The sequence below is a fragment of the Martes martes genome, assembly GCF_963455335.1.
Source record: "Martes martes genome assembly, chromosome: 4".
NCBI classification, from domain to species: Eukaryota; Metazoa; Chordata; class Mammalia; order Carnivora; family Mustelidae; genus Martes; species Martes martes.
Window position 1 is genome coordinate 22,436,113 of NC_137891.1, and position 144,179 is coordinate 22,580,291.

Here is a 144,179-nt window from a genome sequence, read left to right on the forward strand (position 1 = left end):
GAGGAGTCATACAAGTAAGCAAAATTTCCACTTTCTAGTACAAAGTCAAATAATTGATGAACCAAAAGGTAGCAGCATATTCATATTATTTGGAACTATAAATTCTACAACTGCTACATGAATAAGGAATTTTCCTCTACGAATGTGAAAGGACACAGCCTCTTGTCACAAAGCTTTTGTATGACTGATTTTTGTACACTATTTGCATATAATGTTGGGGGGTAGGGGCAGTGGTGAGACAGAAAGAGACAACAGCTTTACACATCAAAAAATAATCTCCAGGGGCACCTGGGTGGCTCAGTGGGTTAAGCCTCTGCCTTCGGCTCGGGTCATGATCTCAGGGTCCTGGGATTGAGCCCTGCATTGGGCTCTCTGCTCAGTGGGGAGCCTGCTTCCCCCCACCCCCGGCTGCTGCTCTGCCTACTTGTGATCTCTGTCAAATGAATAAATAAAATCTTTAAAAAAAAAAATGCCTAAACCCATCCACTTTGGTTTGTTTTTCTTTTTTTCCCTTTCCTTTTCTTTCTTTCTTTCTTTAATAAATTTTAGGCAAAGGCTTATGGGTCAATATTTATAAAAATAACAGTCTTTTACTGTAAGTACTTCTACGGTTTTAAAAAGAAATTTGTTTTTCACATTTTAATGTCTTTAAAAGTACTCAAAGAATTCATTCATTATCATTCTGCTTTTCAGAAAGTACTTTTGAGGTAGATCTGTTCCGGATTCTTTTTCTTTTTCTTTTCTTTTCAGAGGCAGATGATTCTGGGTCCTGTGTTTTCTTCTTTTTCTTCAAACAGCTAAGAGGATTGGGGCCACTTATTTTCTTGCGTTTTTTCCTTCTTCTCTGTTCCTGGTTTTTCACTAAACCTTGTTCTTCTTTGAGTTGCTTGATACTTTGTTTCTCGTACACTGAGACAAGCTGACCTGACTCTACTGCTTTAACAAAGGCAACTGTTTTGGGAGAAGGTTTGTCCAAGACTATAGTGTTCTGAATAATAAACATGAGAGGAACTCCAGGCTTTTTCTTTACTTTCACAGACAAATTCTGATCCTATTAAAAGGAAAAATAGAATTGTTCAGGTCAAATATGCCAGTCAAATAAGATGCCTTAAATAGTAAAAATAAAAGAGATCGCAAGTTTCACTTTTCAAATCAGTATGTCTCACTAACAGGAATACAATTTATGACTTTAAAAAAGAAAAAAAAAAAGGCAGACAAACATGAAATTTGAGCACAGTTAAGTGCCAACAAAGGTGAACTAGACTTACCAATATTCTAGGACCACAAATTACAAACTAAGGCAAAGGTAAATATGTTAGGCAATGTTCCATATCTTCAAAAAGGGTTAAGGGGGCACCTGGGTGGCTCAGTGGGTTAAGCCTCTGCCTTCGGCTCAGGTCATGATCTCAGGGTCCTGGGATGGAGCCCCGCATCAGGCTCTCTGCTCAGCAGGGAGCCTGCTTCCCACCCCCCCACCTGCCTCTCTGCCTACTTGTGATCTCTGTCTGTCAAATAAATAAGATCTTTTTTAAAAAAAAAAAAGGTTAGGAATTTTAACACAGGTTGCAGGAATAGCAACAAAGTAAGAATTGGCTGACTCAGATTCTAGAATTAGCTCTGAATCTAACTGTGTGATTTCCTAATTCTAAAAGCGAATTTAAGCAAATCTGTATGTACATGCACTTATTGGATAATATCAATGCTGAGAGTCTCCCCTACCACCCCACTCCTCTGCCCCGGGTCTTTAAAAGTCTAAAACAGTTCCTTATTGGCAGCACAATTTCAAATAATATGAAACATGACTTTTTGAGAAAAAATATGAAATACAGGAACACACGAAAACACTGATGAATACAGAATATAAACTTTTTGCTCTACTTATTTTCCCTTTAAGAACCCTGAAACATACAATCACATCTCTTTGTCAATAATTTTATTTTTAAAAAAACTTAAGAAAAATCAAAAGTTTAAGGTTCTTTCCTCAAATTCTCCAATGACAACTGCTTTTACTGATTGCAAATTAACTTAAAAGCCTGCATTTTAAAAAGTCAAAACATTTTGACAATGCACTTCCACCTAAGTTTTCCTGATTATATGTAGCTCCGAATGAAATATAGATAGAAAGGTTAAAAAAAAGAAAAGAAAAGAAATATAGATAGAAATGATTAAAAGATTAAAATTGACTCTGGTTTTAAAAGCAGTTATCACCTGTGTTGCCACAAAATAGTGATGAGGATTTCCCTCTTCAACCATGGCCAGTAGACATTCTGATCCACTCACAGGGTTCTTCAAATGGGGACAATTTCGGACTTGGCATTTTTGTGCAATCAGTTTTGCCCCATACAAGTCTTTTCCCAATGTTTCTAATTCTTTTAACACACACCTGGGGAAAAAATGTTATTAGCAGCTTACAATTATAACAGATACCTATCAGTTGTTCACATAAAGCAAGTATTTAAAAATTACCCAATTTTGAACAAATTAAAACTATACCATTACAATCTGAATTTGTCATATGTTGGCCCCAGTCATATGATATCTATTTCAGTCTTTAAAAAACCTGGAAAATACAACCACTGAGTAGAAGGAATAACAGTTAAAATTTACTGAGCATTTATTATGTATCAGAGAGCATGCTGAATGTCTTTACATAACTTCTCGCTTCAATCTCAAAACAGCTCTAGTTAGGCCCTTCACTTGAAAATTATCCATATTTTAGAGCAACTCACTCTGGGAGATTTCAAGTAACATGCTCAAACACAGCTAATAAGCAGTAGAGCCAAAATGTGAATCCAAGTAGTCGACAACAGATGCCTTGCCCCAACCTTTGTGGTCTATGTTTCTACTTCAAGTACAAACTTGTACACCTTTAAACTGTTTTCAGCACAGAAAAGTAAAAATGTTCAAGTCACCAGCTTAATAACAATCACAACTTCCTTTTTCACTCCGCATTTTCGTATTAATATAAGTCAATGCTTTGCAAAGTGTCAGCTAAAAACTACCCGTATCAAAATGACATAGTGATAACTGCATAATTTCTACTCCTTTCTCATCCCCAAATCTGCACCTCTTGAGGAGTCAAATATTAGCATTCTAATAAGCTCCCCAAGCACTTCTTCCATGAAAGAAAAGAAAAGAAAGAAGAGGAAAGGAAAGGAAGAAAGAGGAAGGGAGGGAGGAAGAAAAGGAGAAATAAAGAAAAAATTATAAATACTGAGTCGAAAATTTCTTAGGCTCTACTCAGTCCTTGTCAGACTCTACCTTGCCTCACTCACTTTACCATTCCTTTAGTTTTCGTTCAAGAAGAGAGATTTTGCTTTCTTAGTCATCAGTTCTGAACTCTTTTTAGGAGTTTCAGGCCCAAACTACCAAGCATTTATTGAATATTTCCTGCGGATGTACATCAGCTCTTCAAATTTATGTCTAAAATCAAAGTATTTCCCTGACTCCAAACTTCTCCAGGGCATGCAATCTCTTTGAATACATGAACTTCCTAGAAGCTGGGCGTTAAGTCAGAAATCCTAACTGACCTTTTCTTCATCACCCCTACCCCTACCCCATCAGCTGCTAGAGTTCTAACTCTAACTCTCAGCTGTTGGTATCTATCTCATAATGTCTCTTTGCAGAACTCTTGGGTTTCTCCTTGAAGTTTCCTCTATGAAGTTGGGGCTCCCATTATTTCTTGACTGGACAACCACAAAATGAGTTTATCTGCCTTCACGCTCTTGCTTCTCCAACTTAGCCCTCACACCTCTGCAGTTAGCTTTTCTAAAAGACAGCTGTTGGGTCTCATAGCATTTCTCTCTTCATTATGCACATCAAGAATTGACAGAATACAGAATAATATGCTTTAAAATAAACCATCAGTAAGATGTGTGCTGTGGGTGGTGGGAGTGGATAAATGAAACAAGACTGGACATGTCAACAATTCCAAAAGCTGAGTGATAAGATATTTCATTATACTACTCTACTTTTGTGTATGTATAAAATATTCTGGAAGTTAAAATAACTTCTTTAGGGAAAAAATGCTATAGAGTATAATTTCATGCAGTACTTCCCAAACTTTTTTTGTTATAGCACTATATTAAAAATGTTAATATTTCGGGGCACCTGGGTGGCTTAGTTGTTAAGCATCTGCCTTCGGCTCAGGTCACGACCCCAGGGTCCTGGGATAAAGCCCCCCATCAGCGCCCTACTCTTCGAGAAGCCTGCTTCTCCCTCTCCTACTCCCCCTGCTTGTTTTCCCTCTCTCGCTGTGTCTCTGTCAAATAAATAAATAAAATCTTTTAAAAAAAATGTTAACATTTCTCTGGCACACAGAGGTAAATGAACAGGTTTTCTGTAGCCGTAAGTGACGAACTCAGGGCACAAGCCAACTAACGACTTGTCCGGCAGCCCTAAAGGCTAAGGGGATAAAAAACCATGGGGTATCTACAATGATTTTGAGGTGCTACTTGAATATGGAAAGCTCTTCACGGAGCAATACTATTGTGAGAAAAGCAGGGCAATGATACTGTGTGCCCACTAAGAGCCCATTCCTGTGTTTGTGTGTGTATGCATGTGTATATATAAAGAACTGGATGGACAATACAGCACGTTGACAGCGGTAATTCGTTGGTGTGGTATTATGGGTCATTTTAATTTTCTTTTTCTATTTTTTTAAAGTAAATAAGCTACTATGGAAAGGGGAACCCCTAAGTTTCTTAGCAGTTCATGTTGTTAAGTTTTTACCTTCTTCCCAGCTTCACTTCCAATTACATTTTGTGCTCTAACCACCTTTCCAGGCATTTGATAGCTCCATTTCTTTATTCAAGAGGCCTCCACAAGTCACTTCTATCTTTTCTGTCACTCAAAATAGTCCTTCCCCTCAGAACCGAAAGATGAAAAGAAGAGAAAGAGAAAGAGAGAGGGAGGGAGGAAGAAAAGGAGAAATAAAGAATTATAAATACTGAGTCAAACATTCCTTAAGCTCCAGCCAGCCCTTGTCAGACTCTACCTTACCTCGCTCAAAAGTTTAAGAAAAGCTCAAAAGTTATCTCCTTTATGAAACCTTCCATGATCCCGTCCTCCCTCCCACCTCCAGGAGGCTCCATCTTAAGTGTTCCCACACTGAGGGAGTCACAACACACTGGAGTCAAAACACACCCATGGAGGTTGACTGATGCACTTTACTGGCCATGAGGGCTGGACGTTTGTCCTGGTCACCAAGTTATCCTCGGTGGCTAGAGCACTGTCCGGCATACAGCTGGTGCTTAATAAAGACAGACGAATAAACAAATGAGCACGGGCAAAGGTCTTAACCTCGAGTTCTGAATTCTCTTTCTGGGAATCGAAGATGTTAGCTCGCAAAGCAGTTGTGAGGCTTGAAAAATTTTCGTTCACACTAGAAAAAGCGAGGCAAATAAGAGCAGCCATTTAAAAGGGGCAGGTTTTGGATACCAGCAAGGGCTCTACAGACACGATACCTCGTCTGATCCTTCCGGCAACCTTTTGAGGTACGGTCTCTCCCTTACAGATGAGAAATCCGAGGCTCAGAGATGAACTCGCAGGAGATCACAAAGCGGGTAGGACTGGGACCTAGATTCGAAGCCAGGTCGCACTAGAAAGAATGGGCTCATCTGCCGGGCCAACGACGGGAAGAGCCGCAAGGCACTGTACTTTCCACCCACGCTGCAGACGCCCGCCTGACCTCCTCAGTGCCCCCCACTCCACTGTCAATTCCTCCCGGGTGGGGCGTTCTGCACGCCGCGGCCTCGCCTCCACCACGCCCGCAGGATCCCCTGGCCTCCTCCCCGGACCTCCTCTCCAGACCCGCCTGGCCCACCTGGTGGTGCACAGCTGTGTCTCCCCCATGAGATAGCGGGGCAACTGCTCCCGCAGCTGGATACGGCCGCGCAGCGCCGCCTGACAGAAGGTACCGTCCAGCAGGATCTGGTACGGCTCGCGAACTCCGAAATTATTGCGGAAGAAGCCGACATGCTTCTTGGCATGTTTCTGCCTCGTGATCTTCATGCCTGGCTTACACGGACCGAGACAGGGGTACTTGCGGACGTCTACCTCACTGCCCGCTCCTGCCGGAAGTAAAGTGCCTTTGCCCCCGGAAGCAAACGCCCCCATCTGCCGGGCAGCCCCGGTGACGGCACGCCCAGACGAGCGCGCGCTTTAAGGTGCGCGCCCTGGGGGCGGTGCTTGTGCCTGACAGCATAATGCTAATCAACGAGAATATTGAACCTTAATACGCTACAGGCATTATTCTAAGTAATATACCATATACTATTCCCTTGAATGTTTACAATTCCCAAGTGGGGAAAGGAAAGGGATCAGAGTAATTGGACAACTCTGAGCACGTCTGTCCTAGTTGCCTTCCCTCAAAGAAATTAAGCACCTTTGCAAAGGGCACGTGGGTCTTTAGTGTTACAACTATCACTGGAACCAGGACTGAAGTTAAGGGCTGCCTGTAGTTCAAATGGTCTTGCTGCCCACCCTCCATAAGAACTGCTGTTACTGAGTGCCAAACTTAGGGCAGAAGGTGGCACCATTTTGCATCTCCTCCGCCCCTTAAGACCATTCTAAATCACAGACACAGGGTGTTTTGAAAACAAAACAAAACAAAACGCCCAAGAGCTTCATTTTCTATGTGTCAGAATCCCTAAACCTGAGTCCTAGTTCTACCACTAACCCAAGCCATTTTCACTTTGAACAACAATTCAAAAAAGCTGGGTTTAGTTCTGCACTGTCAAACTGGTTGTCGGGACCAGACTCTTTTCAAGAACCCTTTCTATGTTTATGGTGTCTGAGATACGAAGACTAGGTACGTACTGGGCTAGTAGCAAAAAGGGGAAAAGACCAAAAGTTTACAAGTTACTTGGTCAACACGATTAATGAAGAGTTAATCAGAAAAAATTTTCCCCAGCAGCTAATTAATTGCCAAGCATCCCCTTCAATTCAGAGCAAGATATTCAAAGCATGGGGAGGATAAAATGTTGCATTTTTGTCCTGGCCTGGAATCTGTCCCATATCTAGCTTTGGCTAACAATGGAGAGAAAGAACCAATACAAAAAAGTGATTTACAAAGTTATTGAGATTTGCATTTGGGGTTTTATTTGAAGATACGGGTTTATGGAATTGGAACTAAGATATTCTATAATGGTTCCCATATCCTGATTCTCAGCACAACATCACTTAGGTGCTTTGATTTCACTGAAAATAAATTTAGAAACTGAAAGCTATAAGGTGTTATTAATGGGATTGGATTCATGGTTCTTGAGTATAATTTCTCACTGCTTTCCAGTTTTGTTCTTCTTTATTCCTGCATGTCAACTCCCCATCCCAACTATACTCCCACCACAGAGAAATTGTACCAACCTCGTCTTACAAATCAGTTAAAACATTAAAAAAATAATAATAAGATCCCCAGATTGATCTACCAGCTCCATTTCATTGGTCATATTTCACTCGTGATAATAAAGGGAAACCTCACTATAATGGAGTTGGGAAGTTGGGCAGAGAGAGTCTCACACCCCACTACTCTTATTCAGTAACAGGCCCAACAGGAAGAGACAGACCTTGTAGGTAGATACTACATTACTACTCCAGCAGGAGGAAGAAAGGCTTTCCTTTTTCAATGCCACACAATAGCCCAGCCAATGAGAGATGGTCACAACTTGGCCAATGAGAAACCACTACAAGCTCTCAGTTTATTCCAACAGACTTTTTGTTTGTACCAGTCTTTCCAACCCTCCCGCCGCCCCCCGCCCCGCCCCCCGCCTATTACCTCTATAAAAGAGCAGTACCTCTTCTTTGTTCCCCAGGTTTGCCTATGGTGTTGCTAGCTCCCTTGTCTGGTATTGCACTTGTCTTCTGTTCCTGAATAAAGCCATCTTTTTACTTGGTGAAAGAAGTGGCTTAAAATAATTGGTTTGATATTTAAGCTTAATCAGTGAGAAAAATATGGTGCAGGACTAGAACTTTGAGTCCTATTCTTGTTGTTGTTGTTTTTAATGTATTAAACTGCAGCATAATTGTTTTCTAAGCTCTGTGTATATGACAGTGCCATTTGCATACCAGATTTTTATTTCACAAACATAAAGGCAGTCTATGACGGTGATTACCAAGTTTAAAACAAAGCTTTCTGTTACAGCAGTATTTCTCAAAACATGATCCTGGAACATGCAGAAAAAGCCCCTGTTGCTTATTTAAAATGCCCATTTCTGGCTCAGAACATGTATTGAGGGATAGGGATACTATTCAGAAAGGAAGTGACGTTTATTACAATCTTCCAAAGTTGTTATTATGCATATTAATGTTCCTGAGGTTTGCAGTCAAGCATCACTGTTTATCCAATAGGACATTTTCCAATGAATACTTTTTGGTCTGATGGTCAATGACCTAGTATTAGAAAATCAGTATTTGGCCACAACCAAGGCAAAAGACAAATATTGCCATTATTGGTTGAACTATTTAGATATAAATTTAAATCTGAAATTTTACTTTTAAAATTATTATGATAATATATCATAAATAGCCATTGAAAATAATTTTGACCTTATAGTACTGGAACAATAATGTCTCAGCATTCCTAGCTGCTAGCTTTTTTCTTAGGTCACTACACTGGACATTTTCCATGCCAAATAGACATTCAACTCAGGTAGGTAGGGAATTAATTTATTTTTCTTTATTTTTTCATGCTCTTCATATTCTTTATTATGTCTGGATCAAATATAATTTATAATATGATTTGTTGTACATGATTTTGAAGTTTTTTCTTCATGAAATTTTGATGAAGCCAAGCTGACAGAATGATTTATTCTTGCAAGGTGTGCCTAATTCCCAAACAAGACTTTTTCATGAAAGATTCATGGCCTAAATGGAATTAAATAGGTAAATATTAAATACAATTCATAAAGGTTATTTTGTTTAATTTCATAAATGTTAGTATTCCAGATAATTCACAAAGATCTATTGTGACATTATTGTGCCTTATACTCATATTTAAATATTTATAAACATTGGTTAACATCCATTAACGAAAAGGATACAATGTTTTTTCTAACATTATGTAGCTAACACATGTTCTAAGTAAATAATTTCCCTAAATAAATCATTTAGAACAACTTAGGTAAACTGTATTGAGGACCTACTAAGTTCTTCACTAGGATCCTCTATGACAGACTCCATCTTGGACTTGCTTACTGGCAGGCAGTGTTTTGAAGGTTGGATCTGAGGCGGCTCCACTTTTTAAAACATTTTTATATTTTTCAAATTACAAACATTCCTATCATAATAAGCAAAACAATGGAACAACACAAAGATATTCATCCCTTCTCCCCTTGCCCAGAGAAAACATTAACAACCTACTGTGTGTCCTTTAACAATTTCCCATTTTCATATACTTACATCTCACTTGTATACCTATACGTAGGAATTTTTGCCCCTTTAGGTTGTTCAAAAATGGAATCATATTTTATCATTTTTATACATTTTGCTTTTCTCACCCAGCAATCCTTGTGGAAATCCTCCCCCACCACCACCACACACCCCAAGTCAATTGGCATAGTTCTCATCCATTATTTTTAATGGATGATTTCCCACAAAATCATCACATATAACAGAGTGGATGTGACACAGACTGTAAATTGTCACCCAATCTCTCTTTTTTAGTAATAGAATTTTGATTTTATTCTGGACATTAATACGTGGTCAGAGAAAAGAATCCATTTCCTAGACTTCTGTGCAGTTTAGTCATATGGTTAAATTCTAGCCAAGGATACGTAAGTATAAATGTTACAAAGGACTTCTGGGAAGGCTGCTTAAAAGATGCCAACTTAGCTCAGCAACTGGCACTTGGGTTTTTTTCCACTTTCTTCCTTCCTTCCTACTGGAATTTGGATGTGATGAATGGAACACCAGAACCTATTTTAGTCCATGAGGTAACCTTGAGCATGGAGGCCATGTGCTAAGCAGGCAAAGCAGCTAAAGGAAGGAGTCTGTGTCATTTGTGAAACCATCTTTCCAAATCCAGGCTTTCTATGTCTGGACTTGTTTTACATAAGAGAAAAATAAACTCTTACCTTGGTTTAAAAATATTATTTTAAGGTTTTTTTTTCACTTTTTGAGACTTTATTTATTTTATTTTATTTTATTTTTTTTAAAGATTTTATTTATTTATTTCACAGACAGAGATCACAAGTCAGACAGAGATCACAAGTAGGCAGAGAGGCAGGCAGAGAGAGAGGAGGAAGCAGGCTCCCCGCTGAGCAGAGAGCCCGATGCGGGGCTCGATCCCAGGACCCTGGGACCATGACCTGAGCCGAAGGCAGAGGCTTTAACCCACGGAGCCACCCAGGCGCCCCGAGACTTTATTTATTTTAAAGCAGCAAGATATTTACAACAAAATTAAAAGGAAGACACAGAGATTGCCCATATACACTCCGCCTCAACACATATACAGCTTCCCTATTATCCACATCACTCACCAGCATGGTACTTTATTTTTTTCAGCTCAGGATGAACCTACAATGGCACACTCAGTTTCTTTTGTATGCAGCCAAACCCAGTCCTAATTGATAAAGTTAAAACTAGCTAGACTTTTATATCGGCAGATGTCTTTGATGAAACTTTGATGCCGGTTAGTGTTTGTCAATACAAGTGCCCTTTCTTTGAACAGGTTGAAAATCCCAGTGTATATGTTTTCTGTAAAGGGTGCAATGTTTTTTCAAAGTAAAATAAATGAAATGCTTTTTACATACAATAAAAGCTATCTTGACATTTTTTTCTTTTGCAAGTATAAACAATTTAATTTGAACTGGGTATGTCAGTGGGATGAATCTTCTGTTGAGTAAAGTTAGTTAAATATGAAGATCCCCCCCAGCCAAGTGCTTGGGCAAAAAACATCAAAGACATGTTAGTGATACCCAGTTGTCTATTAAAGAAAGCAAGTAGGATTTCTGTCTGTTGGCGCAGCTAGTACCAGTGAGCTCTTCCTTCAGGGTATATGACAATAAAGAAAATGTCTCTTAGAAAAAAGTTTCAAGGGATTTCTCTTTGTCCAGGGTATTTTTAAACCAGACAGTAGTCAGGAAGTCCACCATTGGTTATCAGATGGCCGTAATATTGGACTAGCAAATTTACTCGCTGTGATAGTCTATTTCAATGAAATCGTACAGAGAACAACTACTGCCCTGGGAATTAAGTTGAAAGGAATTTAGCATTTCACTATAGCAGATCTAAACAAGGTTCTACATTGGAATGTTACTACGAAATGTTTGATGGTATTAATTAAAGTGGTAAAACTGAAAACTGGTAGAGAAGAGGAAAAGTTAAAAAGTGGCAGCAATGTGCAAACTGTTTCATTTTGATGCATAACAAACTTCCCTTTCAAATTTAATTAAATCATAACTGAAACTGGTAGGGAAGTTCTTACCGACCATATGTGGCTTTCATTTTAACTTACCAAAGCATTTTAGGAGATTAATGAATCCTTGTAAAATTACTTTGGGTAAGCAAATATTATTTCTGTTACTTAAAGGAGTTTAAAGACCAAAAATAATGTCAGATTATGGCATTAAAAGGATTTTCTACAAACACTATTTATTTATATTGAACAAAATGTTGAAGACAACCATTTCACTCATGGTTTCGTATATATTTTTAAGCAGCAGGAGGACTTCAGGGCAGAAACTGAACTCCTGGTAGCAAGAAATTAAACAGACTTTCAATAATCCAGTAGAATATTATTTCAAAGTCTCATATTTATAATTAAATTACACCAGTACAAGGTATTAATTATGTTATATTATACAAAATAAAAATCACTCTTAGAATCTGTGCAAATGTTTTCAATGCTATATCACCTTGTTTTAATGTTAGTTGGTAATTCATAAATCAAAATACTGGGACGAGAAGGCCAAATGTTGTTTTTTAAATTATTGTTATTTTAACAAACATATAGGAAATGCCCACATCTGGGTCATATGTATAAATCAATATTATTCTCTTTTTATTGGCTCTGTCTTTACCCCCTCTATTGTTCCTTTCATGATACTGAGCAAATTACTTAGCTCTTCAAACAATGGCCTCACACAGTCTCACTCCACATGTACACAGAAGGAAGCATATGATTTAAATTGATCCCAATCAGACTACAGAGAAAGATCTTTTTTCCCCGTGGCTGGAGAAGAGGTTTTCTTTTTCTTGCAATAAACATTAAAAAAGAAGTGCATTGTGTATATTGCTACTGGCAGCTGTTTTGAAATTATGGGGGTAGCCAGTCTATGGACAGAACCAAAACATGTTAGAAACCAGAGTCAAGGGTATCATAATGATATGGAACTGGAGAATTTATGTTACTTTATTTGCAATACGCCCTTCTCTAGACATTTAGCTATGTGATAGAGTACATCTCCTTCTTGTTTAAAATAATTAAAATTGGGGTTTTGTGCACTTGTTTTTTGTTACTTGCAGCCCAATGTGACCTAACTGATGGAATATTTGCTAACTCCAGCACCCCCCAAAAAATACCTTTTAAAAGGAAAAATGATAGGGGTGGCTAGCTGGCTCAGTTGGTGGAACACACAACTCTTGGTGTTGGAGTTGTGGGTTTAGGCCCCGGTTTGGGAATAGAGTTTACTTTAAAAAAAAAATAAGCAAAAGGAAAAATGATGGTATTGCTTGTATAACACCTTGCTTTAAGGAAATTTAAGATCTTCTGCATATGTTCTTGTTTTATCCTGGACAACATTGTGAAGAAGCTAGGATGCAGAAAACAGTTGCTATTAGCTGCTTTCAGCATCCCTCAAAGGTGTCTTTTCCACTCTAGTTAAATATTAAGCAAAATGTTTAGGGTTTTAAGCCAGATGATTTTCTTTGGCCAAATGAATGTTTGTGAACTTCTAAAAAGTATACTAGCTTAATCCAGAACTTTAGTTTTTCCCTATTTATATGTTTTTTCTTCTGACTTTGCTAACTTCTAATTTGTGTGTGTAGACCTGACTTGTTAATTATGATGACACTGTATAGTCTCTTAGGGAGGGGGCGAAATTGCCCTGCCCTCCCATTTCCATAGAATAGGGAGTTTCTGATCCCCTCCTCATGAATGAGTGTCATTGGAGGGTAGGCTTCCCGTTTCTCTCTATTCCCTGATACTTGTGACTCCTACAAGAAGGAAGGTATAATCTGATATTTTGGAGATCTCATAACCATCACATAACCACATCTCTTTCCCAAGAGAAGAAAAGATCTTTGTGCTCCTTTGCTAGAAAAGAATCTATATAGAAGAGGTGAGAACATATATCCCTTACAGAATCACATGCCGAAAACCTTGAAAGTTTCCTTGCTTCTTTTGTTTCCAATGGATACTAGAGAAGGAGGACCCCTTAGCTCTATGTCATGAATACACAGTTACTTCCCAAAGGGACAGTAAATATTAAGATCAGATTACTTTATATCCGTTTCCTTCTGCAAAAGCTAGAACAAATGCCAAGCTGATCATATAGAGGTTAGCCCTGAGCAGACATAGACACAGAGACCATCCTATACCTATCTACTCCATGACCAAGAGAGCTGCTCAGCTCAGGTCCCAAGACTTAACAGATGTTCAAAGGAACCTTGCCTTCCATAGAGATCTGGAAGCAGGCAACAACTAAATGGAAATACACTGATATTAAAAAAAAAAAAAATCCTTTGGCTAATCTGTATACCAGATAAGAATAAAGTGACATTTAAAAAAATCCTTTTGGCTCATCGTTGGTGTCTTGACTCTCAGTTTACTACATTGAAAGGGGTTTAAGTAAGCTTTAGCCAAGTGAGGGAAGGCGGTTTCAACACTGGCTGGTTCTAAGGCACGGCTGGACTGGTCACAGTCTGACATTCACTGGGCTGTGTTTTCCTAGTGGGTAGAGTTACATGCCACAAAGGCAGAACTGGTCAGACTGTTTATTTTTTCATTTTTTCATTCAGGTATGACAAGCTATTCTTTGCTTCCTGTCCCTAGGTGGTAGTCACCCATGGGCACAGCCCAAAGCTTGCTTTGGAAGGCCTTCACCATCCTCTCTCATTTTGCCTCTGACTAAATTTGAAATATTTTCGACAAATGTAGAAGTATGCTAAAAAGTTTAGTTCCTGTGACAGAAAAAATGAAGAACATATTATTACAAACACAGGGTAAATTTATTTTGGCCTATAAACGAATAGCTACAATGGCATTAGTACCTGCAACATCAAACTGCTTTTTTTGGAGGCAGAAATACAATTTAATGACTGTGACTAACCTTCTTTGGGTGATCAGTATAGAAAATTCTGTGTTCTGCTACAATCTGTTATTTAAATTTTTCTGCATGGTTTAGAGATATTTGGTTCTTACTTTTCTAAGATCTTGAGGAGGGAGCTTTGGTTATTGATTGGAGATAGTTCCTCTTTCATATTGTATGCCTTTAACTATAAACTTTTCTCTTAGCATTGATATAGCTGTGTCTCACAATTTTTGACGTTTTATATTTTCATATTCATTCAGTTCAATGTGTGTGTGTGTATTTAAATTTCCCTTAAGACTTCCTCTTTGATCCATGGGTTATTGGAAGCATGTTGTTTAGTTTCCAAGTATTTGGAAAATTTTCTGTTACCTTTATGCTTTGACTTCTAGTTTGAACCGATTGTGGTTGGAGGACATATTCTGTGCGATTTCAGTTCTTTTAAATTTGTTGAGTTTTGTTTATGGCTCAGGATATGGTTTATATGTCCCATGGACATTTGAAAATAACAAAATGAATGTGTATTCTGTTGTTGGGTAGAATGTTCTATAATGTTAATTAGATCCTGTTGATGGTATTGCTGAGTTCCTTTAAATCCTAGCTGATTTTCTCTCTATTCTGTCAATTGTTGAGAAAGGGGAGTTGACATCTCTAACTATGACTATGTGTTTGTCTATTTATTCTTTGAGTTCTAGGAATTCCTTCTTTATAGAAACTCAGCTTTATTACTAGGACATACACATTTAGAATTACTATGTGTTTTTGGTGATTGGCCATTTTATCCTTATATAATGTCTTCCTCTGTCTATGGTGATTTCCTTTGCTCCAAATTCTCCTTTATCTGGTATTAATATATCCACTCCTGCATTCTTTTGCTTAACATTTACGTGATATACTTTTCCCATCATTTTACTTTCAATGTTCCTATATCATTATATTAGAAATGAATTTTAGACAGCCTATAGTCCTACAGTTGGGGTGGATTTGTACCATGTCAACTTTCTCTAAGCTGGAATCATAATTCCTAGAATTCCCTTTCCTGTACATCGGAGCTAGGGTTTCCCATAAGGGTGTGAGGGAAACAGAGAAGTCAAAGATAACTCCAAGGTTTTTGGTCTAATCAACTGGAATAATCGAGCTGTCACCAAATGAGATGACGAAGACTAAGTGGGGGGAGGTGGTATTGGGAGCTCAGTTTTGGAAAGGTTAAAATGGTGGTGCATATTGAACATTTATGTAGAGAAGTTGCATAGCCAGATGGACATGCTGGTGTGGACTTCAGTGGAGAGGTCTAGGGAAAAATAAATTTGGGAATTATCAGTTCTGCATAGACATCTATTGAATGATTAAATATTTCATAAATAAGCAATTGGCAAAATTTGGAAACATGGAAAGAATGTCTTAAACTCCTTATCTAAAGTGATTTGCTAAAGCTGTATTGTTTTAAAGACTTCAGTTCTGTATTTCAGAGAACTGTAAGTCAGCATAATTTTTTTTAAAAGATTTTATTTATTTATCCGACAGACAGAGGTCACAAGTAGGCAGAGACGCAGGCAGAGAGGGAGAGAGGGGGAAGCAGGCTCACCGCTGAGCAGAGTGCCCGATGAGGGGCTCGATCCCAGGACCGTAAGATCATGACCTGAGCTGAAGGCAGAGGCCTCAACCCGTTGGGCCATCTAGGCGCCCCAGTCAGTGTAATTTTAAAGTATGCTCTGCATTATCCTTGGACACTGTACATAAAATAGCTTCTTTAGCACTTTCCTCATGTAAATCCTGCATGAAACCAATACCAGCAAAGGACTATTAATTTTCGTTGTTCTGATTAAAGTTCCTATGTTCTAATTAATTTCTGTATAATCTAAGTGGTTAGAGACTGCTACCTAAAATTACCTAAAACAAACTGCAATACTAGCTCACCGCTAATTAACAGGATGACGTTGGACAAATCACGTCTCAGTTTCCGAGTATGTGTGATAGGAGTTGTACAGCTCTTCGTAGATTATAAGATTGGGAATGGGGATTGATCAAAAAAAAAAAAAAAAAGTGAACTCATTTTTAGGTGAGAAGCTACAATAAACAAGAGCTATAATGTTGCTATGGTCAACTGACTAATGGCGATTGACTAAACATATCGTGGAAAATATTCTAAATAGTCTAATTTTGTCTCAAACCTTTTGGTGAGAAAGGAGCCGCGAACGCAAAACGCACATGCGCAAAGGATTACCTCCGCGAAGAAGGCGAGGCTGGAAAGGAGATGCGGGGCGGAGCACCACTCCGGCTTTTCCTCCCAGCTCCGCCCCTTGGACTGTGCATGACGTCACGTAAAGCCCGTACTTCCGCTTCCGGTCATTCACGTTTCTCTTTTTTCCTGTCTAGCTGAAAAGATGGCGTCCCGCAAGGAAGGCACCGGCTCTGCTGCCACTTCTTCCAGCTCCACCACCGGCCCGGCGGGGAAAGGCAAAGGCAAAGGCGGGTCCGGAGATTCGGCTGTGAAGCAAGTGCAGATAGATGGCTTGGTGAGTGGGGTTCCGTTTCCCCAGGCCCACGTGGGGAGCTCAGTCCTTAGTTCAGTCCCGCCAGACGCGCTGCTTGGCAGCCTCCCCCTGGGCCGGGTGAGAGTAGGACAAGGTTTTCTCCTAAAATCTTTCTCTTTCATCTTCACTTTTTGCTGGGAGACGCAGCAGCTTTCTCTGCCACTTGTTAGGGGAGTTGAGGGCTGAGACAGGGAACAGAGGCTAGGGGTGTGTGACAGATTCTTGGGGTCTTGTTTTGAGATGTCTGGATTTGGAGAAAGACTCTTTAGGAGGACAGATAGCTGAAGGAGATGTCGAGAAGGATCTGCGAGCCTAGGGCTTTTGGAAGGTAGGTAAACTTCATTGCTTCTTAGCTGGGACCTGACATCCGTAACTTCCCAAGTGGAGATTTACTTTGTAGCCACTTCCGAGCCTGCTGGTTCAGCCTTTATCTGAAACTAGGTAGTGGGAATAAACATCTCTTATATTGGCTTCTCCTTTTCCTCTCTCTGTGAATGTTGGAGTGCCTCGAGATTTGGGTTTAGGCATCCTTCTATTAGGTCTCTGCTTTACGTGGTATAACAAGAGTAGGTAAAAGCACACTCCTGGAGCCAGACTGCTTGGGTTTGAGTCCTATCTCTAAAATTAGCTGAATGACATTAGTTAAGTTAATCTCTTTATACTTATTTTAGTTGTTTTGAGGATTGAAATTGGCTGCATATGTGTCAATAACTAGAACAGTGTTTGAGACATAGTAAATTACCATTTAATCTTAATTGCTTCAGTGTTATTATTTGTGTTACAAAAAGTTATGGTAGTAGATCCTCCTTAAGTTCCTTTCTTATGGCTTTAAATATTATTTCTATTCTGATAACCTTTAGATTTTTATTTCTTGCCAGACTTGGTTTTTGCATGCCACTCTTAAATACTCCTGCTTTCCTGACATCGCTGTTTGGATATCTTATAGGCATCTCAAATTTAACTTGACCAAAATAAATTATTGCCATCTCCCCTTCTTCCTCTCTCCCCATTCTTGGTCTTACCTTAGGCTCTCCTGTCTTAGTAAATGGACCTACCATCTAACCATTCGAACAAGTTAGGAAACCTAGGCAGTAACCTACATTTCCCCCCTCAGCAAATCCTGTTGGTTCCACCTCCGAAATATATCATATTCATCTGCCTCTCATCTATCTGTGTGCGATCAACCATATCCACTTGGAATAAAATACAGACTTCTTATCATCTTCTTAAGGTTCTGGGACTCTTGTCTCTTTCTCCAGACTCACCTCCTACTTCATTCTAGGCTCCATTCACAGGTATTTTAGTTGTTTTCTCTTCTTGACATACTCAAGTATTTTTCCTACTTGGTGGCTTCTTTGGATTCTTTAGGTCCCTGGCTTAAATGCTCCATGTTAAGAAAAGCTTTGCCTACCAGCCCTGTTTAATGTAGCTCCCTCCCCATCATCCTCCATCATACCACTCTGTTTCATAGCATTTTCCACTGACTGTAACTGTCTTGTTTGTTTTCTTGTTTGACTTCCAGAATGTAAGCTACTGATGGCAGACAAGAGACTGTGTTTTTTCACGTGTTATGTTTCCAATGCAGAACCTTTTAACTGATATATAGAATAAGTGTAGAATATAAATATATAGAATAAATATGCAATAAATGAATGAATAAAACATTTTGTTTTATTTTTTTAAAGATTTATTTAATTATTTTGGGGGAATGTGAGCAGGGTGTGGAGGAGGGCCGGAGGAGAGGGAGAGAAGGAGACTCCCCACTGAGTGTAAGCCAGCCGTGGGGCTTGATCCCACGACCCGGAGATAATGACCTGAGCCGAAATCAAGAGTTGGACCCTTAATGACTGATCCATCCAGGTGCCCCTCATTTTTGCACTGCTCCTAGTTCATGTCCTGATATCTTTTATAGATTGTTCTAATGATATCTTAACTTGTTCTCTTAGTCCTGTTCAGTTTATTATTCATTCTTCAATTAAAACATTTTACTTATTGTGAAAATTTAGACCTTTTTAAGTTCCTTCCTGAAATGTTTACAGTGATGTTGCAATGAATTCAAGGCCTACCAAGATTTTAATTTCCTGCTATTTCCAAGCCTCATGGAAAGTATACGTTCCAGCAACAGAGGACTATTTGGTTAGTCTGATGTTTAATCACATTTGTTCCTGGCCTGTGGTCAAGTGGTCAAGACCTGTTTTTCTTCTTGTGTCGAACCTTTCCTTTCCTACCTTTGGTTCTGCTTCACCAAATCTTTTGTATCTTTAATATCACCTTCCGCTTAACATGTGAACATTGTCAGGACTTTACCATATTATGATGTTTAGTTCTCTCTTTCACTTAACAGCTCTGTGTTCCATTCTTAGTTTCCACTTTTTTTCCTCTTAAAGTCAACGGTTAAAGAATTATCTGTATTTGTGGTTTTCCATTCTTTATTCAACTCACTGTTGTTAGAATCTCCATCACCAATAATTCCCTGATTTAGGTCTTAGAAAAATCATTGATAGCATTCGCAAAGAACTATACAAAATATCAAAATGTATCACACATGCAAAATGATATCTATGATACATAATTTAAGTAATCACAAAATAAACGAGTTACCTGCCATTCAGCGTGAGAAATAGAACATTGTGAATATCTTTGAAACCTCTTCCCCTATTTCATCCTTTCCTCCTATCCCTAATCCCCACCCTTTAATCACTATTGTGAGCTTTAGTTCATGGATTGGGTTTTCTTTATAGTTTGACCGTACAGAATATTTCTAAATAATTTGCTTTGTTTTGCCTGTTTGTATTAATAGTATGAATGAAATATGAATTAAATCATAGTACATGTTCTCCTGTGTCTTGAGTCATATATGCATATCTCACATTGTTTTTGAGATTAGACCATTCTAGACTGTAGCTATAATTCATTCCTTTTCATTACTATAGAGCATCTCATTGTATGAATATGACATAATTGTCCTCATCTGATCATTAATGGACAATTAGATGGCTTGTTTTCCTGTGTGAAATGGTATCTCCCAAGAATCTTTTAATTGTCTCTTCCATTAGACTTGCCAGTGAGATTTTTACTCCTGTGTGGAGTCAGTGCTCAGTGTATCTGTCCTCTTGGAATGGAGGAGTGGCTCTTCATTGCACTCAGGTGATCTCATTGTTCCTAGAAAAGAGCAAACTAATCTTTCCTGTTGAACTTTTCATGTAAAACCCATGTCATTCCCCCAAATCAGTTTGAATCTTACCATGGATCAGCGAGACAAGTGGAATTAGCCTCATTTGGTACCTTGTTAGAAATTCAGTATCTCAGAATCTTAGGCCCCTGTCTTGATCTCCTGTATCAGGTGATTTATAGCATATTAATATTTGAGAAGCATAGTTCTGGTCCACATTGATTTCTTCCTTTGTCTGAACTTCTAATGATGACAGCTTGTATCGCTCATCTTGGCACATGATCATAGACTGTTCATTAATGGTTTATTGTTTATTTTTCTTTTCTCACTGAGATGATAATTTGAAGACAAAATAGTAAAATTTTTTAACAAGATTTTATTTATTTATTTTAGAGAAAGTGTGTGTGCATGTGTGCAAGCAAACGTGGGGGAGGGCCCCAAGGGGGAGGAAGAAGGACAGACTGTGGGGGAGCGCTGAGACTTGAGCCAGACACAAGGCTTGATCTCTACCCAGAGACCACGACCTGAGCCAAAACCAAGAGTTGGAAGCTTAACCCACTGTGCTACCCAAGTGCCCCAAATTGTAAAATACTTGTATCTTTCATAGTTCCAGTGCTTAAAATTGATTACCATTGAATTTATTTCCTTTTAAATTTTGTTTTTCCCCTTATGTAAAAAGTTATCTTATAGTTTACAATTGTTAGCTACCTCTTTCCTCCTTTATTGGATTTAAGGTAGAGTATGTTATTAATAAGTGAAAAAGTCAGAGTTCCATATACTTTGTTATTTAGGTGTGATTCACGTGTTACCTCACAAGTACTTTCCAATTGCTCATTGATCCTTTTGTCACGCAGTTGGACCCTTGTTACTGTTGAAATTCTCTTACTTATTTGTTGCTTGTCTTCTCACACTAAAATATCAACTTTCTGAGAGCAGGACCAGTGTCAGGTTTGTTCACTGATGTACTAACAGTGACTGACACATAGAAAGCCCTCAGATACTGTGAATGAATTAATACAATTCTGGGTACAAGGAATTTTCTTGAAAATGAATCATGAGGAAACTGGGTCAGTAAATGCTTTGTAGAAATGGTGTGTTGGTGAGAAACACAAGAAGTGAGGCTGGGAGACCAGTGAGATTTATAAATTCGCTCATATTTTTTCCTTTTTTTTTTTTTTAAGCATCTGCGTCTTATCTATAAGAAAAATCACTAACGTTAATTGAGCACCTGCTGCTTACAAGACCCTGGGAAGGAAAGTTTGGTTAGATTATGTCTGATTCTCACAACAGCTCTAAGGGTAGATGTTATCTGCCTTACCTCATGATTATTCAGAGCTGATGAGAAAATACTGGTGGAAGTGCTTCGAGAACTGAAAGGAATAATTCAAATTTGTGAAGGGCTTATACTACGCTATGACATATATCACTGTGTATTGTGTGTGTGTGTGTGTGTGTGTGGGTGTGTGTGTGTGTGATAGTACACGAAGTTCTAGAGACTGTGTAGTAGCTTATGGAATGGAAGCCCTCATCTAAAATCCAAGTCTCAAGTAGAATAGAGTTTGGCCTTTTATTGTTTAAACAACAAAAAAATTATGTGGCTCTTGGTTCCTTCTTTCAGCTTTCTGACTTCAGTAGAGAGTAAGTTGCTTCACATGTGTGAGTGTTTCAGTCAGATAACTGGAAATTCTTTCAAGCAAAATTTTTACATTTTAGCCATTTTAATTGTAAATCTTTCTGAAGTGTGTTATGTAAATTACTGCCTGTTTAGTTGGAGAATATTGAACACAGATTTAGCCATGTTTTGAAGACTTAATATTATCTTTAAGAACACAATCTGTTGCCAATATTGGACAGTAGTCCTGGAGAATCTCTTTGGGTGTTTACATCTGTTTATTTCTATAATGTCACCTGTCTTTGAGGTACCTTGAGTAATTTGCCTTTCTAGTTGCCTGTCTTTTTTTCCTGCTGTTTTGTTGTTAAACTTATATGTCTTTTATCCCTTTTATTTCCAGCCCCTCATTTGCTATGGATGGTAAACCAGATAAGCAATCTTGTTAGCATTATTCTTAACACAAGGCCAATTTTTTTTAAATAATTTTATTTATTTATTTGACAGAGGAAAGATCACAAGTAGGCAGAGAGGTAGGCAGAGAGAGAGGAGGAAGCAGGCTCCCCGCTGAGCAGAGAACCCGATGCGGGGCTCGATCCCAGGACCCTGAGATCATGACCTGAGCCGAAGGCAGAGGCTTTAACCCACTGAGCCACCCAGGCGCCCCAACACAAGGCTAATTTTTAACATGAGGCTAAGTACACTCTGAATGAGGATTAAATTGAGTATGCAGTCTCAATTTTGACCACTTAGTTATATTTTTGTTTTGGCAAGTAAGTTGTTACTAACTGTAAGTAGTAGTTTTTTATAGTAGATAAAAACATTTGACATATGTTATTATATCCTAGGAACTCCAGGAGCTGATAGAACCAGTATTAGCTGGATTATATGTATGATTCAGTCACTTCTAGAAGCTGAGTGGCTTTTCAGGGGCATAAAGTGAATTTATTCTAGAGTTCGGACTCAAATCACAAATTGCTGTCTTTGATTCATTTTGCTTTCTGTTACTATAACTGCTTCATACATTGTAAGGACTCAATAGATGTTAGCTCTTACTATGTGCCAGGTACTATTCAAAATACTTTATATGTATTATAGCACTGAAGCTATATAACAGCTCTGATTAGGGAACCATTATTATCCCCATTTTACAAACGAGGAAGCTCATATACATTATAGATTATGTGATTTGATGAATGTCAGGATGAGGGAAATAGAAGTAGTGTTCACAAAAGCATTAATCCAGTGTTTCTTGCTCATGCATCAGAAAGTGTATTTTCCAAAACTTAGGTCTCTTATAGACTTAAAACTTTAAAATGTACAAGTAAGCAAATATGTCAGAATCTTTATATTTAACAATCTGTCATATTTGAGAAGAAGATTTATAGCTAATAGAAATCAATTTAGCAAATATTTTCATTTGGAAAAGGACAACTTTTAGCCAGTGGGTTGCACAGATACAAGATATTGGGGAATCAACATTGAAGAAAATAGGAGGTAAGCTAAAGAGAATTGAGGAGTACTGGTAGGTATTCTTAAGTAAGTCAGTTTACTTGCCTTAGGGTAGGCAAATCTGTCTGTCTGACTTCTCAGGATGCTTTTAAGATTCATATAATCCTGGAGACATCCTGGACTTTGTTCCTTTTCCTTAAGGTCAGAGGTCTTGTTGAAATCTATTGCCTTTTTGAGAAAGCTTTCTGATTGTGCTTCCCGTGTTTATGGCATATACATCAGTGATGACGAACTGTATTAATGTTGTTTCTTATAGCTATCTTGGGATAACTTAAGGAGCATAGCATATGTGGTATTTCTCATGGGAGAGATGATTTAATAAGTCAGTTAGCATCTCTGGGCCTTAATTTCTTCTTTAATATGAGGATAATGCATGCCCTTCCTGCTGTAATGAATAGAAGTTTAATATACATTATTTTTATTGATGTTTAATTATTATAGTAACAGATTTAGTAGTTGGTATTGATTTTAATAGTTACAGTGGGATTCCAAACTCCATGCTTTACCAAGTAAATGGAAGATAATGAAAAATTTTAATTTTAGTTGTAGCTTATCTGGCCCAGATGAAATGGCACATGTACTCTTCACATGCCTATTTTGATATTAAAGGGTATGCACAGTACTGATATGCACAGTATTTACTGGTTTCTTTTCTTGTCACCCTTGGGTTCAACTAGCTCCTGTGTATTATACATTCTGATCTTCAGCTTAATATCTGAGTTTTCCAGAGTTTTGCTGAGCAACACCAGGGATCTTAAGTCTTCCTAGCATTTTTCTGGACTTTTAGGTCAGTCCTAGCTTTGATACTGGGGAAACAAGCTTTTACAAAGCATTAGCCTTTGTTTGGGGTCTTTGCCAGGTCTTATTTTGTGGTCAAATACTCTCACTTGTACTTTACCATGTCTACCGTAGTTCCTTAGATGAAAGCTTCTGATTTCAGCACTTACACGAAAGCTTGGTTGCATTTGCTTTTATCTTGGAGATTAGTTCATAATTTTTCTTTTGTAAAATACTGAAATTATGGTACTTGGATATTATTTCCTTTGGCAATGAATGAGAAAATATACCTAAAGAGAAAATAACTTTATTTTTTCCCATAAACTGTTTGTAGAAGATCATTCTATAAAATGGTTATATCTTGTAAAGATTAGATTTAAAAGCAAAAAGTACAGTGTAGTGTACATCTCCATCTATATGGTGACAAACTGTTCTTGTTTTTTTAAAAGTGAAAGAGCTGAAGTGGACAGTAGTATATGCAAGAGCGGTATCCTGTATTTTTGCTAATGTTGGCACCAAGCCCAAAAATAGAGGAGAAAAAATTGATTCAGCAAAAGAGTGGTAACTCAGTATTAACTTAGTCAAAATATAGAACTTTTTTACTCTTTGAGTCTGAATTCGTCAGCTGTATTTTGGCATAATATTTTAAGGCTTTTGTTTTACTCCAAATAGTACTTAAACACCACAAATATTCATTGTATCCTGATGATTAATAATGAATGTTGTTTTCTTAGTATCTTCTATACCTTCATCCCTGTCCCCAGCTAGTTTCATATGGGACAACAGTAATGTGCTAAAATACAATTTTTTAAAAACAAAAACCGTATGTATTCATTGTAAGGGAAGTTTGGAGAAATTGAGCACGCATGCGTGCGCGTGCATGCTCTCTCTCTCTCTCACTTACTCTCTCTCTCACACACACACCAACCAGAAAGAAAATAACTTCATTTATAAACTCATAACATGAGGGTGGGTAGGATAGCACCATTAAAATTTGGGGGTTTACTTTTCTAGTGTTTTTCCTGTGCTTTAATAAATACCTATAGTTGAAGTTAATGGCTTAAAGGTTATGCATGCTTTTAAGCATGTTGCCAAATTGCTCTCCAGAATAGTTGTATAATAGTTTATTTTCCCGGGTACAGAATATTAGAGTGCTGCTTCTTGGCACCATTGCCAAAACAGTAATGATCTTTAAAAATCTTAGTCTTTATTTTTAAAATTAACGGTGTCTGTTAGTATGCTAACATACTTGTTGCAATGATTCAAGTCAGTACAGTATTTCTTCTCCTTTGTTAGTGATACCATATCTGCCCAAGTCACCCAGGCTTCTGGTATCATCTTTGATTGTTTTGTAGGGTTTCCCTTGGATTCTCTTAGGGTCACTTACATATTTTGTGAGTCTATAATTGTGTTGTCTGCACTATTCATTTCTCACTCTCCTTTCTGAATTATTGCAGAAGTCTCATGTGGCTGGACTTACAGATTCTGTTTTGTATTTGGCCATCACACACAATGCTGCTGAGTAAATAGTTATTTTAAAGGACAGCTGTAGTCCTAGAATACAGAAACCCTTTGGAAAATCCCTATTATACAAAATCAAATCAAACTTGATAACCTGACTGAAGATCTTTACCTTCTGTTTTTAGCCTCCAAATAGAGGCTTATAGGTAACTGTTTTCAAGTTTGGTTTAAGGATAGCCTTTAAAACAATTAAGACCAAAATATTTTCCTTCGAATAGAAGAAAACCCCTGTTTCACATTTTGTGTGGAAATGCATACACTTCAGTTCGATTCTGAGAGACCTCTTGAGAAAGAAGGTGAATAATCACCCTCCTCTGGTATTACTGTGGTGTGCTTTTTAAAAACTGAAGTCTTTTTAATATAATAACCCTATTTAATTAAACAGCCATTTGGGTACCCAAGGTACATAAATCAAAAAGCAAAAAAGAGTATATAGTGAAAAGCTCTCACTTTTCATCCCTGTCTTTAACCACCCTCTTTCCAGAGGCAGTCACAGTTACTCTTTTTAATGTTTCCTTCTGGACTTGTTTTAGCAAGCACTGTCTCCTGTGAAGGAAGCAGAAACAGACTATAATTGAAGTGCCCCCAAATCACCTAAAGGCTTTCTAATTAAGCAGTAGTCCATGCTTCTCAATATGATAGACTTTAAACATATTAGGATTAGATAGCTCATAACAGTTTTGAAATTTTTTGGTTTGTTTTGTAAGAGAGAGGAAATTAATTTTGTCTCAGCAGAGTTTTTTTTTTTTTTATCACTCATTTTACTTTGGAAAAATTACTTTCCAGCTGTATGTGGGAAAATTTGCAGATCGGTTATGTATATTGAGTTGGTAAAGTAAAAACTTAATGTTAAGAATAAAACATCCTCATCGCTTAACATTTAATTCTGATTATACATTTGTATATTTGATGACATCATTGAACCATCGTTGAACTATCTCATGACTAATTTTTATGAGGAGAATTGCTTGAATTTCTTGAGACTTTGCCCTTTTCCTCCATTTCCCAACAATTATTAGTTGATGTAACTTTATAATTTTGGACCATTGATGAGCATTAGATCCAAGAGAATAATAATAAAGTATGCTCTTTCAACTGAAATATTATAGAGGTGATATTGATTAAGTGTTTTGGAGCATTGCAACTAATCCCATATGTGTCAGGAGCAAAATATCTTTTTTTTTTTCTTTTTTGCTATTGGAGTTACTTAAATTTCTTTCACATCAAAACTGAACAGCAGTGATTTAAATCCTATTTATTATTTGACTCAGCCAGTTATGAAATGGAACCTCTATCCCACTTGAGCCATAAAATGTGTTAAATTTAAGACTAATGCTGCTTTCTGCTTTTTGAATTTACATTTTGGCAGTAACTACCTTCTTTGTTCAGTGTTAGAAAAAAATCGTCTAGGCTTAACCAAATAAGAAAACTGCCAAGTTCACAGATCAGTCAGTGAAAGAAGCCAGAATTAAATGAAAGTCTAGTTATTGACTTTACAGAATATGCTAAGGGGAGATTCTGTGGCATTACAGTTTCTTTGAGACTAAAATTCTTCTATGGTAATAGCTGTTCTTTGACAGTGATTGATGTGAGAAATTCAGGCTGTGGACCTTACCTCCCAGAATCTACAGAACTGGAATGAAGCCAGCCTAGGAGTCATGCATCCTGCCTGACCTCTTCTCCAAATGGCCAGCAGACTTTTAAGACACTGTTGAAGTGGATCTAATCTTTATCTTTAGCAGGATAATGATGTTTTTTAAGAGAACCTGCATACATAAACACGCGTATACACCACTGTTTTGAATAAAGACCGTTTACTCTGAACCTTGACTTTTTGATGCAGATTTTAAAAATCTTGTTTTGAAATTTGTGGTATTGGTTGTCATAAGAGATAGCTCTAGATCAACATGACTGATAAGTCTTAACAAAACTGGAAGTTTGGTGTCAGGTGGTTGATTTTTCATAAGTTATACTTACATCTTACTTGACAGAAAAAATCTCTGAGGAATAAACTGAACATTCTGGGAAGGCAAGTGTCAGTGCCATGAAGATAGGTGGCATATTCTAGTCACTCTCTAAATATTTGTTGGATAGGTGGATGGATGAGCAAATGGATTAGGTGAAATGTTTATTATAATAGCCTGATGTGTTACTGAGAATTTACTAGGCACTATGTTCTAGATACTTTGGGTGGATTATTTTTTAATCCTTGTGACAGTGTTGTGAGATAGGCACTGACTGACTTAATCTCCAAGGAGATGGGTGAGGCTAGGATAGTTAAGACACCTTGTGTAAGGCCACAGAACTGGCAAACTTTATTTTGGATTCCAGTGCTCCAGCTTCTCGACTATGCCATATGATTTTCCTGTTTGTACAGACCAGAGGTTCATATTTGTGTGTACAGTCAGAATTAATTTTTAAGCTTTCATACTAAAGCTTTCTTTCTCACTTGAACATTATTTTTTTCACAAAGAAATAAAGGTTAGTTCTAGAGTTACTATGTACAACAAATGGAAGACAGCAAATCAACATTTGAATGTTGGTGCTTCAGCTGGGCTCATTCACTGGATAAATAATTCACTTTCTTATCTCTGTTTTACAGAGCTTGTGATTTAAAGTGGGGTCCTGTTGGGACGCCTGGGTGGCTCAGTGGGTTAAAGCCTCTGCCTTCAGCTCAGGTCATGATCCCAGGGTTCTGGGATCCAGCCCTGCACTGGGCTCTCTGCTCAGCGGGGACCCTGCTTCCTCCTCTCTCTGCTTGCTTCTCTGCCTACTTGTGATCTCCGTCTGTCAAATAAATAAATAAAATCTTAAAAAAAAAAATAAAGTGGGGTCCTGTTGCTGAAATAAGTTTTTTACCTCTCTTAAAAATAGAATGTTCAGATTGGAGTCAGAGCTAAGAGAATAGGGGTTTGACCCCATCTGTGGAGTATGCCTGTCCTCTCCTGTAGAAGCAGCATAGGGTGGTAGAGGAACTGTAGGCACACAATTTGGAGTTCACATCTATTGAAATATTGTCATATTTTGAAAGAATTCATATCAGTAATGTAAATTAAGATGTGTTTGATTATAAAGTATGAATGTTCAACTTTTGGACTTAGGAAAGAATGGTCTACCTGCTTAATGTTACAGCTTCTGTAAACCAGTGCTACCTAAGTATGGGTATGGTTTGTGAACTGTTCACTATCTGTATGAGATAAGCACAGGATTGTGACTGAGTGTTTAGAAACTTTAATAGCAGTATGATATTGCTGTGATAGCCAAGAGCGTGATCCCTGGGCTTGTATTTTCTCTTTTTTAAAAAAGACACTTTTCTTGTAAGTTATTTTTTTACTGTAATATTGGTCTGTGAGGGACTGGAAGAAAATGAGTTCTTCACTGCGGATAGTCTGAGAAGCCCTGTTACAAACTATTTGCATGCCTCTTTTAGCTAATGGCATCTTCCTGTAACCAGAGTCTAATAATATTTAATAGAACCGTATATAAAATACTACTGTGATTATTAAGTACCACTAGATTTACATTTTTATTATTGGCTTTAGTGGTAAAACGTTTAAATACTTTCAATATTTCTTTTTATCTATGAGCTGTTTAAAAAAGATGAACAAGTGGATTTAGTGTTTTCTTACTCTAGGTGCACAGTACTGGTTGCAACCTCTGAACATTCCCTGTGAATTTGGCTTTATACAGGAAGGTTAAAAATGATGGTGTATTTCCAGCAGTTTAAAACTACTTATGTCCCTAATTTTAACTGGGCTTTCTTTCAACAGATCCTTTTTATGTCTACTACAGGGACAGTGGGAAACCTGCTGCTTTTCTTGGTGAAGATTTATTGCTGTTAGTTTGCTCAAAGTTTGAATTGATGTTTTTGCTGATTTATAATTGGCTTGTGTTAGGCTTCTCTTAAACAGATCTCTCTGCTTGTTGAAAACCAGTCTGTATATCCAGAAGTTACCTCTTTGACCTTGATGGTGTGTACATATGAATATTGTCCAGTCATTTGTATATGTGAATGCAGTGACATCTGTGAATAGAGGTGAAGAGTAACCATATCAACAAGAGATTAGAATTTAAAGTCAGCAGGTGCTCAGGCTTATAGTTGTATTTTTTCATTTTCTCCTCTTTTCAAAGCCACTTATTCACCACACCTTTTTTAACATACCTAAAAGAACATGCTAAAATCAAGATACATCCCATCATTTTGTCAACTCATTAATGTTGTCAAAAAGAAATTAGTGTGGTTTTTTTGGTGAAACTTGATGTGGTAAATTGTTGTAATTGCTGGATTTTAAAATCTTTTGACTTTTTCTTAATGTTTGATATTTTTTGAATTTAAAAAAAATACATGCTTATTATAACTAAATAATAACAAAGATTCATAAAAGATATGTCCTTCCATACCATTCTTGTTCGTGTAAACATAAAAGCATACCTGCACGTATGTAATAAATTTTTATTACTATTAAGTTTTAAAACTGTAACACTTTGTGTGTTGTGGCTCTTTGAGACTGACAAATGCCACAGACCTTTCTTCCAGGAAAATGCCTTTAATTATATAGAAATTATCAGTAAAATACCTAGTTAATCCCATTAAATTCCAAAATATTTTAAAATAATGGCAAAATTCTAAATGTTATACTCTTCTGGCTCCTAAAACAGTACAGTTTAATTTATTCTTGATTGCCTAGTTTTATTATAAATGTGAGTTATTATAAAGCATTTTAGGAGATCTTTGAACTCTGAATTGAGAAAAATTAGTTGTGGGTTTATATATATGAATTGTTTCTGCTGATTTTCGAAAATGTGTATAGGTTTTTAAAATTAAGGTATTATTTATACAGAAGAAAATCCACCTATTTTAAATACATCGTATGATGATCTTATGTAGTTGTAAACAACTGTATAGTTGCCACCACATCAAAGTGTATGTAGTTGCTTCACCCTATAGAGTATGCTGATCTGCAGACAGAATCATCCCCCTTACCTAGGCCCCAGGCAGCGACTTAGGAGTTTTGTTTTGCCTTTTCTAAAATTCCATATAAGTGAAATCATATACTATACAGTATTTTGTTTGATTCCTTTTCGTTAGTATTAACGTTTTTGAAATTCCCCTCTGTTGTACTGGTATTTTGTTCCTTTTTATTGCTGAGTAATAAATAGTAGATAGAATGGACATACTACAATTTGTTTATCTATGTTTGGTGGCCTTTGGGTTGCTTTCAGTTTTTAGCTGCTATGAATAATGCTGTTATGAGCAATTGTGGACATATATTTGTGTGGGTATATTTTCATTTCTCCTGAATTCCTAGGAATAGGAATTTGGGTCATGTAATAAGTTTGTATTTAACTAAAAGATGCTGCAATTACTGTTTTCTACCTTTCCACCAACACTTTTCACAAGGTTCTAAGTTTTTGGAAAGGTGTCAGTTTCCACTTTCCTGACTCAGAAGTCCAGGACACCGTCTTTTGACTTAGGACAGAGAATGGATTGCAATCCAGCTCTTAGCTCTTGGGTATTATATCTAGTATTATATCTAGGTCTGTTGTGCTTTTGGGTACTGCTGTGTTAACTCTCAAGTTTAATACTCTGGTTGTTGGTTTCCTTGTCTTGCTTGATCAGTTATTTAACCTTTTTAGAAATGCAGTGTATTCAGCATTTCTGTATGTCTGCAGGAGTAGAGGGGATTCAGGTACTTCAAATTGGCATATTTCAAGGCTGGCCCCAAAATTCCAGATATATTTATTAAGTAGTTTACTTTTTAGCCCTGAACCTTATTAGAGTTGCTTTAATAGAGGAATTTTGTCTGGTAGCTTCATAGCCCTTCTTTTACCAAATAAAGATTGGCTCTGACACTGGTATTAAAAATATTTCCTATTAAAAGTCATTGTACTATTTCCTGAAAGGATTTTGTTGATATATTGTATTTCATAAATCACCAACAAAAATTATATGAAATTGCTCACCTTCAATAAATGTAATGGTATCTTAAGACATAACTATTTCTGTTATGTCTTATTTTATATATATATATATATAATTATATAGATTGGATTTATTATTTATATGCCAGCGCTTTTGGTAAAAGCGTGAAAGCCCAGTGCTCCCGCCATCCTAGTGTTCATACATCTCTAAGCCTTTTTGTTCTGCTCATGTATGACTTGTGTACTTCATGAAAAGTAAATATTAGCATTTTAATTGGAAATCCATAGCTGGCAGGTATTCTCTTCACCCAAGCTGACTGCTTGATCTTCACTTATCTGCTCAGGTGTCATCTCAGAGAGGGACCTTTCTTGGGTCATGCCAGTTAAGGTTACCTCCCTTTCATTCCTCTGTTTATTTTCTTCAGAGTGTGCTTCGCTATCTATAATTTTCATTCACTTTCTTAATTATCATTCTGGAATAGTGGTTCATAAAGGGGGAGAATCCCCAGCACTTTTATAGAGGGTCTCTGAGGTCAAAACTATTTTCATAATAAGATTTAACATTATTTGTCATTTTTACTCTCATTCTTTATGAGTGTTTAATGGAGGTTTCTAGGTGCTACATGCTGTGTGATATTAAAAGATTGAATGTAGAAGCAAATAGGAGAATCCAATTGCCTTTTATTAAACTAGATATTAATAGGAGTCACAAAAAATGTGAAAGTGTCATTCTTTTTTTTTTTTTTTAAGATTTATTTATTAGAGAGAGAGCCCATGCACATGTGAGTGTGCTTGAACACAGAGGGAGAGGGAGAAGCAGACTCCCTGCTGAGCAGGAACCTGGAATCGTGACCTGAGCCGGAGGCAGGCAGACACTTAACTGCTGGAGCCACCCAGGCTCTCCACAATGTTATTCTTCTATCCGAATTAAAATTTTTCTGAAAATGTAATTTTTTTTTAATCACCCTATGTCTAATTTTATTTATTTTATTTTATTTTTTAAGATTTTATTTATTTGTTTGACAGAGGTCACAAGTAGGCAGAGAAGCAGGAAGAGAGAGGGAGAAGCAGGCTCCCTGCCGAGCAGAGAGCCCAATGCGGGGCTCAATCCCAGGACTCTGAGATCATGACCTGAGCCGAAGACAGAGGCTCAACCCTCTGAGTTCCCCAGGTGCCCCAATTTTATTTTATTTTGTATTTTATTTTTTTAAGGTTAAAAATTTTTTTTTAAGATTTTTTTTATTTATTTGAGGGAGAGAGAAAACATGAGAGGGGAGAAGGTCAGAAGAAGAAGCAGACACCCCATGGAGCTGGGAGCCCGATGGGGGACTCGATCCCAGGATTCTGGGATCATGACCTGAGCCTAAGAGTGCTTAACCAGCTGAGCCACCCAGGCGCCCTGAAAATGTAAATGTTTTTAAAAAATGTGAAACAGTGTCATTTTTTTGTATCCTAATTTTTATTTTGAAAAATAATTTTTCATAAGTAATTTATGATAGTATGTAATGTATTTGTTATTGTTTTTAAGTGAATAAATATTTTGAACATTTTTCAATTTGAATTTCTAATATGTAAATATCAATATAATAATTTTGGGGGGTCCTTAGTGATTTTTAAGAGTGTTAAAAGGGTCTCAGGATCAAAAACTTTTGAGACTTCCTGTTTTAAAATATAAACCTCATGAAAGTATAGACCTATGTGTTTGATTTTAGTTTTTATTTTCGCAGTAGGCCTGTCAGAGGTAACTGGCCTGTAGAAGTCATTCAACACATACCTAGGTGAATGAATTAATGAGTGAATGAAAGAAGTCAAAAATAACAGACTATTGGTGATTCTGTGCACAGCTTTCAAATCTTTCTGTAGTAACTGGTCTTTGCGGGCATCATATTTGATAGAAAATTATTCTGATTCATCAGACAGCATAATCTTTGTTTTGGTCAGATTTAAATTGTTCCCTTGTATGGAGTTGAAAGTTTTTGATACGTTTTTGATAGAGAGGTCTTAGAGATTCTGCTAAATGTTCCATTTTAGGGGGGATGGAACATTTTATTCATCCTGCTTATTAACTGAAATTTTAGGTTTGTTGACTTTTGATCAGGGTTAGGTTTTCATTTTGTAAAAAGTCTCTTTTAAAAAATAGCATTGTGTTCATTAGGGATTATAAAATGGTCTGCTTTGCTCTTTCAAATTGCATTGAATAATAAACAGTAGTAGAAAAAGTGGTTCCCCTAGGGTAATTCAGCAGACCAGACATATGTTTACTATTCTTTACTAAGATCCACCCAACTTGAGAGTGTGCAAACCTCAGAAAGCTGGGAGACTGTTCTAGAGATAGTTGATGTATTCAGAGACCAATACTGACTGTGCAGGGCAAATCAACTACGTTAATAAACACTCAGACCCTGAGTATGACAAGGTTAGGGGGCGTTGTTTGGAAGAATATGGTAATTTAGGGTTCTACTGGCCAGTTTGTTTCCCTCCTTTAGGCATAATATGTAGGAAAATCATGATTTACCCATGAATTTATAGGATAAACAAATCTGGTCAGCGTTTATAAGCAGTATTAAATATGGGGTCAAGCTATGAAGCCTAAGTCTTAAAGAACACGATGCTTCTCAGATGGATTGCTGGCATTACTTTCCCTCATCTCTATGCTCTAGAGATTCTTCCAGGTAGGGTTTGAGTTCCTCTTATTAGGGGGTGATATTTATGCTAAATAAAATGTTCACTTTTTGGGTCTGTGTTTTTCAGTGTACTCACTTTTCATCAACACAGGGAGTCTTAAAACAGAGGAGAGGAAACTTTGTTTTAACCAATTATGTGCACTCTAGTCCTCTGGGGAGTTAAAACAGAAAAAGTAAGGCTGGTCCATACTTACTTATTAAAAATTAGAATGAAGTAGGATGTTAGAATCACCTGGAGAATCTAAAATGAAAATGAAAAGAAATAAAATCCCCACCAAGACCAATATAGGATTCGTAGCCCACGTCAATTAGCTCTGAATTTCAGAGGTTGGATTTAGGCTTTTAGATTTTGTATTTTTTGTTTGTTTTTCCTTTTGTTTTTTTAAACACTGATGGCTCTAATATGTAGCCAGGTTGAAGATCTCTCTTCATTGATTTAAAAAAGCTCTGCAGGGGGTGCCTGGGTGGCTCAGAGGGTTAAAGCCTCTGCCTTCTGCTCAGGTCATGATCTCAGGGTCCTGGGATTGAGCCCCGCATCAGGCTGTCTGCTCAGTGGGGAGCCTGCTTCCTCCTCTCTCTCTCTGCCTGCCTCTCTGCCTACTTGTGATCTCTGTCTGTCAAATAAATAAATAAAATCTTAAAAAAAAAAAAAAGCTCTGTAGGCCATTTTGATAAGCTGAGAACAAGTGATGTAGAGCTCTTGAGCATGTGGAATCATTTGTGACACTTAAAAACAAAATACAGGAGTATGTTTTTGTTTTGGAAATTATTAAGCTTCATGTATGTCTTTTTAAAAGTAAGAGGAAGCATGGCGTAAATAAACAGGATTAATTAAAAATATATCAGCACTGTTTTAGGGACAGAGGCATATGGTTGGAGGGAGAGAAAATGAAAGGGGATGAGCTTGACTGAAACAGGACTTTTGTGGCGGAACATTCCCATCTTGTGGCCTGTGCGAATAGTGCTGGTCAAGACTAAAGCTGTATTGCATTGTAGCAACTAGTGGCGGTTTCCTATTGATGCTACTTGATTCTGGTGATTCAGGGCACAAAAATTTTGACCTCTAGCACCATCCCCTTAGTGTCTTTTGTTGCCTGACCCTGTAACCTTACACTGAACTTTTCTACTTCATGCATGAAACCTTGCTTCTGTAGCCTAGCTACAGCGGCTTCTTCCAGCGCTGTTGCCCTTGCATTCTTTCTGTTTCAGCCATGTTATTACTAAGTTACTCAGTTATTTTGAAGTAATTACAAGTACCTTGAAGTCCAAAGCTCACATCCCTCATTTAATAATTCTGTGTCAGATTGTTTCCTCATCTGGCAAATAAATGAGGAAATACTATTTCTCATTTAATGTATTTGTGGGATTGAACGAGTCATTGCGTGTAAGGCACTGGGGAGTGCTTGATGTAAGTGATCCATAAATGTTTAATTACTCCTTCGACAAATAGATTCTGAGTATCTTTTAAGTGCCAGGAACTGTGTGGGGTATTAGAGATGTGAATAACACATCCCTTCCTTTCTAGGAGAATGTTTAAGAGAGGAGACCATGAGCAGAACACGGATTTTTGTCTTGTAAATATGAAACATCTGTGGAACGTTTTTATTTATAAATTCTTATTTCTGTAAGATAGCAAAAGCTTGCATGTGAATTTGTTACTTCTGATCGGGAATTTTCTTTTGACATCTTTCAAGTTTGAATTGCAAGCCCATTACTTTACTTTTTGAGCAAAAGAATTGAGATTTTAGTATGTATGTAGGAAATAAGGTCATAAGATATCACACTGAAGAATGAGTTAGCTTAGTTTTGATAATTTTTTTTTCATATTTTCGGATGCTTTATCAGACTATATCATAATGGCAAGATTGTAAATGTTGGACAATTATTTTAATGATCACTAAAGTCTTTTTATTTTGGGCAGCCTTAAATGCTAGAGAGAATTTATCCATAAAATTTAAGCCTTCTTTCCTGAGACTACACCTGTAGTCCTTAGTTTGCCTTTCAAAGTAAGCCATATCCTCTAGTGCCTCACTTTTTAGAAAGTGTGCTTCCTGGTGGTCTTTACTCTAGAGAGAGCTTTGAATTCATTGAACTAGTTGTCATCACGGGGTTTTAAGCTTTCTCTCTTAGCATTATCCCTTTCTTTGCATACTTACTTATGTTGATTGTTTCTAGCAGGTGGTTAAAGCACCATGATTCTCCCATCTCTCAGTTGGATACTGTTCCTGTAAATTTTCTCTCTGGTCATCCCAGAGAACTGAAAAGAACAGGTCAGTGATGCTGAAAAGAGTGAGACGATAATTTCTCTGACTTGGAGCACGGTGCTTCTGTTGATCTGTATGAAGTTGCGTTGATTCTTTGGCCAGGCAGGTCAAGCTGCTGAGCTGTTTGGTTACATTGCGCTCCTACCCCCAGCCCTTTACAATTTTTTTTTCTTAGAGTTAAGACAGTATTTCATTAGAAGTTACTTTTGTACTGTAATAACTCATTTTTAAATATAATAATTTTTTTAAAATTCAGTTTTCTTTGTAAAAGGAAATGAGGTTATTTTGGCCTGGCTTCTTTGTGAAACGGCTGGGTCCTAGTCATCAACACTTCTTTTTGCACACATAAGCACCTGCTGTTGAGAAATTAGTTCTAGAGTTTGTCTGAAGGTCTACATTAAGCTCTTCTGGCTTTTAGGATCTCATTTACTTTGATTTCAACATGGCTCAGTGATTTCATTAAAGGGTTAAGTGTCTAGGAAGCTAGGCAACTTAGACAAGCTGGTAGGTGTGTTTGTAATGACTTTTAATTAGTTCTGTTTATCCCTTCTAAGTCACCCCTGTTTCTTTTTTAAATGTGCAGTAATTGCCCTTTGCAGAGAGATAAGTTGAATAGGAGTTAAATAGTTCTGCTTTTTATAAGCAATAATATTTTATTGAACATTATTGCATGTCAGACCCTATGTGAAGAATTTAACATACATTGTCTCACATCTAATAGAGTTGGTATTGCTTTGGAATAGCTCCATGATGCAAATTAGAAATCAAAGACTTAGGAGGAACAAATAGCTTCCCTAGGGACACAGCTAGTAAATGTGGCTGTGGGCCCTCCCAGCCAGCCTGGCCTTTGACCCCCACGGAGGACAGGGAGCGATGGTGTGGCCTCGCCGGGCGGTCTGAGCAGGGGCCTTTGCCTTGTTGTTCCTCTCCTCCTGGCCCTAAAGGGTGGTGGCTTCAGCTGGTAGCAATCTTCGGGAACAGTGACATTAGCATTTAGGACCAAAGTCTGGATGGGTTGTGACGGTTTGGGCAGCAGGTCATCTATCTGGGTCCTGCCCCATGCCCCCTGATCCCCGTTCCTCTGCCCGGGGCTGCAGACTGTGCGAAGTGGGCGCAGGGATGACTGAGCCCCCATCTGAGTGTATGATCAGCAAACCCACATCCTTCCGTGTGGTGCGCCCTGTTCTGCTGGCCTCGGTGTGTGCTGTCACCGGATTCTGGTTCCGGGGGAGTGACCAGAGGGCTGATGCCTGCTGTCGCACCCTGTCTGTCCCAGCCCACCTGTGTCTGCTTCCAGAGTGAGCACTGCCCTACTGTGGCCTGAATGCCGCCGTGTGGAAATCGACCCCTTCCCTGGGGTGTGTAGGGGTATGTGCGGGTGTGTGTGCCGACTGTGGCCACTAGGAGAGGCATAAAGGTCAAGATGTGACTCAAAAAACAAACAAACAAACAAATAAAACAAAAAAACTCTTACCCATAGCTGCATGACTCCTAAAGTTAATTTTGTGCCTTTCAAAAGTGGAAAGGTCTTTTATATAAGGATGTATAAGATGCACTTCTTACATTTCACAGTGCTGAAGGTCTTAATTGGTTGGTTTTCTTCCATATTAAGGTCTTTTCCCTGCTAACTGCGTGCTGTCCTTAAGAGGTCTGCATCTTATTTGTTTAAAATCTTTTTGGGGTCTGTATATCACGAAGTCTGCAACTAATTGTTTTAATTATTTATTGAATTATTGATGTGAAAATCAATTTCCTTGTTATTAAAGTTAAAATATTCACACAGCTTTGGAATTTGACTTGGTTTAAATCTTGGCTTTTCCACTTCCTGGTTGTGTGACCTTTAGCTGTTTACTTTCTCTCTGCTTTTGTTTTGTTTTTAAAGATTTGTTTATAAAGATGAAAATCAAAAAAGATTTTATAAAAGGAATTGATAAGAAGTTGGTTGAAAAAAGAAAAAAAATTAAAAAGAGAATATGATCAGGCAGACACTAAAATAAAGCATTGTATTTTTGCAGGTGTAACCACCACCATGTTAAGATACAGAAAAATTCCACCACCCACAAAAGTTTCCTTGTTCCCCTCTACTCCTGACCCTAAACAACCACTAGTCTGATTTCTTTCATTTTCTAGAATTGCATATGAATGGAATCATACAGTATTTACTGACCTGAAGATACCTAGTATCATAATGTAGTTTATCACCAGAAATATCAGAAGTTCAAGCAGGTATATTGGAGCAAATTACAGAAGAGAACTTCCCTAATATGGGGAAAGAAACAGGCATAAAAATCCAGGAGGCACAGAGAACCCCCCCCCAGTCAATAAAAATAGGTCAGTGCCCCATCATCTAGTAGTAAAACTCATAAGTCTTTTTTTTTTTTTTTTTTAGTATTTTATTTATTTGACAGACAGAGATCACAAGTAGGCAGAGAGGCAGGCAGAGAGAGAAGAAGGGAAGCAGGCTCCCTGGGGAGCAGAGAGCCCGATGTGGGGCTCAATCTCAGGACCCTGGGATCATGACCTGAGCCAAAGGCAGAGGCTTTAACCTACTGAGCCACCCAGGCACCCCAAAAACTCACAAGTCTTAATGTCTTCAAGAGACTCATTTGATAGAGACACCTCCAGATTCAAAGTGAGGGGGTGGAAAACAACTTGCCATGCTAATGGACATCAGAAGAAAGCTGGGGTGGCAATCCTTATATGAGATAAATTAGATTTTAAGCCAAAGACTTTAATAAGAGACGAGGAAGGACACTATACCATACTTAAAGTGTATGTCCAACGAGAAGATCTAACAGTCTTAAATACCTATCCCCTAACATGGGAGTAGCCAATTATATAAACCAATTAGTAATAAAATCAAAGTATACAATATAAATATTGTATACAATATAAATATAAATATTGTATACAAAGTATACAATACAAATATACAATAATAGTAGGGGACTTTAACACCCCACCACTGAAATGGACAGATCATCTAAGCCAAAGATCAAGGAAATAAAGGAAATAAAGGCTTTAAATGAAATAAATGAAATAAAGGCTTTAAATGACACACTGGACCAAATGGACATCGCAGATAAATTCAGAACATTCCATCCCAAAGCAACAGAATACACATTCTTCTCTAGTGCAGATGGAACATTCTCCAGAATTGATCATATCTTGAGTCACAAATCAGGTCTCAACTGGTATCAAAAGATTGGGATCATTCCTTGCATATTTTCAGACAACAATGCTTTGAAACTAGAACTCAACCCAAACAGGAAAGTTGGAATGAGCTCAAAATACATGGAAGCTACAGAGCATCCTACTAAAGAATGCGTGGGTCAACCAGGAAATTAAAGAAGAATTAAAAAATTCATGGAAACAAATGAAAATGAAAACACAACTGTTCAAAATATTTGCAGTGCAGCAAGGGCGGTTCTAAGAGGAAAGTGTATAGCAATACGAGCCTTTCTCAAGAAACAAGAAAAATCTCAAATACACAACCTAAGGAGATTGAAGCAGTCATCAAAAGGAGATTGAAGTAAGGAGATTGAAGCAGTCATCAAAAATCTCCCAACAAACAAGAGCCCAGGGCCAGATGGCTTCCCAGGGGAATTCTGCTAAACATTTAAAGAAGAATTAATACCTGTTCTCCTGAAACTGTTCCAAAAAAATAGAAATGGAAGGAAAACTTCGCAAATCATTTTATGAGGCCAGCATTACCTTGATTCCAAAACCAGACAAAGACCCCAAGATTACTGAGCAATATCCCTGCTAAACATGGATGCAAAAATGCTCACCAAAACACTAGCCAAAAGGATCCAACAGTACATAAAAACGATTATTCACCATGACCAAGTGGGATTTATTCCTGGGCTGCAAGGTTGGTTCAAGGTTGGTTCAACAAAAGCAAATCAATCAATGTGATACATTAATTAAAAAAAAAGGACAAGAACCATATGATACTCTCAATAGATGCTGAGAGAGCATTTGACAAAGTACAGCATCCTTACTTGATCGAAACTCTTCACAGTGTAGGGATAGAAGGTACATACCTCAGTATCTTCAAAACCATCTATGGAAAACCCACAGCAAATATCATCCTCAATGGGGAAAAACTGAGAGCTTTTTCCCCTAAGTTCAGGAGCTTGGCAGGGATGTCCACTATAACCACTGTTATACAACATAGTACTGGAAGTCCTAGCCTCAGCAATCAGACAACAAAAAGCAATAAAAGTCACCCTAATCGGCAAAGAAGTCAAACTCTTACTCTTTGCAGATGATGTGATACTTTATGTGGAGAACCCAAATGACTCCACTTGAAAATTTGTAGAACTCATACAGGAATTCAGTAAAGTGTCAGGATATAAAATTAACACACAGAAATGAGTTTCATTTCTATACACCAATAAGAAGACAGAAGAAAGAGAAATTAAAGAGTTGATTCCATTTACAGTTGCACTCAAACCCATAAGATACCTAGGAATAAACCGAACCAAAGAGGCAAAGAATCTATACTCAGAAAACTATAGAATACTCATGAAAGAAATTGAGGAAGACACAAAGAAACGGAAAACCATTCCATGCTCATGGACTGGAAGAACAAATACTGTGAAAATGTTTATGCTGCCTAGGGTAATGTACACATTTAATGCAATCCCTATCAAAATCCTATTAACGTTTTTCAAAGAAATGGAAGAAATAATTTTAAAATTTATATGGAACCAGAAAAGACCCCAAATAGCCAGAGGAATGCTGAAAAAGAAAACCAGAGTTGGCAGAATCACAATCCAGACATCAAGCTCTGTTACAAAGCTATAATCATCAAGACAGTATGGTACTGGCACAAAAACAGGTGCAAAGATCAATGGAACAGAATAGAGAACCCAGAAATGGACCCTCAACTCTATGGTCAACTAATCTTTGACAAAGCAGGAAAGAATGTCCAATGGAAAAAAGACAGTCTCTTCAATAAATGGTGTTGTGAAAATTGGACAGCTACATGCAGAAGAATGAAACTGGACCATTTCCTTACACCACACACACAAAATAGACTCAAAATGGATGAAAGACCTCAGTGTTTGACAGGAGTCCATCAAAATTTGAGGAGAACACAGGCAGCAACCTCTTCAACCTCAGTTGCAGCAACTTCTTCCTAGAAACATCGCCAAAGCAAGGGAAGTAAGGGCATAAATGAACTATTGGGATTTCATGAAGATAAAAAGCTTTTGCACAGCATAGGAAACAGCAAAACCAAAATAAAACAGAATGGAAGAAGTTATTTGCAAATGACATATCAGATAAAGGACTAGTATCCAAAGTCTGTAAAGAACTTATCAAACTCAACATCCAGAGAACACATAATCTGATCAAGAAATGGGCAGAAAATATGAACAGACCTTTCTGCAAAGAAGACATCAAAAGGGCCAACAGATGCATGAAAAAGTGCTTAACATCACTCAGCGTCAGGGAAATACAAATCAAAACTACAGTGAGATACCATTTCACACCAGTCAGAATGGCTAAAATTCGCCAATCAGGAAACGACAGGTGTTGGAGAGGATGTGGAGAAAGAAGAACCCTCCTACACTGCTGATGGGAATGCAAGCTGGTGCAACCACTCTGGAAAACAGTATAGAGGTTCCTCAGAAAATTGAAAATAGAGCTACCCTACAACACAGCCATTGCACTACTGGGCATTTGTCCTCAAGGTGCAAATGTAGTGATCTGAACCAGGGCACATACACCCCAGAGTTTATAGCAGCAATGTCCACAATAGTCAGACTATGGAAAGAGCCTGGATGTCCATCATCAGATGAATGGATAAAGATGTCTCTCTCTCTCACACACACACACACACACACACACACACACACACGGGAATATTATGCAGCCATAAAAAAACCCCACAATCTTGCCATTTGCAACGATGTGGATGGAACTAGAGGGTATTATGTTAAGCAAAATAAGTCAGTCAGAGAAAGACAATTATCTTATGGTCTCTCTGATGTGAGGAATTTGAGAAACAAGACAGAGCATCATAGGGGAAGGGAGGGAAAAATGAAACAAGATGAAACCAGAGAGGGAGATAAACCATAAGAGACACAATCTCAGGAAACAAACTGAGGGTTGCTGGAGGGGAGGGGGCTGGGTGAGATATGGTGGCTGGCTGATGGATTTGGGGAGGGTATGTGCTATGGTGAGTGCTGTGAATTGTGTAAGACTGGTGAATCACAGACTTGTACTCCTGAATCAAATAATACATTGTATGTTAATAAAAAATAACTAGAAAGTGCAGTTAAAAAAATATTTATTTTAGAAAAGTGAGAGAGGGGAGGGGCAAAGGGGGGGAGAGATACAGTCTTAAACTGACTCCTCGCTGAACATGGAGCCACATACGGGGCTTGATCCCATGAGCCCGAGATCTCAACCTGAGCTAAAACCAAGAGCGGATGCTCAGCTGACTGTGCCACCCAGGTGTCCCACTGCTTTCGTTGTCTTACTTGTAGAATGATTATATTCCTTTCTTTTAACATAGTTCTGAGAACTACATGATTAGATGATACACATGAAATAATTAGAATGTTGCCTAGCACATAATGTTCACTGATTGTAACCTTTTGGTTAACTGGTTAAGTAAAACACTAATCAATAAATACTAATTAGCATTTTTTTGTTAGACTTATTTTTCCTTCTGAGGACTTACTGTATTTTAGATTGTGTTGCCCTTTAGTCTTCAGGCCATGTGCTTATACTAAATACTGTTACTACTACTGTTACTAAATACTGTGTGCCAAGTGCCATTCAAAGCACTTAATATATTAAAAACCTTATTTTCTAGGAGTTGTAACTAATGATTATTGGTATTGTGAACTTTTAAAGTATTCCAGCCTTACAGTGTTACTTCTTTATCTTTATGGAAATGTTAAAGGACAGAGTAACGTAAGAGCTAGTTTTCCATTAGAGGTTATGTGGTGTATCCCAGGTCTAACCTGGTTGAGGAAATCAGGTGGTGCTAGAGTCTTTGTTTTGTTTTCTTTGTTACCAAATGTTCCCATTGTTGCTTCTTTGGAATAATGAGATACTCTGTTCAGGAACCATGTTGAGGTATTGAGAAATTGTCAAGGGAACAGTCTGCTTTCCGGTTTTCAGGTAATTGAGTTTTTTATCTCTGTGTATTATTGATGGTTTTATCATCTGTGTCAGGAAATTATCATGCTGTTAACAGACACTAATAGGAGCACTTCCTCTCTAATAACTTTGGATTGAGGTAATACTGTTTGAAGGAGCTCATGGATGCCAGACCTTTTGGAAGCCTTGATGTGAAGATCACGAGTGCTGTACGTGGACATTTTTGACATGTCTTCAAACTCCAGAAGTTACAGATACACATTTAGATTATGTCAGTTTTATTATTTGTATCAGAGTAAAGGAATTGATTCTTAGAAACTTAGTTCATTGAAACTTAGTTCTATTATATAATTTTGTGATTTTTGCAAACACATAGTATGGTTCATTTTTTCCTTTGAAATGAAATATAAACTATAAGGATGGTTGTTAAGCTCACTTCTGTTACTTTCTTTTAGGTGGTATTAAAAATAATAAAACATTATCAGGAAGAAGGACAAGGAACTGAAGTGGTTCAAGGAGTGCTTTTGGGCTTGGTTGTAGAAGATCGTCTTGAAATTACCAACTGCTTTCCTTTCCCACAGCACACAGAAGATGATGCTGACTTTGATGAAGGTAAGGGTACTCCTTTCATGTGTCTTTGCAATGCATACAGATGGTTTTTATCTTTTATTTATTTTTAATTTTTATTTTTTTGAGATAATTTATTTATTTTTATTTTCGAGAGGGAGAGAATGCATACAAGTGAGCAGAGGCACAGGGGGAGGGAGTAAGAGAGTCTGAAGCAGACTCTGTGCCAGATGCAGAGCCCAGTGTTGGTTTTGATCCCGCGACCCTGAGAACAACCTGAACCGAAATCAAGAGTTGGACGATTAATGGACTGAAATACCTGGGTGCCCCCATAAATGGTTTTAAATATAGTTCTCACCATAACCTTTGATTATCTCTCACTGGGAGTCAGGCCAGCCTAGTTCACTTGATTACTGAGTTTCTTGAAAAAATTATGCAAATTCTTTGAAATGAAGATTTATATAAAAAAACTTCATTAGTTTGGCCTTATTTGGAATTTGAGATTCTGATTTTAGTAATTTGGATAGGAGCTGTGCTGTTCTTAACTTTCCCATGATGAAACCAGCTTGCAAATAACTTACACTGTGAAGGGTAGGGATCAGCATTATGTGTCCAGCATTCATTTTCTTCTGTAGTATTTTGACTTAACTTTTAAGAAGATGAGCTTAACTATCTGTTTCAGAAACAAGACACTGAGAATTTCAGGAGGTCTTTGTGTGTGTGTGCGTGCATGTGTGTGGCGCACTACAGGTATAATTGCTTTGTTAGCAAAGGCCATTAGTAGTTAAAGTTCATACCAAAGGCTAAGGTCAATAACTTGAGAGATTTTTTTTAGAAATCTAGATAAAAATAATTTCCCACTTATCTGAACACTGAAGGGTCATTTTCTGTATAACTTTTTTTTTATTATAGTAAGAACAAGTAGTATAATTTAACATCCTAAACCATTTTTGAGTGTAAGGTGTAGAGTGTTAACTGTATGCAGGTTGTTCCGGAACAGATCTCTAGAACTTTTTCATCTTGAAAAAACTGAAACTCTACATCCTTTGACTAATTCCTCCTCTTTTCTCCCTTGCCAGCCTCTGGCTACCACCATTCTGCTTATTTGCTTGCTTGCTTGCTTCCTTCCTTTTTTGTTTTTTTAAAAGATTTTATATTTAAGTAATCTCTGACCCTGAGATCAAGAATCACACACTCCACTGACTGAACCAGCCAGGTGTCCCATCTGCTTTCTGTGTCTAAAAGTTTGACTCCTTTAAATACTTCATAAAAGTGAAATCATGCAATATTTGTCTTTTTAGAGACTGGCTTATTTCACTTAGTTTAGCTTAATGTTCTCGAGGTTCATCCATGTTATAGCATTTGACAGGATATCCTTTCTTTAAGGCTGAATAATATTCAGTGGTGTATATATACCACTTTATCCATTTGTCTGTTGATAAATATTTAGTTTATTTCCATCTCTTGGCTCTTTTGAATAATGTTGCAGATACCTCGCCCAGGTCCTGTTTTCAGTTCTCTTGGATATATATATACACACACACATACACACACGCGTGTACGCGCGCACACACACACACACACACACAGAGAAATGGGATTTGCTGGATCATATAGTAATTATATATTTAATTTTTTGAAGAACTTCATACTGTTTTTCATAGAAGTTATACCAATTTATATTCCCCACCAGCAGTGTGCAGGGCTTCTGATTTTTTCATATCCTCTCCAAAATTTGTTATTTTCTGGTTATTTATTTATTTTTTTGATAGTGATCCTTCTAACAGGTGTGAGGTAACATCTCATTGTTGATTTTGATTTCCATTTGCCTGATAGATAATGATGTTGAGCATCTTTTCAAGTTATCTGTCTGTATTTGAAGAAATGTCTATTAAGGTCCTTTGCTGGTTTTTAGGATTGTTGTTGATGAGTTGAAGAAGGTCTTTGTATCTTCTGGATATTAACACCTTATCATATGTGTGGTTTGCAGATATTTTCTCCCATTCTGTAGGTTACTTTTTTACTCTGTTGAGTGTTTCCTTTGCTGAATCTTTTTAGTTTGATGTAATCGATATTGTCGGTTTTTGCTTTTGTAGTTAGTGCTTTTGGTATAATGTGCGAGGAATTATTGCCATGACCAATGATAGGAAGCGTCTTCCATTTTCCTCTGGGAATTTTATGCTGGTACCATTCTGCTTTGATTACTGTTGCTTTGTAGTATATTTTGAAATCAGGAAGTGTGAGGCACACGGCTTTGTTTCTTAAGATTTTGGCTCTCTAGGGTTCTTTGAAATTCCATATGAATTTTAGGACTTTTTTTTCCCTATTTCCATAAAAATGCCATTGGGATTTTGATAGGGACTACATTGAATTTGTAGATCACTTTGGGTAATACGGACATTTTAACAATATTAAATCTTCAGTCTATAAACACAGGTGTTGTCTTTACTTTCTTCCAGCTATTTGGTAGTTTTCAGCATACAAGTTATATTCCCAGGTGTTTTATTATTCATTTTGGTGCTATTGTTAATGAGATTTTAAAAAATATTTCTTTTTGTGATTTGTTTTCTATGCAACTTTTAATTGATGACTTTTCACTTGGATAAAATGTTACTTATGTAATTTGATTTCACATACTCATAGTACCTTGAAGATATAATAGATACTGAACATGTTCTTGCTAAGATTAGTACCTTGATATTGCAGTTTGGTCTACAAAAATCATTTTTTCCTTTAATATCTTTAGAAACTAACCAAGGCTATTTTATTCTAGGCACTTGAGTATTTATATTTTTCTTTTATTAAAGGTTTTATTTATTCATTTGACAGACAGAGATCACAAGTAGACAGAGAGGCAGGCAGAGAGAGAGGAAGGGAAGCAGGCTCCCTGCTGAGCAGAGAGCCCAAAATGGGGCTCAATCCCAGGACCCTGAGATGACCTGAGCCGAAGGCAGAGGCTTTAACCCACTGAGCCATCCAGGTGCCCTTTGAGTATTTATATTTTTAAAAACTTTTGTGCAATATGTACCTTTTTGTTTTTAAGCTGGCCAAGCTCTCCTTGTTTCATCTAAACTGTAATATTTCATGTGAACTACTGTAATACTATCAGATTACGATTGGGATTTCTCTGCACTCCATTCTGGTAGTATTAGGATATCTCAGTTCCTTTCTTTACTAGCATATATGGAGAGGCTTAATTATGTTGCAGTAATAACTCTTAGAGCTAGAAGACTAAAGAGGACAAGGGATTGCTAACATAGCTTTTTTGGTTTGGAAGTGAAGAGTCTGAGGGGTTCACTTGAAGTGGCTTACTCAGTGTGTTAGTGGCATAGTTGGGAGTGTAATCCTTTCCAGAACAGTTTATATTGTCACATAGTTATCTCAGATAATTAATTTTGTCTTATAAAATTCTCAATTTAGAATTTGTGTAAGAAACCATGTTCGTGCAATTATGGCAGGTGAACAAAGCAAAATGTATTATGAATTTTAGATCTTGATCACTGGATGCTGACTTCTCTTACAGGCTTTCAGGTAATTGACTAGTATGCTATTTTATGAACATGTACTTTAAGAAGCTCATTAAAAAGTTTTAACAATATGGACATAAGAGATTTCAATTTAGTGTTAAATAATAAAATTGCTGGACATTGCGTGCTGTGTACTGTATGTACATTGGCTATAATTAGTTGTTATTCTGCACATTTGAAGGTTTTATCAGTCCCATTTTCCGTTATTAGCAAACTAATCCTCAATAAGACAAATAACTTGTCAAAAATCATTTAACTGGGAATTTATAGAACAGGGCTTGAAATCTTTTACTGCCTGGTTCCAAGTCTCATGATTTTCCTGTTGTTGCTTTTGGACACTTAGTGAAGTGGAAGCCAGTGATTAAAGGATATAGAATGGGGAGCATCATTATTTTGTAAGTGAAATCTGCTCTTTGGGTAAAACAACTAAATTTGTTTTTCTTGATTCATCTTTAGAAGTGAGTAGGATTTGCCATTTTTCTTATGCATGTGAAAAATCTGCAATACTATTCTTTATTTCTTCCTACCCTTATTTAGTCAGTCTGGAATTTTAGGTTCTTTCACATTATTTATTTATTTACCTGAATAGGCTTTACTATGTAGTCACCATTAGATTTTTATCAAACCTAGGTAAAAGCTAAATTTTCTCACTATATGGATATACCTTGGAATAGAAGAGCCCTGCATGTTGATTATTTTAAATCATTCTAAACACCCATTGTTTTACATACTCCTTTTCTGTTATTTATGCCTACTGAAACTAATGTTTGTTTAGGGAAAGAACCTTTTTTCACCTTTGACCTTATCGAAGTAAAGTTCTCACTAAATACTTTGTAATTTTAATGATTACATATTTTGAGTTGCTTAGGTGTTTGTTTATTTCTTTGTTTTTGTTTTGGTGCCTCATGTAAAGTGGAGATTTTTTAATCTGTGGCCCCCAAGTGAAATGTTTTAAATTAAGGGCTGACAAGCTACAATCTGTGGGCCTGCTTCTGCATGTAAGGTTTTATTGGAACGCAGCCATGCCCATTCATTTATGTATTTTCTGTGGCTGTGTTCCTGCTACAGTGGCATAGCTGGCTAGTTGTGACAGAGACCATATGGGCAACAAACCTGAATTTTTTTTTTAACTGTCCAGCCCATTAAGAAAGTTTGACCAGTTTTTTTAGTGTGTGTGTGTGTGTGTTTATATATAATGTTATTTTTCCTCTCTCTTAAGGTTAAAGAAGAAGGTAATCAGTTGTCTCTTTCTATCATAAATAGATGACTTTTTGTTTGTTGGTTATTCCTTCTAACTGTTGTCCTTAACATGGACTATGAGTCCAGAATGTATTGTGGTCATTGTAATAAAAACACTGTATTAATGGGTATATGTTTTACTGGTGCATCTGGAAAGTATCAGAAGATGTAGCTTTTTCCTTTATTTTAATGAATTTTTCTTTTATCTCCCCCACCCCCCATTGAGTTGTTGATGAACTTTTCCTTTACCTTACCCCAACCCCCACTGAGTTGTTGATGTTTGGGGAACTGTCTATAGATATTAGGGAAGAAAAATATTTAATTCAGTTGCAGACTTGTGAGCCAGGTACAGGTTTCTGTGACAGTAGAGTGTTTTTATGAAACCTTTGCACAAAGCGAAGAAGCAGTTACCGTTAATTTATATGGAAAAACATTTTGAGCATTCCCAGACCCAAAAAATAACTTCTGTTAGGCTTTTCTTGTACCTTAGTACACATCTTGCTAATGGATGTGCAAGATAATTCAGGATAAAGCACAGATGCTCACAGGCACAGTTCAGAGCTATGGCGGCTTGCTGCTGGGGAAGATTGTCAGGGCCACTCTTGCTGCTTGGCATGTGTGCTGCCTCTCAACAGCTCACCACAAAACAAATGCCGAATGTTATTTTCGCTTTTTGTCTTTTTTTTTTTTTTCTTTTAAAGTGAAAGTTCTCTTTGGATTTCTTTCAGTAGGTCTTTCAGAAAAATGAAGTGGTATACCGCAAACTTCCAAAATCAGGGTATGCCTGTATTATGGAAAGGTAATGAATGGTATGAGGCCAAAAAACTTGGGTGGGAATCTCAGTTCTATACTTAGACCTGTGTGACATTGAATGACTTCAGTTCTGAACTAGTTTTTTCCTGACTCTGTACTACCTTTCATTTAGCACATGTTAATTGCTCACTTACTGAGTACTAGAAACGTAGCTGAAGGATAATTTCTTTATGAGATCAGTGCCGCCTTGGATTATGTTACAATAGGGTGATTGAAAACCAAGGAAACTGTTGTGGCTTGAATTTTTTTTTGTTGTTTCTCTTCATGAATTCACTTTTTGTTTTTTCACATGTGATAACTCTCCCTTAAGTAGCTTAAATCGTGATATACTTATATTACAGGATTTACTTTGTAGTTAAAAGCAAGATAACTTTCTCATATTAGAGAACATATGCTTTTTAAAAACTGAGTAGAAAGAGTCATATTAAAATTCCCATTAGGGGGCACTATTATCAAGCTTAGGAGAACTGGAGACTAATTTGTTTTCTCAGACATGCAACCCGAGGCTTGCTAAAAGGGAAAAATATTTTCATCTGATAAGATTCAGATACTGTTTTATACAACTGAATTCCTTAAATATGTTATAAAGTGCACTGAATTAAACACAGATCCAATAACTCACTGTCTTATTTTTCAGCAGACTAAATCAATTTAATATTGCAGGTGATATAAGAAGCTTACTTTATTCTGCATTGGAGCCAAATCCATAATTTTCATATTTGGAATGGACAGATTTTTTATTCTGCTCTCTTTAAGTCAGTCCAAAGGATGATCCTTAGACTTCAAATAAGTTTTCTTCAAAAACGAAGCATGAAGACTATATTGTACTGCTAAAATGCAGTTAGGGGAATGAAATGATGCCTCACTTACTCAGACAGTATGAACGTGTGTGGCATGTAGAATTTCTGAAGTAATTCTACACATTGAGGTGATATAGACACACAGATAGCTTTTGGCTTTTTTGTTCATTTTCAGGTATTTGAAAATTACTTTTTATTCAAGTTTGGCATTAGGACAAGCGATACTACTTTAGACTGTTAAATATAATTATTTTGTTATCATTAAACTTCCAAAAGAAAAGCAGTCATGTAAAGTATTAAACAGACGTTTCAAAGGTTAAATACGAATTGGCAAAAATGTAATTTACCATAAAATGTACTGGGAGTAATTTTTCACTGGATAGGTGTTATATTTTTCTATGACTGGCTTCAGAAAGAGTAGGTTTTATCTAGCTACCTTATTTGGAACACTCTCCATGTAAGTAAGCCACAGTTTGCATTGGGGAAAATCTCTGCTTAATCACTTGCTTCCTGAACTCTCACTTTCCTTCTCTTTCTTCTTGGTTTGCCTGTAGTCCACACCCAGGGCAGAACTGCTTGAAATCTCCCCAATAATTACGGTTTCGGCTTTGTATTGCTTTGGGTTCCAGGAAGAGTTGAATCAGGATAGAGAAAGCTTTCGTATTTTTTTTAAACGCAGATAGGGACATTTTTTGACAGGATATGATGTTTACTTATTATTTTGTATTATTTTCTATCTGTGAATAATCAGTGATCATTGTGATCTGTTTGACAGATTCACTTTTTAAAAAAATCCTGTTCTGCATTTTTTTCAAAGAGCTTTTCTTGGTGCAAACATTAGAAATATATACAGACCGTTTTGGAGTGTGTTTTGAACCTTATTGGAGAAGTAGGAGGGTGTTTGCTTTGTGACCTCAGATCATTAAGAAGTATAATAAAATGTTTCAAATATCTCAGAAAAAAAATTAGTTCTTAGTAATTCTTTTCGACATTTATTCAGCAAATTACATGAATGGGTGGTGGAAAAGATCCAAAGATAGGAAATCCTGGTTACTGCTTTGAACGATTTTAAGTGGGAGAGATGTATAAAGAATTGTGAAACAGACTTGATAGAAGTCTAGAGTGAGGGAGGACAAAAAGTGATGGGAACACTCAGCTACGAGCTACTAATTCCTTTTGGTGATGACTTCATAGGAGAGGTGAAGTTTGATTTTGTAAGTGGGTGTTGTTTGTATTTTAAGTGATTTTTAAGGAAATTGTATTTTGTGAGTTTGTTGGAATTATTCACATTTCTGGGCCCTCATGAATAACAAGCATCTCTAGAGACAAAGAACAAATTATTTAATATATATTCAACTTGGCATCTTTATTGTTCAGTGATAATTATGTTCTTTGACAATATTTTTCAAATTTTGTTGTTGATTCCATATCCAGGTAGGGAAGCTATTTTTGCTTTCTAGGCTGTTTTGATACATAAAGGACTCCTGACAATAATTTAGTGCCATGTTTATAGAAACCTAGGACGCATGCTGCACTTAGCTCTATTTAAAATATTTAATAAATATTTAAATACAATATTTAATGAATTGTAAATATTTAATAAAACATTTCATATATATTTCATTTTAAATGAAACGGTGTGTAGGTAGGTAACTAGAGAGAATCTGTACACTGAATTATATAATTCTCTTGGGTACTGATCTCTTTGTTGATATTCATAGTAGTATTTTGAAAATGTTAAACCATTTGTACTTAATGGCTTATCACTGAATATTCAGGGCAATGAACTTTAGATTATTGCTTACTTAGATTATTTTGATTGCTCAGAAAGCCTATGGTTTGCGATTTGAAACTAACTCAAGAGTCTTACTTTATATGTTTAATCTTTGGTTTATTAAGGTGATTAGAATATGAGACATACAATCCAAATGTGAAGCATCAATCCCAATGTTTTTATGCCTTTTTTGTTCTTTTACTTTGGGTGTCTTAAGATACTAAATACAAAAGTAGGAATAAAGTCTAGCTTTTAAAAGTTTGAAGAAATATGTTACATTTATTTAATGTTTTAAAATATAGGTTTTTTTCCCTTTTAAATGAGTTGAGGAATTCCTGTGCATGGAAGGATATATACTATTGAAAATGTGGTCAAGGTAAAAGATTTTTATGCTTAAAGAAATTAAAGCGCTTTACACTATACCCTCCCTTAGTCCCTAAAGTGTAAGTGCTATGGTTTGGAAAGAAGCCAAGTAAAACGTGTTCAAATTTTGTGCAGACTTAAAGTAATACTTTAAGATTTGAAAATTACAGGTGGATCCAGTACTTAAATAGTATTTAAAATTCCTAAGTTTCCCAAGTCTAAAAGTGTAATCCTTAAATTACTATTCCCAGTGGTTTACATTTTAATTAAATAAAAATTGTCTTACTTTTGAACCACAACAACTTTAGGTTTAGATATTTGAGTTTATTACTGAACTTTAAGGTAATAACCATTAAAAATGAACTGTTTGGCATTAATTAAAATGTCAAAAAACCACAGTTACAGTATGTAACCAAAGATCCTTGCTGTTCCTGTTTTTCCAAAAAATTGTCCTAAGCAACACAGTTCAAGCTTGCTTCCTATCTTGCCCAGAAATGCTAACCAGCTTATCTCACTAGGTGAAATTTTCGTAAAGCTTGAAACTTTTATCCATTTTCAATTACTCTTCACGGCTTACCTATTACCACTTCCTGAGTGGTGTTTTCATACCTTTATCTCTTTCCACCTTGGGGGTTATATGCTGCTTTTACTTTGGGTAGTAATTTTTACCCAGTGCATTTTAGATGCTTTCTAGTATATTTGAAAACAAAGGGAACCTTTATTTTGATGTAAGTAACAATATAATGGTTACTTAATGCATTATAATGCAACCCTACATCTCCCCACTACTCTCAGCCCCATACACATTCACCCTTTATTTTCTCTAACATTGAACCTGTAGACATTTTAATATACAGACAACCTTTCTTCCCCACTTGATTGGTGAGAAGATCACAGAATTATTCCAGTGGTGTTTGCAGAAATATATCTGTCTAATAACTGTTTTCTAGAATTTGATGGTACTGACTTAATAGAGATCGTTTTTGATGGCAGGTTACTAACCCCACAACTAGCAACTGGCTGTAGGAGTCTGGCAGCAGAGTCCTTTGTGGGGCTCTTTGGACTTGCAGCATGCTTTTAACCCCAGCAGGCAGCAAAGCAGTAGCATCCTCGTCCTCAAGCCACTGTGGTTTCCAGGCTTATCGGCTCTCTCTTTACCTTCCTCTTTCCTTTTCTTTATTCCTTTGTTATTCATTTCATCAAATCAGTATTTCAGTGGGAACCAGGTGCCAGGCATTTCTATTGGCTGTTGTGTACATGTATTTCTACTAAGGATGCTTTCTGAAGTGTTCATTATTTAAAGAACTTAGCTATTCTAAGCATGTATTTGACTTGAAACATGGGAAGATTTGTTAGCACTTTATTTTAGTGAATTAGATTATGAGTATAAAGTAAAGATTAAGTTGCTCTTCAGGTGAAAGTGTCTAGAAAATATTTTTGTGTAGTTGAAGAGTGATTTGGGTTTATAAGTGTATAGTGGCAAATCTATATCTCCAGGTTTGCAATTCGGAGTGTTCCTGTAGTTTTGTTAAAGTAATTTTGTTCCTAACAATTTATACATCATCATGTATTCTTTCATAGTGGAAATATTTTATTTTTACTTTTGATCTCATTTAGTAGCAACTCCAGAATTTTAGATGAAAGCTTTTCTGTCAGTAATTTATTCTGTAAATAATTGTACTTGGTTTAAAAAGTCTATTACCAAGACTCTTTTGGTAATGTGAATTATTTTCCTTAGACGTAAAATTTCTTCTATCACTCCCATCACCACTCCTGCTCTGAAAACACAGTCAAGACAAAACACTAAAAATATTTAGTACCAGAAGAGAGTGAAAGGTTTTATGAAGAGTGCTGACATAATACTTTGATGGGTTTTAGCCATTTTCTCTGGTGATCGCATGAGGAATGGGTTGGTATGGTCATAATATGAAATACTAAGATCACTGTAAACCATATCTGGGTTATTTTCATGTTCCTTTAGGAGATATTTGACATAACTATAACTAGCAGTGAGACTCTGATGTTTTGTCAGAATCCAGGCTTGAATTTTTTTTCTAATTGTCTCTTTATTCTGTGGGCAACCTGATAAAAAATAATAGCCAATTTCATATACATGGAAATGATGTGTGTACACATAAATACTATTATAGTCCTAGTTAATTCCTAAAATAATTCATAGATCTTGCTTACTGCTAATTGAAATCATGGGTCTCTCCAGCCTCAGTTTTCACATTCGCAGAGTAGATCACAACAGGAACTTCTGTAATTCTTTTAACAGATGGGAGACTGGGGCTCAGAGAGGCCCAAGTTTTAAATTAGTAGCAAATTCAGAACTAGAAACCCCAACATGAAAAGTACAATCCACTACAGTTTAGGAAGATAATAATTAATTATAATAATTAATTAATAACAATTAATAATAATAATAATTAATAATGTTAATAATCCCAGTATTTTGTCAAAATCACTATGAGTGATATGGATGCCTGCAATTGTAACTTGTAGGCATGATGTATTTTTTTTTAAGATTTTATTTAATTATTTGACAGAGAGAGGGAGAGCACAAGCAAGGGAAGCAGCAGGCAGAGAGGGAGAAGCAGGCTCCCTGTTTAGCAGGGAGTCCAATGTGGGGCTCAGTCCCAGAATCCTTGGATCATGACCTGAGCTGAAAGCAGACTCTCAACCGACTGAGCCACCCAAGTGCCCCAGTCATGATGTATTTACTTAAAAGTTTACTTGTTTGTGTTATCAGTTACTGTCAACACTACTGAAATCAAATGATTGTTTGAATTTAACATTAAACTTTAGAAAGTTTCCCAAGTTTCTGTGTGTATACTAGCTATTGAATAAAAATAAAGGACAATTCTAACCTTCAGGTCAACAGAAATTAATGATGGTTGAATATAAATATATTCAGCTCAGACAATAGAAACCCATTTAAATACTGAAAGCATAGCTTCTAATATTTTGCTAAGTGGAATGAAGAAAGTAATTACGGATTAATCTAGGTAGATTAAGGGAGGAAAGTAGTTCATATTAAATGCCACTGAATGCTATTACAAACAATAGGTTGAATAGATGGCTTAATTTAACTTAGGAAATCAGTGTTGACTGACACAGGAAAACTTTCTAGAATGCATTGCAGATGACTTAGTAGTGATAAAGACTGTCATGTGAATTTCTGTCTTTACTGAGTACACAGCATTGTTAAGTAGTGTGTTGTGCACTGTTTCCAATCTGCTGTGACTGCCATCTGCACAAGTCAAATGAAAGAGAAGAGAGCATGGAAAGGAAATGGATCGTTAGTTAGTTGTAAGGAATCCATGTGAACGCTGGGTGCCACTAACGAAACACTGAGCAGTTAGTGGTTTTCCTTTGTGACCCGTACAACTAGCTGCCTGTAAACTGGAGGTGTGCGACATGTACACATCTCACAGTTTACCTTTTGGATGTCATGATGTGTACCTATGGTTGAGACTGACTAGGAAATCTGGGGGCTGTAACTATGATTGTGCTATCCTTTCCTTCTCTATCTTTGGTTATAATATTTTTGCTGCTTTGTGTTTGGCACCAGTATTGAGGTCGATGTAATATTCCTAGCATGTTTACTGTGCCTAAATGGAATCTTTTTGGAAACCAGTTATGCTATAAAAGTTTCCTGAGAAAGACTAAAGTACTTCTGAAAAAAGTCAGTAAGACCTATAGATAGGAAAATTGCTCCAAAATCTTACAGATTGTAACCAACAGAGAATCATACAAATGATGGAAAAGTTTTGTATGGGTGAGAGCAACTGACTGTTTCTAACCTGTGTACCTTTGTCAGTAGATAAATCTCTTTATTTGAATCAGGTTTATAACTAATAGACAGTTCCTTTTATGTGCATATGGTTACCTTTTTGATGTAAACATGTGAGCCCTTATAAAACTGTGTTAATCATGAGTCATCTGGTACCTTCTTTGGAATTAACATACACTTATATAGATGACTAATAATACAAAGCCACCGTGGTTTCTGTGGCTTTTCCCGCCATAGCTCCAGTTCTAAAACATTTAAAAGGAGACCTGCTCTCTCTTTTTAAATTTTTTTGGATGCAGAGTTGTCTTATCAGAAAACTGCAGTAACTTAAGCAGATCCATAACTGGGGGGAATTAATAACAGAAAGTTTTTGTTGACACCAGGAAGTAGATTAAATAGTGCAATTGTGGTAATGAGTACCATATATGATAAGCCTGAGCCACCTGGGTTTTATTAGGCTGCTTGATACTTTGATCACAATATTATTTCAAGGCTTGTCTGTTTAAATTGCTAAGGTTTCTTGTCATCTTTGTGATTTAGACCATAATTTTTTTCACTGTGAAGAGATCTTTTTTTAAAAAGAAAGACTCTGTCCAAGCCAGAATTCTAGGGAGGTGCAAGTTCAACAGCTAAATGAGCCATAGAATGAGAAAACCTGTTAAATACAAAATTAAAAGCTTAAAAGTATAGCAGCTGAATATCAAGTTTGTCTGACCTTGCTTCTCTTTAGTTTTTTGTGTGGATCATAATTATACTTTTTTTTTTCCCCAAGGAATTTATTTATTTATTTGTTAGAGTGAGTGCACAAGCAGGGGGAGTGGCAGGCAGAGGAAGAGAGGGAAGCAGGCTCTCGGCTGAGCAAGGAACCTGATGCAGGCCGGACTCAGTCCCAGGATCCAGGGATCATGGAAGGCAGTGGAAGGCAGATGCTTAACCTACTGAGCCACCCAGGCCTCCCTACACTTTTGTTTATCATATGGTAGTGGAGTACTGTAAGGATATTTGACATAATTGAATTAATTATTGTTAGATATAAATATGTGCATTTAAAATATGGGTTTCATGCTTTGAGAATATAGTACTGGTATCGGTTTTCTTTATGCTGTTATTAAATGGTTTTGATGAACATCTTTGAGGATTCGGGGAAAGATTTGAACTATTTTACCCAAATGAATGAATTATATACCAATCACAGAATTTATTTAATTTGTTTGATAAATTGTCTTTGTCTTTGAACTTGAAATTTTAAACTTTTGTCTGGTGTAGATAAATGAAATTTTTAGTGATCAAAATCAATAGACTCGCTGTCCACTGATTTTCTTTACTATATAGTCTTTCACAGGTGTTTAAGGGCATCATTGTTATGTATTTAAGCAAATATTTTGGGTTGGGAAAATGAATATTCATTTTGACTAGTAAGGGAGGAGAACAGAGATAATTTAATAATTGAAGATCTCGTTGTCCTTATAATATATAATAATCATTAAGTACCATTTTGAAAACTCATATTTAAAATGCTTTGTATGTGTATCCATGTGCTCATTAATTTTTACTGTTTCGATTTTTGAGAACTCCTATAACTGTTGTAATTTGGCTTGAAGTTTCCATGTCCAGCGTAACTTTTAAGCCTGGTTACAGGCACGTAAAAATGTAATAGTTTTCTTTTAATATATCTTATTTGCCCTTGGCAGTGAAAGGAGTGGAAGTGGCAATCAATAGCCTTTTCTCCGTCCTGATAAGGCAAGGGAGAAAAGTATTAAAAATAGGAAACCATGTGAACTTGGGAAGTTTCTTACTGGGAGTTTGTAACATTCTTATTTTGGGAAGATAGGGAAGTACTTGTAAATTTAGGGATATGTGACTCATTGATTCAGGAAAGATGAACTCATATAAAAAGCAGAGAAGCACAGATTCAGGAACAAGCATGTGATATAGGCAGAGAAAAATGAGAAGATCGGTCAGTTAGAGCAAAAGCTTGATTCGGGGGAATGGTCTGACATAATAGGGTTAGATTATGGAAGGCTTTGAACACTTGAAAAAGAAGCATGGACATGAAACAGCTGTGAATCATTCTGGGTTCCCTAGCAGAGGTGTGATAGTATAAAATCAGTATTTTGTGGCTAGAGGCAGGAAAACCAGGTGGATAAAGAGGGTTTGAATGAAATATAGACATAGCAATAAGAATGAAAAGGTGAGTACTAAAGAGATGCAAGAAATGCCAAATGATTGAGATCAAGGGTATACACACATTTTGAGGGTTTGACTTCAGATATCAAATAACTTTATTATCTGAAATATTCTAGAAGAATTAAATTTGTCATCCCTTTCCCTCTTGAATAGTTTGTAAAAAGCACCTGTTCTGTGATGATGGTACATATTACACAGCAGATGGGTATAGTAAATGTAAGCTGTTGATAACCAGCAGGGGGATTCCTGCACTTACAATACCAGTATTACTAAAATACTAAATATTTAAGATTTTTCAATTCATGGAGTTATTCAGTCCATTTTGAAAATGCATACATTGCTTGGAATAGTTGATATGATATAGACGTGAAATGATATTCTTAGTTGTGTCTGTTGTTCTTTTTTTTTTTTTTTTTAAGATTTTATTCATTCATAGGGGCGCCTGGGTGGCTCAGTGGGTTAAAGCCTCTGCTTTCGGCTCAGGTCATGATCCCGGGGTCCTGGGATCGAGCCCCGCATCGGGCTCTCTGCTCGGCAGGGAGTCTGCTTCCTCCTCTCTCTCTTTGCCTGCCTCTCTGCCTACTTGTGATCTCTGTCTGTCAAATAAATGAATAAAATTCTAAAAAAAAAAAAAAAAGATTTTATTCATTCATTTGACAGTCAAGTAGGCAGAGAGAGAGGTGGGGGAGGAGGCAGGCTCCCCACTGAACAGAGAGCCTGATGCGGGGCTTGATCCCAGGATCCTGAGATCATGACTCGAGCTGAAGGCAGAGGCTTTAACCCATGCGCACCTCTTAGTTGTGTCTTAATGTAACCCGACCAACATGAGTTTGCTCCTTGGTGAGTCACAGGTAGAAACTACACCAGGGGAGTTGTTGCACAAAGGAAACTATTTGTAGCAAATAAGGAAATCACTGGGAATAACTTCCAAAGCCATGACTCCTTGAGCAAGGGTGAATGGATTCCTTTTATTTAGGGTTAGGATGAAGGTTTAGAGAGGGAAGCCTTGTCCTCTATGTAGAGGCAGATACAAGGCTGTACATACACCTTAAAATGTGACTCTACATACATAGCTTGCTATGTAGATGAGGCTTGTGTTCCTCTTTGGGCAGAAATTTTAGTATTGTAATGAGGTAAAAGTAGTTGTCAGTTATTCTGGAGGTCACTTCATGGTCCATCTGTGCATGAGTTCAGGGTTATGCTCAAAGTGGTCTGAGTGGTTTGGGCTGGTGGTAGGTCTTGTTAGGGCAGTGGCTATCACTTGAAGGGTAGTTTTGGTTTCCATTTGCCTGTTTTAAGAGATTAGCCAAAAAGAAGAGTTTAAGGAAAAATGAGGGACAGAGGTCAGTGTGGTAAAGCAGGTAAGCAGTAAAGGTCAGGTCTTGGGGTCTAGTCTAGTTGGTGACATTGAGAGGATTAATCTTTATTATAAATATCCTAAGATCTAAAAATAGGAATAAAAGGAAATCTTCTTCACTCTTTGAATGGACTAGTCCATTCATGGGAAGGATTCTTTAGACAGTTATTCCCTTTCTTAATGATAACTTTTGCAACTTACTGGATTCATTAATTTAACAGATATTGGGGCATCTGCATGGGTCAGTTGGTTTAGCCTTAAGTCTTGGTTTGGCTCAGGTCATGATCTCAGGGGTTGTGGGATTGAGCCTTGTGTAGGGCTCCGTGTTCAGCGGAGTCTGCTAGAGAGTCTCTCTCCCTCTCCCTCTGTACCCCCTTCCCCCGCACTCTTGTGTGCACGCTCTCTTTCTCAAATAAATAAATCTTTAAAAAAATAACAATTACTTACTGTGTGCTAGCTATCTCAGGAACTTTGCCAGATACTGAGGGATAACAAAATGAACAAGTGGAGGAGAAAGACGTTAGACACTTAACCAAATTATCACAAGTTGCTCTAAGAACCTTGGGAAAAATAAGCAGATGCTTTAATGGGTGGTGTCCTACCTTTAAGCAGGTCCCTTCAAAGGGTCTCTGACATGGAAGTATATTCGACTGAAGGGTAAAGTATATTCAGTTGAGGTGAAGGATAAGAAGAGGGAAGATAGGCTGGGTGAAGAGCCAGGAGTAGAAGAAAACCAAGTGCAAAGGCCACCCCTGAGGTGGGAATGAGCTTAGGATTGTTTAGTAACTCTCAGAGAGCTAGTGTGTGTCTGAATAAGTCTTGCTGAATGAGAAGCAAGGAACTATGGCATTAAGAGCCTTGTAGGAGTTTGGGTTTTATTAATTCAGCAGCAAGAGGCTGTTGAATTGAAGATTTTTAAGTATATGTAGTGATCTAATTGAATTGATGATTATCATGTTCTTTATAATTGTGTGACCTAATCAGGACTTTTTGTGTTGCGTTTGAAATATTTTTGGAAACTCAGCCTGGTAATTGGATTCATTCATGATAGTGTTTACTCCAAGAAAGTTTATCCATGACTGCTAGATAACCTTCATACACATAAAACATAAAGTTTGTCTCTAGTCTTTATTTTTTATTTTATTTTGGGAGCACCTGGGTGGCTCAGTCCGTTAAGCATCTGCTTTCGGCCATGTCATGATCCTGGGGCCCTGGGATCTAGCCCCCAAGTTGGGCTCTCTGCTCAGTGGGGGCAGCCTGCTTCCCTTTCTCCTGTCAATCTTTCCCCTTGCTTATGTGCATGTGTGCATGCTCTCTCTCTTAAATGAATAAATAAAAAGTCTTAAAATTTTTCATTCTGGAATCATTTTAGGTATACTAAAAAGTTACAAAGATAATACAGAAAGTTCCTCTGTAGCCCTCAACCAGGCTTCCCCTAATGTGATCATCTTACATTACCATGGTACATTAATCTAATTAAAAAATCAAGGTACATAAGGTATATTACTGTTAATGGAACTCCAGACTTTATCTGTATTGCACCATTTTTTCCCCCATGAATATCCTTTGTTTTTCTGGGATCCAGTTCATAATCCCACACTGCATATAGTCATGTCCTGTTAGCACCCTCTGGTCTGTGATCATTTTTCAAGTCTTTCCTGGTTTTTCATGATCTGAGTAGCTTTTGGGTAAGTGTTCTCTAGAATGTCCCTCAGTTTGAGTTTGTTGATGTTTTTTTCATGGTTAGATGAGAGTTAAAGTTTTTGAGGGAAAACCTCACAGTGATGAAGTATCCTTCTCATTACATTCTGTTAGAGGGTAGAATGGTACCCTCATGACACCATTAGGGATGCTAACTTTGATCTCTTGGTAAGGTGGTGGTTGATACCCTTTTTGAATTATACTATCTTAGGAATCATTATAACTTAAGGAACCATTAGGACACAAATGTTGTGGTTGAAAAATCTCTCTTGGAGAAAAGTTTGAATAATTTTCCTCCTTATACTGTATTCCTCATAGTTTAATATTTAAACAACGTGGGTAAATGTTATATGTTATGTGCCTTACTGTGTAACTTTTCACACAGATGAGATGATACTTTTGTTTTGCTTATATACAGTATACCATCTTGGACATACTGTTGGGCATCTGACTTCATATAGGTGAGTTAGGATCCACCCCTGACAGAGTCTGAATTAGATATTGGAGAACATTCCTTGTAGCTTATCAGCACTTCAGTATCAGAAATATTTGATGACAGTAATTAACATTTCCCATGTGTGATGCTACACAGTCTTATTGTCATAGTTTATTTCCACAACACAGTGCCTTTTTTTTTGAATTTTATTTTTATTAATGTATTATGTATTGTTTGCCCCAGGGGCACAGGTCTGTGAATCATCAGGCTTACACATTTCACAGCACTCACCATAGCGCATACTCTCCCCAATGTCCATAACCCAACCACCCTATCCCTACCCCCTACCCACCAGCAACCCTCAGTTTGTTTTGTGAGATTAAGAGTCTCTTATGGTTTGTCTCCCTCCCGATCCCATCTTGTTTCATTTTTTCTTTCTCTACTCCCACAACCCCCCCCACCCTGCCTCTCAAATTCCTCATATCAGAGAGATCATATGATAATTATCTTTCTCTGATTGATTTATTTCGCTCAGTATAATACCCTCTAGTTCCATCCACATTGTTGCAAATGGCAAGATTTCATTTCTTTTGATGGCTGACAATGCCTTTTATACAAAGGAACACTTCCTCCAGCTTCCTTTAATATTAACATCTTATATAACTGTGATGCATTTTTCAAAACTAAAAATTGGTAAAAAACTGCAGATTTTATTTACGTTTCTCCATTTTTCCTACTTGTGTTTTCTGTTTTAGGATTCAACCCAAGATAACCATGAGCCTTTAGTTGTCATATCTTGTTAGTCTCCTCCAGTTTGTATCTTTTCCTTGTTTTTCCTGACTTTGACATTTTTGAAAAGTACTCTTAGCTATTAGGCCTGTTGTCTGTCATTTTGAGTTTGACATTTTCTCATGTTCAGATTAAGGTTATGGGTTTTGAGGAAGAATACAAGTGAAGTGCCTTTCTTATCACTATATTAGGGGCTACTTCAACTCAACATGGTGATAGTAACTTTGGTTACTTGGTTTAGATGGCACCTACCATTCAGCGGTTTCTCCGCTGAATAGTGACTGTTTTCCTAGAAGTGAGTCATAAGTCCTGCCCATTCTCAAGAGGCAGGGAGCTATATTCCAGCTCCCAGTGGGAGGAGTATCAGAGAATTTCTGGAGTATGTAAAAAACACCCTAGTAGTTAATAAATATTATGAGGACTATTGGGCTGTATCTTAATTATCTTATCAGTTATTATCATTCACTTTTTCTGGCTTGGATGTTCATCAGTTTGTTTCCCTTGAATGTAGCACAGTGGCATGTGGTAAATAGTAAGATACTTATTGAATGGCTAGAACTGAAACCTAAGTTTGTGAATTTTTTACAGAGCTGAATTAGTTAAGCTTGGCCCTCTAGTAGTGAGTGGAGCAGTTTAAGAGTGTTTGATTGATATGATAAATTTGTTTTAGTTTACTTTGTTTTAGTTTTGTTTGTGATTAGGGAATGTATTCTTTCCTAATTTTAACATATTTAGAAAAAAAAGTATTTTTTCTTCATAGCTTTGAAGGAATACTGATGAAAGCAATTTAGCAAAATAAATTTAGACCAAAAGTCTTATTTTATGATTAAAGGTACCAGTTGAATGTTTTGAGCATACCCTATGTTTAGAAGGGTGGACTTAACTTGGGAAAGTGTGTAATTTCTAAGTAAATTAGCAGTGATAGAAAAATCCCTTACCATTTCTCAAAAAAGGTGTTGAAAAATACCAGTGTTATGTTTAACCTATCTTTTGCATTAAAAATGGACTCTGAGCCCCAGCATGCTAAATTTAACTTACATATTGGATGGCAGTTTTACTTATGGATGCCTTTCTGAGTTCCTTTCAAACTCTCTTAGATCTTTCTTTTTTTCCTGTTTTTTAAAAGAATGTTGTTTGATCCACTAGAAAAGAACAGTAAGCCATGCTTGCATTTGACCCTTGGTGTTTTTGCTAAACAGTAGCTAAGAAATGAGGAGGTTTCATCTTGAAGAACTTGAAGGCTTTAGGAGATTGATAATTGACTTTAATTTTCTGTTTCGGCTGCTGTGACCACCACCCCACAAGGGTATTCTCACCTGCTTTTTTCTCTAGGCAGCTCAGCATTCTTGCTCCAGGGCGAGATTATCAGTGGCTACTTAAGATTGTTAAAATACTTTGTCTTCCACTTCATTATTTACATTTAAAAAAATCCTACATTGTTATTTGTGATCGATCTTCAGGGCCTTTATCTTTAAAAGAGAATAATCAGAGGGGTCCCTGGGTGGCACAATTGGTTAAGCATCCAACTCTTGGTTTCATCTTGGGTCCTGATCTCAGGGTTGTAAGATCTTACCCCTTGGGGGCTCCACACTCAATGGGGAGTCTGCTTGAGCCTCTCCCTCTCTTTCTATGCCTCTTCCCAAAAATAAATTAAAACCTTTAAAAATCCATCCCTCCTTCCTTCCCTCTCTCTCTCCCTCTCTCTTCTTCCCTCCTTTCCTCTCCCTCCATCCTTCCTTAAAGATTTTATTTGAGAGAGAGAGAGAGAGCACGAGCAAGCATAAGTATGGGAGAAGGAGAAGCAGGCTCCCCGCAGAGCAGGGAGCCCAAAGCAGGACTAGATCCCAGAACCCTAGGATCACGACCTGAGCCAAAGGCAGATGCTTAACTGACTGAGCCACCCAGGCGCCCCTAAAATATATATGTATTTTTAAAAGAGAATAATCAGAGTACATGTGTGTTCATTTAAATTAGCAGTTTTGGTGAAATTTAAGGAAAAAAATTTATGGAGTTTAGAGACTTCAAATGTCCAGTGTTACTGATGACAAAAATTATTGGGAAATAGAACTGTGAAATGGGTGGAAATGTAAACAAACATCATCAAATCAATATTAATTTTTATAATTCCTAAATTGACACAGTTGAATGACTTAGGAATGATGGACCTATAACTCATGTACAACATATAACTCATTTATATAACATAAATGTGTGTATGTAAAATTTATATCTAAATTCTTAACAGCCACACTTCTGTTACTGATAGAAAAAATGTCTTGCATCTCTCAGTGGAAATTATTGAACAATGAAATTTAGGGGTAGGCAGCACTGAAGAGGTAGGAATTGACATGAGAGATTAGGATTTCTCAAATCGGGGGTCAGGAAAGAGACTGGTAGTGGGGGAGACATTTAGAAATAAAGGCTGTTGGGTGACTGAAGGCACTAAGGGATGCATGTGTGTTAATAGTCTTTAGTTTCAATTTCCTCATTTGTAAAATGAAGACAATTGACTTACAATATAGTGTCTATTAGTTTTGACCATTTTGTTAAACAGTTTGGCATTTTTAACATTGACAGTGAGCAACTAAGAAAGCTTTTTGTCAGTAGTTTGATAATGTTCAGTTCTGTTTTAAGAAAAAAGGTTAAATTAGAGGAAGACCAACAGAGTATTGGTAATGGGAATGAAGAGAAGGGGTAGATAAGAGAAATTTGATGTCTTCTGAGTAAAGGGGTGGTTTGCATAAGTGAGTGACAGCTAACTTATAGGCTAGGCTTATGAGGATCTGGAAATTGTGGCTTAAACTCATTTCGAATGACCTATGTATGGTTTATTTCTTTGAATAATCAGCTTTTGTCACGTTTATTTTATATCAGGTTGATCAGTTTATTAAAGCTATGGTAAAAAATAGGGTCGCCTGGGTAGCTCAGTCAGTTAAGTGTCTGACTCTTGATTCCCACTCAGGTCATGATCTCAGGGTCCTTAGATTGAGTCCCCTGTCAGGCTCTGTACTGAATGTGGAGCCCGCTTGAGATTTTCTCTCTCCTCCTCTCCCCTACCACTTCTTCCCATATTGTCTCTCACTCTTTCAAAAAAAATCGATAAAGCTATGGTAAAAATAGCTGCTGTTATAATTATTTGTTATGTGAAATCAGAGCTTATAATTATTTGTTATGTGAAATCAGAGCTACCCGATGGCCATGATTGTGGCCATCTGGTATAGTGGTCAAGGCAGTGGCTCTGATGTTAAACAGACTTCACTGTATTTAAATCTGATCTGATTTGTGAGTGTGATAACACCATTTACCATTCAGGGTTGTTCTGGGGATTAAGTAAAAATGCATGTAGAATGGTAAGGTGCAGTTCCTGACTCATGGTAAACACTCAGTGAGCAGTAGATGTTGTTATTTTTCACAATTTTGGGTACATTTGGGGTACGATTTTGGGTTCATTGTGTGCCTGGAGCCATATGAAATATACAGGATCTGCCTTCCACCATAGCATAATTTAATTTAATCAGTTGAGATTGTGCTTATCAGATTTCAAGATCAAGCCTTATTGAGTAGACTAATTTGCATTGTATAATACAAAGTAATCAGGGCAAGTTGAAATTTAGATTTTTAAACAGTATGCTATTTAATAGGAACAAATAAAGGTTTAGGCCTTGAGGGAAGAAACACAAACCATTACTAATTCAGTGTGAGGAGGACAGGCTTAGCTAGAGGTTTCTGGTAAAGGGGGCAAAAAAATAAGTTTGTAATATAATGCAGTGGGAACCTCACTCTTTGTAGTGGTTTTAAGGAACCTCCTTATAATGCCAGTTTAATTCACAAGCTCACTGGTGGAGTGGTCATCCTTATGATGCCAGTTTAATTTGCAAGCTTACTGGTGAAGTGAACTCCAGTTTGTTCCCAGTGTAGGAAGGTACTGGTACTCGAACAGAAGAGGAAAGGGAGCAAATCTGTCAGCATTGGTGAAGATGGGTGAAGGCAACAAAAGGTCTTCAGTATCCCTTTTATTTTTTATTTTTATTTTTATTTTTTGGAAAGGGGTGTCCATGCATTTTTGAAAATTAAACTTTTCTAAAAACCTAAAAATCTATGATTTTTAAGAACTTTAATGCAGGCCCAGTATTTCCCCTGAGGGGTATCTGCAGCCCGTTGGAAAAGCCCCAGTGAAACTACCACTTCTGTGTCCTTATTGCATGAATGTGTTATAATATGGGGAGGCTTGGTGTCCTGGGCTTTTTTGTTTGACCTCAGGTACTACCTTAACTATTTTTGTTTTCTTTTTTTTCCTTTTAAAAAATTTCTGTTCATGGCGTCGGGGCAGCTCACCCGTTAGGCATCTGCCTTTGGCTCAGGTCATGACCTCAGGGTCCTGGGACCAAGCCCCACATCGGGCTCCTTGCTTGACAGGGAGCCTGCTTCTCCCTCTTCCACTCCCCCTGCTTGTGTTCCCCCTCTCACTGTATCTTTCTCTGTCAAATAAATAAATAAAAATCTTGAAAAAAAATTTCTGGTCTCTGTGCTTTTCATTCTGTTCTTAGAGGTAGGCTGTTCTTCCTATACATTTTGTAGTCAGATTTACCCATCATCAATTTTACCCTCACAAATTACTTTGGTTTTTGTTTCTCCAGAAGACCAAGCATGATACAAGGATTAAATATATGAGTATGTAATAGAGATTCAGTATCATGCTAACAACAACAACAAACTGAATTGTAAATATTCTGAAGCCCTTGTTATGGAACCCTATATTTTAGGTGGCAGTAACAGATCATTTCAGAAACAATTTCTGTAGTGCCTTGGAATCTGATCCTTGTAGTTACAAAATTTGCTTATCTTCTTTCAAACTTAATCACTATTCCTAATCATGAATTATAGTAAAGCTAGGAAATTTTTGCATAGTGTCGGCAAGAACCATTTATGAGTATTTGGCCAGGGAGGGGGGTGGGGGTTGGGGGATATTTAGAAACCTTGTAAGCATCCTATTTAAAAATTTCAATTTAATCATGTATCTATAGCTATATATATTCATGATTTCCTTTTTTTATTTAATGGGTTATTATATGTTACTGTTTATTTTGATGTTCATTTTATCTCCAATTTGATCAGTAGGATCCCATTCAAGGTAGCTGTGACCTTTTGCAATGTCCTCATCAATTATTTGAGCATCATTTCCTTGCTGTCTGACATAACATGATATTCCAGACTCATTTTATACTTCTCTGTCACAGTTCTGCATTCAGTGACTTCTCAGGAGCCCTTATTGTCCTTGAGAAGAATGGTATTTAGAAGATGAGAACTGGGCACTGAGTGTGCTCATTGCTGTTGGAGTATCACTTCTTCTGGGCCTTTTAAACTGACAGAGTTAGGGAATGTTTGTATTTAAGGTGGTGCCTAAATGGGGTGTCTCTTGATTGAATGGGGGCCCCCAAACGTGGGGCAATGATCTAGTGGAAGCTGGTGGCACTGGTGGTGAAAGAATTCATGCAAGGCAGAACAAAAGAGATAGAAGTTTATTGAATACAACACAAGGAAGCAGTGGGTAGGACAGCAAAGCAGAGACTGTCTGTGGGAAGGTGGTGGGGGTTGGGGAGGACTGTAGTTAAAGGGAGAAGGCAAGGAGGTGTGGGAACATATGGAATTGTCCTTTTTGGGTACATGTGTCCAGGTGTAAGTAACCCATTGGTCAGCTAGGGCTTATGGGTATTTTCAGATGGGTTGCCTATGAGCCTGCTTGTATTTAGCCAGAGGATAGGGAGTCACTGTGAGAGTAAGTGGAAAGACTTAACTCAGGTTTCCATCACTCAGTTTGGTTGCCTTTAAAGTGGACTCTACACCATCCATGGATTTCCTTACCTTCCTTACCCTCCCTGCTCAGGTGCTGACTTTTCAGCTGACTTTTTCATCAGTCTTCCACCTCCTACCATCCTCACTTTCCCGAGTCTCTGTCTCCCCATGCCAGCCATCCTCTTGTGGGGCTGCCTCTCTTACCCTGTTTTAGGTTTGGACACCTACCTCACCTGCTTGGGCTGTAACACTGTGCTTTGGGCCATTGTACAACTGTCTGTCCCCCAAGGTGTGGACTTTTTCTTTAGAAAAAATGTACTGTGCATAGTTAAGCACAAGAATTTGTGAGGTTGGTCCTAGTTTTTAAGGTCTGCATTAGATGGGATTTTCTTATTCTTGTTTAAAGATGGTGTGAGCATGATCATGGGATGAATAAAGGAAGTATGGAGAGAAACTTATTTTTTCATTCCCTGTTACTATGTTGGAATACACCTCCATGAATTAATTTGAGCTCATGCTTCCTTTGAATGATTAAGCTATCTGCATCACATAGTATCTCTAGCTCATCTGAACATAATTTGGTTTTAGGAAAACTTATAGGGAGAGGCAACAGAGGTAACTTCTCAAGAATAATTTACATATAGGCCAAAGATTTCAGTGTAATAAGAACAAAACAAAAAAGAAAATCATGAAAGAACTGAAGAAAATAATAGTGAGTTACATAATATGCAGTCTCAGATGAGGATAAGATCTTTCAGTGTAAGACACAGAACCCAGAAGGCATAAAATACATAGCTGGTAATTAAGAAAAAATAATAATTAAAACATCTGTATGGCAAAGTGAAAGAAAAATTTATTGTTCAGCTCTGACAAAAAGCTAATTTCTTAATTATGTATATGTATAAATCACTTTTATAAATCAGATGGGGGGAAAAGAAAACAAGTAGACCACTGGAAACAGTGGGCCAAAGATGATTCAGACAGTTCACAGGAAAAGATCTGCAAATAGGTCAACCTTATTCATGATATAAGATATAAGAGATGCAATCTAAAATTAGAACAAAATTTGTCACCCTTTAGAATTGCAAAGATTAGAAAGTTTTGTAACGCACTGAATTTGACAAACACTTTGTAGGAAAACAGGGCCACTCTTAGATTGCTGATGGGGGCTTAAGTTGGTACAAAGTATATGAGGTTTGGCAATAAAGTTCTTCCCTCTTTCCAAAAGTAGAGTGTTTCTATGAAACCCTTTTAAAGCCGAAATGATATGAAGTGGAAAAAGTAATTACCATTAATTTATATGGAGAAATTTTCTGAGTGTTCCCAGACCCAAAACCTAGTCTCTTAGGCTGTTTTGATTCTTCAGGACACATCTTGTTAATGGATGCACAAAATTAAGATAAAGCACAGATGTGCTCACAGACACAGTTCAGTTCAGAGCTATGGCGGCTTGATGCTGGGATGCTGAATGTAGGTCCTAGGGAAGGAGCTTGGAGATGCCACTCTCACTGCTTGGGGTACTGGTTGCAAAACAAATACTGAACAGTTTTTACTTTTTGCCTTTTTTTGGTAAAAGTGAAAATTTTGTTTGAATTTCTTTTAGTAGGTCTTTTTAAAAAGTGAAGTGGTGATTGAAAACATGAACTTTTGAGAAGTGGGGGATACCAATGTCATAAATGGAAATATTTGCTCACAGTTCTTTATCTTGAAATTTCCCTTAAAGGAACTTGGTTTACATATTTTCTTACACATATGTGAAGTGATATACATACAAGAATATTTATTATAAAAATGTATAATATCAGAAGATTGAAAAACTTTAATGTCCACCAGTAGGAGAATGATTAAAATATTTTATATCCATTCAGTGGGATGCCACACATCTGTACAGTAATATGAAAAACTTTATGAACAGGTGTGGAAAATCTCTGAGACATATTTTTAAGGAAATAGTTTTAAGGGGCTTTTTTTGGTATGCTACCATTTGTATTGAAAATACATGAATTTTTGTATCCTTATACGTAATAGGCTTGTATAAATATAAACTGCCTCTTAAAGGATAAATATACTAGAAAGAGGGTGAAGTCTGAATGAGGGGCATAGGAGTGTGAGGAGAATCTAAATTTTGCACCTACTGAATTTTGAAACATGGACATGTGTAACTTGGGGGAATTCTTTTTTTTTTTTTTTTAATTTTTATTTATTTATTTGACAGAGATCACAAGTAGGCAGAGAAGCAGGCAGAGAGGGAGGAGGAAGCAGGATCCCTGCTGAGCAGAGATCCCGATGCAGGGCTTGATCCCAGGACCCTGGGATCATGACCTGAGGCAAAGGCGGAGGCTTTAACCCACTGAGCCACCGAAGTGCCCATCTTGGGGGAATTCTTATTGAATTAATTAAAGTGGGCAAAGAATTTCATGTTGACCTACTTTGATGTTGATGGATCAAGCTGTTTCCTTGGTTACTGTCTTGGTTAGTGTCTGTCTTAAGCATAAATGATATTCCATTTGTTGGTTGAAACTGTATTTTTTGAGTATGTGTCTTGGGAGGAGATATTTAATAGATAAAACAAATTTTATGTAAAAAAAAATAAATTTCTATTTAAATCGTACTGCAGTGGACTCTTGACATTCACAGATTTGTAATTCTTCTTTCTTGAGTTCAAAGTGATTTAGTGAATTGGCCTAGCAGGCTGCCCAGTTTCCTGTTCAACATCTACTTACCAATGCAGCAGTGTGATTCTCTGTTCATTATCATGTCGTGGGTAATGCCATTTGAAAAGCATTAAAACTTTATTTATTTCTGGAAAAATGGTCCTGAAAATAGCCACCCCTTACTTGTAGGGAGGCTGTTCTGTTAAGCTATCACTTATCACTAAAATTTGCTGATATAACTGATGCTAATATACTTATAAGATTAATAATATTATTAAAAATGTACTTTTCCACAAATTGAACATTCAGTATATTTTTGGATATACTTAACTTGTATTTGGTAATGTAACAATGAAATTTGTCAGGAGACATAACGTTTTTGTTTAATTGCATGCTTTTCTGGACATGAACTTTAGATATTTAAAGATATGGGCCTTAAAAAATCTTTTTTACAAAGTTAGTTACTTTGGCAAATAAATTAATTTCATCTTATTCCCAAGTAGAAACAGGTAAGCAGGAATTGACATGAAGATAAAATTAATTTAAGCTTTATGCCAGATAGAAGAACTTGGGATTTATTAAGAAGACACAATGGATTATAGAATCCAAATTGAAGACTTGCTATTTTCTTAGTATCTCTTAAATTTGATATTGAACTATTTTTAATACTTTACCTTGGAGAATGTACTCATTAAGCATATTATTGTGAACAGTATTTCTAAACAGATGTCATAGTATAAAATGAAAATGCAGTGAGAGTGTCAGGGGAAGGGTTTCTTTTTTGATGGACAAGATTATAATTTTTTCTGGAATGCTTAATTGTGCTTGTGGAACCCTGGTTTAATTCTTACTGTTGTACCAGAACATTCTCTAAATGTTTTGACTAAGTTCCAGTTAGGTTGGATTTGAAAACTATATTTACTTTTAGTCAAAGGTAATAAGCTAGGGGGTCTTTTCTATGAACTAATAGATGTAGCTAGTCTTTATAGCTGTACTGATGCCTCTTTCTCTCTCTCTATATATATGTATACATATGTACATATATAATATTTTACATATATTATATATAAGCATTTTATATAAAAGCATTTATTGTAACATATATATAGTCATGTATTATAGCATATACATATCTATATCTGTATCTATATTCAAAGTCCTAATTAAAAAAACATAGTTTGTACTTTTGTAAATCTCATGGTCTTTTAAAATGTACTGAGAATTTGCCATTAGAGGAATCTTGGGTATGTCTTTATGAAGTGGTTGCTGCTTTCCTTCACTTTCTCTTAGTTTATTTCATATTGTTGAAATCATGTTGAACTTTTACTAGATTTAGGGAGCCTTTCAGAGTTCTTGCAAAATGAGGTGTGTATTTTTCTTTGCTTATCCTTGTGGTCTGTTAGATTTAGTTTGGTCCAGTAGGTAAAATACATGGTGCTAGAGTGGGATCCATGGGAGGATTCATAGGAGATTGTTACTAGAAACCTTATCCACCAGTGTAAAACAGTGAGGATTGTGTAGAGGGAATTCATATTCATTATTTTACTAGCTATGAGAAAACCTTTCATCCAAATGGAATAATATACAAATTATTGTGTTTATATGTACATAGGACAAAATAAACTTTAAATCCAAGATTCTAACAAGAGACAAAGAAGGACACTAAATAAAGGGAACATTTCAACAAGAGGACATAACAGTTGTAAATATTTATGCACCCAACATGGGAGCACTCAAGTATCTAAAACAGTTGATAACAAACATAAAGGAAGTAATTGATAGTAATACAGTAATGGTAGGGGAATTTAATACCTCACTTAAGTCAATGGATAGACAGACCATCCAGTTATAAAGTCAGGAAACAGTGGCTTTGAATGACACATTGAAACAGATGGATCTAACAGACCATTCCATCCTAAAAGAGCAGAATATACTTTCTTTTCAAGTGCACATGGAACATTCTCCAGAATAGACCACATATTAGGACCTAAAATGAGTCTCAACAAATTGAAAAAGATTGAAATCATACCAGCAACTTTTCTGATTGCAATGCTATGAAACTAGAAAATAACCACAAGGAAAAAATCTGGAAAAAAATCACAAATACATGGAAGTTAAATAACATGCTACTGAACAGTGGCTGAGTCAAGTAAAAAATCAGAGAGGAAATAAAAAAATACATGGAGACAAATGAAAATGAAAAAACATTGGTCCAAAATCTTTGGGATGCAGCAAAAATAGTTCTAAGAGGGAAGTTTTTAGCAATACAGGTATACCTCAAGAAGCAAGAAAAATGTCAAATAAACAACCTAATCTTACACCTAAATGAGCTAGAAAGAGAAGAATAAACAAAACCCCAAACCAACAGAAGGAAAGAATAAAGATTTGAGCAGAAATAAGCAAAATAGGAACTTAAAAAAAATAGATCAGTGAAATCAGGAACTAGTTCTTTGAAAAGATCAACAAAATTGATAAACTTTTAGCCAGACTTTAAAAAAAAAAAGGACTCAAAATCAGAAATGAAAGAAGAGAAATAACAAATAACAACCAACACCATAGAAATACAAAGGATTATAGAGAATGTTATGAAAAATTATATGCCAACAAATTAGACAACCTAGAAGAAATGGATAAATTCCTCAAAATGTATAACCTGCCAAAACCGAAGCAGGAAGAAATAGAAAATTTGAATAGACTGATAACCAGCAATGAAATTGAATCAGTAAATGGAAAAACTCCCAATAAGTAGTTCTGGACCAGACAGCTTCAGAAGTGAGTTCTGAAGATTTAAAGAAGAGTTAATACCAGCTGTTATCAAACTATTCCCAAAAATAGAGGAGGAAAGCAACCTTCTAAATTCATTCTATGAGGCTAGCATTAAATCCTGATACCAAAATCAGATAAGGACACAATAAAAAAGAGCTATAGGTTGATATCTCTCAATATAGCTCCTTAACAAAAAGCTTAACAAAATATTGGGAAATCAAACCCAAGAATCTTATTAAAAAAACTATTCACCGTGACCAAGGGGATTTATTCCTGGGACACAAGGGTGGTTCAGTATTCACAAATCAGTCAACATTATACATCACATCAACAAGAGAAAGGATAAAAACCATATGATCATTTTAAGAGATGCAGAAAAAGCATTTGACAAAGTACAACATCCATTCATGATAAAAATCCTCAATAAACTAGGTTTAGAGGGAACATACCTCAACATAGGAAAAAACCCACAGCTGATATTGTACTCAGTGGGGAAAAACTGAGAGCTTATCCCCTAAGGTCTGAAATAAAATGAGGATGTCCACTTTTACCACTTTTACTCAACATAGTACTGGAATTCCTAGCCACAGCAGTTGGTCAAGAAAAATAAAATAAAAGGCATCTGAATTGGTAAGGAAGAAGTAAAAACTTTCACTATTTGCAGATGACTGATACTGTATGTGGAAAACTCTGAAGACTCCAAAAAGCTACTAGAACTGATAAGTGAATTCAGTAAGATCACAGGATACAAAATCAATACATAGAAATCATTGCATTTCTATACATTAATAATGAAGCGTCAGAAAGAGAAATTAAGAAAACAGTCCCATTTACAATTGCAACAAAAATAATGAGTCATATAGGAGTAAATTTCACCAAAGAGGTGAAAGACCTATACTCTGAAAACTATAAAACACTGATGAAAGAAATTGAAGATGACACAAATGGGAAGATATTCCATGCTCATGGATTGGAAGAATTAATGTTAAAATGCCCATACTATCCCTACCCAAAGCCGTGCACAGATTTAATGCAATCCCTGTCAAAATACCAACAGCATTTTTCACAGAACTGGAGCAAACAATCCTAAAATTTGTATGGACCCACAAAAGACCCTGAATATCCAAAGCAATCTTGGAAAAAAAAAAAAAGAAGAAAGAAAACAAACCCAAAACTGGATATGTCATAATCACAGATTTCAAGTTAGACTAAAAAATTGTAGTAATCAAAACAGTATGGTACTGGTGCAAAAATAGACATGTAGATCAATGAAACAGAATGGAGAGCCTAGAAATAAACTCACAATTATGTGATCAATTAATCTTTGACAAACGAGGAAAGAATATACAGTGGGGAAAAGACGGTCTCTTCAACAAATCGTGTTGGGAAATCTGGACAGCTATGTGCAAAAGGATGAAACTGGATTACTTTATTACACCATACACAAAAATAAACTGAAAATTGATTAAGGACCTAAATGTGAGACCTGGAACCATAGAAATCCTAGAAGAGAGCACAAGCAGTAATTTCTCTGGCATTGGCTATAGCAGCAGTTTTTCTAGATATGTCTCTTCTAAGACAAGGAATACAAAAGCAAAAATAAACCGTTGGTACTACATCAAAATAAAAAGCTTCTGCATAGTGAAGGAAACAATTAACAAAACTAAAAGATAGCCTAATGAATGGGAGGAGATACTTGCAAATGACATATCTGATAAAGAGTTAATGTCTATATAAAAAACTTCTACAACTCAACACCCAGAAAGCACATAATCCAGTTGAAAAATGGGCAGAAGACATGAACATTTTTCCAAAGAACACATGTAGATGGTCAACAGACACATGAAAAGATGCTTAACATCACTAATCATCAGGGAAAGGCAAATCAAAACCACAATTAGATACTACCTTACATCCATCAGAATGGCTAAAATAAAAAATACAAGAAATAAGTGTTGACTAGGATGTGGAGAAAAGAACTGTTGTACACTGTTGGTGGGAATGCAAATGTGCAGCCACTGTGGAAAACAGTGTGGAGGTTCCTCAAAAAGTTAATAGAATTATGATTTCAGTAATTGCACTAATGGGTATTTACCCCCAAAATACAAAAACTAATTCAAAGGGATACATGCAACCCTATGTTTATGGCAGCATTTTTTATACACAAGACAAATTACGGAAGTAGCCCAAGTGTCCATCAATAGATGAATGGATAAAGAAGATGGTGGTATGTAGACGCAATGGAATATTACTCAGCCATGTACGTGAATGAGCTTTTGGCATTTGCAATAACATGGATGAATCTGTGGAGAGTAATGCTAAGTGAAATAAGGCAGTCAGAGAAAGACAACACATGATTTCATTCATGTGGAATTTAAGAAAAAGAAATGAAGAAAAAAAGATATAAACCAAAAACCAGACTCTTAATTATAAAGACTGATGGTTACCAGAGGGAAAGTGGGTGGGGGAGATGGGTGAAATAGGTCAAGGAATTAAGAGTACACTTACTTAATGAACACTGAGTAATGTATAGAATTTTTGAATCACTATATTGTACACCTGAAATAATATAACACTGTATGTTAATTATACTGGATTTAAAATAAAAACAAAATAAAAAATTATTGTGTCTAATCTATTAAACCTTAAAATTGAAAATAGAAACTTTATATACCCCTTCACCCCCATTTTAAATTATTGGCATTTTTAATTATTTAATTATTGGCATTTCTTTTGTAGGATTCATTTAAAAAAAGTTGATGTTTTTAGTAGGTAGAGCTTATTGGTAGTGGTGTTTTGAGGCAAAATTTAAACAGTTGAAGAATATAATATGGTAGGCAGGAAATACAGATTTAGTAATGTTGAGCACCAAAAAAGTACATGTGAGAACACATATATTTTGAGTGTCCTCAGCTTTTTAAGTACACCTTCCCTCTACTGAAAGCCAGGTTTGTAGAGAATGGGGAGTGAGTCAGAACTAAAAGGTGGCATTTTGGTGTTGAACTGGAGTCCATATCAGCAGCATTTCATTAAATGTATTGTGTGTGTGTGTGTGTGTGTGTGTGTGTGTGTGTATCTCATAGATACACTGTGCAAATGGGTTGTTATTTATAAATGGAAAATGAAAGTTGTTCTTACATTTCCTAACTTAGTTTAACCGAATGTTTGATCTCATTGTGACTGGCCATCTAGGACTATTACTCCTTGATGTAAGAATGCTGAGAAACAACAGTTTACCTGAATAATAAGCATTAGGGTTGAATATATGCTCTGAGACACAACATTATCACTAATTTTGATCAAAATTACTGTGGACTTAGCTATGATACATATTCATATTGCTCTCATTTTATTTGCTTCACAGAGCCTTTAATATATGGAGAATAAGGGGTTTTGTATACATTTGCTTAATGTAGCAAATATCCTTAAAACGTTTTCTACCTATGTTTTCACTTTTATTTAAGATGAATGCAGAGAGCAGAACTAATATTTGAGTATTTGCTTATCTAATTATATTAGACATTTTTATTCTGTACACTGAAAATTTGAAGAAAAATAGGTTATAATTAAATCCTAGTGTAAATCAGTCCAGGTATGGTAGTTAGGTTGAGAGTAATGTTTCAGCAATCTGGAAGAATTAAAAAATGTAGTACTCCCTTTCCTAGGCTTATTAAATGTCTGCTATAGCAACCTTCAGTAAGTTGCCTCAGCTCAGAATTTCTTTTCAAACTTCTTGTTTTTTCTTTTTTTTGCCCCCTAGTATATTTCCAATAAGTGCTGTTATTGGTGGGGTTGAGGGATAAAGGAAGAGAGGAGCTGTTTTCCTTTTGATTGTTTAATTTAGAAATTTATAGTCATTTAAAAATATAATTTGAGTTATTCACCATCTGTATTATTCACCATCTGTATTATTACTTCTAAACAGATAAGGCTAGAAAATTGTCTTCATCTGTATTAATGAATTTTACACCTTATTGTTGTTTTTTTAAGAGCGGTAGAGAGAGAGAGAGAGAAGGTGGGAAGGGGCAGAGGGAGAGAGAGAGAATCTTAAGCAGACTCCACGCCCAGCATGAAGCCCATGCAGGTCTCAATCCTACAATGACCAGAGCCACCCAGGACCCTTTAACAACTTTTTGGGGGTATGATTCCTGTATCATACAATTCTTCCATTTAAAGTGTACAATTCATTGTTTTTTAGTATATCCATAGATACGTGCAGCATCTAGAAGCAGTCAATTTTAGAACATTTTCATTACCTTACAAGGAAACCTTGTACCATTAGCTATCATCTCCCTGGTCCCCCACCCTCTACCTCTAGCCTTAAGTAACCACTGATCTACTTTCTGTTTCTATATATGCCTCTGTTTTGTACATTTCATATGAATAGAATCATATATTGTGTGGCTTGTGATTGACTTCTTTCACTTAGCATTTTTTTTTTAAGATTTTATTTATTTGACAGAAATCACAAGTAGGCAGAGAGGCAGGCAGAGAGAGAGGGGGAAAGCAGGCTCCCCGCTCAGCAGAGAGCCCGATGTGGGGCTCGATCCCAGGACCCTGGGACCATGACCTAAGCCGAAGGCAGAGGCTTTAACCCACTGAGCCACCCAGGTGCCCCCACTTAGCATGTTTTTAAGGTTCATCTCTGTTGTAGCATGTGTTAGTACTTCATTCTTTTTTTGGTATACATATTTTTAAATTGTAAAGTATACATATAACAAAACTTATCATTTAAATAGTTTTTTTTCATTTAAATAATTTTTAAATGCGCAGTTAAGTGGCACTAATTATGGTCACTATCATCACTCCAAACAAACTCTGTGTCTATTTAGCAATAATTTCTCATTCCTTTTCCCTATAACCTTTGATAACTTTTAATCTGCTTTCTGTTTGTGTGAATTTGATTTTTCTAGCTACCTCCTATAAGTAGATTCATACAGTATTTGTCCATTTGTGGCTGTCTTATTTCCTTCAGCATTTTGTCATATTCATTCATATGGTAGCATTTATCAGAACCTCTTTGTTGTGGCTGAGTATAGTCCATATTTTGTTTATGTATTAGTGGTTGGCCATTGGGCTATATTGCTGCTGTAAGCATTTGCATACAGGTTTCTGTGTGGACATTACTTTGTAATTTCTCTTACCTATTTACTTAGGAGGGAATTGCTGGGTTGTATGGTAACTATGTCTGACACTTAAGGAAGTACCAGACGTTTCTAAAGTGACTGAACCATTTACACATTGTTTTGAAAATCAAGGTACTCATTAATTTTGAGCTTTTTGCCTCATTTAAAAAAACACTACTTCCCATATCCCATTTAAGAGCATGTTTATTGCATAATATATTTACAGGAGAGGTACATAAAACAAATGTGATTTGATGAATAATTATAAAGCCATCATCCACATAACCACTACTTTGGTCAATAAATAGAACATGGATTGCACACTGAATCTCCCTTAGTGTTAGGGCCTGATCACATCTTCCTTGTGTTTCCGCCTAGAAGCAGCTAGTTTTCTGACGTATCTGGACTTAATCTTTTCTAGTTTTGCCAGCTCTGTATCTACTATGAATTGAGTTTTGTTTGATTTTGAACTTTATAAATGTAATGACAGTATATATTTTCTTTATGTCTTACCTCTTTTATTCAGCATTGTATTTGTGAGGTTCATCCTCTGCAGTTGATTCATTTTTCCACTGCTTTATTCTATTGTGTGAATACATCCCATTTTATGCATTTATTCTGTCCTCACTGGGCATTTGAATTGTTTCCAGTTTTTATGTGAAATTTCTACATTTTTAAAAGCACTGCACATATCAAGACATTTTGTATGCTAAAGTTGACCGATTACAACTCTTATTTAAAGTATGAATACCAGAGAGATTAGACACCATTCTGTGTTTAGAGCTAGTACTTGAGCATACTCAGAAGAAGGCATTTCACTACTGTCTAATGTTTACAGTGAGTTTGACAGTAGTTGTTTGTTACAAAACTTTTGGAAGTTTTCCGTTGTTACTCAAATATTTCTTTAGTTTTCCCCAATAATATGAATATCGTATATAAAAGGGAAATAAAGAGTTAAATTGGACTAAATATGGTATTTATTTTTTTATTTCTATGGACTGAATATTTTGTTATTATATATTTATATATATTTTGTTATGTTGCATTTAAGCTGTGGTCAGAATGTGTCTCTTGATCTTTTGAAGTACGTTAACTATCCTTAACTTGTATTATAAGTATATACAGGTAGGTGTCTTGGCATTGTAGGTTTCTTATGTGAATGAATGATTGTTTTTGTGACCAAGTTTCTATTATAAGTAACTTTAAAAGGAATCATGAAGTATATGCATAATTTAGCAACGCTCATTAATAGAGGTTTTCAAAATTTAGGTGGTTTTCAGTAGATTTGAAAATTATTCCAGAAATGAAAGCAGCCGTGGGAAAAACAGTTTGGAAATGGTGCAGTTTTAAAAACCTATAAAAATGCTCCAGATTAAACAAAGGTCTCTTGGCCCTTCTAACTTAAAAAAAAATTAGAGCCAAGTAGAAAACACTTCATAAAGCCTTTCAAATGGCTGCATTAATTTTTCTTGAATTCCTACACCTATTTGTCTTTAGATGATACAGTAACAAAATAATGTAATTATAAATTGTAGCAGCTGTTTGTTTGAGAACTTGCTGGTTACATTGTTGATTTGTGGATTTTATGATACCAGTTTGTGATTTGCGTCTCTTGCTGGGGCTCCAAGGATGGGGCTAGCAGGATGTGGATTTCTAGTCCTCTTCTTGAGTGTCAACTTTGTTGATTCTTATGAATTAAAATTGTTTTGTGATAATCTGTTAATACGTATACAACCTAAAATGCTTTTTGGAATTTTGATATTTTCTTGATGGCAGACTTACTTATGCGTGAGCCCCCTTTAAAGGTATCAAGTAAAGTTGTTGAGCATATTCCATTTCTCGTGTTAACTGCTCAGGCTGTCCACATACCTGACTTCAGGCCTTTCTTACTATCTCTGGCCTGAATACTGCAGTAGCCCCTTAATAGATTTACTTGCCTGAGTCTTTCCCTTTTTAGTCCATCTTCCACTCCAAAATGATGCCTTAAAACAGAAGTCTGACAGTCATTCCCCTCTCCTCTCCCTTAAAACCCTTCTCTGGCACCTCTTGCCTACACAGTAAAAGGCCAGTTCTCGTGGCCCTTTGAGATTTGGCTCAGGCCTATGTTTCTGCCCTATTTCTTGTTCTTTCTCCTGCGCCCATGATGGAGTATGAAATTGTTTATAGATTTCCCTAGAAATTCTGTCTTTCACACTTCTCTGCCTTTGCATAGTGGTTTTCTCAGGCCAGAATACTGCTCTCACTTTTTCTGCCTGGCAAGCTCTTCCCATCCTTCAGAAACTAGTGTAGGTTTTGAAACTCTGTAAAGTCTTTTCTATTGCTCCTGTTCCCATAGTCCCCTATGCGTTAATTCTGCACCCTATGTATCTATTGAATTTATCACAGGGTATTTTTAATATGACTTTCTTACCTACTGTGAACTGCTTGAAGGCAAGGACTGTGTCTGGTTGTCAGCTTTTACCATGACGCCTAGAAATAGAGATGAGTTCTCAGGAAATGCTGTGGAAATCATCTGGAATTGGAGTTGGAATTCACTTTGTAATGATTTTGATTATCTTTTCACATTATCCTGCTTTTAATGTAAAATGGGTGATTTGAGCCCATTTCGTCACTCATTTTTTATTTTCCAGGATACGTAGACTGTGTTAGTCTTTCTGGTTAGTAGGTAGTCAGGATATGCAGTGAACCATCACGCATAAACAAAATTCACTCCACAGGGCTTATCATTGACTTTGAACTTGGTGTAAAATCAATTCCTGATGTCATGCGAAATGTCTTATATTTTAAGTAATTTGATTTTAATCCAGAATATGGAACCCAAAATAAGTTTCATAAATAACATTTGTAAACTATCCCCTAAGGCTTTTGTGATTAGTTCTTTAGTCCAGTAGTTAAGCAGCAGAAATGGGAAGTTAAGTATTCATTCTCTTCATTGATAACTTCCTGTGTTTAATAGTAGGATTAGTCTGTAATTGTGTTCTCTTTTCTACTGTCAGTAAAGTTTATTGTATTAAAATGTTGGGCAAAACGCAGTGTCTCTTTCATGAGTACTAATGGAAGGAGCTGATAGTGTGAGGTGATGGAAACATTTTATTTCTAAACACTTTTCAGTTTGCAGTTGATTTCTGTTACTCTAGGGGACTGATCCTTCACAGCTGTTAGAAAATCTAAGTGGGTTCCTCTCCTGCTGTGCAGATCTTTCCTTGTTTGGGAACCTTTGATGGCACAGTAGGGGCTTTTAAAAGTGTCACAAATGTAAGGCAATTTATACTGCAGTAAGCGTAGAATTTTGTTGTTGCTGTTTATGGCAGAAAATTGAAAGTTAAAAGTAAATGGAGGAGAAAGGCTGCTGAGCATGGTGTGCTTGTGAAAGCAGTCTTTTTTTGAGTTAATAATGCCATCTCTTCTGGTTATCTGGACTTGTTAGTTTTCCCTTCCTGTTTCTTCTACTCCAGATTCTCTTACTGGTGAATTGAAAATAAAAGCAGAATAGATTGATGACTCACAGAAAAGAAATAGCATACATCCTGTCTTGATTAATGCCTTGGTTAATGTACTTGGGGAGGGATGTAATCAGCAGTCACGTGGTAGACGGAGTCTATTAAATAGGTATGTGTTTTGAGCTGAAGTGTGTACTTATTACAGAAATATTTCTCTGAGTGCTCTGTGAGGAGGCCTAGTTGTTAGCACGTTGCTGAGAAAAAGAAAGTACTCTGTGGCTGAAGAAGGTGCTTCTTTAATACCTTTTTATTCTCATTATGCCTGTACCACTTAGCATGGAGATTACAGCTATCATACTAACCTTAGCAGCAGATGTGATCCTGAAGCACGTTACACATTTCACCAGATGTTCCGTTTCTCTTTAGGGCAAACTTCTGCTTAGTTTCTTGTATCAAACACTCAAAGAAATCAGAATTTGAAGTTTATTTTAGACAAACTATCGTTGTTTATAAATAAGAGAGACGAAAGGCACAGCCTTTTATAACCTGAAAGACTGGGTGATTTGCATAATATCAAATAAGTTGTGCTGCAGCTACATTTTATAAATATTTTTCTAGTCCATATTGCATTTGCAATCTGTATGAAAAGTTTGGAAAATACATATATTTCAAGAAGTATCTCTTATGAAATAAGGAGTAAAGTAGTATTCTTTGTTGATTGTGCTGCATATACTTTTGATTTGCATATTCCTTCCAAAAGAGCATTTGAAGTAGATATGAGTCCTTGCTAATTTGACAATTTAAAACAATTTATAATTGAACAAATTGTGGATATTCTTTTTTTTTTTTTTTTAAAGATTTTATTTATTTATTTGACAGAGAGAGATCACAAGTAGGCAGAGAGGCAGGCAGAGAGAGAGAGAGAGGGGAAAGCAGGCTCCCCGCTGAGCAGAGAGCCCGACGTGGGGCTCGATCCCAGGACCCTGGGACCATGACCCGAGCCGAAGGCAGAGGCTTTAACCCACTGAGCCACCCAGGCGCCCCAATTGTGGATATTCTTAATCATAACATCTGCAGGATGTTGATTTATAAACACTGTAAAATGCTGTGTTGTTTTCATGCTATGCATACTTCCTGTAGTGTATGCTTACAGTTCAAAAGAATTATTTTCTTATCTATTTCCTTCAATCTTTGAATTTTAGCACTAGTCATAATTTTGAGTCTGGAGAAGATTTCATGATATTCTAAATTTCTGTGTTTTTCCTTCCCATCAATAATGGTCTAGCAGTTTTATGTAACATTAAGGAGTGTCGTTTCGTAAAAAATAGCAGTAATATCTAAGGAGAAACACATCGTCTTGTTTCTTTGGAATGGTAGAATAGCCACAAAGTAATTTTAAAACGTGTATTAATTGAGAAAAGGGGAAAATCACACTGACTTTTCTTTTGGAAACTTTATTTGTGTACATTCTATATCTTCACTTTAGGGGAGATTGAGCAAGAATCATTTTAAAGTAGATGTATTATTTCAGAAGATACACTTTCTGTTCTTTCTACTTTGAATTGAATATTTTGGAAAAAACCCTCCTGTCTGCAAGACTTCCATCTGGTGAGAACTTGATCCTTTCCGCCCAGTTTCATCTTGGCTCTCGCCAGTGGTTTTAGCATAATAGCTTCTCTTTGAGATTAAAACAGAACAAAGACAGGCTCTTTTTATTAATAATCAAATGAAATTTACAGATTTGTGATTGTTCTTTTTCCAGATAGGGAATTACTTAAAAAATATTTTCAATTTTTTTATTTTTAAGGATTTTATTTACTTATTAGAGAGGGAGAGAGAGGAAGCGTGAGTGAGCACAAGCAGGGGCAAGGGCAGAAGGAAAAGGAGAAGCAGACTCCTCACCGAGCAGGGAGCCCAGTGCAGGGCTCCATCGCACGGCCCTGGGATCATGACCTGAGCCAAAGGCAGACGTTTAACCAGCTGAGCCACCCAGGTGCCCCTCCAGATGGGGAATTATTAGAGACAGGTCATATTTTATTTCTTTAAACAGTAGTACAATTTTAAAATTGTACTACTGTAATGGACAATGCTTATACTTCCTTGTCTGTAAAATGGGAATAATAACAGTACCCATGTCATAGAACTGTTGGAAGGCTTATCACAAATACATGAGAGGTCTATTAGCTACCAATCAGTGGAGGCTATTAATCATCTTGTGGCTTTTAAAAAATAAAGATAGCTATAATTAAAAACAATTCAACATATGTAACCTGCATGGTTGTATAAACTCAGTGGTGGGTACGACCTTAGCATTTATAAAACAGCAACGTCATTATAGCTAGAGATTGTGTTTTTTGCTTTTGCCCAGTTTTGTTTTTGTTTTTTTAGTCTTTTCTGTGAATATTTGATACCAACTATTTTTTATTAAAAAACTTCATGACCTAAACATTTTTAGATATGTCATTCGTCCCTATGCATACACACCATTGCCAAATTGAGAAAGTTAAATAGAAATTGTTATGGGCTGACAAATTTTGTTTGTTGTTTGTGTCCTTCAAATTTTATATGTTGAAGCCCTAACCTCCAATGTGATGGTACTTGGAGATAGGGCCATTGGAAGGTAACTAGAGTTAGTTGTAATACTGAAGCTTGGGCCATAGTCTGTTATGATTTGGTCCTTACCAGAAGAAACACTGGAGGACCTGTGCATTCATTCTCTATGTCATGTGAGGACACAGGGAGAAGTAGGGCAAGCCAGGAAGAGGGCTCTTACCAGGAACTGAAGGAGCCAGCACTTTGATCTGATCTTGGACTCCCAGCCTCCAGAACTGTGAGAAAATAAAGTTCTATTATTTAAGCCACCCAGTCTATGGTATTTTGTTATGGCTGCCCAAGCAGAGTAATATATAAACAAGTGAAGCTCAGAATTGGAGGTAACAGTCAGGTATGAAGTAGGCTAATCTCTCATACTAAGGAGATATATAGGGCACTGGGATGATGAAAAGGCGTTCTGTTTACTGTGTGGTGTATGGCTTTACCTGCTTTTATTTCTGATAGGAGAGTAGATATTGAAGTTATTTGTTTTATGATGCCATCTGTAAAATGTTATTGTTTAGTAGATGGTAGGTACTGTGAGATGTTTTGACCTTAAATATTCATGCAAGTTTAGTTAATTTCTCTGGACAGGCATTTAATGTACTAGTCATAATTCAGTGCCAGATGATTATCATCAGAGCAGAGGTCTCTTTGGAAAAGTTCATGCATCACAACTATAGCAAACAACATACCACAGCATTTCATTTTTTATAGATTCTCTTGATTAGGTTGTTGAATAGAAGTAACAGACAATTAGAAGGTAAGACTTTTATTCCCAAGACATCAAATATTTCCTGCTCCAGTGGTTTCATTGCACTTGGCATACCTCTAGTAAAATTCCATTTTAATTTTGTAGGGAAGGTAAATTTATTAGTTACAGACCAAACACTTAGAGTACTTTTTACCATTTACTTGATGTGAATAATTTAGCCAGAGACGTACCTTATGCTTTCTTCAGATGTGACGTGTGAAGTGTCTTGTGAGGGCATTTGAATTGTGCTGCCTCTGGAGACAGGAATATCTTTTTAAAGAATTTCTTAAATCTGGTTTTGAGAAGTTCTTGGAGAAAGTGTCTGTAACATTGCCTAATCTGTATAAAAGTAAAACAGGAGAGAGATGCTTAGAAAGAACGACATGGTGGCAGTGAAATCAAAGTAGATATTTGGTAATTATTGTTAGTAACTTTTTACTGCCTCAGATGAGGCACTGTTCACTTAAATTATGCTTTTGACCTCTCTGTTTCAGCCTGATTGCTAAACTTTCTTTCCCCAATGAAATGCTTGAAGAAGCACTCTTCTCGTCTTTCCGGTACTTTCTTACTCAACAACCTTCAACTGATTTTAATTTTGCATTTTGCTGAGAGCTTAGTGTGGCTTGATCCCTTCCATGTAATGGACAGTTCTGTAGTAAATGGACCCTACTTTATGCTCTTTGATCTGAATATAGCCTTTGACATTATGAATTTTTGTCTCCTAGACCCTCTGCTGCAATTCCATAGGAACATCTGGTTTACCTCTTGAAATGCTTCTGTTACTGAACTCCTCAATTTCTTGCATCTCTTTTGCTTTTTCTCTCCCTATCTTATCTGTATCTTTAAACTTAACTATCACTTTTGTGAGCATGTGAATTTTGTTATGAATTGAAGAACAGAATGTACTCTGTTTGAACTTGTAGCTCTTGCTATGTCTTTTTTAAATATGTTTTTTGAATTATAAGAAGTTAATAGAATAATATTTTAGAGAATTTGGAAAACGGGAAAAGTTAGTCATCTTATATCTTTAACAGTGATTGTTAATAATTTGGTATATTTCCTTCAACTTAGAATGCTTTTTTAAAATTTAAAATACCTAAAAATTTTAATTTTAGTGTTTTCATCTTTTGTATCTGCCTCACATTATAGTTCATATTGTGTTATTAAATGATCTTCACCATCATGTTAAAGCTGTATTGTAAACACTTGAAGGCATGAACGTAACATAGTTAAATCTTCCTGTCACTAGACATATTAGGTAGTGTCTAATTTCTGATGACCACTTTTAATTAATGTAACTCTTTTTCTTATAGAATTTGAATTATAATCTTGCTGCTGATTTTTAGCAGAAGAATCAGTTATAGGACATAAACATTTTCATGGTCTATTTTTTTTTTTTTAAGATTTTATTTATTTATTTGACAGACAGAGATCACAAGTAGGCAGAGAGGCAGGCAGAGAGAGAGAGGAGGAAACAGGCTCCCTGCTGAGCAGAGAGCCCGATGTGGGACTCGATCCCAGGACCCTGAGATCATGACCTGAGCCGAAGGCAGAGGCTTTAACCCACTGAGCCATCCAGGCGCCCCTTTCATGGTCTATTGAAAAGAAGGTGGGCTAGCTTTGAGTCCTGGTGGTTACTTCTTTTATGAGCAAGTTACTCATATGAGAAATAGAAAAACTAGTACGTACCTTAATGTGAAATATGGGAAGTATCTGATTTATTGATTGAAATATAATAGGTGCTCAGTAAGTAATTAGGAATTACTGTGGTACAATTATTATTACTATGACTTCCTCAAAGTAGGTTCTATTGACTTCTTGAGTCATTTTCCCCTTGCCCCCAAAGTTTGGTCATTTATGAAACTTTTTCAAGTAGTGGCATAATGCCATCAAAACACCGTGTATTTAAAAATAAACTACAGTGGCTTTTTTCTTTTTTGTAAATCAATAAAGTTTTTTCCAGGAACAATGTAAAATAATACTTTCCAAAGAATTCTTTCCAAAAATACTGAATTGTATAGCTAAAAATGTTCAAGTCCAGACTATCAGAGCATCATTTATAGCAGCACTTTTTTTTAAAATCACAAACAAGCAGAAGTCACCACTATTGCAGTGAACTTTGTAAAACAGCTGTAGAGTTAATGACAAATACTTTGTTTGGGGAGATCTCAGAGTAGCTGTGTTGTTTCTTTTACAAAATGACTGTTAAATAATATTGCCTAATATCAGCTGCATACAGTATGTAAAAGCACTTACCATTAAATGTGTGCATGTCACTAGATATTCCTTCAGCTTCACAATCGATGTGCAGAGAAGCATTCCTTCTTTAGCATATATGTTATTCTTACATAACAGAGAAGTGCTGTGTGTTTTCTTGTTCATCATGGAAAATCCATGGTTGAAGAGGAGAGAGTTTTAATTAAACAATTATTTTGTGAGCTATGATACAGACTGGAAAAAATGTGTTAGGATCAGTACTGATAGAGTATGATTGTGTTTTTAGCAGGAAGAGGGTGTTGCTACCACAGTGCTCACCCACACATCTTTGTTTACAGGGAAGAGCTTCATTGGCTCTAGAATTTTCCTTTCATTTCCTCCTTTGTTTTACCTGAACATCTATGAAAGTGGGTTGCACTTTTTAATCCATGGTGTCTTACAATTAAAATTGCCAGCCCTCTTTCCTTCTTTTTTTATACTCAGTGGAATTTTAGATTTCATGAAATAATGTTAATTCCTTTCTAATCTTAATTTGGTATGGAGGAAAATAGTGAAAATAATAAAATTAAAATTTCAGCCTCTGAGTGTTTGTCTTGAGAATATGCTGGAAAATCTGACCCTGCTTTTTCAATACTGCCTGTGAGGAGAAGGATGTCTGCAGTGAATCTTTGACTTTAGAGAAGAAATTACACTTTTATGCCTTCTTTCGGACACAGTCAGTGCCAATAAAAGCTGTTTCCATTCCTCCAAATAATTTGCTAAAAGTAGTGTGTGTTAGCTAAACATGTAATATTCTAAGTAGCTTTATAGTATTAAAAAAAATCACAATTTTTAACATTGAAATTGTGATACTGGGATGAATGAAGTGTTCCCACCTAAGCCTTGATAATTTTAATTTATTTGAGGAAGAAGTTGATGAGATTGCTGTGCATATTTTCAGAACTGCATCTAAATATGTCAGTAGGACATGAATAGTTCCAGAGTTTATAAAATCAAGGGTTAAAATCTAGTTTCCAGAATTTCCCTAATTGAAATACTAAGTTTTATGTATGATGTATTCTTGGACAGAGATTTATATATATAAACATATATATGTAGGATCATCTGATAGTAACAAAATGCTTGTTGCATTTTTTTATAACCTGTAAGTCTGCTTAAGGAGCTTCTAATTTAGTACACTTAGAATGAGAAAAGCAGCCTCTTGGCTGCTGTCTATAACCCACATCATCTATAATCCACATCTTCTATCTCTACGTTGTGTGTTTGAACTCTGGGCATCGTGCACAGCTTCTGTATCACAAATACAAATAATTAAGATAATTAGGGTAACGATTTTTTAAAATTGAAATTGGTGGTTTTCATGAATGAGGTCATATGTCCATTAAGTGGTCTTCAGATGATTATAAGTGTGAGAGACACTGTTCCAGTCCTTACTTGTCTGAAATAAAGTAAGCGTTCGGAAGAAAATCTGATGACTCTTTGGAGCCTCCATCTTCAGGGTTAGCTCAAGGCTCTTTTTTCTGTGTGGGGAACCCACATATACTCGTTAGTCTAGAACTCCTGTCACTTCTTAGGCTGTGATACTTGTTACTGGCCTCGTTCTTCTGACCACACTTGTCCTTAGGGTTTCTAGACCATATTTTTTAGTGAAACAGACTGTTTTTATCTCTGTGGAATATTAGCATCTAAAAGCACTATAGAGATAATTGATTCCAACTTCAAAGCTTAGCAAAGAAACCAGTGAAATTTTACTTATGGAGGATATTTATCTGATCTTTGCGTTCAAACTCTTTGTCATCATTACCATGTGATAAGCATTAAACCAAATCATTTTTTCATTTGAGATAAAGTCTAGATGGATTTAAAACTATATCTTTAAGGGCAGTTTGGTTATTTGGAGGCTTTCCCCTGCTTTATTTTATTGTATTGACTGGCAAAGCCAAAATAGCAATTCAGGTCTCTTCTCAGCCTGCGACTGTTCTCCTGCACTGCATTATTTGGCAGGGTAAGAAGCCAGGTCCTTGACTCCCAAACTGGATTTCCTGATTGTTATTAACAGAGGTAGTTTGTTCATTTTAAATGTGTAGAGAACGATATGGGGTTGCCCATTTATTTTCTTTAGGGAATATTTAGGCATTTGTGTAGAACCAGGAATGCTGCTTCATTGTGTGTGTTGTATCTGCTCTTACTAGAAAGTCAGCTGTGGGAACCTTTTCTGTCTTCCTCGCCCAGTGCTGGACAGCACCTAAAACCCCCTGGCACATTATGACTCAATATGTGCTTGTATGAATATATGAAGGGATGAATACATGAATTTACTGTTAAAGATTTTTCTTCCCCAGAATATGAGGAGGCTGCATCTGTAAGCCATTTGTAATGCCTTTATCTAACTGACTATTGTAATCTTTTCTGCAAGGAAAAAAAAAATATCTATCTATCCATCTATCCTTGGGAGATAAAGGAGAGTTGTTGTTATTAAGTTGTTGTTAAGGTAATACTACCTGGTTTGAAAATGCTTTGAAACATTGTAAATACTCTGATTAAACTCAGCATTTTAAGGAAACACTGTTTGGTTTGCTTTTGGCACAATTTCAAAAGCCTTGGCATTAAGCTGTTGGCTCTCAGTATCTGTGGACACTGGTGTGAGGGACAAAATTTTTTATTTTTTTAATTTTTTGGTGGGATGGGAGAAATAATCTATCTGAAATAAATTCAGGGAAAGTAAAACAAAGAAAGCCCTTCTTGGGTAGTTATTTATGCTTCCCTAGATATTTATTTATTTATAGTTATGCAGTTTATTTCTATCAGTGTAGCCCATAGAGGTTAATTCTATTTCAAACATCTGGCAGGATCTTGCCTGCCAATTGCGGAAGAGAATTATTTGGTCTGTTTTGTAGCCTTCCAACATCTTTCTGTAGTAATTTTCTTGCCTTTCAATGATTTTTTACTTCTCCCTACACACTGTATTTCATCTTCTTCCCTAATCCAAGAGGCCATCCCTAGAAAAACATCTTTAGGAGCTTCAGATTACTTAGTGACAGCTGATTAGACATGTTTCAGTAATGGCATGGAGAGATCTCTGTGTAAAACCTCTAAAAGATAACAGGAGTACTGCGTTGCTCGAGAATGGTGTTAGTGTGTGTCTGTAGAGCTGTATACCTCCAGGGTGTATTTGTAACACAACAGAATACGATTTGTGCTAAGCATGTTTATATAATGTAGTTTGTTTGGCAGAGACCAACCTTTCCCCAAAATGTTTCTTCTTCTCAAATAGGGAAGGCTTATCTCTCTGTTATGATTACAGCTCTGTCCCTGCCTTTAGAACAGTCTTATTAGCTTATAAGCCCTAGTCACTGTCACTGTGTGGGTAAGGGCATGTGTTTTTTCTTGTCCATTTTGGGAATTACTAGTCTAGCTCACAGAGTAGTTTAGATGAAACCTCCATCTGGCTTTCTCCATGATGGACTTCCTGGTCTTGGTAGGACAAGGGTAAGAGTGACATTGTTGGGTATCTTGCTGAAAGCTAGGGTTTTCTCTGGTCCTTTGGCCTGTCATTCTAACTCTTCTGGATAGTGTTATTTTTAGTGATCTCAGTGCTGTCTGTCTGTACTGTTTGGCTCCCCCCTGAAGTGAATTGATTATTGCTTCACATCTAGCCTCTCCTCTCACCATGTACGTACAGAGGAATGGGAATCCCTAAGTGGGACCATATTTGGCTAGTTTTCCACTACACCTCGGTACTTGTTACTCATCTTTTGGATCTTGAGTCCCTTTGAGAATTTGATGAAAGTTTTAGATCTTCTCTCCACAAAAGTGCATATGCATGTGGTTTTGGGAAAACGAGTGTGTAACAGGAAAGGCAACATGGCCTCCTTAAAAATAAGCCACAGGTTTACTAACCTCAGATTTATTGTGGCTGCCATAAGAATTTCTGCTTGATCATTTTCTCAGCATAGAACTCTGTATTCCTTATCCTATGAAAATAAATTTGGACGAAGTAGAGTGTAGAGAGAAATAGGTGGGGGACAAAAAAGGGGTGAATGGAGAGTGTGGTTATAAGTACTTCTTTTTCTCTGATTTAAGTAATGCAGAGGAAATTGTTTGCCCTTCCTAATATTTTCTTTAACTCTGATCATTTGCCATTCTTGCCAGCTTTCCCTTTAAATTGTAGTTAAGGATATTCTTAAAAGAATATGTCCCTTGGACCTTCTTCTTATGGCATATTTAATACTGATTTTCTAGTCAGATTGTCCTGACGTTTGAAGGTAAAGGAAACCATCTTTGGAAAGTTGAGGCTGCTGGAGTGGATCATCTCCCCTAGCAGTAGAGGGATACTGTACAGCTGTTTACTGTATCTGATTGAATTTACTGTTTTACTTGGGGTGGCAGTATTTCTAGTAGCCTTTACCTAGTCCCCATGTAAGCTGGCATTAATGCTCACTCCTCTGTCACATCCCCACCTCATTCTCAGTGTTGTTTTTAAAGTCACCTGTTGGGAGGGTCAGAGAGCTTATTTTCCTTCTTTGGAAGAGTTATAAATGGAATAAGGAGATAGGAACTTATATAGTACAATGCAATTATATTGTTATATGCACAGTAATAATAGAACACCCAAGATTACCTTTTCTTGAAATCTAATTTCTGTAGCTTGTCTCTTTCTTTATTGAATCTGTTCTTTATTGTACAGAATATAATTAGCTTATAGTTTTAGTATCTAAGAAGTATTTTTTTGCTTTATAATCCTTTTTCATGGTAGATTGTTTTTTTATATTCATATTCGTATGTATAAATTTGGTTTCATGAAATGGATATTACAAATTCATAGATTTTATTTTTGTAGTCACACATACAACCTCTAATCCCCTTCTCTGTTTTCCTGATTCCCCCCTACTCCTGATATGGAGATGAGCAAAGGAGGGTTTTTACAATGCTTGGAGACCAAGTTAATCAAGTCCAGTTTTCCAAAAACTTTTCCTTTGCTCGAGATAAGTGCCATGACTTCTCTATTCTCCATAGCACTTCTGAATAATAGGTGATGGTAAAGATGTATTGAATTCTTCTTGAGGTTATTTAGTACATCACACCCTTGCTGTGAATGATTTCTTCTAATCTTCTTTTAACTACTTTCTGAAGTAGGTATTGTTTTTTCCTCTTAATCTACAACAGAGGAGACCTGGACCAAAATAATTTTGTTGTAGGTTACACAGCTAATGTGTGTTAACGATGGTATCTTGGCTTGCGCTGCCATAACAAGTAGAGTAGACTGGGTGGTTTAAACAACAGGAATTTATTTCTCACAGTTTTGGAGACTGAAAGACCAAGATAGGGTGCCAACAGGATTGGCACTATTCACTGTGACTTCACATGGCCCCAATCCTGCCTGTGGATGGATATGGGGAGAGAGGAAGGGAGGGGAGGAAGAAATCAAACTCTGTGGTGTCTCTTCTTAGTGGTGTCTAAAGGGCACTGATCCCATTGTGAGGGCCCCACCTTCATGGCCTCAACTGAACCCGATTGCTTTCTAAAGACCCCGTCTCTAAATACCGTCAACTTGGGGTGTTAGGGCTTTAATATAAGAACTTGGTATGGGTCATAATTCAGTCTGTAGCAGATGGTATTTAGACCAGGTTGGCTACTTCAGATTCTGAGTAGTCTGGTACCCTGTTCTGCTCCCTGCTCCCACAGTTTAGGAGTGTATAGTACCCAGGTCATTTGATGACCATGGTAAATGTAGGAAAGTTAGCCAGCAGTAGAAAGTTCTGTTGATAATGTATGCACATACACCTTTCATGTCATATATATTGCACACTTGTCAAAAAACATAGAAAATAAGGGCAAGAATAAGTAAAAACAAAAGTCATATATGGTATCACTCCCTTGAGAACTACTGCCATTACCATATTAGCACGTTTCTTTCTAGTCTTTCTTCTTACAAGGAGGGAGCAACCTAGGTTGGTTACATACTGGCATTTATATGGTTTATAGTTTTATATTCTTTTTTTCCTAGTATCATCTCATGAACATATTCCCATGCCATTTGTAAATTTTTTAGAAACATTCTAAATGCCTTGGAGAAAATGAATTTGAGACCAGTTCAGAAGGTAAGTGGCTATATGAGCTGAGTGTGGTCAAGATTGATGACTCAGAATACCCTTAGTGGGGGGCAAAACACAGAAGTAGTAGGGTTTGAGGGTGGGACAGATAAAGTCAGTATGTATGTTTGTAATCTGTAGTATCTCTGAGACTTTCCCCTGAAAATGCTCAGTAAGCACAAAGCCATGTGGACTGGAGGTAAATTTTTTAAATTGCTATTATCATATGGTTGGAAGTGGAAATCACCATTTTCCAGCTGCAGAAATTAAAGCTCAGAGAGATAAATGCATTAACTACCACCAGCTTGTTGGGCAGCCATATTGAAGAGGGTACATTTTAGAAAATGGTGTCACTATAATTTTATGAGGCTCCCAGCACAGGTGGTGCTCAGTAAATGGTTTCAGTACAAACAATTTGTTTGTACTTTACAAACAGTACCTCCCCCAAAGTGATCATTTGTTCTCTATATTGAATATTGCCTGCTCACTGCTAAAGCATCTCTTCCTACTGGAGTTTGAGCTGATAGGGGTTGAAACTTTTTTTTTCCCCCAAGATTTATTTATTAGAGAGAGAGGGAGAGTGCCCGTGCGAGGTGGAGGGGCAGAGGGAGAGAGGGAGAGAAACTCTAAGCAGACTGTGCTGAGCAGAGCCCAACGAGGAGCTTGATCCCAGGACCCTGAGATCATGATCTGAATGGAAACCAAGAGTCAGACACCCAACAAATTATGCCACCCAGGCACCCCTGGAGATGAAACTATTAATTCATTTTGGCAGCCATTTATTATTTTTTTCTTCTTCTTCCTCCTCCCTTTCCCCTCTTCTTCTTCTTTTTTTCTTCTAATTCTTCTTCTTGTTTCTTAACTTGTATAGACTATTTTGTGTGTTATAACAAGTACTCATGAGGCCATTCTTTCCTTGTTTTACATTAAAAACTTAGATTTATAGGAAAGGTAAATCAAGTGTGATTATTCTATTACAGAAATGTCTTCTGTTTCTCAAAAAATTGCATACTAGTTTTGCTTTGAAACCCCACATGAAAATTTTATATTAGGGTGAAGTTCTGGGGGAAGTCTTACTGACTTTGAGATCTGATGTTTTTCAAACCCTTTGGATAAGGTAAATGATCAAAGTTCCCTTAATGCTCTGATTGCCAGAATGCCTAGAGCCAAATTTGTGTATTTTAATAAAAATATCTGTGGTTTACTTTGTTTTGTTCAGGTCTCTGCTTCACCTGCAATTTCTGCTTTATGTATTCTAATTTATACTTTACCTAGTCTTGATTTCTGATGATTTTTTTGTGTTTTAAAGCAAGCTAATTCATGTCCTTTGTGGATGTAGTAACATGGAGATACATATATATATTTATAAAATTATATATACACACACACATATGTAATTTACTAATAATTGTGACCTTTCTAGTACATTAACAACCATCATGTTTTTGAAATATTCTGTTTTTTTTGTGAATACTTTCAGTACTTAATTTTGGGCCAATATTAATCTAGTACCTGATATATATAGCTGTAAATATGACAGAGGTATTACTTGTCCTCAGGAAAGAGCCTGTAACCAAGTATGAGATAATGATTTTTCTAAATCCAGAGATTCTCCTCTGATCTTCTGACATATCATCCTCTTAATTGTAGCAAGAGGTAGCAGTGGTCAGTAGGCTGCTCTTCAGGAGACAGTTCTTACGGTGATGGTTAAAGAGGTCTCTAGCCTTTGGTCCCGTCCAGGTAGATTTATTTTGTATAAACAGATCTCAGATGACCTATAGTTAACTAATTAGTTACTGTCTATCATCCACTTACCTGCATGTGTTTTCATGACCAAGGGCATTAATGTTACATACATTTTAAATCTCATAACCTCAAAGAAATAGGATCTCTTGGCTGTGTTTCATGATTTGGTTGAGAAGATAGCAATATGAATTTGTTATAGGATATACATATTATTTTCTGTAAAGAGTTCAGTTATTTCATAAAATACTTTTTGAGAAACATTAAAACCTCAAAAAACCTGATTTCCCCTAATTTTCAAACTCTTAATAGTTTTAAAAGATAGAGTGGTTGTCCCCCACCCCCATTTCCTTATCTTCAGCTTGGCATTCAGAAGAAATTTGTCACAATTCATAAACACTTTAAAGAAGAAAACCACTCAGGACAAATGAACTATAAAAAAATATTTCTGTAAGATTAAGGAAGGCAGTATTTTTCTTATTTCTTTTAAAATAAAACAAATTAGTTTTTAGGTAGAGTAGAATATATATCAGGCACTTAATGTGAAAAATGAACTGTTACCAAAATCCTTAAGCATTCACAGGGGTGGCCTTAATAACAGATGTATTAATTGGAAAAAAGAATGAATATATGTACAGACCGGGTAAAGAAAATATAGAAGTTTTAAGAAATGTGTACTCCATAGTTCTCTCCACCCAAAGTAGACTCTTATTTAAGTCTTTTTTCAAATGCACATTCTGTTTGCTTAAATCTACATCTGCTACTAGCTTTGAACACTGCCTGAAACGTATGTGCAGCTTGGCAGAAAGTCTGATATGAAGAGGAAAGCACAAAATAGTTGTCTTGTTAAATAATGAGGCAAAGCCTTCACAGTTCATAGCCTGTCAGTGTTCACTGGTGTCCCACGGTGCTGCTGGGAAAGAGGCTTATAATTATTTACTTAAAAGTCCTACTTAGGTTAGCCCTCAAGCTAAAACAGGAGATTTTGATATATTCCACTTGCCTGTCATGTTTGTTGAAATCTTTGATTTGTTTCAGAGTTGCGGGGTTTTGTTTGTTTGTTTGCTTTTAAAACCATTTGCATCTCTTGATTGAACTTAGTAGGTTTTTTTGCTGCAAAGAGCCTCTGCTAGATCTGGTCTCTGTTCCCTTGATGTGTTTGTGCAAGTCATCTGTGATCTAAACCAGTTCTTAGTTACAAAGTAGTATTGGCATAAGTTTCAGATAGTAACATAGCAGTGTTTTAGGAGTTTGATTACATATTTGTGATAACTATGCACTTCAGCATTTACAAATCTTTTAAGGTAGCTTTATCACTTAAACTCTTACTGGTATAGATAAATTATTGGTTGATTTAGTGGTCAGACATGCACAAGCTGTGTTATGTCAAAACCTAGAAATTGTATATTTCTGTTGTGTTTGTGTGTTATGCTGTATTGGCTCAGAAATAATTTACACTCTACCAGTAAGAAGAGGTGAAATTCTTTAAGTGGGTAGTTGCTTAGGCTTTGGGGTCAGAGTGTCTGAAGTCAGATTGAGTCCTGCCACTTTACAAACTGTGGTAAACAGTTTTTCTAAGTGGATTTCACTAACAGTGATTAGCTCATTGGAGTTATTGTGAGAAATAGTCAGATAACATATGTAGACCACTTTGCAGGAAGTCTGACATAATAAGTGCTCATTAAGTGCTAGTTTCTCTCCTGGTGTTTAGCTCTACCCTTTCTCTCTAGGCTATATATATGTATATTTTTTATATAATTTTGTCATAATTTATTTTAAAATAATTTGGATTTATTTGATACAGTATTAAGTTATTAAATGAAACCATACGTCTATTAAATTGTCTTTAATTTCTAAAATTTAAATTAGGTTGCTTTGTCTTTTTAAAAGTTCCCTAATACATCTGTAAAACACTTTTCCCCCCTTTAATCTGACAGACATTATCTCGGGTTTTGGACTTTGCTACAGCTTTAACTTTCTGCCTTCAGCTCATCTCAGCCTAGCCAGCTGTGGTAATTCTTTGTTCTTGTTTTTCACTGAGAAATTCTGTTTCAGTAAGGCTCACTTAATAAAATAAAAAAAGATGATTTTAAAGATGAGGGTGAGGAATTGAAGAAGAAATAATGCTGGTTAATCATTCTTCTGAACTAAAAAGCTTCTAATTTCTTGTCCTTCTCGGTGATCTTCAGGAGAACTCAGATCTTAAGCTTTTTTTTGTTGTTTGCCAGTGTAACTCCAGATACAGTATTTAAATATAAAACAACATATTATTTTCAGTGTTTTCATATTTGGAGATAAAAACAAGAGAAAACCTAACAAATGTGGTGGATTTTTGAAAAGAATAGTTATTGGGCAGCCTGCCTCAGTTAAGACAGTTTTAGCTCTAGGCAATTTAAAATTGACTGTTTTGCAAAGAGGATATCTGGAAAAAGTGAATATGAATATACTGGTGCCAAACTTTGAACAGTTATTCAGTGTTGTAAACCAGCCTCTCCTTTGCTTGGGAGAGGCTTAACCAAGGAAGACAATTGTCGAGGTTGAAGAGATTTATGAAACTTCAGCTCATTTTTATAATCCTTCCTAATTTTGTAGCACCACCTCAGCTGCATGTTAAGTATTGCTTTTGTGTTAGTAATTGGAGTTGGCTTAATAGTAACTACCAGTTTGTTCCTGATACTGATTTGCTGTGCACTGTTTCTCCTCAGTCAGTAGCGTGTTTGCTTTTTAGACTAAGAATGGTTAAAAATTAATAAGCTATTTCCTAAACTTTTCACTATACAGTTCTGAGCTGAGCCCTCCTGTTGGATGTGACCATGATTTAAAAATAGTCCCCCTCCTGGGGCACCTGGGTGGCTCAGTGGGTTAAAGCCTCTGCCTTCAGCTCAGTTCATGATCCCAGGGTCCTGGGATCGAGCCCCACATCGGGCTCTCTGCTCAGCGGGGAGCCTGCTTCCTCCTCTCTCTCTGCCTGCCTCTCTGCTTACTTGTGATCTCTGTCTGTCAAATAAATAAATAAAATCTTTAAAAAAATAAAATAAAAATAAAAATAATCCCCCTCCAAAGCAGTTTTCCTCTTGCTATTCATCCTTGGGAACTCCCCCAGGCATATTTGCTTATTAATTCAGAAATGAATATCGTTGGTTGAAATTGCTGCTTTTGGGCTTCTTTTTGTTAAATATGAGAACTTTAGAATAAAAGTGAAGTGTGCCTAACCCTGAATCAACTCTACAAAGATGCCAGGAAATGCTTGCTTCTTACTTCATTTACCTGCATTAACTCAACAGTAGGGAATTGTGGTATTTCGTATCAAGGAGCCTTATTTTTTCTTTTCCCTCTCTTTTTTTCCTTTTGTTTCTTTTGCTGTGATTCTCGTGAGTTTTGAGGTGTGAGGCATATCTTCTGTGCCCTCCTATTAAAACTCCAGCCCATTCAAGTGAGTCCAGCTGAGCAGGAGAAGCAAATATGGCTCTACCTCCCACTCACCCAGAACCTGTGGACTGGGACAAGGCATCCTTAATCCTCATAGCTACTTCCAGAAAGCATGAGCTTCCCCCCTCCCCTGTTACCTTAATGTTGTAGCTAAATTGGGTCTCTTGTGTGTGCCTCAAGTGCCTACTCCCAGTATAACTCCTGAGAAAAACTGGCATAGCCACAAAAGCAATGGCATTCACCTGGGAGATTAGAATCTGCAGTGGTTGTTCCTTATTTCCTCAGTAAAATTTACTGGGACATCATCATTTCTTGATTTTTTCCTTGTGTCTTCCATAGACCAGAGGGTAAATAAGTAGGTGTTAGCTGGTGTGGCAGCTCAGATCATTTGAATGGTGGTAGCTACCAGAATGTGGTTTTGAGACTGTTTTAATAGGGTAATCCGAGGTGCATTTCTTATCCTTACTGAGATTTGTGAAAGGTGTCCACCTTTGCAGCGTTTGATTTTGTTTTTCTTTTTCTCTTTTTCTTTTAAAAATTTTATTTATTTATTTGACAGAGATCACAAGTAGGCAGAGAGGCAGGTGGCATGGGGTGGGGGAAGCAGGCTCCCTGCTGAGCAGAGAGCCCGATGAGGAGCTCCATGAACTGAGCCGAAGGCAGAGGCTTACCCCACTGAGCCACCCAGGTGCCCTTGGTTTTGTGTTTTTTGAAAACTTGGGTTGGAGGAGGAAGAAAGGAAACACTGTGTGGGTGAAGGGAGATAAAAGTCACACATATTTGTCACCATTAAAAGGGAAGACACAGACCGAAAAGTCTACAGAGAAAGCAATTTATTTGGTAGGCTGTGATGTTTTATTTTTCTTCCTCAGCGTATATATAGTAGAAGAACGTATCACTTAATTTTTGTTTTTGTTTTTTTTTGGTTTTTGCTGTTGTTGTTACTGAATTAAACTTATCTCTTCAAACTGTGCCTTACTGGAGGCTCATATGAATAGTCCTGGTGAGGACTGGGTCTCAATGCACCCCAGCTTTACTTTGAGGCTCATCTTTTAACAGATCACTTGCAGTCCTTTTATTTTTTAAAGATAAATTGATTTATTTTAGAGAGAGCATGAGCGGGAGGGGTAGAGGGAGAGGAAGAGAGAATCTTAAGCAGACTCTGCTAAGTGTGGAGCCCTATATGGAACTCTGCATAGAAGCTGACATGGGGCCTGACATGAGCTTGATCTCAGGACCCTGAGGTCACTACCTGAAGTGAAACCAAACAGTTGGATGGTCAACTGACTGCACCACCCAGGCGCCCTATCACTTACAATCCTTTAAGATCCTTTCTTTCTGTGTGTGATACCTCCAAGAGGACATTCTTTAAGTTGTGTTTTTTAATTTTTTAAAGTTGGGGTGATAAGTCCAAACCAAAATAGAGAATATCTGGACATTTCACATAGAATAGGCCCAGACTCTATTTTTTGTGTAATAATGAAATTCCAGTGCCTTACAGATTTTTTAGAAGCAATTTATCTACTTAGCTGTCTTGTTCCTGCCCCTTACATTTTGAATATTTATTTGCCATATTTAGGTCAGATGAAAACTCTTATAACCTTAAGAATAAATTTTTATTAAAGGCTTGCAAGCTTATCTCTCTACTTCTCAGTTCTTAAGAAGTAAATACATTGGGGCAGTAGTATTTCCCATAGAGCGACACGTCTCCTATCCCTTAGCCTCTTTCTAGCTGAGAGGAGTACTTCATTCTTATCTAAGGGGCTGTAAAGTAGATAAGATTCTGGGTAAAGAAGGAATTTGTTTGCTACAATCATTATTTATATAATAATTATATGAATTATAATTACATAAATTATAATTATATAATTATAAGAAATAATTTTGTTTGTGACAATAGATTTTATAATAGCATTTTCATAGAGTTTGTTTTACCTCCTGCATCCTGAAAATGCTATTATAAAATCTATTGTGTTCAGGCAATTTGGGGAGAGACATAGTAAGATTGCAGTCTTTTTCCCAGAGAAATGCATTTTTTAAGTATTAATGCATGCTGGAGGCTCTGCTTTAGCCTCTAGAAAAATTATTACTTATAATTAGCATATTTAATGAACACTGTGGAGTCACAGCATTTTGACTGTGATATTCTCTCTGGTCTTTCTGGAGATGGGAAGGCTGAGCATCAGAAAAGGATCATTAACTGGACAGCAAGATTCCTCATGGGGAAAATCTTAAGCGCTAGTATGAGAACCTAGATCTCAAGATTCCAAGTCTTCTTTTTTTCTACTGTTGCAAATTGCATCTAACTTCTGCTTATATTATAGCTAAATTGTACATTGGCAGATAGTTTGGAAACACTGATTTAAAAAAAAAATCATTCTGTAAAATCATGTTTGTACTGTCAGTTGCTTGGTAATCTCTCCCCCTCTCCTTCTCCCTATTCCTTTAAAATGAATCGTACTAGCTCCTTTTTTACTTGTGATACTGGAACTTTTTGTAAGTTAAATTTGATAAAATTCCATTAGTCAAATGGGTGATTTTACTAAAAGAGGGAATTTTAAAGCAGAAAGAGGCCATAGCAATGGTTTTAAACTATATGTGGTTGATATGTATGAATCTGTTAAGCTAGGTTGGAAGGAGGTCTGTTAATGTCCTAGAGAGACAAAAATTCAAGATAAAAGGTAATTGATAAAAGATTATCATATTATTTTTCTACTGCTTCTTCTTCAGGCCATCATATTGTATGTAAGAAGAAAAACTAAAAAAAAAAAAAAAAAACAAAAAACAAATTCTTGAATAGCTGAAAAGTTGGCTACCAGATTTATTATGAGAAATATAACCTTCCTTGGAATAAGCAGATTTATAATATTTTCGCCTAGTAACAAATGTTTAATAATAAGATTGTGACCATCTGAGTGAGGTTCTTTTGTATTTTATGATCCTGAGTCTTGTTTGCTTTAGAAAACCATAGTGCTATAACCAACCAAGGAAACGACAGGCATATAACTTTACTTTTGCTAAAACCTGATTAAGAGTTTTAAAAATGAAATAGTTAGATTCCAAGTTAAGCAAATATATTCACTCCACATAGTTGTACATTCATTATAATAGAAATAATTTGGATATTATGGTGACTATGAATTTTCTCCTCTGTTACATATTTGCTACTCATTATTGGGCTATATTGCTTTTTAAAATCTTTTATTTATCGTAGTCTCAGTTTGCACCTATTCTAGTAATATTGCTTTAAGTTAATATACATTATAGTCATTAACTTGATCAAAGTAAAAGTCTTTCAGCCTTTTCATGGTGATTAACCTATAACTCCAATGAAAAATTAATATCTGTTACTTAACAGAAAAGAACACACAAACAAGAAAAAAGAATTCTTTTTAAAATTTAGCATATGCAGCAGGGGGCACCAGATGAAGGCAAAAATGAATTCTTAAGTTTTAAATCAGCTACAGCTTGTATTCTGTTCATATTTAAATAATGTGGTAGTTAATTGTTTTCCTATTCATTTTCTTGGTGATTTTAACTTCTCAGTTCTAAAAACCGTGTTGACGAAGACATTGATAAGTATTCTCACTTTATTAATTCAAATGAAATGTCTTAAAAGCAACTAGTTTAGCAATTATATAAATTTTTTCTTAAACATTTACTATTTTTAAGGGTTTAAAGAAGGGCGGGTAAACCACATTTAATAAATAATTTCTTATTTAGAACAGGGATTATTATTGTGTTTTTAGTAACTTTTCTACAGTATGTTATTTCATTAATGAATAAAGGAAAGCTTCAGTGATTTGAAATGATTTGAAAGCTTAAATTCGTTTTCAGTACATGTGAACTGAATGAATTTTAAATCTGGAAACCTCTTCCCTTTAGCTAGTAAATAGTTGTGTAAAAAGTTGTTTCCCAAAAGGCTCGCTTTTACTATTTGTGGCATCATTAAATAGTTTTTCTTTTACCCCCTCCTCCCTGTCATCTAGTTCAATATCAGATGGAAATGATGCGCAGCCTTCGCCATGTCAACATCGACCACCTCCACGTGGGCTGGTACCAGTCCACGTACTATGGCTCGTTCGTCACCCGAGCACTCCTGGATTCTCAGTTCAGTTACCAGCACGCCATTGAAGAATCTGTCGTTCTCATTTACGGTTAGTAGGAGTTTCCTTTATTATTCTTTTCTTCCTTTAATGTTATTACTACTATTTTTGCTTTCTGTCTTTTTGCCTCTAAGAGCGGCCTGGCAGGCCTTTTCAAGTAAATACCAACCCTGTTTCTGCAGCAGCCTCCGCAGCAGCTACGTCTAGACAGGGTTTCCTTCTTTCTGTTTATTTTTCTTGCTATCAGAGCCCTGATGTGTACATTTTGGAATGCTGGAGTAGCTGCTTCATTTTTATTCCTCCATCTCCCCTCCCTCATTTGAAGGGGCTGGTGGAACTAGACCAGATGTCTAACAAACCCCAATTGCTAGAGTGTCTGGCTCTGTACGTGACTGACCAATCATAACACAGTGTGCCAAGTTTTTTTTATACCTCTGACAGCAGCGTACAAAACCTGGACTGTTTCTTAGCACAAAGATTTTTTTCTTTTCGGCCTGTTTAATGGTGTTTCCTCAAGCTCTCCAGACCAGATGTTCTGTGCTGTATCAGAACTGTAGGCAATTTAACAGCTTTATAGCCTTCCCCCTCCCCAAACACTCACAGTTTGCCATATCTGGCAGACTTGCATATAGTTTCCAGCTGAGAAGTAAATGTAACGTCCTGAGTATCTGTCAGAAAAAATACTAATGAATACGATCAATCTTATGAGCTGCCCCAAAATTGTTTCAGTATGTTAACAATTGGATTACAGTAAAGAACAAGTTGTTAAAGTGTACTTATATTGGCTGGAAACATTGCATCATCAGACCTTGATGAATTTTCCACTTGTTTCAATCTATTTTGGTTTTCATTTTATCACCTATTGCTAAAAGTTTCACTGTGTTAAGTTTCAGACAACATGAATGTTAACACAGGTTTTAGGCGAGTATTGGCATGCCGGAGCCGTTATCATGCCGCGAGTGCTGAGCTCCCTTACTCATGGAGTGTGTAAGCAGCTAGTTTTGACAAAATGAATTTCTCTGAAACGAAAAAGACACTTTTGTGATAGCACTTTTTAGTCATTTCGTTTGTAGAAGCTGTTTTAACTAAAAAATTTGGACAGTGATTACTAGGATGGATAAATTTTGTTCGCAGGGCTATTCATTTAAATTAGTCGACTGAACTACACAAATGCATGCAGTGTATTTTCACATTTAATATTCATTAGTATTTTTTTTTCTAATTATACAAGATGAATATAAGGTGTTTAGAACATACGAGATGTTTAATTTTCATCAAGATTTCTGGTTCAGGCTGACAAATAGATTTGAAAATAACTGCATTTTGAATCTCCTTTTTTTACATTAGGGAGGAAGTTATTCTATCAATTTCGAGTAGGGTGATAGGGTTCCTACATTTTCACTTAACTATTTGCTGTACTGGTTTTAATCTGCTTCAAAAAGTTCTGATCTTTTATTTTGATCTTCATTTTGCAACGATTGTATGATAAATGTCAGTATGCCTAGAACCGGTGTCATTCAAGCAAAGCATGGGCAGTAACAAAATTGTTAGTAAATTCTTTCTCTTTTCTTTATTTGAGATCCCATAAAAACTGCTCAAGGGTCTCTCTCGCTGAAAGCATACAGACTGACTCCTAAACTGATGGAAGTTTGTAAAGAGAAAGATTTTTCTCCTGAAGCGTAAGTGTTTGGGGGCCTATGAGGCGTATGGTAAAGCATTGACTGTTTTCCTTTTAAGATTTTAGTTTGCCACATTTATTGAATCCTTGGTGCTGGTGGTGTAGTAATGCTTTTGCCATGTGGACGGTAGAAGTCTTTCGCATGGCTGAGTGCCACTTGATTTCTCCCTTTCCATGTTTAAACTGTTCTTTATGGAATGTCTCATCTGTTGTTCTCACTAGGGGTGAATTCAGTTGGAGTGGGAATTAATTAGCTGCTGAATTTGAAGGAAAAAAATCATCAAATAGAGGGAGGTGGGATGAGTGACCGGTGGCTGTCAGACTGTGAGAGCTCTGTGTCAGGATGATTGTGAGCTGTATGTCTGTCTTTCTGAGCGCCTGTTTCATGGGGGTGGGAATGGGAAGGAGGTAAACATTTTAAGGTTATCAGTAAGGAATGTGGCATTTTGGAAATTTTATGGGTGATAAGTATGCAGAGAATTAATTGGTAAAGCTGTTTTACGATCTTACATGATGGCATTGGAATATTTACATTAAATTTTTAAAAGTTCAGAATTCTTTCATTTTCTGTTAATTATGGGAATTTTGATTTCTTATTAAATTAAAGTTAGTGGCTTTGATGTTGGTAGGGCAGATAGTTTTTTGCTAGTTTCCCAATAGCTTCTAAAGAAATTAAGGTGCAAAAGATTTTAAATGCTAACTCAGGAACAATTCCTGGGTATGATAGTTACAACTAAATTAATGAAAAATTGCATTCTTGCTATCTTCCGAACCATCGTATATAGGATATCCTGTGAGTGTTCTGCTAGTTGTTAATTTCTTTCATTTGGTAAGCTTTTAAAATGAATTTTCCAAGAACTGAAGTATATCTCTGTTCTAGCTATTTATCTTAAATGTTTTAGAAATAGATTATATAGCATAACTTCCCATGACATTTACATTTTAGTATCAGGGAAATATTGAAGATACCTGATTATAAAGGAAGAATAGTTTCTTCTGCCAAGAATCTTGTTTTCTGGGCTTTATAGCTCAAACTTGGATTGTTTTCAGTATTATTCAAATCATTCGACTTATGCTTGACTCTGTAAAACTAGTTTCTTTCTCTTTTTTAAAGAGTGCTAATGAAACAAAGATCCTGGAGAGGGCCTGTAATTAGGGAAAATGTATGAAATAGTCAATTTAACACTTACTTCTGACCACCAGACTAAAGTATTTTTAACATGCTTCACAGATTGAAAAAGGGAAATATCACCTTTGAGCACATGTTTGAAGAAGTGCCGATTGTAATTAAAAATTCACATCTGATCAACGTCCTAATGTGGGAGCTTGAGAAGAAGTCAGCTGTAGCAGATAAACATGAATTGCTCAGTCTTGCTAGCAGGTAAGTGGCCCTAATGTAAAGTCCTTTTTTAATCACTTTCTGCAAAAGATTCTTTCACTTAGAATTTAACCAATGGATCAAGAAAAGAATTACCCAAGTACATTTTGAGGTTCTTTAGACATATATAATGACATGTAGTATTTGTCCAGCCCTGCTAAGATTCCAGGAAAAAGACCAGACTGACAAAATGGAACAGTATTTGAATACTAATAATTCCTGTCACAAGAACCCTCTGATGCCTTTGCTGTATTATTTTTTGCTTTGATAGGGCAAATGCCCATGGGGGAGGGTTTTTTCGTGGGAGGCTTAGCTTTATTTGTTGTATACTGTCCCTGGAAGCTTTATAGTATCATGTCCAGATATTTAGTAATGCTCAGGAAAAATACGAAAATGCTTCCTTGTTTTACGGGTGGCACTTGCCTTGTTCAGATGCAGACTCTATTAGTGAATTTCCAACATGGATTTTTAACTGAAATCAGAATTTTCTGAACCTGACACTGGCTTTTGCTGTCTTAGACAGGGCTGACCTAACTTACTCCATTGTGACTGCTTTAGCTATCTCATTGCTGGATATTATTTACTGTGTTGGTAAAGTGACTGAGGTGTCCCAAACAGATCATTTTCTTTATGGAATTAATGTTTCCTTTCCTGGCATTTATTGCTCTTAACAGAAATGTAGGCGGAATCGTCTGTATAGCTCCTCTTAAGTGCCCTTTAAGCTTGATCTAGTGATTGCTTTGTAGTGGGAGAGTGCTAGCAGCAGACCTGTAGAATGAAGTAGGTAGTCAGTCTATATGCATTTTTTGGATGACTGAAAAAAACAAGGTATATTTTCTTAAGCAACCAGTTTGGAATAGAGGCTCAGTTGTTTATCAGATTTCTTTAATTGCAGATAGAAGCTTGCACAAAAGAACATATAGACTTTGTACGTCTTTGTTACAAGACAAGTAGGGTAAACCCAGGAGGACCAGAGAGCCCAGTATTGTTCTCCCTGCTCTGGGATGGGTAGGACCGTGCTTGAAGTGCCCCTTTGTATTGCATGAATCCATCATAGGGCCACTGGGAAGTCTGTACAGAGGAAGGAGATGGACGCTGCATGGTAAGCAGAGTGCTAAGTGATACAGCCAGCTTGCGAGGCTAATTTGGCACTGAAGAGTGTACTGTTGACTGCAAACATATATTCATAATAGTCCTTTAATTTGTCTCTTAGAAGGTCATACTTTTCTTTATTGCTTTTACAAACACTCAGCACACCTGTATTTAAAGCATTGCACTAAGAACATTCTTTAGCACGCAAGGTTACAATTTGATGTATTAAGTATATATAGTTATACAATAATTTTAAATTTACTACTTGAAAGCATTTGCTTATATAATTTATGCCTTCAGCTTTTCCCAGGCTTATTGAGCATACAAAACAAGTATAGCCCTTTTGTGCTTTCAACTACCAGTGAGCTGGTCTGTAGTGTCTATTTGTCCAAAACATCATTTAAAATAACCACGAAGATGTTCCCAGTTTGCGATAGCAATTAAGATCTAGACGAATATTTTATTACAGCTCTTATATTCTTCTGTATTTTCTGTGAAATAGAAAGAGGGGCCCTTTCCTTTTCATGTGAAATTTAAAAGGTAAATTTGTGTTCCTGCTGGAAGGAAAAAAATGCAGCAGCCCTGAAGCAGTACCCATACCGAAGGGCTGTTACATTCATCAGACTGATAGTCCTCATCTAAAAGATGGAAATAATCACCTTTGTACATCTCAGATTTTAATTAATTTTTAAGATTGATTTATTTGTTACAGAGTGAGCAAGCATGCAAGTGGGGGAAAGGGCTAAGGACGAGGGGGAGGGGGAGAACCTCAGGCAGACTCCCCACTGAGTGTGCAGCCTGACGCGGGGCTCCATCTCATGACCGTGGAATCATGACTCAAGCGGTAGGCAGACGCTTAACCCACTGAGCCACCCAGGCCCACTTCAAATTTTAAATTCTTACATCAATAGCATGATGGTAGTCAGGCCTGTCGCCATGAAATTTTTTCTAAACAACCACATCAGAAATCATGCCCAGGAAGCTCCTCAAGTTTTGCTTGGTCTTAGTTTTCAAAACCTGTATGTGGATACCACTTTTTTGGTTTACCTGATATATTTGTTCTAGGCTGTGAATAAAACATACTACATTTCCTTTCATTTAAAAAAATTTTTTAATTTTTAGTTTTAATTTTATTGAATGGAAGTTCTAAGCAATGGCTGTTTTATAACAGCCTTTATTCATTTTTTAAAGTGTGTTATCCAAGCCTTCAGCTTTTCACACATGAAGAAACAATTCTGTTTTTATTTCCTCTTTAAACAAGTAAACTGAGGGTGGGCATTCTACATTAAGGATAAATTGATACTGTAGCCAGAGCAGACTTCTCACTGCATGTCTTGGTTCACATCTGTTTAAGTGAGCTGCTTTTCAGTTCTTTGTTTCCTTGACAATAAAAGAAGAGACTGTGTTATTGAGACTCCTAACAGTAACTCCCTGGTTCAGTATTCTGGCTGAATTGGCACTGAAAAGATCCCCATAAAGTTGGTCCATTTATGAATCTTATCTCTGAAGTAGGTATTATTTTAATTCCTTTTGCCCTTCAAGATCTGTTGTACAAATTTTTGAGTATTCCTTATTGGGTGTATTTTTAAGAACATTGTAGTAATAAAAATGTAACGAAATGTTTAAAGGCCACGTATCTTGTGCTTGTGTTCTTTCACTGATTACATATATCTAACAATATATAACGATAGTACTGTATATTAAGGACATGTTTGGTGTAGATTGACAGGGTCTATTCTAGTAGACCTTTCTCATTGCTGTCATCAGTGTAGTCAATCTCCAGGAGTTAAGGTGTGGGAACAAATAATAGATCGATCTCTCTTTGTACATGGAGTAACTAACTCTCCTTTGTGATTTTTCTCCAATGTCACTACTTTCCCCCTTCCCCTACCCAGTCACGCATTTGTAGGGTTTGTGGTAATCTTTCTCCTCTCTGAATTCCTTCTGCACTTCAGCATATAAATGACTTATTTAACAAATAATTGCATAGTAATGATAGCATTTCTTGCTAGCTCTCTGGGCCTCAGTTCTCCCATTGGTAGAAATGAAAGGGTTGGTGCCCCTCCTTAAGACTGTCCCTTTCCGGGACGCCTGGGTGGCTCAGTTGGTTAAGCAGCTGCCTTCAGCTCAGGTCATGATCCCAGCGTCCTGGGATCGAGTCTCACATCGGGCTCCTTGCTTGGCAGGGAGCCTGCTTCTCCCTCTGCCTCTGCCTATGCTCGCTCACTCTCTCTCCCACTCTCTCTCTCTGACAAATAAATAAATAAAATTAAAAAAAAAAAAAAAAAGACTGTCCCTTTCCTGTCCATCATGCCATCTCAGGGTATGGCTGGCTTCTTCTACACTCTCTTTCCTAAGATACCTTCAGTTGCTCTCCATACTGGTTCTTTTCTTTTAGGTTTTTGGACTTGTTTTTCCCGTTAAAAAAAAATTGAAAAAATGTTCAACTCCTCAGAAAGATTGAAAGAGAACAATCTGATGAGCACACACAAACCTTTTGCCTAGATTCACCAGTGGTCTGTCTTGCCACATTTGTACCTGCTCTCTATCTATGCACGTAAGTGCGTAACTTTTTTTTCTGAAGCATTTGAAAGTAAATTCCTGACATGACTTTTTAACCCCTAAATATTTGAACACACATCTCTCAAGAACAAGGATGTTTAAATGTAGGTCTCCCTCATCTTAAAAAACAAAGTTACCCAAAAAAGCACTTTTTGACCGCATGCCATTATTATCCATTTCCTCTCACCTTTTTCGTTCATATTCACTTTTTTTTTTTTTTAAGACTCATTTATTTGAGAGAGAGAGAGAGAGAGTGCCTGCGAGTGAGTGTGGGGTGGGTTTATGGAGCAGAGGAAAAGGAGAGAGAGTCTTAAGCAGATTCCACTGAGGGTAGAGCCTGTTGCAGGGCCCAGTCGGTCTCACAACCTTGAGATCCATGACCTGAGCAGAAATCAAGAGTTGGGTGGTTAACTGACTGAGCCATGTAGGCACCCTGCAGTCATCTGTTTTTATAGTCAGGCTTCCTGGTGTTCCATCTACTCTGTGTTGTCAGAGCTCTTACTGAAGTCACAAAGGATGACTTTATCACTGTGTTACTGGGTGTTATAGACACTTAAACATTTGATATGTTGATGACTCTTTCTGAAATACCTTGTTTTGGAGTCTGTGCAACTGCAACTCTGTTAGGTTCCTCTTTGCTCTTTGCTCATCCCTGAAGATCGGTGTTCCTCAGTGTCTGTCTTCTCGTGTGTACATTTCTGGGGTGATTTCATCATATTTCTGTGTCTTTTGGTACCTTAGGGCAACGGCCTCATTATTTCTATTCCTGATTACTTTCACAGTCTCCTAACTTCCTGCTTTTAACCTTTTCCTCTTTCGTTGTAGTGATCTTGCTAAATGCAAATTGTATGATCATATTACTCCTTTGCTTAACTTTTTGGCCGGTTCCCCATTGGCCTTAGAATAGAATCCAAACTTCTAGTCCTGGCTTCCAGGATTCTCTGTGCTATGACTGTTGTCTGCCTCTTAGTTTCACTGCTCTCTTTTTTCCCAGTCCTGCCCTTCTGTGCAATTCTTCAAAGGCATTATGCCTTTCATGCCAAAGTGTCCAAACACACTGCCTTCACCCAGTGTCTGGCAATGTCCCTCCTACCTTTCTTGTCTCTAGCTTCTCTTCAAAAACTCTAAATTCAGCAGTCAGATAATCTGGAAACTCTCATCTGGCTCTGCCAGATGATATTTCATGCTTCCATTCTATTAGAGCAATGACACCGTTGTGTCTGTGTGCATTCCTGTCTTTTCACTAGGATGGGTGGAGTGCAGCAATGTCTCACATAGTTTAATCCTTAGTGTCAGACACAGTGACTAGCAAAGTACATATGTACTCAATAGAGGGCATTGAAAGAGTGCATTTAGACCACAGAGTATTGTTAAATGTTAATGTAGAAGGTGTTTAGAACACAGTGTTGTCACTATATAATCAGTGGATCTGGACATTTGACTAGTTACTTGGTAGAAAAAATCATTTTATTTGCTTACCTTTACCATCGGCCCAGACACTTAATTAGAGGTGAGTTAAAATCAAGCTGTTAAGAAATTAGAAGGGGAAATAAAAAAGAAATTAGAAGAAAACGGAAACAATACTTAATCTTGTTTCCAAAGAAAAAGAAATATTTCAAAGTTAAAAAATGATTCACAAAATTAAAATGGAAAGAAAAATATGAAAACTAAATTTGAAAAAAAAAAAAAAAACAAGCCCACACTTTTTAAAAAAAGTGAAACATTTGAAGAAAAGATTAAGTCATTAGGCCAAGTCACTGGGCCAAGGTTGTAAAGATAGTGCCAGACCTGAGGTTAGGGGGTACATTTATTGACACACACACACACCCATTTCTGTATCTTTCTGCTATCTAAGAAAGAGCCAAAACTTGCTAATTTTCTCCAGGTTACAGATACTGTCCGTTTAGGATCATATTGTAACTGGATTTACTTTCATTATTCCCAGCGTTCCCAGTCTGTTCCTTCCTCAGCCTGTCCCTTCTCTGTAAATGCCATAACCAACATTTGGCATGCTCAAGCCAGGAAACTGGGAGTCAGCCTTGATTTCTCTCTCCTTTCTGCCCATTTTTCTCATGCTTTCCCATGCTTATTGCCACCATCCTCGTCCAAGCCACCACTATTCTCTCTGTAATACCACAGTAGACTCTGTGTGCTTGTGAATGTGTGTGTGTATGTAGTTTTTTAAGTAGAGCTAAAATTTACATAACATAAAGTCTACCATCTTAACCATTATTTTACATTCCCACCACAGCGTATGGGTGTTTGGTTTCTCCACATCCTTGCCAGCACTCACAGTAGACTCTTAACTAATCAATCCCCTGGTTTCTATTCTCCAGTCTGTTCTGTGCGTAGCAGCCAGAGTGGTCATTTTTAAAATTTAAGACAAAATATATCACAAACACATACAACTCAAAGACACCATTTATGTTGGAGTTGAGGGATCTCATTCACACTATTATTGAGGTGTTTTGTGGTGCAGCTAATGGCTTCCCATCTGTGTTTGTCTGACTTCTGTAACCTATCACTGTGCTCCAGCCATACCAGACGTTTTCTTTTTATCTGCCTGGTTCTTGCCCATCTCAGGCATTCAGTGCTGATGCTGTCTTCTGCCTAGAATACTTTTTTGCTTGGCTGATTCCTTCTAATTATTTGCATTCAGCCTGTCCTCTCCATAAGGGAAAGAGATAGGGCAGCCGTACTACCTAAAGTGTTTCTACCTTTTTTCTCCTCCCCACTCCCAATCATTTTTTTTTTTTAAAGATTTTATTTACTTATTATTTGACACAGAGAGAGAGATCACAAGTAGGCAGAGAGGCAGGTAGAGAGAGAGGGAGAAGCAGGCTCCCTGCTGAGCAGAGAGCCCAATGCGGGGCTCGATCCCAGGACCCTGAGATCATGACCTGAGCTGAAGGCAGGGGCTTAACCTACTGAGCCACCCAGGCCCCCACTCCCAGTCATTTGTAAGCGCAGTGAAGATAGAGGCCATGAATGTCCAATTCATTATTGTTTCTCTGTTTGCTAACACTAAAGTCAGAACGGAAGAGGTGCTTAATACTTACTTGAAATGAATGAGTGAATACTATTTGTTTACTAGTTCTTTTTAGAGTACATATTTGTAGTAGCAGGTTTGACCATGGTAGGAGATAGTTGCAGGCAGAAATCAATGAATATGGTGGTCATTGTACTACCTGTGAACATCCCTTTATAAAATGATTTTGGTAAATGAGTTGCAAAGAAATTTCTGGAGAGGAAAAGAAGTGTGAATGTACTGTAGATTCTAGGAAGGGCAAGAGGAAAGGAGATTTTTTTATTTTCTTTTTTTCTTCATTTGACTTTGCAGAAAAAATGATATTATTGTTCTTTCAGAAACTGCTAGATAGAGGAATCAGGTACCAGAAGTCTTAGTGTCTTTGCATGGTTCCTCCTTTCCATGGCTCCTGATTTAAATACTCTGGAGCACAGCTGGGGAGGGGGTGGTGCTAAGGAAAAGTGTGCAGGAGTACCCAAGCTTAGGTTAAACTTCGTTGTTGAGAAAATATACATTATAGAAAACCTGCTAGATATGTTTAACAGCTTCTACTCTGATATATGTGTGCTCTGACATTAAGAAGCTCAGCTATTTTGGATACTCTGGTGGCTACAGGTGTGGGTTCAGAATGAAAAGTTTGATAACAAGCTGACTCACATTCTTTCCTGTCCCCTTGCATTTATGTGGATGTGTGCTCTTATTCTTGTAGCAAATGGCAAATCAGTTTAATGTCTCAGAAGTGTTTAGAGCAGTGGCAGACCTATAGCTTTAAAGTATGACATGTCAGTATATTTACTTTATATTTCAGCAACCATTTGGGGAAGAATCTACAGTTGCTGATGGACAGAGTGGATGAAATGAGCCAAGATATAGTTAAATATAACACATACATGAGGAACACGAGTAAACAGCAGCAGCAGAAACATCAGGTTGGTGTAACCGGAAAATTTGTGAGACAGAGAGAATTCATTTCTAAGTATGGTGCTTCAAGAGTTTTCTTCTTCAAAATGATCAAAGTCCTGTTTGATAAAGCATTGACTGTTAACTAGTAACTCTATCATATTTAATTTATTACCACATATTCGTTCTAAGTTGTACTTAAAAATACCTTTTTTAAAGAGAGCCAGTATATTAAGCTCAGATTGCGATGGCAGTGTTATGCAAATAAGAGATACATTTATTGAGAAAATCAGGGGCAAAAGAGATTCTGGAGTGTCACAGCTCATTTCTTTACTAACTATAATTGGTTTGGTAGTGGCTCATTGCAGCGTAGTTAGCAATCTTCAGTTCATTTGAAAAACTGAGCAATTGTGATTAAGAGCAAGCAATTTTGATAGGAAATAATAGACCAACTGCTGTGAAATAGATAGTATAATACAGATAAAAACCCCAGAACTCCCTGAATATTCTCATAGGCACATATATACGGCTGTGGCCATTTAACCTTTTCTTTATTCATGTTTCTTGAAGGCCACGTGATTTTCACAGTTCCTGGAATATTGTTTTTGGACTGTATTGCTCTGAAGTGTTCTTACAGCATTTGATTCATAAATAGGTTGATTCCAGAATGTTTATCTGTGAAAGCATTTGTATATGACTACTGTGTGTTCATGAAAATGTACTTTAAAGTAGGTGTTGTTAACTCTACAGTTCTCAGTGTAACTATAATTTAAGCGGCTCTGAGACTATTATATCTAAAATTTTTTTAAATATCAGTGTTCATCTATAGTGAAATTTAGAATACTTCGTTTTTACCATACTTAGGATTTAAAAAACACATATAGATCTATAAAGTATATACTTTTTAACTGAAAAGAGCATGGGTGGTAAAGATGGCAATAGTGAAAAACTTACAAAGGGTGGTGGGGGAAAGGACAGAAAGACCTTGCTTGATTCCATTTTCCTGCTGGTTCTTCCCATAGGGAAAGGATGCAGCCTGGAGTAGCAAATTGAAAATCTGTCACCTGTGAGACAGTTGATTCTGGAAACTAGTGTTACATGTCTTAAAATTTTGCATTTGTTGTTTATATGTACCAACACCATTTATAACCCTTTTAAGATATGTCCAGCTTCTACCCTCAAACCCTATAATGCGCATAGACATCTTTGCAAAAAGCAAGGTAATCCCCTTCTTTAGGAACCCAAGGACTTAAGTTTTTTACTAGACTACTTTGGTGTCTCATTACCTGACCTTTCAAGGCTCTGTGTGTGGTATTTTCCCTCTGCCATTGTAAACGACCCATAAGTGTTACCTCTTGATTATAATTTGCTCGGTAAGTTTGTAGTTGATCCATACCTATGGATATATCCCCACCTTCTCTTCTGAGAATCCTAGGAAGCCACAGTTTTGTGGCTTGAAGTTTGAAGCATTATCTAAGCTAATATTCATTCTTAGCTATAGAACTAATAGCACTGCTGATTAGAAGTATTTACTACTATAATAATGATAGTGATGATGATGGTGATGTTACAGTATCAACATCATCAGCATTATTGTCGTTTTGGTCAGTAGGGATAAAGTTGAAAAAATTCACCCTAAGGTGAGTCATACTTGTAGTGTTGTCATCTACCTTGTCATAAATGGTAAAATCACTCCCCTTCACTCACTAATCAGGATCTTCTTTGTCTTTTAAGCCCTCAGTTTCCCACATAACCAGTTTGCTTTTTCCATATCATTATAGACTTTTAGAGCTCAGAGTGACACTGGAGTTTCCAACTAAGAAATTGTCTTTGTTGCCATATTTATTAACTTCTTAGAAGGAGGAGTTACGTGGGTTACCATTGATAAAACCGAGGTTGGAATTCAGGGCAGTGCGGTTTTGCTGATTGCATAATTGATGGAGGTCTTGTTTTTTCTCCTCAGGTAGGGAAAAATAACCAAATCATTTCTTCTCTGAATTTTAGTATCAGCAGCGTCGCCAGCAGGAGAATATGCAGCGCCAGAGTCGAGGGGAACCCCCGCTGCCTGAGGAGGATCTGTCCAAACTTTTCAAACCCCCTCAGCCTCCTGCCAGGATGGATTCTCTGCTCATTGCAGGTATTGTTGGCCAGTGCGAGTGTGGCTAGTTTCCTCTATTTCTTAGGAAGCAGAAGACAAGGAGAGATTTTTAAACAGAGAAATACATCATCAAAGCTAGTGTATTTAAAATGGTTGAATGATGAATTTGAATCTAGCACCTATAACTTCTAAAATTTAAGAATTTGTCAGTCTTTGTTATTTCTAAGGTCCTTTCAGTGCTTCTTCACTCTGTGTTTATCTAAACATTTTTGAGATGGCATCATAAACTTTCTAAAGTGGGAAGGTTTTATTCGAGTCATCTTTCAGAGAAGCCCGGGAGAAATGTTTACGTTCCATAATGCAGGAGATCATTCAGCTCAAGCTGCTTACTTTTCGTGTTCCAGCCCAGCACTGAGCCCACGTCTGTATGTGGGTGTTGGAATTGAATTGGGTTTTCTGACTGGAGGAAAAGGATTTCCCTTACTTTGACTTATATTGTAGCAATAGGGATGCAGTTCTGGATATACTTTGTCTGGGAGTATCTGCCATTTAACACTGCCTTTCAGTGGTGGAGTCTTGTTTCCTAAGCTAGGACTTGATTTTGCTCTTATTTAGCTGTGATAACCTTATTTCTGTATAAATGTTAAGTACTGTTTGATTAAATCAGCCGGTTGCCTGTGAGAGATTTTTTAGAATGAAGATCCCACTCAAAGAAAAGCTAATATTCCATCATTTCTCAATTCTGTTTACACATTTTCTGTGTGTATGTGTGTGTATGGGTGGGGAGGGGGTCAGATTCCAAATTCTTAACACAAATTCTAGAACACATATCAATTACATTTGGGTAACCGAGACACATTCCTTACTTAAGGTCCAATTCAAGCAGAACTGTATTATATATACAAAATACCTTGCATAAATGTTGCATCAGATTAGATCATTAGTTTTAAGACTTAAAAAGCAGTGATGGATGCCATTCTTCATGGGGACTCTCAGCCTCTGCTCTGTCTTGGGTCAGAAAAGGAACCTTTAATATCTCCAGAGCACAGCCTGAAAACTACTGGACTGTGCACATCAGGGTCCAAGTGGGTCATTTTGTTTGCAGTTCTGTGATTTGGTATCTCCTTTGTACCTGGCTGAAGAGAGCCAGCGCTGCTTCTCACTTAGTACAGCGTGCGTCTGAGCTCCACAGCCAGTACCTTTTGATTGATAGCTAATATGTAATTAACTGCTGTCGTTTTCTTCTGTCTCCATGTATCCAAGAGCGGAAGATAGCTCATTTTCCAAAGAATTTGCGTTCTTTATTGTAAGGGTATGGATAAACAGAATTGACTCCTACAAACTCTTGATTCAAAACAAAAGAAAATAAAATTCTGGTGATGTGTATTATGCTGATTTTCTTGCTTGCCTAGTGTTCTAGGTCATTTTATAATTTGTGGAACATTGTGACTCTCTTTCTCACTTTCCCAAATGCACAGGCCAGATTAACACTTACTGCCAGAACATCAAGGAGTTCACTGCCCAAAACTTAGGCAAACTCTTCATGGCCCAGGCTCTTCAGGAATACAACAACTGAGAAAAGGAAGTTTCCAGAAAAGGAGTTAACATGGACTTTTGAGATCACATTGGGGCAATTCTTGGAAGAAATTACACTTGCCAATTGGAAAGTCTTTCTAGCTAATAATGAAATAAAAATAAAACAACCTTGACTGCTTGCTCATTTGATTTTATACATATTGTATCTAGCTTTTTATTTTTGTTTTGCTTGTATTGTTTACCTACAAAAGATTAAATAGATTTGACCAGAAGCTACATCAACGTCAGACCTCCAGGCTCCATCACCTTTGCTGCTCCCTGTGAGGTGCCGCGTTTTTCAGCATACAGTCCTGCTTGTCCTAACCCCGGACCGAGTGGCCCTGTCACCTGCAGGGAATTCTTCACTTCATTGCTCCCAGATTAGTGCCGGTGGAAGCCCAAGTTTCATGTGCTTGCCCAGGCAACCCTCATCCCAGGCCTGGAATCGCGTAACGTGCTCCTTGTCGGTCTGCCTTTTCGTTTCCACAGGTGATGGTCAGCCAGTCCCCAAGCTCATAGGTCATTATTCAGGCACTATAATTTTTTTTTTAATTTCATCAAAAAAGCCGTATTTTATTTGAAAATGAAATTCTGTGTGTGTGTGTGTATTTTAATTTAGAACTTCTAGTTTATCTTTTCCATACAGTGAAATACAGTTCTGACATCAAGTTTTGTAACTAGGGAAAGAACAGTTTAAGAACAGTACTACACTGAAGGGGGAAAAACCTTTTTAATTTTTCGTATTTGAAAGGCAGTCAAGGGGCCCCTGGGTGGCTCAGTTGTTTGAGCATCTGCCTTTAGCTCAGGTCTTGATCCCAGGGTTCTGGGACCGAGCCCTGTGTATGTCTGCCTGCTTAGTGCAGAATCTGCTTCTTCCCCCCTTGTGTTCTCTCTCGGTCTCTGTCTCAAATAAATAAAATCTTTAAAAAGTTAATCAAAAATCCTGCTATCTGTGATACCAAAATCAGTGAGCTCTGTAGCTGTGGATTATGCCTGTGAGACTTTTATTTTGTGATTTTTACCTTAAAGACATGGCCCATAGGAAGATCAGAAGGAATGGATAAGGGGTAAGGGGAGTTGAGAAATCCCCCCCCCCCGCCACATACACACCTTGTTGTGGAAGTAGTACAGGGGCTCTGGGATCAGGCATCTGGATTGAAACCTGACTCTTTTCCCTCTAGGGTATCCTTAAACTAGTTGCTTAACCTCCCTGTGCTTCACTTCCCTCATCCAAATGAGATGAGAAAGGGGACAAGTGTATTATCCTGTAGGGTGGGTGTGAGTGTTGCAGTTTATTGAAGATTGGGGTAAAGCACTGGAACAGTGGTTGATACGTAAGAGATGCCCAGTACGCACTATAGTGAGAGCTACACTCTTGAGTTCTTATTCAGGATATTGGGTTGTTAGCAGGGTTTGCTTTTAAAAAGCTGTGGCCTTTGACCATTCTAGAATTCAGGTACTCGCTCACATGAATTAATTTTTCTAGGATAAATTCCTAGAAATAGACTTAGTAGTCAAAGAGTATATAAAATTCTAAGGCTTTTTACCATTATTGCTAAATTGCCTTCAAGAAGGTTACACTGATTTGCACTCCCACCCATAGTGCTTCCTCATTTGAGTCAACACAAATTTGAGTGTGACTCTGTTACATAGATGAGAGGTATTGATAAACAAAACCAGTCTTGGTCTCTATCCTTGTGGATTGTATACTCTGTTGGTTTATTCCCTTGCATTCTAATTGCCTAGATTTGGAATTCTATTGTGAGTTAAACAAAACACCATTGAAGTATCAAAGAGCGAAATAGAAGGAAAATCAGTTCAAACATAATTGCTATTTCCTCATGGTGTGTAAGATGAATATAACAGGATTCAATTATATTTTTTAAAGTTGTGGTTACTTATTAAGTTCCATATGACTGTTGAGGTGTACCCATAATTCAGAGTAATATGCGAGTGCACACTTAATGGACGACTTCAGGAGTTTTGGGGTTAGGAATTACTGTAGTGGGAAAAACTGTTTAGGGAAACATGTCAATGGAAATTAAATGCACAGTATGTAGTGTTAGGGAATAGCTTCTGTTCGGCATTTGATTTGAGTGCTATATTCTGACATTTTTCAGGAACAAATACGTATGGTTCATCTTCTATAAATATTTGCAGTTTCTTCAAGTTGAAATGAGGAAAGCTCATAAACTGAGTACCGGGTCTAATAAATCATTCACTTATCCAAGAAGAAAAACACAGAAAAAGCTAGCATGTTAATCTAATGGAAAATTAAATGTGACAAACCGGAACAGTAAAACATACTTGAAATTGACCCCGTAATCATTGGTAATGCTTTATAAGGTTCTGGAAGACATAGCATTATTCTTAATTGAAAATACCTGAGAGAATCTGTAGGCTGCTCCAGATAACCTGATTTTTAAATACTGAGGTAAAATAAAAGAACTTTTTTCTCCATTTTTAGAAGCTTGGAAATTGAGATGTGGTTATCTAATATTAATTTACTTACTTTGAAATTTCCAATTTTAGTGTCTTCTAAAATGTTGCTCCATTGTTCACACTGTATTTTTGTAACAGTCTTTGAAAAACCCAAGTGAATCCTTCACTTTCAAGCCTTGTAGGCATTGAACTCTGGTGTGTTATGAAAGAATTATTTGAGTTTTAAACTCCATTTTTATAGTAAACATTTCTCATTCATATTAAGTATATGACATTTATTAATTTTTCCCTTAATCTTCTCATTGGCAACTTTTTCTGTGATAGTCCAGTCATAGAAATGGGCCAAAGGTATTTAAAGAGGTAATACTAAACTGGGGTCAAGTCAAAGGCCTTTGGGTTCTCTTTTAGCAAATGATTCAAGTGCCCATCTACAGAGAGCCTGATCAAGTCCCCCGTGCCTTGGACAGTGCTTTGGTCTATCCTAACAGAGGATTCCTTCTGTTGTGACAGCAGTTAGTAGATAAATAATGAGGGGAGGGATGAAGATCCTGAGTTGCTTAAGTGTTTACAAAGATCAGAGAAAAGCAGTGGGTGGTTTCTGCATCACATAGCCAAGACTGCAGCGGAGAACTTAGAGCTGGCTTACCGTGTGGGGACTCCCAAATTAGAGTCTGAACTTCTTTGCATGGTTTGGAACAGGGATTGATCTGGCGCCAGATTACTTGAGACAGGGAGGGAGGGGCTGGGGAGCCAGAGCTACTGGGAATTTATTGTTTGCTGGAGCAAACAGCTGTGGCCTAATACCCATTGCCTTGAGCTTTCTTTTTATGTAGAAAAAAGACTCTAATGTACCTTAAGCCTGGTTGGCCCTAGAGTAGAACCCACAGTGGCTATACCGAAGCCTCAATAGTGATTTTAGGGATAAAATCCATAGATGCAGAAATGGTTTTCAGGAGCCATCATCCCCAGCTTGGGGAGTTTGGGCCAATCCATAGGGCTTTGTCTGTCCCAGACAATTCTTTGATTACCTGTATTGTTCTCAGAGGCTGCTAGGCCCTCATATCAGTCATCATGTGATCAGTTTATTAGAGTCACAGTTTGATTCCATAGGATTGATGTTGACATCAGTTGCATTTTCTTACAACTGTGAGTTAGGCAACCCATTTTCAGTTCTTTAATTGAAAAGATTGGATGTCGCCTCAGAGTCATATTAACTCAAGTATTCCCTGGAGCCTTCATGAGGTGAGGGGATAGGGGACAGGGTACTGACTGAATCCATGCTTATGGTAGGACTTACTGGAAGTCTTTTTCAATAGGTTGCAGATACATCTTTAGTCCTTCTATATGTATCTTCCCTTCAGAAAAAAAAAAACTATTAAAAAATCCTAATCCACTGTTGTTATACTTCAAAGAAAGGTAAAAATGACTTCCTCTTCTTTTAATCCCCAATTTACTGCTTCTGCATTTGGACAAAAGTGAAGGACTCTACCACTTATTCATCAGACCTGTAACAGTACAGGGCGGCCCATTTCTCCTTATTTAAAGTTTATTTGATTGCAGTAGGAAAATACCGCTTCTGGCATTTGTGTCAACCTCAGGACATAAACTGAGGTGTCACTTCTGTTTCCTTCAGTAATAGTCTTTTTCAGTGACCTTTCTCCAGGGCACAGTCATTTCTGGCATCTTCCATCTTCCTTTGTGGACATGGAGGCAAAGGATTTGTTTAACTTTTCAGCAGTGTTTACCGCTTCTGACGGTAAATGGTCCTTGCCTTTTCTTCTTGGACCATAGTCCCTCTTGCCAATGTTTTACTTTGTGTGTATTGGAAACAGCTTTTATTTTGTCAGATCCCCCGAGTCATCTTTCCCCACCTTTGTTTATCTTGTCATTTGGCTTTCACTTGCTTAACTCATTCCTAGATTCAATCTGCCTGTGATTTTTTTAGTTTTGATTGTTGCCCTTCTCCAGTTTGAGGTTTTAATTGCATTTTATTTTTTTAAATAGTCACAAAGATTTGAATTTTTCCTTGATCTGATCATGCATCTCTGAATGTCATAATTCTCCAATCAGGCAGGCAAGTGTCCCAGTAACCTCATCTCCTAGATCACAATGGTGAGGGTCTATTTTTCTCTTTGATGCGTGCAGATCCCATTATTGCTAATGAAAGGTCTTCATGTGCATTAAGGGGAAACTAGACCTCTAATGAGCTACAGAGAGGAATTGCAGCTGATGATTTCCACTTCTAGCCCACTGTACTATAACAGAAATGCACCCTGAAGAGGCAATGGGCCAAAGAAATACAAAATGCATGTGCTGCCTACGTAAAATACCTAGTCTGGTCTTAATGGCCGGGTGGTATTGTTTTGGCTTATTGTCTCTGGTATTCCATACCTGCTGAGGGGGACCTTTATTATGGAGGCGAAAGACCCAGATACTTGAAACAAGTGAATAGACTAGTTATAATGCACTTGAATCCGCTTTTAAGAATGATCTCCTGCATTAATATATTATTTTACAAATCCTTGCTCGTATATGTTCTCATTGAGAATGGGAAGGAGGACAAATACATTATGAAGCCAGGGTGCTTGGTACTAAGAATACTAAGGGAGTGAGAAACATGTAATTCCTGCTCAAAGATGATGAAACCAGACTTCAAAAAGGTGATGATTAAAGCAAACATATTCCTAGGTGGCTGGATGTGGACTGGAGCTCAAGTCTTGAGTCCTCTTACCAGGACTTGGCACAACTTCTCTTCACAACACAGCTCGAGGAAAATAGTTCTTATTTAAACATAGATTTGGGGCGCCTGGTTGGCTCAGTGGGTTAAGTCTCTGCCTTCGGCTCAGGTCATGATCTCAGGGTCCAAGGATCGAGCCCTGTATCAGGCTCTCTGCTTGGTGGGGAGCCTGCTTCCCCCACCCTCTGCCTGCCTCTGTGCCTACTTGTGATTTCTTTCTCTCTGTCAAATAAGTAAAATCCTAAAAACAAAACAAAACAAAAGCCCACCACACAGATTCCCATTCGTCTTGTATCTTCTCCTCTGTGGTGAGCCACTCTCTCCTGTCCCTCACCAATTTCGGGGAACCACTTCACCCTCTTCATTGCAGTGATTGACTGCAGCCTCTAAATTCATAGGCTCCCAGGGGTGAGCTCCCAGGGAGCTGTATCATTGGGCCCTTTCCTGATTGATGCACAAGAAGTGAGATTCAGGGGAGCTAGTGTCCATTCAGGCTCATTTCTAGAGTAGAGAATGAATATCTAACCTCGTAACCATTTGCGGTAACAAGGCTGAGTCTCACAGCGGAGAGAGTAGGGGAAGAAGCAGAGAAAATGAAAACATGCATCCAGGTTCTTTACACTTGAATTTTCCGTTTCCAGTCCCTCTCTTGTCCATTTGTCTTCCTGCCTTTGGGTCTCATAAAAGCATATTTGAATCTTTTTAATAACACTTTTTTTTCCCCTTCAGCACCGTTGAGTTGGTTTCTGTTGCTTTCAACCTCAAAAATACCTAACCCAACTCGTGCATATTCCAAGGCTTATTTGCTATGAGGCCTAACAGATTTGAGAAAGTGCAACCTTAAGAGGTAATAGGAGAAGAAAGGTTACTTTGCAAATACTGTAATAGAATTTTAGAGCAGGAGGGGACCTAGCCGGATCTCTTGGCCACTATAAACCTCCCGTTCACAGATGTGGAAACAGGCACCAAGAGTGTTAAATATGGTTTCCAAAATAGCCTAGATGGTTCGCTCTTTTTTAGTAGTATTCTGTGTCTCAGTATTTTTTTTTCTTTTTATTGATTTGATATTTGTATATATGGCCAGATGATCAAAAATGAGTAAGTCTAGTTAACATTTGTCACCATACATAGTTAGAAAATTCTTTTCTTGTGGTGAGAACTTTTAAGATCTATTCTCTCCGCATCTTTGAAATATGCAATATAATATAAAATATGGCCTCCGTGCGGTATGGGACATCCCTGTGACTTATTTTATAACTGGAAGTTTGTACCTTTTGACCCCTTATGCCCATTTTGCTCACCTGCACCCCCCATCGACATTTCATAAAGAGCTCAAACGCTGCACAGTAGACACTGAATCTTTCCGTTAGGGAAATGCTCTCTGATGCAGTGAGGCGTTGATGTGTGTTTCTGCAATGTTTGGAGCACAAAGGTTGCACATTCTCCAGAAGGAGTTAGGGGCTAATTAAAAACCTCTTGGATATCTGGGTCACCTTGACTGTCTCATCTGGGAAGTGGATGGAAGAGGTGAATTTTTGCTGCTTTGCTGGAGATTGGTGGTGTAAACAGGTGGTAGGGTATTCTAAATTTGGTCTGAGATGAAAACATTTCAAGCAAATGAAACTAAGCTAGATTCTTTTGACAGTAAAGCATTTCTTTAGAGATGCAGATGTCAGTTTTACCAAAGTACAAAGCTGCATTGCATTAAAAAAAAAAATAGTTGAGGGTGTGTGTGTGTGTGTGTGTGTAAGAGCTACTACTCTTAACAAAACAGTTGGAAAAGTATAACTTACCTTTGCCTTCTGAACTTAAGATGAAATGCTGTGTGGAGTCCATTCCCTCCCACACCAAAACTTAGGGAAGGAGGGAAGATAGAGCAATTTGTTAGGAACAAAGACATTTGCATTTGTGATGTTCACGGCATTCTGTTCATGCTTCTGTGAATTCACAAATGTACAGAAATTCAGAAATCATCTGGGGTAGGAGAGGGAGAAAGGGAAGGTGTTGATTTTGTATTTTCATGAGACCCTGATGTGGCAAATCTCAGATGACATCTCTCATCTTGTTTCAACGGACTGTGGCAGTCATGGGGCTCTCTGCTGAAAGTGATTAGAGGCTGGCCATGCACGTCCTCCATGGATTCTGAATAAATTCAGTGTTAGCAGTAAATCATTCCTTCCGATTTAAAGCACACTTGGACAAAACGATAATTTTCTCCTGATGATCTCATGTACTAGATGCTTGCCTCTCATTACCTCTCAGAAGAAAAGTCAGCCAACCTACCAGCCAGCCAGTAAGAGTGGCATTTCTCCTTAAAGAGAATCGAGTGTTGCTTACCCTGTCCATTTAGCACTTTTGAGTCTCTATTTTTGTCTGAATTGGCAGCTGGGTTTTAGGTCTGCAAGTGGAGCATCATTGTGGGATGAAAGTAGAATCATCGACTTAACACTTAGAAAATGGTGATCTCCCTGGGTTTTCCTGTGTTCTGTATTAATGTTAGAGCAGCTTCCGGTATTCATTCAGACAAAAGAGCCAGATACTGGCTCATACAGCGCTGGGAATGATCGGGTCCTACGCGTCCTGACCCTCAGAGGGCTTACCCAAGGGCAAGTGGTTCTCTCAGTGTGGCCCCTGGAGGAGCATCATCCAGAGTTTGTCCGAAATGCACCTTCTCATGCCTCAAACCTGCACTTTCACGGCCACCCTGGGTCATCCTGGTGCTTGCTGGAGTTTGCTCTGGAATAATGGTTCCTGAATCTGACTTCGTGTCATAAATGCCCAGAGGGTTTTTTAAAAAGTCAGGTCCTGAAATGAGGCCTGAAAATCTGTTTATTTTTCTGTTTTGTTTTGTTTTTTAAGTTGCCAGAGATGATTTGGGGAAGACGTTGCAATAAAGTAGAAAGTAGCCCCTTCTGTTGGAATTGAAGGGTAATAGGCCAGGTCGTGGAGAAGGAGCAGAAAGAACTCGGGCCTGAGGGGGAGGAGACAAAGGCTGGAAGGAGTCACAGGTCCAGAGACTTGCGAGCTGTGCCTGGGGACCTTCCCTGAGAGTCACCAGCATCGGAAACCACGTGTACAAGGACCCTGATACAATAGCAGGGCTTCGTTTACCCAACGGTGATCCCAGGGGCCACCTGCAAGCGGCAGTGTCATGTGCTACAGCGAGAAGGACAGCAAGTGTGTGCCACTCCACAGCCCTGTGCCCAGCCAAGCCGCAGTGACATGAAATCTGTGTTGAATCTTGGCAGCGGGAGGGAGAGGCACTGTGACACTCTGCCTCCTATGTTCACCCTCGGTTTCCCCTAATTAGGATCAAAGAGCCAGATTTTTTCAAAAAGAAACAAAACAAAATTCAAATAGGTATGAATTATTATTATTACTATTTTTTATCAAAAATGTAATTGTTAGACCCAAATCCCGTAATTTATGATGAAAGCATGTTGATGTTGGAAGAAAAAATAATCCCACTGTTCTCTGCGTTTGTGTTCAGTCAAAATCACATGCAATTCGGTTTGACCTGATATCGCCAAAACATGACCCATTTAATCTTGGGAGAAATTTCTTGGTATTTGAGCACCACTAGTAGTGTTACACGAGAGCATGCAAAATATTCAGCATTCAGTGAAAGGATTTCTTAAGCACTTTTACAGAAATGGCAGGGAGAAGTGCATTTTTAGCAAACTGCAAAGTCTCAGCCCAAGAGCCTATTCAGAATGGAGGCTTCGTGGACCACCTGGGGGAAGGCGTAGCCACATACCTGGAGGCAATCGAAACAAATCACTGGAGACATTAAAAATAGAGTTCTCTCTCTTGCTGCCAATATTCCTTTCTTCCTCTCCACTTCAACTTTTTTTTGTAGTGTTTTCTGAAACTGTCTTTTTTTTTTTTTCCTTAAGGAGCATATAGAAATTTAGATTTAATTTGTTACAGCTTGCATTTAAAACTCTGGAAAAATGAGAAATAATTGGAAGATAACGGTAGCAGCTGCCTAACCAGTTGTTTCAAAATATGGCAATAAAATATTAAACTTGAGACTTGCTATTTTTGTGCATGGATGTCTGTCATTGGTTATGATAGATTTCCAACCTCCCTACCAAGTTAATATTTTAGGAGGGGGTAGGGGAGGATGCTTATGATAAGTTATGGACTTAAGTATTTTCCTGGACAAAATTTGTAATAAATGAGGCCCTGCCTGTAAACTTTACATATACTAGCAATTACTCTCTTTTAAAAAGTGGGGGGAAAACAGCCAAGCACATTGTTTAATTGACCTGGACTAAGAGGCAGCCTCGGATTTTGGATACTACCTTTGGAAAAAAGCCTGAGACCGATTCGGCACATAAATCCTAAGAACTTGGACTTAGAGGGAGAGTGAGCAGTTCTGATGGAAGATGCAGTTTATTTGCATTACAAATGGGAGGTATGGGATGGGTAAAGTGTATTAAATGAGCATCCAAAGCCACACAAGGATGGGGTTTCATTATTCCTGTAAATGGAATTAGCCTGCAGCAACAGAATGGACTATTCAGGTTATTTTAGTGAAAATAGAGTTCCATTTTCCCGTGGAGCAAGGTGCAGTGTGTCTCAAATCGGGCACGCCCAGAGCAGTTGTGTGGGCGCGCTGAAGGGGGCAGGGGACGGTGGTGTTGGCGTGGGGGGGGGGGATGGGGACCACAGTGCCTGTGAAATGTTGCAGCCTCTTAGATGGGGATGGAGGGACTGGAGGTGTTCCCCTAATGTGTCCCAAGGAAGATTAGTTTTGTGGGATATTTATAGGTGCTACCTGGGGCGGAAATCCTGAGAACTTTTCTGGTTACATTAACTTGGGAAAAGCTTGCTTAAACAGCATTAGATTGGGTTCTTCAGGATTTGCACAACTTTTAATACAAAAAGTGAAGTGTAAAGTTTCAAGAAGCAGCAGTATAGCTCGTGGCTGCCCGAGGCGCAGAGCCGGTTAGCATCTGAGTACTTTCACTTAACTGTGCCGATGTTTTCCTATCTTCAAAATGGAAATTGCTAGGATCCGACCAACAAAAAATGGCAATTTCACCTGATTCAGCCCAGTTCCGTTAGCCCACTCTGTATGTGTGTTGTGATGTCCAGCCTACAGGGATGTTGGGAGAATGACACAGGGTGATGGGTGTAAAGCTCTTCACGCTCACAGCGGCAAGCGTTCGTGGACTGGTGTTGTGTGGACTCTGGGACCAAACAGTGTGACCAGGCAGCCCTTGTCTCTAGCAGTAGCTCCAAGGATGGCTGTGGATTCCAGGGAGGGTTTCTAGAGAGCTGGGGTCACCATGCTTTCTATAAAGAGCCTCGTAGTAAATATTTTAGGCTTTTTGGGCCAGAAGGTCTCTATGGCAACGACTCAGTTCTGCTGTTGTAGTGGGAAAACAGCCGTATGTAAGAAGATGGGTGTGGCTGTGTTCCAGTAAAACTTTATTTATAAAAATCAGGCGATGGTCTGTATTTCGCCCCCGATCTGCAGTTTTGTGACCCTGACTTTAGGCAAAGGAAAGCAGTGAGTTGTAAAGATAAGACTGAATTGGGTGCTTGGAGACCTAGGTTTTGTTTCCAGATCTGCTACTGCCTGTCTGGTTGACTTCTTTGAGCCTTACCTGGTTTATCAAGTGACTTTGTATTTTCTTCCCTAATAAAGTCATAAACAAAGGAGAGCATGGGAGGAGAGGCCAGAAAGGCAGTCTAAAACCCGTGCAGTAGTTTTCTAGGGCTATTATCGATTCACTTATTCACTTGTCCAGAAGTTCTTTTTTAGCACCCTCTATGGATCAGTGCTTTGTGGAGATGTTTGCGAATAAGATACTGCCCTTCTCCACACATCTCCATGTGTTCTCTTGGGCTATTTATTTTTGGAGTGTAGTTATGATTTAAATGGAAAATGGTAAGAAGTATTGACTCTTCACTTTTTACAGAAAATCCTTTGTCCTGAGAAGAACAGAGCACAGTAAATGAGAAGGTGCGTTCTTCAAATAGAGCGTTAGTCTAGAGAAGGGACTGACTTTTCCCAAGATACTGACTGAATGGGACTTAGGATGAAGTCAGGCTTAGTTGGTATTTGAGCTCTAGCTGCAGTCTTGTATATAAGAATACTATATTCTGTTTATACAGCAGACTCTGCCTCTAGCCACAGATGTTTCCGGCACCTGGTTAATTTATCCAGGAAAGGCCAATGCTCATTAAGGCTCCCGAGTCCCAGAGCTAAGTTTTATGGGTAGGGAAACTGAGGTACTGAAATTGGTTATGGGATTGGCTCAGATCACAACTCGCTGGATGTAGGACTCTGGCCAACACAACTGGCAGGTCCTAGGAATGGGACCAAGGTCTCCCTCCCTGGGACTCCCTGACTCTCAAGAACGGCTGAGGCTTCTCAGACCCCCGTCTCCAATTAGGCTTAAGAAATATTAGAGGGACTGGAGACCCTGCCGGGAGAGAACCTGTTTTGACAAAGAGAGGCTTGAATCAGGAAACCAGATGTTGCTTCAGGCCGCAAGAGCCCCAGCACCGTCAGTGCCGTGAGTCCTGGGCTGCAGTCTCTCAGGGACAAGTGGATGTGCAGAAACTGGGTCTCTCTTCCCCCTTCGGCTAGCTGGTTTCTCATGGCCCTTGAGTGGCCCATATCGAGGTTGCCTCTCAGTGGAGACCGATCCCGAAACCAAAGTAGATTCCTGCCTAGATGGCTGTGATATCATTTGTCACACTCAGTCTCACTAAGCCCGTCCTGAGGTGAAGCAAAATATCCCACCCTTTGACCCCAGTCGGTGGCGGGGGTCATCAACCAGGAGGGCATGTCAGAACCTCCCAAAGGGGCCCCGGGGGGGCAGGGGAGTTGGGAATATAGGGTATAGTTTAAACAAGTTTGTGTAATAGTATAGTTTAATTTTGTACTTTGGACATTATAAGAAGAATCTGTTGGTTTTGTGATTTGCCCATCTTGGCATTTACCTCAGTGAACGACCAAAAGTGAAGCTCATTCAAATTTTCTTGGCCACTTGGGATAACCAGTCATTCTAAAAATTGTTGGGAGACTGGGATATTTTAATGTTTATTAAGAGGGGGGGAAAAAAAAAGAAGAAGACTGAAATAAAAATAGACTGTTTTCTAGTTGCCTGGTTGAAACAACAGTCCAGAACTGGGGATCGTGGACACAGTCACAGCAATAAGGTGAAGACTAAGAATGATGAAATGCCGTGTCTTTGAAAGGGCTGTTCCAACTTTCAACAGGGACAAGAGTGGCTAGTGAGTGGACTTTGCGTTGTGTTTGGAAAGCCTCCTGCTCTGGGTTGGCCAGACCTGGGGAGAGCGGGGAGTGTCAGAGCAGATCTGTTGCTAGGACCTCAGGTCTCTGAAACTTAACTCCAGCAAGGAAGTTAGAGATGTTCCTGGGTCACAGAGGTCCAAGTGAAGCAGGGCCTAACCAACTCAGGATGTAGAAGTCCCACTTAGCACCTAGTGCTGTTCAAAATTTTTTGACTTCTTTGAAAGGTTAGTAGGAAGTGGAGAACTCATATTTACATACAATAGTTTTAAGCCACCAAACTTGGGGTTTGTTGTCAGTACAGCAAAACGTAAACTGTTCTGACTTACTAATCCTCAGTTTTCTCATCTGCAAAATGGGAGTAAGAGGAACCTCATACGGCTGTGGTGAGACTTCAATAAACTAATGTTTACAAATTGTGTAGTCAGTGCCTTCTGTGTACAGGGGGCTCAATAAAAGGTAGCCATGTTGATACTCTGCTGACACCGTGTTACAGTGTCAAAAACAGCTTTTTCCCTTGGCCATTGGTATGGTCATTTGCGAAAGCTCTAAAAAATGGGGCATTTTGTATCGATTCTGGAGGGCGTTGATTTCCCAGGGGATGAGTTAGATTTGCTCTAATTAATCCACACTCTCTCAACCAGGCTTCACCATGTCTTCAAGCATATATTCACTTTATCCATCTTAACTGAGGACCTCTTCCACACCAGGCCTTGTGACGGGCCCAGGAAAAACTGGGGGAATAAGTGGAAATTACTGCCTGCATCACTGTGAGTCCCCTGGGTGCTCAGGGAAGCAGATGCCCTTTGAGAGAAACAGGGGCGGGAGCGGGAGGGATGCAGAGGGCCTGCAGAGAGCCCTGGGAAGGAGAGAGAGCAGGAAGGAACATGGGTAGAAGAGGCTGAGACGGCTGCCCAGTTCTAAGACCGTTTTGGCAGTGGAGTCCTACACGTGGCAGGAACGACCTGCCTCCCGTGCTTGCGACGTCAGTGGCTGGGGGTAGCCCGTGGGAAGGGAGGCCGTGGCACAGCACCTTGGTCAATTTGAAGCACAGCAGCCGGGGCTGTGGGAGACCTGAGGGGCCCATTTTTAGGGCTGCCACGCTGTCTTCATGGACTTCACAGTTTGGAGGGGGAGACAGGCATTAAATAATCGCAGAAACAATGCATGATTTGCAATTGTGATTAGAGCCACAGAAGAGAAGCCCAGGAGACCATGAGATGGTTTCACAGAGAGCCTGGTCTTATGAAAGGTTGGGAAGACTTCCTGGAGGAAGGGGTTTCCTGGGGCTGAGGTTAGAAAGACAAGCAGAAGTTGGCCAGGTGAAGAGGGGCTGGAGACAGATTCCAGAGAGAGTAAGAGGCATTCCAGGAAAAGACAATAGAATTGATGCTTGCCAAACTGTCCTAGAAATTCTGGGGGCCTAAAAAAGGATCATTTCTATGCTTTCCTAATGTTATTTCCTTTGGGATTTAATGGTGGCATTTTTTCCTGAGAAAAAGAAGAGTCTCCCTCCCCACCAAGCAAATGTTGTTATATACATACAATATCTAAGAAGTCTGGGTTTACCCACTTCTTGGGGGACTGGGACATGTTGGACTTACGGATGAAGAATTTACCAGGCCGCTGATACCAAGGAGCTCTCGATGTTGAGGAGAGGCCCCAGTCCTCTCCCCTGTACTGAAAAATGATGAAGTGCCGAAATAGGTTATAAAATGAGTCCTGTGAGTGTGTCTCAAGGACACAATATGTCACTTAAATGTTTGACGACGGACAGCAAGAGTCTAAGCATGAGGTTGATGGTGTCCTGTCCACCCGACCCCACATGGCCTCCCAGCCATAGGCTCTGTCGGGTCATCCCTGTGTGGGTAGCTCTGCGCAGGTCACAGAGATGACAAAGGGTGGCTCGTGTGCACCAACCCAGATTCATGCAGGCGGGTGTTCGTGAGGGGCCAGGAGAGACAGAGATCTCCCGACTTTCCTATGAGCCCTTCTCTGAAAGCCATGGCTTTTCTTAAGCCCTAGAAAGCTTAGCTGATTTCCAAAATAGGCCGGTACTCTTAAAACCTGTTTCCCTTCACCTAAACACCCCACCCAGACCCTCTGACCTGGATGTCAAGGACTCAGGTCCTAAGAGAGTCCCAGATGATTCTCGGCCCTTCGGGACAGGAGGTCCTACCTTGAGTTCTCACACTGTTCCTATTCAGTTTCTGTGCCCCTGCGGGGGACCGTTGTCTTTTCCTCTCCTGCCTTAAATATATTAGCAATACGTATAAATCTCAGCAGCCTTCTCTTGTAGGAGAATAACATTTTTAATATCACTTAAAAGACATCAGCTCTGTGTGATGAAGCGTTCGGTTCGGTTTTCTGCCCGCCCGTGCACCTGAAGACTGATCCTTACTAGGTCAGAACCTGGCTCGGGTTGTGCTGGCGTCTAGTGCGTTACCCGCTCCCGCGGGTGAGAGAGGACTCCTCCCTCCCACGCAGCCTCCAGCGCGCGGTTGCAAGTCTGCGCGCCTCTTGGTGCATCTGCTGTTGCTTTACCCAGGCCTGAGGAGCCGCTGACAGTGATTGGCAGGAGAGTGTTTCCAAGAATATTTTAAAAAGAAAAAAGGATGAAATGGAAGAGGAAAGAAAGGGAGCAAAGCAGAGCAAGTCAGAGAGAGGGAGAGAGAAGTTTTGCTGAAGAATGACAGAGAACACATCGGCCTCTGCCTGCTGCGTGTGATTGATCGTACAGACCAGGATGCTGGCCTTCTGAGTTACAAGCTGCCAGCTGGCACTCGCTGCATCACCCATATGACACCCGTATTTGGAACAGAGAAATTCTGTATTTAAAGTGCTGACTGTGGTGTTTCTGGCTTGCGTTTTCTCAGTCCCTGCTTGGTTTCGAAGCACAAGAATCTGGGGCTTTAAAGGGGGCAGAGGGTGGGCATGGGGACACCTTGGTTTCTGCGACGTGCCCCGCCATGGAAACGGTGGTTTAGACACAGTCTAGATCCAGAGAGGGTGGGAGAGCCAGCTCTCACCTCTGCTCACTTTGTTGTCTCTTTTCTCCCTCGCACTACCACTCCTTCTGGGAGAGAAGTCTCAGATGGTGTCTATACAGCATTAGAGAAGCCACGGAAAATGTAAGCCCCACAGAATAATTCTCCAGGTGGTATAGGTAGATGCCTTTTATGACATGACCTTTCTGAGATGGAGCCTTCAAAATGGCCCTCCTCCTGCTGAAGATATTCTGTGTTGTCTCCCCATTGCTGCCTGGATATGCCCCACTTTGAGCTCTGATATTGACCCCTGCAATTTGAGATGCAGGGAACACGGTGCCATTGACCATCCTCTGGTGCTGCCCCCCTCACCACACACCTTCTGTGCCATATGAGGTGTCGAGCGGGGTCCAACCAGGGGAACCGGAGCTCTGTGAGTTCTTCCAACAGAAGGTGTTGAATGCAGGGAATTAGTCAGGTAAAGGAGGGCTGAGACGCCAACAGGGCATGGCATGGCTCTCGAGATTCGCAAACAGAAAGGGACAAAGGTCACAGATGGGGCCTTGGTCACCTGGCAGAGGTCGGAACCACGTAAACCTGTCCAGCTGAAGTCACTGATGGGACAGAGCTGCCTGAGTCAGGGAAGGGGAGAGAGAGAGAGAGATTGATTCTGGCTTTTTCTTTCTTCCTTCCTGTGTCGATTAGCTCAGGTTGCCATAACAGAATACCACAGACAGGGTGGCTTACACAACACACGTTTATTTTCTCACAGTGCTAGAGGTTGGATGTCCAAGACCACATGGCCTTTCCCCTGTGCGTGCACAGAGAGAGACAGAGAGAGAATGAATGCTCTGGTGTCTCTAACTCCTATAAGAGCACCAGTCCTTTCAGATTAAGGCCTCACTGCTCTATCTTAGGGCCCTATCTCCAGATACAATCGCACTGGGGGTTAGGGCTTCAACATCTGAATTTTGAGGGGGGCACTCCAGTCCATAACACTTCCTGCCTCCTACCAGGACCTCCCATGGGTCAAACCAATGGTTGACACACGAAGCTGGGAAATGGAGCCTCCAGAGGTCAGGATATGTGTGATAAAGATGAAGCATGGGGTCATTGTTGGGTTGAGTTGCGTTGGGTACATGTGTACATGAGTGTGTTCATGTTCACAACTGGCCTTCTGCTAGAAGGGGGGTGGGGAAATGGACGGTGGTTGGGCAACCAAAAGTGTCCACCTCAGCGTGATGCTGAATCTCTGTCTCTGGAACTAAAAATGTTTCTTGAATGTTCACGTTTTCTCTTTGCCTGCGGCCGTCCCCACCCTCTTTTTCTCTTTACCATCCTTTCGCCTGGCTGAGTTCTCGTCAATGCCATCATATCTGTAGGTTAGTTTCTTTCATTTTAACTGCCAGGCCCTGTTCTAGGCTCTGATGACATAGAGCCAACCAAGTAATACCTTCATGGAACTTGCATTCTAGCTGGGGAGAGAGGGTCAAAAAGAAATAAATGAGCAAATAATAGTACTGCAGGTAGGGATGTAAAAAAGTGCAGAAAAATAAATCAAGGTGGGGAAGACAAGGAGTGCCAGAGGAATGGGTGGTGTGTCTATATTTTATGCTAGTTTGGCCCAAAGTCCTCAGAAATAAGTAGTGTCTAGGCAGAGATTTTAAGGACGGGAGTCATGAGGGTTGCTATACACCGAATAATGGCCCCCCAAATGTGTCCACATCCCAATCTCCACAACCTGTGACTATTACCTTACATGATAAAGGGACTTTGCAAATATGATTAAATGAAAGATTTGAGGTGGGCAGATTATTTTGGATTTTCTTTGATGGATCCAGTGTCATCACAAGGGTGCTTATAAGAGGAAAACAAAAAGAGTCAGAGTCAGAGGTAGGAGATCTGACCAAAGTAAGAAGTTGAAGTGATGTGAGGACCAGCCAGGAGTCAAGGAGTATAGACGGCCACTAGGGGCTGGTAAAACGACAATAGGAAGCCCATACCCAGGTAACGGGGGAGAATGTTCCAGAGAGAGGAATAGCTCGTATAAATATTCTGTGGTAGGAGGTGCTTGGTATGTTGATTCCATTTACTGAGCACGTACATGATCGGCAATTTTGCCTCTCCCCACACTCAACACCCAGGGCTCACCTCGCTATTAAAATTGCTTATTGTTTTGTTTTTGTCCCCCTTTGAATATAAACCACTTGATAGCAGGGACCTAGAGGTTTTCATTGTTTTGTCTCCAGTGCAGAACAAATAACTTAACAAAATGCTGTATCTTAGAAGTTGAAGACTCTCTAGGAAATTCCATCTCTCTATATAAACCCATGGGACCACATGATGGCCTGTAGAGTGGTCTTTTGGGTGTTTGTCTGCCTACTGCCAATCTGGATTATGGACTGGGCAAAGAAAGATGTGATGGCGGGCACAGACTGACTATCCTCCTGGTTTTGTGAGTACAGAGCCCAGGTAATGACATGATTGATCAGGCTCCCTCGTCATCCATGACGCAGGAGGGCCTGTCCTTTGCGTGGAGGGTCTTGGTGAGGGTCACTCATTAACGGTGATGGGATCAAGAGATCACTGTTGTGGTTAGGGGAGACCTAGGTCCTCATGGTCACCACCTCATTGAAGAATTTGCTGCTTAGTTCCCATGTAGTCCTTACCGAGCCCACGGGCCATGGTAACTGGGAAGTTACCAGAAGCCTTCTGCAGGCCTGAGGACGCGCTTTCCTGCTGCGCATCTCCCTGGGGTGGTATCTGGCTCTTGTCTGCCTCCCAGCTCGAGCACAAGCCTCAGCAGCTGGGGAGAGGCGGCTTTCATCAGAACCCTTGGAAGCTGTTCAGGGGGCTTATACGCTGATTTTTAGGCTGTCTGCTCACCAGCGTCTTCATTATTTCACACTCCAAATACTTGAAACTGCCACTGGGTCACCCTCAGCTCCCTGCAATTAACCATTGGCTTTGAAAATCCAGCTGTGCTCAGCATTTCACTGATGATTACAGATTCAGGGAAGGAGGTCGAGGCTCTCAAGTCAGACAGTTGTTGCCAGAGGAGGGAGGAAGGGAAGGCGTCAGAAGGAAGATGAGTGTCTGGGTGTGCTGGCAGGAGACAGTGCAGTGCTGGGAAAGAGAGAGGCAACAGGAGAGAAGGCTCACAGCTGTAGAGGCAGATAGGGATGGCCTGAGCCCTGGTCATTAGGACAGGATGGGACAGGCAAGGAAGGGCTCACAGGGAAAGGGAGGAGCTGTGAGAACTGGGAGAAGGTGCGCACGTGTGCACGTGTGCAGACGGGTTTGTGTGTTGGGGTGGCACTTAGGGATGGAGAAAGGTTGAGGGGATGTTTCCGGAGCAAGGGCCTCTCCCTTTGTTAACTCTATTAGACTTCACCTCCAATGTGTATGTGGTTGGCATTGTTACTCTCATTTTTATACACCAGAAAATGAAGGCGAAGAAGGGCCGCACAGCTGGCCAAGATGGTACAGGGCAAGGACGGCGAGGTCAGGATTCAGACCAGCTAAACCTGCTGTAGACCCTGGGCCACTCTAGTGTTTATCAGAAATTACAAAGATGACTAACCAAAGTCAGGCAGTGGATCTGCCTGTTGGGGTTTCGGAGCCCTGAATAGTCTAGGTCATGCTCCAGTGACGAATGACCCTGTCACAGTGACCCGTGAGCCAGTGGCTTATCTTACAGTCATGCTTCGTGTTCCTTGTGGGCGGCATCACTCCATGACCCAGGCTGATGGAACAGCTTTGACCTTGAAAGTTGTGTTGCTTGTACGGTGAACTCTAAGCTGGCTTTTCTGCTTAGAAACGTCACACATCAATAATATCTTCCTCCCCGGGTTGTTGAGGATCAAGGGAGATGTTACACACACAACAGTCAATAAATGGTATGTTGCTTCCCCTCCTCCTGAATCAGAGCTCTACTTTTCTCAGTTTTCAGAACATATATTCAATTTGGATAAAACTGTTAAGAGAAATGATCTAGTTATGAACTGGAGCTCTGTTCCATTAAAAACAAAACAAAACAAAACTTTTTAAAAAATAACCACAAGGTAGGGTGCCTGGGTGGCTTCGTCAGTTCAGTGTCCAACTCTTGGTTTCAGCTGGAGTCACAGTCTCAGGGTCGTGGGATCCATTCCACATCGGGCTCCATGCTCAGCAGGGCATCTGCTGGACATTCCGTCCCTCCTCTTCTTCTTCTACCCGTCCTCCCGCTCTCTCTCTCTCTCACTGTCTCTCAAATAAATAAATAAATCTTTAAAGAAAAAAACACACAAGGTGAAAATAAGCTCTTATGTTTCTTCATTGCATCTTTCCTTAGTTATATGTCTGCTTATTTGGAATGCTGTCAGCTGGGCCCAAGTGTTTTTTAGCAGAAAAGAATTGAGGATTATATAGTTCCTTTGTGCACAGAGTTATTTCATTTGTATTTTGGAGCAGACATGGTGGAAGAATGTTTAAGCTGTTACTGGGATGTGGTTGAAAAACCACTGGTCCCAAGCAGAATAATTATATATCAAAACTTCCTTTGAAAATGAATTAGATGAGGGTTTCCCTACATGGGTTCCACATAAGGTAATTCCAAGGCCCATTTATAGGTATGGCGTGACACCGTGGGGGGGTAAACATGGCCGTCATTCTTTACTCCTCCCTATATCATGTCCTTTGCAATGTGACTTGGCAGCTTCTCCCATCAAGAGATGAGATGTATTTTTCCTCCTTTGAAAGCTTGCACCAGTCCTCTGCTTTGCTTTGGTCCCTAAGAATGGAGAAATGATACTATCCCACTCCTGAATTATGTCTCAAGAGTAGACCTTGCACACTTCCACTTGCTCTACGAAACCCTGCCCAACCACCGGCACTGGCTTGCCAGGAGATGAGAGACCACATGGAACAAAGGGAAGTTGTTCCCACCAAGGTCATCCTAGATCAGCCAGCCACCCGCCCACCTGGCAGGTAACCCAGACTCATGAACAAGCTCAGCTGAGACAGGAACCGTTCACGTGAGCGCAGCCCAGATTATTAATGCGCAGATTCATCTACCAAATCAATAGTTATTGTTAAAAATCTCACTTCAGGGATGCTTTGTTATGCATCAAAAGTTAGCTGGCATTCAAGGGAAAAAGAGTTCCCTGGACAAGTAAAATGCTGGATTAGATAAAGCAAAACCTATTTCTTTTCTCTAACCCCTTTCGTGGGCTTTTTATGCTAACCTGTACTGAGAATTTCCAGGATGTTTATAAATACATTTTCCATGGAAAAATCTATCTTTCCACCGTGTTCATGTATTAGAATTTCAGGAAATATTTTGGGGATTGTAAATTTTAAAAATACATTTGTTTCATAGAAGGCTTTTAAACTTTTTTTAGTTATCAATATTTAAAAATCAGGAACAAGACACAGATGCCTAATATTTGAAACTCCCAGCTCTCTGAGGGCCGAGATCATCTGTACGCTGCCACATTCCTAGTTTCTAAAATCCAGCATGCAGTAGTTGCTCAGTAAATACTGAGTAAAATAGAGAGTGAGAGGAAAATGGGACTGTGAATAAAGGCAAATAAAATCACTGGCGTTTGCTGGGAAGGGCTGTATGCCCCAGGACAGAGGACTGCTACTCAATCACAAGTTGCTAACCAGTGCAGATGTATGCTAAATTTTTTTCCAGCTTTACTGAGGTATAATTGACAAAGTTGTAAGCTATTTAAAGCATACATTGTGGTGATTTGATATACATATATATTATAAAAGGATTCCCTCCCTCTAGTTAAGTAACCCATCTATCATCTCACAGATTTATTTTTTTTCCAGATGTGTGTTATTTGATCCCCAAAATACGTTTAAACTTTATGACCTCGTCACACATATGTAAACATCAGGAGTTGGCCCGTAAACGTGGCTTCTCTTGAAGGAGCAGGATACAACATCATCGGACCGGGAGACTTTTCTGGCAGTGATGAGCGGGAGGTGAGCGGGAGCTGCCTTCTCCGGACGGCACCCACTCGCCCGCTTGCTGTCGTCGTCCTCGTCCGTCCTGGTGCGCGGCGGCCTCTTTCCTTCCAGGCCCCGGCAGACCTCTGAGTTGGAGACATAGCACACGTGGTCCATCCAGGAGCAGCTAGAGTAGCGGGGTGATGATTTGTCTCAAAAAGGGAAGACTGCTTGGGTGGGTCAGCTGTCATCACGTCAGCGTGGCCTGTCATACCTCAAAGGGGCCCGATGCGGTCTGTTTCCCCAGGAGGCTGGTGGGGCCAGCCCAAGTGCGGGGCAGGGGGAGAGGCTGCACGACGCTCAAAATAACCAGTGGTCGTGAACTATTCCCTGCAAACCTACCACATACCAGGCAAGGAGCTCAGGATATGGAGATGAGTGAGACACACAGAATCCCTCCCTGAAGTCTCCCTAGAAAGACAGACCAAACGAGCACAGTTTTTAGGAGCTGAGATAAATGCAGATCCTAGCACGCATTTCGGTGGCGCTCAGCATGTGCCTGGCGCTGTTCAGAGCTCTGCACATAGAGGGACCTTTATTTCTTACAACAACGCTGTGAGGTGGGCATTATTGCTCTGCTGGGTCCAGCGGGCTTTAACGCTCTTTGGCTTGGTCACCAATATTTACAATGAATTAGATAGATGAAGAAACTGTGCCAAAGGAGAGGGCAATGACCTGCCCCTGGCCATATAGCAGGTCAGTCGCAGGGCTGGGGTTCAACCCAGGAGCTTGAGCAAGAAATGTTTATGCTCAGCCACCGTTCAGTGCTCAGTAAGGACTTCTCCGGGGAGGCTGGGGTGGCACTTGGGAGATGCAGGCATGTGGCAGATGTGCCAGTGACTGGAAGCCTGGACAGGCAAGGATGCAAAGCGGAAAGGGATCAAGGATTTACGTCCTCCCAGCAGTGGAGTCCGTGGCACCGTGGGTGTTTGTCAGTGGCCATGCTGATGGGGCGGGGCTTCCTCCAACAGGCTCCTTAGAACTGAATGATGGCGCACCTGCCCATACTTGCAGGGACAGACATGCACGCAGGATTGGTGAATGGACAGCATGGGACTGGGGGTTGACAGTGGAGGCCTCTTTTAAACTGTCACTTTTGCGAGGACAACCTGGAAGCAGAAATAAAGCTGCAAGGAACAGGGGCAACTTGTCTGCAAATTCCTAACTCAGAGGAGAGTGCCGGGGTTTACTTTAGTTTGCACAGCAGCGGGTAGTCCCGGCGTCACAAGCCCCTCATCCTGGACACATATCCATCTGGGAGTTCCGTGGAGTTTCCTTCACAGAACCTGTGAATTCTGGATCTGCGCAGAGACTCAAACTTTATGAGAAGCAAGAGCCTGACTTGCTTTGCTGGTATTTTGCAAACTGTAGTTGACGTACTTCCCGGCACTAGCACAGCTTTCTGGCATGCATTGTCCAAGAGCTGTGAGTACCCCGCATCACGCCACCATCCTTGAAGGCCCTCTCGGATGCCGTCACTGCGAGGCCTTCCCACCACCTGTTACCAGATGTTTTCTCTCTCGAGCCTGTGGAACATTTTATCCGGACTTTGCGGAGGGTAACCTTGAAGAAGCTGTTTACTCTCTTTTTCTTCTTTCTTTACAAAAAGAGCATCATTAATAGTAGCAGGGTTGTCGCAAGGATGGAATGAGACCATCTGTAAGTTCTCAGCCCAGTGTCTGGCACAAAGGGGACCCCAGGGAACTGCTGCTTCTCCCTCTCCCTCCTTGCTCTTCCCCTCCCCCCCTCCATTATTTCTCTGCCTCCTCTTCTCCTTTCCCTCCTTCTGTTCTTTTTCTCCTTAGTATTATGTATTCGTGGAGTTTGGTAGACATTACCCTTGTATCAAGCCTCTTTGTGGTTTCCTCTCAGCTCTAAACAGGACATCTATCAATCAGGGTCTCAGCAAGAAACAGATGGCATTGTCAAGGCATCTTTAATAAAGGAGCCGTTGATATTGCCTTAAGAACCTAGAGGAAGCTGATGCCAGTAATGCCCCTAGATCTGAAGGGGTGATGAGGGCATATCTGTTGATTTTTTGCTGTGATAATAGACAATTGCAGTATCTCAGTGGCTTATGGCAACGGACGTGCATTTCCTGTGCTTACTCGTCCTGTGTTTCTGCTTGACTCTGCTGCGCTCAGCTGGTTCAGTTGGGCTCAAGTGGGCTTAGCCAGGTACGCTGGACGTGGCTACGCGGCACATACCTTCCCACTGGAGAACCCAGGCCCACTCCTGTTTCTCATGGACACACGCTGTTCTCATGACAGAGGGCAGGAGAAGAGGGCAGAACCCAAGTGTGCAAGCGCTCTCAGAAGAGAGCAGCCCACCTGCCTGTGTCCCATCGGCCAAAGCAAGTCAAACGGCCAAGTCCAAAATCAGTGGGGTGGGGGTTATGATCTGCCTGGAGAGAGAAAATGGGAATCAGTGAACAAACGATACAAAAGGGAGGGAGTGGTTCCTGGAACCCAGAGACAGAGCCATGAGGCGAGGGCTGCCTGGCAGGACCCGCCACCTTGCATCCGGGGTACGGCCAGCCACGGAGCACGGAGGAGGGATTTGGGGGAATAAATGCCTCAAGCCCAGATCTTCCCAACTTTCAGCATCTGGCCACTTCTCCCGGGGTCTCTATCCACCTGGATACCAAGGAAGCATGGAAGCCAAGGTCAAGAGAGCTGCTTCTGTGTATTTTCAGGTCAGTTTCTTGGAACAGAGAGCAGGATGGAAAATGTCATAGAGTGAAACTGGTGGGGGAAAAGGAGGATGGTTTCGTCCCTACTCAAGGGCGTCATAATCTGGTTCATAAGAAGGATACTCACATCGTAGAAAATGTACCACAAGCATTTCTTAAAATCCAGTGACTTCTCATTCTTAAATAACTTAGGAGGAATTCCAGGCTGACGGTTCACAAAGCTAAAATGGGGGAAAAAATTAAGTTGGCAATAAATCTTCCTTGAGACCATGCTATAAATCTAGGGGAAAACCCTTTTGGGTGACATAAGGCATAACCTTTAACAGCTAATAGTCGAGAAGCTGTTTGTGACTGACCGTTCTGAGGCCCTAAGTGGTTTCCATTCCAACATTGTCATTTATCTTGTGATATTTACTTTACTGTGGTAAGTTGCGATGTTTTTTTTTTTTCCTCAGTGAGTCTGTGATAAAATAAACTCACAAGAGTAAGATGAATGCCAACTTATTAACAAGTGTCACTTCGAAGGGAATAGAGCTAAGCTGGCCGGGCAAGAGGCAGAAGAGTTCTGCATCCCTTCACATCAGTCTGGAGGAGACGCTCGTCTGTGCGTTCATGTGTTGTTACCACCACGTTGAGGGAAGGGCTCTGCCTTCTGAAGTACTCTTGAGCCGATAGTGAAGGAGGGCAAGGGGTCTCTGCAGTGCCCTGCATCTTCCTGTTACCTTTTCTCCCCTCAAATTCTTCCCCGCTTCTTTCAGGACATGGTACCCTCATGTTTCCCCCCTGCTGGTTAGATACCCTGGACTCTAGGACCTGGACCTCCCCCTCAATCCTACTTTTTTTTTGGTGAGAGAACAAAATCTGGAGTGTTGAAGCTGCTGTTAATTGGGCTCTCTTCTCATAGGTGGCCAAGCTAGTCCTAAATGATCCCACCTCTCACTGGCCCACCAATGATTTTAACCTACAGTTGGCCTACCCTAGGGTCTTTGTGAGGTCCACGTGCTAAGTGTTTGGAGAGAGTCTGATGCGGGGTTCTGGGACTCAGAAGGGGGCACATCTCACCTCTCCCTGAGGTGGGTAGAATCTCTGCAAGCTCAGAAACATCTCTTTAAGCTGGGCACCATATGAAGGCTCTGGTTGCAAGATGAGCGAGCTCCTAGGCACACAGCAACTTAGACCACAAAATGTGTACTGCACTCAGTTCTCTAGGAGGGCGCAGCCCAACACTACCTGCTGAGGGCTTGGCCACCTTTAGTTTTCTCTTGGTCAAGGGCAGTGTGTGGAAATGTGACTCCTCATCTGAGATGTCACCGTGCTGGGAGACACTGTCTCCTCGGATGCCAGAAACACTGTGGTCATAAATGACTGGATGGGAGCTATGGAATCCAAGATGTTGAAGTCAGGAGAGGATTTAGAGCTATCTAATCCAGCGAATTCTTTTGGCAGATGAGGAAATGACACAGCTAGGAAGAGATAGGGCTGGGACAAGATCTGGGTCTCCTACTTGCCAGTTTGGTGTTATTTCTTGAACATGGTGCCTGATGTTGCCTGGTAGTTTAGTCCAGATTCCCCAAGAAGTCGATGCTAAGACAGGAGTAAATGTGCTAGAATTTTCCTAGGAGAAATGCCTGTTAGAGAAAATGGGGAGGGAGCTGGAAAAGCTTGGGAGAGTTGGCAGACCATGATGCAAGTCTGACTCCAAGTGAAGGAGAAAGGAAGGAAAGGTTGGGTCAAAATGTCATGGACTGCTGAACGACCTAAGGAGTCCCTAGCAAGGCCATGGGTGAGTCTTTGACAGTTAGCCCTCAGAAATACGTTGACTTTTATGTCCTTGACATGGGAGCAGCCCATGGGAAGCGTAGCCTTAGCACAGATGCAGCGATGGGTTTCAGAACTGTAGCCCTTGGTTGGTTATGGTTTTGTAGTTAGTGGTCTAAGTCTCATGCCATCCCGGCAACTCCTCCTCTGCCAACACTTTTATACCTGTAATATAATACACATTTGTGTGCAGCCAATTAAGCGTCTTTATGGACAAGCACAGATAGTTACATTCTTTGTGTGGGAACTGACGTGACTGAGTCTTCCATTTCTTATGACTTAACAGTGGATTTTCACATGCAGTTGAAGCGGTTGAGCTGCCTTTTGATGGGGAGAGGTCCAGTCTCTGAACCTGATAAACACAGCCCTAAATGTAAACCATGGGGACAAAGCAATTACAGTATCTTTCTTTTCCACATTTGTCTGGGACCACGTCAATGGGATTGCTGGTTAAGCTCACTGACATTTTCTAGAAAACTGTATTGAGGCCTT

At 38.4% G+C, this 144,179-nt stretch overlaps 2 protein-coding genes across 2 annotated transcripts in view; one reads left to right on the forward strand and one right to left on the reverse strand.

The window, feature by feature from the left end:
* The window catches only part of UTP23 (UTP23 small subunit processome component), a 6,158-nt gene extending 65 nt beyond the window's left edge, over positions 1 to 6,093 (reverse strand). The window contains exons 1-3 of the mRNA XM_080803049.1: positions 5,825 to 6,093; positions 2,209 to 2,383; positions 1 to 1,051 (exon numbers count right to left, since the gene is read on the reverse strand). The exon at positions 1 to 1,051 is cut by the window's left edge and continues 65 nt beyond it. Coding sequence (XP_080659175.1) covers positions 668 to 1,051; positions 2,209 to 2,383; positions 5,825 to 6,012 — 747 coding nt within the window. The 5' untranslated portion in view covers positions 6,013 to 6,093 and the 3' untranslated portion in view covers positions 1 to 667. The remainder of the gene's footprint in view (positions 1,052 to 2,208; positions 2,384 to 5,824) is intronic.
* A 10,503-nt stretch (positions 6,094 to 16,596) lies between these two features.
* EIF3H (eukaryotic translation initiation factor 3 subunit H) lies at positions 16,597 to 117,869 on the forward strand. Its single transcript, XM_080801343.1, has 8 exons — positions 16,597 to 16,762; positions 43,819 to 43,975; positions 103,308 to 103,475; positions 105,004 to 105,103; positions 106,334 to 106,483; positions 113,971 to 114,091; positions 116,067 to 116,199; positions 117,639 to 117,869. The coding sequence occupies exons 1-8, from the start codon at positions 16,631 to 16,633 to the stop codon at positions 117,734 to 117,736; spliced, it is 1,059 nt and encodes a 352-aa protein (XP_080657469.1). The 5' UTR covers positions 16,597 to 16,630; the 3' UTR covers positions 117,737 to 117,869.
* Positions 117,870 to 144,179: the final 26,310 nt, after the last annotated feature.

Excerpts from the sequence above, each read along its gene's own strand:
- EIF3H (XM_080801343.1), top strand. The coding sequence starts at position 16,631 with ATGGCGTCCCGCAAGGAAGGCACCGGCTCTGCTGCCACTTCTTCCAGC. Across the intron at positions 103,476-105,003 it reads ATCTGTCGTTCTCATTTACG|ATCCCATAAAAACTGCTCAA; the intron begins GTTAGTAGGAGT and ends TCTTTATTTGAG. Across the intron at positions 105,104-106,333 it reads AAAGATTTTTCTCCTGAAGC|ATTGAAAAAGGGAAATATCA; the intron begins GTAAGTGTTTGG and ends CATGCTTCACAG.